The sequence below is a fragment of the Urocitellus parryii genome, chromosome 3 (assembly GCF_045843805.1).
Source record: "Urocitellus parryii isolate mUroPar1 chromosome 3, mUroPar1.hap1, whole genome shotgun sequence".
NCBI classification, from domain to species: Eukaryota; Metazoa; Chordata; class Mammalia; order Rodentia; family Sciuridae; genus Urocitellus; species Urocitellus parryii.
Window position 1 is genome coordinate 6,844,820 of NC_135533.1, and position 142,782 is coordinate 6,987,601.

At 43.7% G+C, this 142,782-nt stretch overlaps 5 protein-coding genes, 1 long non-coding RNA gene and 1 other non-coding gene across 11 annotated transcripts in view; 3 read left to right on the plus strand and 4 right to left on the minus strand.

Moving 5' to 3' along the window:
- Znf212 (zinc finger protein 212) overlaps positions 1-14,699 on the minus strand; it is a 16,737-nt gene extending 2,038 nt beyond the window's left edge. Inside the window, exons 1-4 of one of the 2 annotated variants that reach the window (XM_026411173.1) lie at positions 14,580-14,699; positions 2,090-2,479; positions 1,839-1,965; positions 729-818 (exon numbers count right to left, since the gene is read on the minus strand). In XM_026411173.1, coding sequence (XP_026266958.1) covers positions 729-818; positions 1,839-1,965; positions 2,090-2,479; positions 14,580-14,603 — 631 coding nt within the window. In that variant the 5' untranslated portion in view covers positions 14,604-14,699. Of the gene's footprint in view, positions 1-728; positions 819-1,838; positions 1,966-2,089; positions 2,480-2,580; positions 3,075-14,579 lie in introns of those variants that run through there. The other variant, XM_077795922.1, reaches the window with a different exon arrangement.
- A 7,455-nt stretch (positions 14,700-22,154) lies between these two features.
- On the minus strand, positions 22,155-44,690 carry Znf282 (zinc finger protein 282). Of its 2 annotated transcripts, none has more exons than XM_026411168.2 (8): positions 44,449-44,690; positions 41,713-42,132; positions 34,746-34,872; positions 34,205-34,324; positions 31,452-31,571; positions 29,622-29,735; positions 28,693-28,806; positions 22,155-23,032 (listed from the first exon to the last, which is right to left on the minus strand). In XM_026411168.2, the coding sequence occupies exons 1-8, from the start codon at positions 44,611-44,613 to the stop codon at positions 22,188-22,190; spliced, it is 2,025 nt and encodes a 674-aa protein (XP_026266953.2). In that variant the 5' UTR covers positions 44,614-44,690; the 3' UTR covers positions 22,155-22,187. The 2 variants fall into 2 exon arrangements, with proteins under 2 accessions (XP_026266953.2, XP_026266954.2); XM_026411169.2 differs by lacking the exon at positions 44,449-44,690 and adding an exon at positions 43,933-44,255.
- Positions 44,691-48,975: 4,285 nt separating this feature from the next.
- Znf398 (zinc finger protein 398) lies at positions 48,976-85,193 on the minus strand. The gene is made up of 6 exons (XM_026411170.2): positions 85,001-85,193; positions 82,161-82,556; positions 67,176-67,302; positions 66,514-66,627; positions 56,326-56,439; positions 48,976-55,043 (listed from the first exon to the last, which is right to left on the minus strand). The coding sequence occupies exons 1-6, from the start codon at positions 85,022-85,024 to the stop codon at positions 53,887-53,889; spliced, it is 1,932 nt and encodes a 643-aa protein (XP_026266955.1). The 5' UTR covers positions 85,025-85,193; the 3' UTR covers positions 48,976-53,886.
- Positions 85,194-86,967: 1,774 nt separating this feature from the next.
- On the minus strand, positions 86,968-87,073 carry LOC113198456 (U6 spliceosomal RNA). The gene has a single exon (XR_003302842.2). It is a non-coding gene; the product is annotated as a U6 spliceosomal RNA (small nuclear RNA).
- A 7,089-nt stretch (positions 87,074-94,162) lies between these two features.
- Positions 94,163-110,466, plus strand: Znf786 (zinc finger protein 786). 2 transcript variants are annotated; one of them, XM_077795923.1, is made up of 4 exons: positions 94,163-94,249; positions 100,351-100,477; positions 106,010-106,159; positions 107,152-110,466. In XM_077795923.1, exons 1-4 carry the CDS (start codon positions 94,220-94,222, stop codon positions 109,155-109,157), a joined length of 2,313 nt encoding a protein of 770 aa, XP_077652049.1. In that variant the 5' UTR covers positions 94,163-94,219; the 3' UTR covers positions 109,158-110,466. The 2 variants fall into 2 exon arrangements, with proteins under 2 accessions (XP_077652049.1, XP_077652050.1); XM_077795924.1 differs by lacking the exon at positions 106,010-106,159.
- Positions 110,467-114,119: 3,653 nt separating this feature from the next.
- Positions 114,120-119,845, plus strand: LOC113198435 (uncharacterized). The gene is made up of 4 exons (XR_013343322.1): positions 114,120-114,329; positions 114,787-115,069; positions 117,715-117,774; positions 119,669-119,845. It is a non-coding gene; the product is annotated as an uncharacterized LOC113198435 (long non-coding RNA).
- Positions 119,846-124,224: 4,379 nt separating this feature from the next.
- Pdia4 (protein disulfide isomerase family A member 4) overlaps positions 124,225-142,782 on the plus strand; it is a 21,482-nt gene continuing 2,924 nt past the window's right edge. Inside the window, exons 1-9 of one of the 2 annotated variants that reach the window (XM_026411171.2) lie at positions 124,225-124,495; positions 131,877-132,048; positions 133,212-133,417; positions 134,867-135,005; positions 136,585-136,790; positions 136,897-137,055; positions 138,348-138,499; positions 140,703-140,859; positions 141,319-141,552. In XM_026411171.2, coding sequence (XP_026266956.1) covers positions 124,408-124,495; positions 131,877-132,048; positions 133,212-133,417; positions 134,867-135,005; positions 136,585-136,790; positions 136,897-137,055; positions 138,348-138,499; positions 140,703-140,859; positions 141,319-141,552 — 1,513 coding nt within the window. In that variant the 5' untranslated portion in view covers positions 124,225-124,407. Of the gene's footprint in view, positions 124,496-131,876; positions 132,049-133,211; positions 133,418-134,866; positions 135,006-136,569; positions 136,791-136,896; positions 137,056-138,347; positions 138,500-140,702; positions 140,860-141,318; positions 141,553-142,782 lie in introns of both variants that reach the window. The other variant, XM_077795925.1, reaches the window with a different exon arrangement.

The window sequence follows — 142,782 nt, forward strand, 5'->3', positions numbered from 1 at the left end:
ACAATAAAAAGATCACATTCTAGCACCTTTGGCCTCTTCAGAGCCAAACAAGTATCTGAGAATTTCAGAAGGGCTCAAATCAAAGTCCCATGGGAACAAATGAATTAGGACAATCTGGAAAAAGATGTAACTAAGTTCCAAGAATTATTAAAAACTAAATCTATATTTCTGTATAGACAGGTAACTGGAAATCTGAATACATTATTCTCAAAAAAACAATGTTATAAAAGGTAGCTCTCCAAACTTGTTTGCAAACTATTTAATCCCTGTGAAAAATGACAAAATACACTTCAACAAATATATTAATTTAGGAGAGTGTTGGAATAATAAATTTGAATAATTAAAGAAAAATACACTAGAGCTATAGCTTAAAAGGTGTGTCCAACTCTCTCTTTTCTGCATATTCTGCCCAAACATCCTACATTTCCTTGCCTCCTGATGCTCTGGCCCGCCTCTCTCCATCATGTTCTGATGATCTATTACATCCTCTATTCTGTAGAGCATTAAGAAATGTGGTATGTAGTCTTAAGGATCCACAGACTGGTAGGAGTAGACAGACATATGACTGGCAAAATGGTAGTCATAAAGGTATCTGGAACTAGCATATGCCAGATGAGGTTAATGATAGTCATCGTTTGGCAGTTCAACAGTGGGAGAGCTCCCCATGAGCTGCAGAGACCTGCTTCAAGGGAGAGGGGGACAGGAGAAAATATTCTACAGCCACTCACCAGTGTGGGCAGCATCAGGGCCTTCCTCCTCCAAGTCACCCAGCATTTCTGTACCCAAGTCTGCTTCTCCCTCTGGCTGGCCAAGGACCTCTAGGTTGGAAATGGCACAGTATGAGCCCAGAAGAGAGTAAAAGCTCACACAATGGTTAGCTGCTGATGAACACAGTTACTACTGGCAAGAAGCAAATATTAAAACTTCAAAAGACTCAAAGACTACTATTATTGTCACTCTCCCAAGTGCTCTGGGAAAATTAGACAATTCTGGCCATTGCTATGCATTGATTCAGCTAGCTGCTGCCATTACTGCTCCTCTATAAGGGCCGCCGGTCTCAGGCACCAGGCTGCAAAGCCCCTGCAGTACACCCAGCAGACTACCACCACCCCACACGCATGGCTGAAGACTTGCCAAAGCCCCTTTCAGGGCATCTAATTTCATCCTTGCTGAGGGACTGCCAGGTGACAGACAAGGAGACAGTTCTGAAGAAAGCACATGACCCAGCTAAGGTCACATGGTCACTTCTCAGGCCCATTGCCTACTTCCCTCTTCACTCACTCTGGTCCAGCCACACTGGTCATCCATTTCTCGGTGGGCCTACATTTTAAAGAGTTTGTTTACCAAACAAAATCTATTAGTTATGTAATAGGGAGTATGTGAGTTAAAATTTATATACATTAAGCAGCACTTCTAATCTACATGAAATATACATTTAGACCACAATGACTGACTAGCACTCCAGCCAAACTCCAAGAAAAAGGGTTTGGTCAATTTGTGCTACATCCCTCATCCCAGGTAATATAAGACTTCTAATCAAATAGTTTTAACTATTAAAAGCAACATGAGAAACCCCAGCAATACTACCATGCATCAGTAAATCTTCTCAAGAAGTGGCTGTGTAACTGCAGAGAAGAAATACTAGAAGGCAAACCTCTGAGACTTTTCCTAAGGTTTTTGTAAGTGAGAGGACCTAGAGACTCCCACTTTTCCTGACACAGGCCAACAGGGGATCCCAAGTCAATCTGAGACACAGGTGTAGTCAGAGGCACAAGCCACTGGCCACAGTGTATGAGAGAATTCCAGGGGAAAACTGGAATCCTAGTACTGCTACTCACTCAGAGAGACCAGTGTTTCATAGTTGCTCTCCATGACGTTCCTGTAGAGCTCCTTCTGCCAGTCCTCCAGGTTCTCCCACTCCTGCTCAGAGAAACAGACGCCATCATTCTCAAGTGACCTGGACACCTAAAACCAAAAACGACACACAATGAGCACCTTGGAGTCATGAAGGCCAAGCCAACAATTCAAAATCATGGCCAATAGAAGCTGGGCTCCCCTTCTTGCCTAACTTAGTGCTCTGTGGTTCTACCTTAGGGGCCTCCCCCTTGCTGCCAGGGGGCAGCCGCAGGACCCAGGAGCTCCTGTTGCGCAGCAGGTTCTCCACGTTCTCCAGCCGCCGCTGTAGCAGCCCGTACTCCTGCAGCAGGGTCCCCAGCACGGCCCACTTGCCCTCCAACTGGTTGCCCAACTCCACGGCCGTCTTCTCATAGTCTGCCAACTTCTTTTCTGCTGTCCCAGTGCGTCCCTCTAGGCTCTGTAGCCGGGCAGCCTGGGACTCCATCTTCTTCTCCACAGACTGGATAGCAGCCACCACTGTCCAGAGTGAGATCTCTGTGGTCTGAAAATATGAGCTTTTTTCTGTTGCTTGTGAAGGAGGTGTCGAAGTTGTTAAAGGGGCAGAGCGCCGCTTTCGTCTATGCTGAAGGATCAATCAAAAAAGATACAGGGTCAGTCAGACAATGGTATTCCGAATATCAAGTAAAGAAAGCAATGTCAAAGTGCAAAAGAACTCAGAGCTACCTTATTTCTTTCTTCTTCTTTTTCTTTCCCTCTTACTTTATCTTGTTACTGGATCGAACCAGGGGCACTTTACCAATGAGCTACATTCCCAGTCCTTTTTGAGACATTGTCTCACTAAGTTGCTGAAGATGGCCTCAAATTTGTTATCCTTCTACCTCAGCCTCCGAAGCTGCTGGGATTAAAGGCCCATATTTGGCTTTTTTTAAAAGTATGCACTTTTTAATTCTGATATTGAAAATGTGTATATTGTAATAACTTTGGAGAATACTGTAGAAAAGTTATATAAACTGTCTGAACTTATGTAGATTATATATATGAGCTTTTTTCTTTTCTTTTTCAGTGAAATCAAAATCATATTGCACATATTTTGCTGCCTGCATTTCACACTTAGCATATTTTATGAGACTTTCCTGTACTGGAGTTCATTTTTTAAACAGTTTCTTCCTACTTTATGTTTTGAACTATATAATAAATGATGTCATTTATATCCACTTTGCCTCCACATTCCTACCTGACATCAATAGTTGATCAAGTCACTGCTGCTGCAAACCTTTCAATGGCTCCCCATGATAAGAGAAAATTCCTTAGCAGGACCTGCAAGACCCAACTCATTCCTTATTTATCCTAATAGTTGATATAGTGAATAACACAAATAAATCCTTAAAAAAACATTTGCTGAAATGACTTGACTAAGCCTGCTGACATTTTCCTTATAATTCTCATTTTTATGGTCTTATAATTCTCATTTTTTGACTGAAGCTCAAAAGTTCTAAAACCAACACTAGGGAAATCTTTCTGAAGCTGCTTTCTCACACACTGTCCTACTCCATTTTCATTTCAGTCCTAAACCCCCAAAGCTTGCTCCTCTTTCATGTGGCACTTTATTTAAGGCTGCTTATCTAACCCATTTTGGGGGAAATGAGACCAAGAGGAAATCTCTGAAAGAACTGCTGGGGGAAGGGGTCACAATCTGGCCTCAAACTGTGGACAAAATGAAACTGACTGGCATAGAACTGAACATTTAAGTTTGATCAAGACCTATTTTAGCTATTCATCATAGAACACACAAACGCTTACATATTCCCCTAAAAAGACTTAATTCAATATAAATTATAAATTCATGTGAAACCAAACATTAAGTTGGAAAAATTAACCTCATCACATTTGTTTTGCTTTTGTAAGTCTCTGTGTCACTGGCTTTTTGGAGGCTCATCTTTCCTCCCCGGGGCCACTAAGTGCTTAGTGCTTGCTAAGCACTTCTTCCAGACAGGGTGGTAGGTCAGGGTCTAAGAAGAAGAATGAACCCTTCCTCTTCCGCATAATAATAAAGAGTTTCTTCTGGGGCTGGGGATATTGCTCAGGCGGTAGAGCACTCACTTGGCATGCATGCGGCCTGGGTTCGATCCTCAGCACCACATACAAGTGGTCATGTTGTGTCCGCCGAAAACTAGAAAATGAGTATTGAAGTTCTCTCTCTCAGAGTTTCTTCTTTTCTTCCATTTTGAATTATCTAGCATAACTGAAAAATTCAAATGTCCATCACCTGACCCATGGATAAACAAACTGTGGTCCACCCATCCATGTTATGGGCTGAACTGTCTGGTCAAAAAAAAGCTGGAGAGCTGGGGTTGGAGCTCTATGGTGGAATGCTTGCTTCCCATGTGGGAGGTACTGAGTTCATTCCTCAACACCACATAAAATAAAAGTATTGTGTCCATCTACAACTAAAAATAATTTTAAAAAAATTAAAAAGATGCTGTAACCTGAACATCAGAATTTGACCTTGTTTGATAAAAGGGTTTTTCTGGAGGTAATCAAGTTATGATTATATTATGGTGGGACTTATCCAAAGGACCAGTGTCCTTATAAATCAGGGGAAATCTGGACAGAGACACAGAAACGGACAATGATATGAAGATACACACAGGAAGATGACCTGGAAGAGATGTCTGGGGTCACCAGAAACTAGGAGAGGGGTATAGACCTCATAAGGAGTCAGTCCTACGACACTTTGATTTCAGAAGTGTAGCCTCCAGAACGGAGATCACACACTTCTGTTGTGTAAGGCAGTCTGTGATTCATGACTTTGTTATCACAGCCCTAGGAAATTAACATGCCACACAGTAGACTAGTCCTCAGCAATTGAAGAGAACAAACTACTGACCTAATATTACTACATGCAAAGTCCAAGAAGCAAGACACAAAAGGCTCTATACTGTATTCCATTTAGATGCCATGTAGGAAAAGGCAAAACTATTGGGACAGAAAGATCAGTGGTTGTCAGGGGCCAGGAGTGGGAGGAGATTGATTATAAGCAATATGAGGGAAATTTCTGGGATGATAGAAATATTTTATATTTTAGTAATCTGATGTCTAAACATTTATCAAAACCCATTGAAGTATATGCACAGAGTGAATTTTACTATATCTCAATAAACAGGATTTAAAATGTCCATGTAGAAGAAAATGTTAGCTGTCATAAAAGTAAACAAAAACAAAATCTAAAAACAGAGAAAATATTGTGAAGAGAATATGAAATAGAGAGATCAAAGCATCTAAAAATAAAACTGCAGACTATAAAGCATTTATGAAAGTAGAAATGTAGGCAATCAATTAAATGACAAGACAACAGCTTTAGCAGTTAATGTGAATACAATCAAATGCAACCATTTTTCACCCATCAGATGACAAACATGGAAAAAGAATATAACATTTAGAGCTGATCATGATACAATCAACTGATACTTCCATGACCCTCCTGGAAGTCATGGAAAATACTACAAACCACCTTGTGAAGGAGACCTCAGGAAAATCTTTAAAAATCCTTGCCAGGACCACATGTAATCTAAGCGGCTTGAGAGGCTGAGGCAGGAGGATTGCGAGTTCAAAGCCAGCCTCAGACACACAGTGAGGCACTAAGCAACTCAATGAGACCATGTCTCTAAAATAAAAATACAAAATAGGGATGAGGATGTGGCTCAGTGGGTGAATGCCACCAAGTTCAATTCCCAGTACCAAAAAAAAAAAAAAAAACTTTACCTGGCAATCCCACTTAGGGAACATAGCTTACAAAAATAAGCAGTACTTGATGACATACCCATGAAGATAACTAATTATTGGTTAAGATACTTTGGAACAGTCAAAACCTGGAAATAACTTAGATGTTTGTTAAAATAATGGTAAAATAAATTATGGCATAACCCAAGATGGTTTTACATAACCATTAAAGAAATGAGTTAGACGTGTATGTATGGTTTAGAGAAAACACAGCGAGGGCTGGGCATGGTAGTGCATGCCTCTAATCCTAGCAGCTTGGGAATTAGCAAAAGACCCTGTCTCAAAATAAAAAATAAAAAAGATATAGGTCAGTGGTTAAGCACCCTTGAGTTCAATCCCGGGTGTTAACAACAACAAAGAAAACATTGATAAGGTTAAAAGTCCAAATTTTAGGAAAATATATGTATTATCATCTCATTTTCCTATAGAAGAGAAAACATTTATGTAAGCTTGTTTCATCACACAGAAAGGTTTGAAAAGATATTCAACATGCAGTTAACAAACGGGGTTGCACCTTCATGAGGTTGAGAGAAATGGATTTTACTCTTTCATTAAAAAAGTTATTGCTAATTTGATTTTTTTTTTTTTTTTGATACCAGGGATTGAAGCCAGGGATGCTTCCCCACTGAGCCACAGGCCTACCTTTTTTGTATTTTATTTAGAGACAGGATCTCACTGAGTTGCTTAGTGCCTTGTTTTTGCTAAGGCAAGATCCTCCTCCCACAGCCTCCTGAGCTGCTGAGACTACAGGCATGCACCAACCATGCCTAGCTCATTTGACTTTTTAATAAGCATGTATTCTTTTGTAATTTTTTTCTTAAATTCAATTATGTAAGAGTATTTCTGAAGACAATGAAAATACAAAGGTACACTATGCTGACCATGCTTCTGAAGTTCCTGGCACAATCTTGCCTTTGAATAACATATTGTCAGATCATGAGTCAAACAACTGACATGTTGCTATGGTCCAAAACGTTACCATTAAGTACAAGATAGAGTCCCAACTGTTAAGAAAACAACAGTTAGCTTGAGTTAATGCAAAGCAAATAACATTCTAAAGTGATACTTAAGTTGAACTAGATGGTATCTACAATCTTTCCCAACTAAGAGATACTATTACCTTTTAATATCAAATAGTTTAAAATTGAACACATAAAATGTATAAAATAGTGACAACAGCCAGGTGCAGTGGCACACAACTGTAATCCCAGTGACCTGGGAGACTAGGGAGGAGGATCAGAAGTTCCAGGCCAGCCTCTGCAACTTAGTAAGACCCTGTCGCATAATAAAATTAAAACAGAGAGCTGGGCATGCTTGTCGACAGACAAGATTAATATTGTTAAAATGGCAATGTTATCAAAAGCAATAAATAGATTCAACACAATCCATATAAAAGTACCAATGATATTCTTCACAGAACTAATAAAACAGTCTTAAAATTAATTTGGAAGATTAAGAGACCCAGAATAGCCAAAGCAATTGTAAGCCACAAAAGCAAGGCAGAAGGCATAACGATATCTGACTTCAAATTACACCACAGAGCTATAGTAACAAAAACTGCATGCTACTGGCATAAAACCAGACTCACAGATCAATGGTACAGAGTACAGGAGACATAGACGAATCCACATATCTGCAGTCACCTTATCCTTGACAAAGGTACCAAAAACATAACTGGAGAAAAGACATCCTGTTTAACAAATGGTGCTGGGAAAGTTGGTTATCCATATGTAAAAGAATGAAACTAGATTCCTATCTTTCACCCTGAACAAAAATCAACTCAAAAATGGATCAAAAATCTTGGAATCAGACCAGAAACTATGCAACTCCTACAAGAAAACATGGGATCAACACTCCAGCATATAGGTATTCTCAATAGAACCCCTAAAGCTCAGGAAATAATGCCAAAATGAATGGGATGGCATCAAATTAAAAAGTTTCTGCACAGCAAAGGAAATAAATAAGAATGTGAAGAGAGAACTTTCAGAATGTGAAAAAATCTTTGCTAGCTACTCTTCTGACAGAGGACTAATATCTAAAGCATACAACAAACTCAAAAAAACTTAACAGCAAATAAACAACTAGCCCAATTAATACATGGGTAAATGACTTAAACAGACACTTCTCAAAATAAACACAAGTGACCCATGAATATATGAAAAAACTGTTTAACATCATTAGAAATTAGGGAAATGCAAATCAAAACTACACTGATAATTTATTTCATACCAGTCAGAATGGCAATCATGAAGAATACAAACAAGCGGGGCTGGGGATGTGGCTCAAATGGTAGCGCGCTCACCTTGCATACGTGAGGTACTGGGTTCGATTCTCAGCACCACATAAAAATAAGTAAGTGAAATAAAGGCATGCTGTCCATCTACAATTAAAAAATAAATATTAAAAAAAAAGAATACTGTCCATCTACAATTAAAAAATAAATATTAAAAAAAAAAAGAATACAAAAGAGGGCCAGGTGCCATGTCGCATCCTTTTAATCCCAGTGGCTCGGGAAGCTGAGGCAGGAGGATCACAAGTTCAAAGTCAGCATAAGCAAAATTGAGGCACTAAGCAACTCAGTGAGACCTTGTCTTGAAATCCCCCCCCCCTCCACCCCCCACACAAAAGAATATAAACAATAATAAATGCTGGAGAGGATGTGAAGAAAAAGGATTGTAAATTGATACAATCACCATAGAAATCAGTAAGGAGGCTCCTCAAAAGACTAGAAATGGAAATACCATATGACCCAGCTATACCATTCCTCAGTATTTATCCTACAGAATTACTCATCTTACTACAGTGACATATGTGTACCCATGTTTATAACAGCACAATTCACAATAGCCAAACTATGGAATCAACCTAAGTATCTTTTTTTTAATATTTATTTTATAGTTGTTGTTTTTTAATATTTATTTGTATCTTTATGTGGTGCTGAAGTTTTAACCCAGTGCCTCATGTGTGCTAGTTGAGCACTCTACCACTGAGCTACAACCCCAGCCCCACCAGCCTAAGTATCTATCAACAGATGAATGGATAAATAAAATGTGGTATATATGTATATATACAAAATTGAGTTTATTCAGCCATAAAGAAAGATTAAATTGTCATTTGCAGGAAAATGGATAGAATTTGAGACCATTATGTTAAGTGTAATAAGCCAAATGCAGGTCAAGGATCTCTCATATATGGAAGCTAAAGAGTAAAAAGGAAAAGAAAAAAGGTGTTGGGGGTGATCAAATGAAAAGCAAGGGGAGATCAGAAGCGGAAAGGAACAAAGGGGTAAGGAAAAAAAAGATGGGGGCAGATCTCATGAAAATCAAAGAGGTCAACAGAGGAAAGAAACCAAAGGGTAGGAGATGGAAAGGGAGTGGGGGGAAGTGCTGGGGGGGAACACTGGCCAAATTACCTTGTTATATTGTATACATATACTACTAATAAGTAAGAACAAATTCCACTATTATATACAACTATAATGCAACAATTTTAAAAATGTGGAGGAAAAAACAAAACCCAAGGGACTGAGGATGTAGCTCAGTGGTAGAGTACTCCTGCATCCAATCCCCAGTACCACTTACAAACACACACTCAGAAAGTAGTGACAACAAATACTCATGGTTTCACTACTCAGTTACACACACACACACACACACACACACACACAATTTCCTTTAATGTCTTTTGTGTTATTCTCTAACTACTATCCTTGATTTTTTTTTTACTATTAATTGCCTTTTTCCACGTATTTATATTTGTTTCCAAGAAAACATATTCATGAGTTTTGTATGTTTTAGGACTTTACATGAATTGAATCATTCTCCCACAACTCCTGGGTATATTTTATTGTTGCATGTGGTTATGATTGATGTTCACTGCTGTATCATATTCATTGTATAATACTGTTTATTTTTCCATTCCACTACTAAAGTTTCTATCTTTCTGTCATTACAAACACTGCTATGATGAACAGGACTATACATGGGTCCTAAGTCCTAGGAGACACACCTGGGCAAGTGTTTCCTTAGGGTACAGTTCTAGGAAAGGGATTTTTCCATCATAGAGTATGTATGCATCCTGAAATTACGCAGATAATGTCAAATGTTACATCTTTATATGTATTGGCCATTCAAAATTTCCCCTTCAGTGAAATATCTGCTTAAGTATTTTATCCATTTATTTTGGGTTGACTTTTCCTGTCTCAAAATTTCTGAATTAATTCTGGAAACTAATCTCCAGCACAGATAAGTTACAAATATTCTTATTTGTGCATAATGGGTTTTTGTTTTTTAAGTTTAAAGTTCTTTTTTAGAGAGAGAGAGAGAATTTTTTTAATATTTATTTTTTAGTTTTTGGCAGACACAACATCTTTGTATGTGGTGCTGAGGATTGAACCCGGGCCACACGCATGCCAGGTGAGCGCGCTACCGCTTGAGCCACATCCCCAGCCCCATAATGGGTTTTCACTTTTGTTGGGGGGTGGGTACTGGGGATTGAATTCAGGGACCCTTTACCACTGAGCTACACCCACAGTTCTTTATATTTTTTATTACAAGACAGGATTTTACCAAGTTACTGAGGCTGGCCTTGAACCTGCTATCTTCTGCCTCAACCTCCCAAATCACTGGGAATTCAAGCATATACCACCATATCCAGCTTACTTTTTATTATCTTAACTTTAATATAGTTATGTTTTATTTGTGTCCTTTTATGGTTTCAACTTTTGTGTCGGAGGTTAAAAATAAACTTAAATTCCATAATATCATTTTCTAAACTTTTTATAGTTTTGCCTTTATCTTTTAAATACTTAAATTCAATTAAAATTCATTTATTTGTACAGCACAAATCCTGACTTCCATATGGGTAATTCAATCTTTTACCATTATAAAAGTAGTAGTAGCCTTCTTTAGCAATATTTATATATACTTAAGCCAACTTTCTTTTCATTGGTTTTGGCCTGGTACATTGTCTTCACATCCTTTTATATTTAGCATTTCTTTAGACTTATCTTTTAGTTGTATCTCTTATAAATCATACTTGGGGGGCTGGCACTAAGGTTCAGCAGTAGAGCACTCACCTAGCACATGCAAGGCCCTGGGTTCTATCCTCAGCACCACATAAATAAAGGTATAAAAAATGTAAGCATAACATATTATAAAAATAAATAAATAATACTTGGATTTGTTTTCCCTCATCCTAACAATCTCTGCCTTTTTCTTTAATATAATTTTTTTCTTATTCTATTAGCCCCCCTTCTAAGTTATTCAATTTCTAGTATTTTAGCAATTGGCCTTGAAATTATAGGAAGCATACTTACAAAGATCTTTAAATACTTGAATTGTGATCATCTCTATATCAATGCTGTAATGTGCTGAAATTCCCTTTAATTGTATAAGAAATTATTAGTTTTATTCAGCCAATATTTATTTAGATTTACTTATTTTCACAGATCATCACAGTATTTTCCATTTTCAGAGTTTCCATTTGGGAAAATTTTCCTTTTACCTAAAGTATATTCTTCAGAATGTTCTCTAATGAAAGTGTATTGGTAGCAAATTGTTAAATTTCAATTTATCTGAAAATATTTTACCATTGTTTTTGAAAGATATTTTTGTTGAGTATAAAATTCTCAAAACATGATTATTTTTCTTTCATCCTAACAATATCATTTTACCGTTATCAGACTTCCATCATTGCTGTTGAAAAGTTGTCCCCCCTGAGCCTAGATTTCTTTTTTTTTAAGTTCTAGTACATTCATTTTATTTATCTATTTTTTTAATGTGGTGCCGAGGATGGAATCCACCAACTTGCATGTGCTAGGCGAGCACCGTACCGCTGAGCCACAACTCCAGCCCCAGAGATTTCTTTTATATCTATCCTGATTGATGATATATCATTATTTCCATGTACTGGCATTTGTCAATCCTACAATATCATCAGACATTAGCAACTCATCATATATAGCCTCCAGTACACGGAGAGAAAGTCCAAGTGACAGCAAGTGTTTTCCTCCTAGTTCCAGTTAGATGAGTGTTAGATTTTCTTGTTCCATTTTTTAAAAAATATTTATTCACGATACCTTTATTTCACTCATTTAGTTTTTTAACGTGGTGCTGAGGATTGAACCCAGGGTCCCGCGGGTATGAGACAAGCCCTTTACCGCTGAGCCACAACTCCAGCCCCAATTTTCCATTTTTCTTATCTCTTATCTTCTCACATTTCCCTTCTCTTTTTTTTACTTACTCTGCATTGTTTTCTGGATAATTTCTTCACTTCCACCAGTTAATTATCGGTGTGTCTAATATGCAAATAAGTATAGCTTTCCACTGACTTTAAAATTTTAATTATATTTTTTATTCTTAGAACTTCTATTTTAGAACTATAGTTGTAGCTCAGTGGTAGGGTGCTTGCCTAGCACATGTGAGGCACTAGGTTTGATCCTAAGCAATACATAAAAACATAATTATATCCATCTACAACTAAAAATATTTTTAAAAATAAATTCTATTTTACTTTTTCAAACTGGGTTGTTTTCTCTCTTGACCCTTATTCATATTTCCCATTCTTTCTTTTATCTTTAAATATATTAAGCACAGTTATTTCATATTCTGTGTCTAATACCACTAATGTGTGAAATCTTTGAGGATTTAATTTGTTGACCATTATTTTTACTGGCTTTTCTTTTCCTTGTTTGTTTGGTAATTTTTTAAAATCATAAACTCGTACTTCTTAGAACTTTATCCATTGGAATTAGTTGAAGTCAGGCTGCAGTTGTAGCTCAGTGGTACAGTGCTTGCCTAGCACGTGTGAAACACTGGGTTCAATTTTCAGCACCATATAAAAATAAATGAATAAAATAAAGGTATTGTTTCCATCTACAACTAAAAACATTAAAAAAAAAGAATTAGTTGAAGTCTAAGTTAAATGTAGATTCCTTCAGAAGAGATTTGTTTGTGGGCTGGGGTTGTGGCTCAGTGGTAGAGTGCTTGACTACCAGGTGCAAGGCCCTGGGTTTGATCCTCAGCACCACATAAAAATAAATTAATAAAATAAAGGCATTGTGCCCAACTATAACTAAAAATTAAATATTTTTTAAAAAATTTGTGTTTGTTTTTGACAAACAACTGGGAATTCTTTAAATGCTTGGCTTAGGATTTCTTGAACTATTCTATTCAGAGAGTATGAATTCAAGCAACAAGCTCATAAATTCTCAAGGGAGGGGCTGGGGATGTGGCTCAGGCTGTAGCGCGCTGCCTGGCATGCATGTGGCCCGGGTTCGATACTCAGCACCACATACAAACAAGGATGTTGTGTTCGCCGATAATTGAAAAATAAATATTAAAATTCTCTCTCTTTTTAAAAAAAAATTCTCAAGGGAAATCTCAGACCCATCTCACAATGTCAAGGTTTAATGCCTTTTTAAATTTTTTGCAATCACCTAGGGGAAAGAGCTTACATTTAATTAATTCAGCCTTAGAATATTGCCCTTTGAATTCTCAGCTTTAGGGGGTTGTAACAGGAGGCTTCTCTATCTTAAGCTCTGAGTTTTGTCTTCTATTTTCTAGGTCCCTTGAGGTCATAAAATACCAAAAATGAATGTTCAGAAAATACCCTCAAAGTTGGCCTCAGAACTCTGCTTACCTCTTTAAAATGTTCCCTCTTTCACTTACTTTATGCAAATATTCTTTACTATACATTTCAAATGCATTTATATAGGTGTTTTTCTCAGCATTTATTAATTGTTTTCATCAAGGCAAGGACTTGGACTAGAGATACTTTATCTTAAGAGATAAAGTCTGAGAACAGAAACATGCTGAAGAACAAATCTGTCCTACAGTGACAAATCCCTAAGTTATCTGAAGCGAGATTTGGGATTTTGGTGATCTTTAAGGCTTCCTCGCCACAAAGTCTGTTGGTGACGCGTAAGCAATCCTGGAACGAGCAGTAGGGAGCAAGCATTCTAGCAGGGTTCTCCTGCCCCAAGTCTTCCAAATCCTCCCTTCTCCACTTCCTGCAAGAATGGAATCTAGTGCACCCTGCTCAAGGTAACGTTTTCACCACAGGATCTTCTTAGCCCTTCATTCTCACTGAAGATCTCACATGATTCTGAAAAGGTTTGTGGACCCAAAACGGCTGCATTAAAACCCTATTCAGTTATACCTGCCCTCCCCATAGGAAAGCCTCCCCGGTATTTTTAAGTTAACCATTACTCCAGAACAGAAATGAGGAGTGTCAGCGCTAGAAGGAACCCTAGAAATCATCTAGCAACTAACTCAACACTTGCAACTCAGAGTTCAACGGAGACCCAGAGGGTGGACACAGTTGCCTAAAATCACCTAAACTGGGTGGCTTGAGAGCTCGGGTAGGACTGACCTCGTTTCCCGTCTCCATACCCAGGTACTCCTAACAAGCGCCAGTGTCTTGACATTCCTTGAAAAGGGGTGGTTTCGGGAGGCAGAAGGGGAGGAAAGAACTCCGACACCTTCGCAAACAAAACCCAGCAACTACGGTAAGTGACACCTGTCCCCAAGCACAGGCGACCCCGCCCGCTCTCATTCGTGGCTGCACCCCAGCACAGAAAGTTGTAGGAGTGTGACAGAGAAACCGGCAGCGCGTCAGGCCAGACGGCGCGGTGAACGAGTGTGGGGTCCCCGGAGCACCGGGCGAGCTCGCTGGTGGCGACGGAACCGTGGGTTCCCAGGCCGGGCAAGAAGCAGAAACGTATGGCCACTGGGACAATCCCAAGAACGTGAAACGAGCCTCGCGGAATTTCTGGGCGCCGGCGCAGAGGCGCCGGACGGACGCGGAGGGAGCGGGTGCCTGGGGCCGCGGGCGGGTGAGGGAGGGGCGCCCGCCCGCGCCCGCCGCAGCGCGCGACGCCGACCCCGCCCCGACGGGCTCCGCCGCCTGAACGGCCTGAAGGTCGCAGGGGAGCCTCTCACCCGAGCAGGCGCCGCCTCCGCCATGGCTCCAGTCGCCGCTCAACAGCCGGGCCGCCTGAGAGCCGTCGGGCTGCGCGCCAGTCCGCCCGCGCCCGGACGCTCTCGGAAGCTGCCGCCGTGTTGACGCGAGGTGCACTCTGGGAGCCGGCCCTGCCCGCCAAGATGGGGCTCAGTCGCCCGGCCCACGCGCCGGTTTCCATCGCGCCCCCGTGCGGCCGGAGGACGAACGGCAGGCCGGAACCCAGGCCAGCGCGGCATGGCGAGCCAGCTCCAACCTTGAAGTCCAGAGCACGTTGTGAATTGAGGGAGAACCCGCGGGCCTTTGTGTGTCTTTTGGGTGCCAGCACTTTACTAAATGCTTTGCGGGATTGAAAAATGCATGAAACTCGGACTTTGCTCCTAGAGAAGAACATGTAACCTACTCAGGGAAAGGAGATATGGCCCCAACTGGCAAGTGCCCTTATACTAGTAGTGCACTTATTACCTGGCTTTTTAGATAATAGAATCTCATTTTCATATCAACAGTGTGGAGTCAAGGACCCAGTCAACCCACTAAGTGTGGTGTCACATGCCTTGGAAAATCCAAGATAGACTTGATTCAAATAATTAATCCAGTCCTTGAGCTGCATGTGTATTAGAAGGTGTGTTCGGAGTTTAGGATTAGAAAGCATGGCCACGTTACCATTTCATCACCATATACCAGCAACACTCCTGCAACCATACTTACCTAATTTATACCATTTTGCCTCTCTAGATATGTGAATGAGAGTGAAATGAACGTCTAATGACAGGCATGAAGCGCTTCCTCTGAGATGTAAACTCTTAAAATCAACAGAAAATGTGTTACCCTAGACTGTCTCCTTCACAGGAAGGGCTGAGGTCAGATTCCACTTCCTCAAAGAGGTCTGCCCTACCTACTCTGACTACAGCCCAACTCTCTCCTCCATCCCCAAACTCCTTGTCTTCACCCTGCTGGAAATAACCTCTTTTTTTTTTTTTTCATTTACTTCTCTGTCTCTTCCACTAAAATGTCTTTTCACAGTATCGTCTACTCATTTTTCTCAGAAGTGCTCCCAAATGCTTTTGAATGATTAAGTAGTGAATCAGAGAGTAAGGATATAAAAAGCCATCTCAAAGATGGTGGCGCACACCTGAAATCCCAGGGGCTCAGGAGGCTGAGGCAGGAGGATTGTGAGTTCAGAGCCAGCCTCAGCAACAGGCGAAGTGCTAGGCAACTCAGTGAGACCCTGTCTCATAAATAAAATACAAAATAGGGCTGGGAATGTGGCTCAGTGGTCAAGTGCCCCTGAGTTTCATCCGTGGTAGAAAGAGAGAGAGAGAGAGAGAAAAGATATGATTTTCAGGGCAAACAGATTGACAGGAGCTTGATTGAATCATTACCAAATCTTAAGGAAGAATGGACCAGCCTGAAGAGACTAATTAACAATAAGTTCTGACCTCTCTCAGACCAATAAACACTTGCTGTCAGACTCAGAAAGACATGTATCATGATTGTGGAGACAGACATATCAGGACATAGGGCATTGTTCATAGAACTCAGCCCTCATTCCATTTCTATGCTCACCAGGCTGCTGACTGATGAGTCAAGTTTCCACGTAGCTGCTGGGAGACAACATGCATTAGACTGATGGGAATGAACAGTCCACCCCTGGAAATGGTTAAACTGATACTCTAGTTTGTCCATCAATCTCTAGAGAGCTTGATTCAGAATTCTCATGCTGAGCCTGGGATTCTGGAAAAGAGTTTATTTTATTTATTTTTTTTTTAAAGAGAGAGTGAGAGAGAGAGAGAATTTTTAATATTTATTTTTTAGTTCTCGGCGGACACAACATCTTTGTATGTGGTGCTGAGGATCGAACCCAGGCCGCACGCATGCCAGGCGAGCGCGCTACCGTTTGAGCCACATCCCCAGCCCTGGTAAAGAGTTTAGATTGAATTTCCAGCCTTCCATGGAGGAGGGAGACAACACCAGGTACTGGTCTGTAGGTGCCTGGCCTTTGGGAAATGGTGTAGGGCAATGATTTAGGAAATGTGACTGGAGAATGACACCAGTCCTGGCCCAGCACTGCCATTTACTCGAGGTGGACCTTGTGCAAATCTTTAACTCTTGGTACTGTCATTTCCTCCTTATTCTTGGGGAATAATAATACTGTTTAGTTCACAGACTTCCTGTAAGGAAGTTAAATGAGTTAAATGAATGAATTCAAGGCATTAAAATAGCACCTGTCATGGAGTAAGAGTTCAAGGAGTGCTCATGATCATATAACAAAGACTTAGAGGCTGCTCTGGCTAAAAACAGTGACTCTTGGGGCTGCAAATTTCCAGTTGGAAATGAAAGGCCAAATGAAAACTTGGCATCTCTGCATCTGACTCTTTTTCTCAGAGTCATTCTCTCTCTCTCTTTTTTTTTTTTTTTTTTTTTTTGACTGTCTTACTATGTTACCCAGGCTGGTCTGGAACTTCTGGACTCAAGTGATCCTCCTGCCTCAGCCTCCCAAATAGCTGGGACCACAAGTGCAGCCACCACACCTCCCAGATTTCTTATTGCATCTCTCTCTTTCTCTCTTTTTCACATTTTGAATTTTAAATGTATTAATGTAAAATGTCTTCAAAACTTCATTAATTATTTGGCTAACAACTGGTACATAATTCCTCTCAGGGAAAGAATAGTATTTCATTTGTCCAGAGTTTTATAGGTCATTTTATTTATGGAAGAAGAGTCACAAAGGCATGGCTTGGAAGGCAGAAGGTGAAAAGTTAAAACCAAATTGCTCTGGGTAAAGAATTAGGATTTGGGGATTTCCCTGCATATCCTGGGATAAAGGGTGAGAGGGCTCAGAACAGGGAGGAGAGCTGCTCTTTAGAGAACCAGCAGAGAGATGAAATATGGAAGCAGGTGGCAAACTCTGAGCAAGTCCTGGGAGTGAGAATGGTTCCAGGTGTTTTAAGAGCAGAGACTAAGTCTAATTTGGGTCATTTACTGTGCTAGGCTGAGATGAGATCGCTTCTGTGACTTTCAAATTATAAAGTCCACTACACATAAATGTCATGTGGGTTAACATAGAACCAAGAGAATAGACCTGCCCTTGGCCGATAGTTTGCTCAGCTGCCTGTTTTTATAGTTACAACAATTGATGAACCAATATGGTAATTCACAGGCATAGCCTTGTTAGTTCTGGGCCCTAGTGTGAAGTTTCCTACTTTTCCCCCTTTCATGTTGACAGTATTCAATACCCAGAGACCAGATCTCAGACAACCAGTTATGGGGCCTGAATCCTTGATTATAAGATAACTTTATTTCTTTCATAGCATTTAAATGTCTTCAATAATTTTTTACTTTTTTTTTTTTTAGTAATTTCTTTAATGGTTGCCTAGGAGTTTCCTATCTCTTATGAAAAATAGCTTCAAATTTGTACCAACTTAACTCCAATGATAGAAAGAGAATGTTAGTCCTAGCCAGGCGCAGTGGCGCACACCGTAATCCCCGAGGTTCAGGAGACTGAGGCAGGAGGATCGAAGTTCAAAGCCAGCCTCAGCAACTTAGTGAGGCCCTATCTCAAAATAAAAACTAAAAAGGCTGGGGATGTGGATGTGGCTCAGTGATAAAGCCCTGCTGGGTTCAATCCCTGGTACCGAAGAAAAGAAAAAAAGAAATATTAGTCCTACACAGTCTATTCCCCTTTGCTTTCCTTTTTTTGGGGGGTATTATTGTTATACATAATTTTACAATGTATTGTATTTTGTTATAATAATTTAAATATAAATTTAAATATAATTTTATGTCCTTTAATAAAGTTGAAAGCAAAAAGGAGAGCTTTTTTAAAATCACTTTTGTTATGTTAAACTTCTTTTTAAAAACTTATTATTTCTGGTTCACCAATAAATCTATCAATCTTTAAAAAAGAAAATAACTTTGGTCACCTGTGGTTTTCATTTTCAGTGTCATCTAGCTTACACCTGCCTTCTTAGGTCTTCCATTGCATTCTCTGTGGACAGCTGTGTGTGCTCTGCTTCTAAGGAGTTCCATGGGACTGCAGCACAGTGGACCCTGGGCTCACTGGCAGCCTATAGGACAATCTGGGAGTTGAAGGACCTCCTTGCCTGCTTGTGCCTCACCATCTGATTCTGTCCCCTGCAACTTCACACCCTTGGCTCTGACCACACTAGTCTCCTGCATCATAATCCCTAGTGCTGTTGCTCCCCTTGCTTTGTCCTCAGCCATGTGCCTCCTCCCTCCTTTCCCTTTGCCCCATCCATCTCGTGCTTTAAACCCAGACTTCTCTATGAAGATTTGCCGGACTCCTAGAGCATCATGAGCTCCTGCCTCTCATGTTGACCCATTCTTATGACCCATTGTCAAGCAAAGGCTACTGCCTGGGGTTGCCAGCTTCCTTTTCATGTGTACCCCAATAGTGCCGATCCTGACTAATGTGCAAACACTGAAAAGATAACTGAACAAATTGCAAAAGCCAATGTCCTGAGTCACCATCTCTGATCAATTCTGGAGGTAGAGCTTACTATGAGACTTTCCCTGGAGCCCATGCTGGGGTATGGGTGATGCATGATACAGCTGAGGGCATTTGGCTTCCAGGAACCCAGAGACTTTTTGCCTCTCTCTAGCTCTGAAAGACTTTTCTACAGAAAGAGCCCAGCTTTCTCATGATGGACTTTATAGATCAATGTGTATTTCTCAACTCTCCTCTCCAGCGGTCATATGCTTTCTAGTGTTTTTTTTTCTCACAAATATCTTCTCTCCAATTAGAAATCAGACTCCTAGAGAGAAAGAATTATTCACTAAGAATTGAATAATGATCCAAGCCCCCATCTATCCTCTTTCTCATCCTCCAAGTGCCTGTTTTCCTCTTTCTGTATCTATAGTGGCAGGAATTGGCAAAATGTAAGGGATTGAGGAGGGCACAGTGATCCATGCCTGTAATCCCAGCAACTCTGGATGTTGAGGCAGAAGGATCTCCAGTTTGAGGCCAGCCTTAGCAACTTACGGAGACCCTAAGCAATTTAGTGAGATCCTGTCTCAAAATAGAAAAAAAAGAGCGGGGGATGAGTTTCAGTGGTAGAACACCCTGGGTTCAATCCCCAGTGCAAAAAGTTAGGGAATGAGGCAATGAGCATGACGTCTGCTGAGCTGGCCACCCGCCTCAGCTTGCCCTGCACCTCAGTGCATGCTTTCAAACACTGGCCTTTGCAGGGCCTGCCTGTACCCAGTAGTGTGATGGCAATACAGAGGAATGTTGCAGTCCAGACATCCCTGTTGAAACTCTCCAGGCCGCCAAGGACAGAAAGTTCAGAAAGGATATCCAAAGATGAGGAAGTAAATCAAGTGTCTGGGAAAAGACACAGGCCTGGAAGAACATAGAAGAATCTGAGCAGTAGGTGCTGAAAGAGGCCAGCTTCTTAAGTGTCATCTACTTTTACTATTAGGCTCTCTGAGCCTGTGCTGCCATTCACAGGTCAGGGCCATTCATGGCTCTCAGTGCAGTGGGACCCACCAGAGTAAGCTTGAGGAAACTGAGGGCTTGACTCAAATAGCTCAATCACTACACTTGGGGCATCACTGCCTGCCGTGTAAAATAAAGGGACTAGATTCAAGCTATGTGCTATCTTAAAAACCCATATCTCAGTGATGATTTCTCCCCCTTCCTCACACTTCCAGTGGCCAAAAAAAAAAAATGGATCTTATATTTCATGATTATGAAAATATTAATTTTCTGCATATGCTTTTGAAAAGTAGTATATGGTCCTTTCCCAACCGATGCTTGAAACAGATTCCCATCTGCTCTATCAGCTCTCCACTGAAACTCATCTATGTTTAACTTCCCATCCTAACTTGTTTTCCTATGATTCGCCCCCTTAAAGAAGTGGAATGGAAAAAAAAAATCCCAATTATTTGGATTCCGTTCATTGAGGCTTTACTGTAGGACGCCACGCAGAACCCTCCAGCTTTGTGAACATGCAGTCTGCAATCTGGATACCTTTTATTTAATTTCAACAATTCCCTTTGCACGGCAAAAAGGGGTCTGAGGAAAGCAGAGGAGCGCAGATGAACAGAAGGGCAGAAGCAGAGCGCTCACAAAGGTGATGCGGCAGAGTGCTGGCCGCCCACCGCGCTCCGGTGGCTGGGAGAGAAGCGGGATCCATGGGAGGAGCAGGAAAAGCCATTTTTGACACAAAAAAAGGGTCCTGGGGCATGCCACCCCACCCCAGTGCCTGGCCATGCAAGACGCTGAAATGGAGACTGTGGCCCCTGGGGCCGTGGTGCCCAGAGCCACAGAGCGATGCACCAACACGTAAGGGAGTCCTTTGCGCGCTTCCCAAGGCGCCTGCAGGGTCAGAGCATAGTAGTCTGTGTCCATGTCCATGAGCATGGTCAGGTAACAGATAGCACCAATTGGGAGGCCCAGGGCAGGAAAGAGACTGAGGCTCAAACTCTAGCACCCACTTGTGCAGCCCTCCTGGGCAGAGACTCATTCCTTGGAGGCTGCTCGGGCAGCAAAGGCCTCTCCCTCTCCCCTGGAGAATTGGAGAAAATCATCAGGGGAGGTCTGACCCAGAGCACCGCTGCCTCTGGAGGGCGGGGCCTCACTGTGTAGTGAAAAGCTGCTGCTGCACCGGATTGAGGGACTGGAGGCGGGAAGGACAGGCTAGGGGTGAGCGCGCTACTACTGCCCAGGCGTCTCTCATAGAAAGAGCCTTCTGGAGCACGAATCTGGGCATCTTTGTAGCCAATCTGTTCCCCACCCCCAGTAACCCAGGAGTTGGCCCCTGATGCTTTTAATTTTGGGGGAGGGGGTGTCAAGGGAAGGAAAGAGACCAGGAAGGCCAGGCCAGAGTGGTCTCAGACGACGGAGGTAGGCAGTGTGTGCGGTGGGGACACTGCGCTGGGCCGGAGCCCTGGTGCGGCTCCACCATGCTCTTCTCGTGTGATCTTGGGTAAACCATCTCACCTGTGTCTCACTTTCCTCAGTTACCACGTCAGGAAAATCCTACCCCACCTATCAGAGGGATAGGCTAAGGGTGAAAATAGATAACGGATAGAAAACACTTTTAAAAAAGTATAAAGCGCTATTCAAACGCGAGGCAGTGTTGTCATCGTGAGGAGGTTACCCTTAGCGCATCCCTCAGCTCACCAGTGCACCTTGGCTTCCTTTACAGGGCGTCTCCTAACCTTAGGATTATATTTCCTTATTTCAGAAGGGTTTAGAGACTCCCTGGTCACTTCCCCTGATCACAACAATCTGCGGCCCCAGTGGCCAATAGGCACACTAGGTGGGCCGAGTGTGTCCAATGACTCTCACCTCCTTGCTGTCCCTCTGGCATCTTCCTGGGTGGTGCGGTCCACCCTATGAGATGAGGTGGGCTGTCCATTCTGGCTGGACAAGCCTAGGGTACCCCTGTCCAACCCTCAGGGGAACCCTATATGGAGTGCAATTTCTGTGCCCGATTTCCAGCAGGTGGTGAGAAGAGGGCGGGAAGGTGCACCAAGAAGGATGGGGCAGGATGGTAGGTCCTCCGGAGCCCCTTGCCCACCCCCCGGCTCCATTCTGGCCCTCCCCCGCCCCCAGCCCAGCCCTAGTCTCGCTCGGGTGGGGCCTGGAGCGGCCGAGGGGCATTAAGGCCCGGGCCGCCACTGTGCACACGCAGGTGGTCCTTGAGTGACTCTTTGTAGCGGAAGCTCTTTCCGCACTCTCCGCAAGTATAGGGCCGCTCGCCCGTGTGGATGCGCTGGTGCTTGAGCAGGTTCTGCTTGCGGATGAAGCTCTTCCCACAGAGCGCGCACTGGAAGGGCCGCTCGCCTGTGTGCAGCCGCTGGTGGTTCTGCAGGTGCTCCTTGCGGCTGTAGGTCTTCTCGCACTCGGAGCATTTGTAGGGCCGTTCACCTCGGTGCGTCATCTGGTGGCGGATGAGGCCCGAGTGGCAGTTGAAGCTCTTCTCGCACTCGGCGCATTCATAGGGCCGCTCCTTGGTGTGGCTGCGGTGGTGGATGATGAGGCTCTTACGCACGCCGAAGCTCTTGCCACACTCGGGGCACGAGTAGGGTTTGCTGCGTGCACCATGTGCCAAGAGGCTCCGCCGCAAACCACCGGGGCAGCAGCTGCCACAGCCTCCACCTGCACCAGTGCCACCACCAGTGCCACTGCCGCCGCCGCCGCCTCCACCACCACCGCCACCACCGCTACCACCGCCACCTCCGCTGCCACTGCTCCCTGCACTGCCATCCCCACCTGGTGGCGCCTCGCCCACGGTGCGCTCCCCTGGGAGGGCTGGAAAGCCCTCATCCAGCAGCCCCCGGCTCCCGGGGCCACCAGGGTTCTCAGGCACTGCCAATGCCGGCAGGCTCTGCTGGGGAGGCTGAGGCTGCGGCTGGGGCTGAGCAGGGGCCTGGGGTGGGTTCTTCACCAGTAGCAGGCTGTCACCTGGGGGAAAACAGGAAGAAGTGACATACTGACAGTGTTCTTACTTGGGACCCCACACTGTTCCTGAGAACGGGACCAGGTCACAGGCTATCTGGGCCTAAGTTTCTCTAAAAATGAGGAGATTGAGCAGATGATAGGTGGCTGTCTGTATGGCCCTCTGCCTGACGAAGTCATGTGCTGGGAAGCACTAGAGGCAGCCAGGCAGGTGGCAGGTGGGGACAGGAAAGCCTTCCAGGAGGCTGAAGCTAAGGGGTAGGGGCCTGCAATCCAAAAGCCACCTTGAAAGGTACACTGCCTGGAAATAATTAGGCTTAATTACAATCTAATGAATAATGATAATTTATCTCTGGAGATTCTCTCAAGAGTAGGAAAAGAACTTGCCAGAATTTTCCACAGTAAAAATCAGTCTAGAGGTCTAAAGAAATGTATACAGGGAGCTGGGACCACAGTTAGCCCAGATGGATCTGTAGTCAGGGCAATAACGGGCTGGGCAGCTGGGCAGTGTGAGTGCCACCCAGGCCTGATGGCCCCTGGCTCCTGACAACGCAGCCTGCTGCTTTTCTTTGCACACCGGAGTCTCCAGGCCACTAGGCCACAGCTATCCACTGCCTTGGGGGCTAGTGGGAGACAAAGTCCAAACCCTGAGCATCAGAACAGTGTCTTTAGTGCCCAACCCAGGAGGCACCCAAGTGCTCCTTCTGTTTAAATGTCTTCTTGTGCCTCCACTTCTGTCTGCTCCCTCATCTCTAGCTCCAGCCTGTAAAGCCCCATCTATCACTTAGGGCAGCCTGTGGTGGAACTGTGAAGAAGTTGGTCCCACTCCCACCTCTTCTTGGTGTACTTTTCAGTGCTCCCACTTCTGTCCAGGCCCCAACTGAAGCCACCTCCCAGAGTGCACCTGCCCTGTTTCACCCCACTCTCCATACTCAAGACCTGCTCTGAATGCCTGTAACAGGTCAGGCCCAGCACCACACCACCACCACCACCACCACCACCACCACCACCACCACCACTCCACCCAGTCAGGCAGACAGCTACCTCTATGGGACACTGGAAAGGCCAGAAGCAAAATAAAGTTTGCCTGCCTCAATTCAGGATGTCTCAGAATGGCCATGCCAGCTCCGGGGCATTCTGGGCCATTGGCTATGGCCCTGTGTAACTGCATTGAGTCTTTGCCACTCTTTCTACTCTACTTGGCTACTCTTTATTCCTTCACAGATGCCTTTCTCAAAGGGTGGCAAAGAAACTCTGGGTTCATAGCCCTCTGGAGATGCTTCCCTTGGAAGCCAACCTAGGACATTCCTACCCAGACTAAGTCTTCAAACTCAGCATGAGCAGCAGTCCAGCTCTCATTGTCTCGCCATGTTCCATGCACCCAGACTTTGTTCTCTCTGCCTTACCTAACTTGGCTCTCAGGACAATCCCTCCATGGCAAACACTTGTTGCATTTTGCTCTTCTCCCCAGTGTGCTTCCCTGGGGAACCCCAATTCTATGACTGCACTCAAGTGCCTGAGGCTACTGCAGAAAGCTGCAGAACTCTCATAAGGAGACCGTATGCTGCACTGTCTTGGCTTTTTTCTCTAGTGGGTTCTGCTTTTCCTTTCTACCATAATTATGTCACATCACCTCCTCCTCCAATGATGCCCGCTCAGGCATGGCCAAAAGGGCTTCTCCTTGATTTCCTGTTAGTAATTAATTCAGATATAAGCATGTGATTGAGTTCTGGCAAAGGGTGTGAAAAGTTTGCTTCTTTAACTCTCTTTTTTAGGGGGTGGGAGTACTGGGGATTGAACCTAGGGTTGCTTAATCATTGAGCAACACCCCTAACCCTTCTTATATTTTTAGGGGGAGACAGGGTCTCGCTAATTTGCTGAGGCTGGCTTTGAACTCCTGATCCTCCTGCCTCAGCCTCTTGAGCTGCTGGGGTTACAGGCATGTGCCACCACAACTAGCTTGCTTCTTTACTCTTGAAGGCAGTTCAGTTAAAACCCCAACTGGGACCCCTTGTGCCCCAGTCCCAGCTGCCATCATTTATCGGCTCCTTTTCATAGCCACTTTAACTAAGAGTTACCTAAACTTGCTTTTAGCACTTCTTCACCTTCCTTCCCCCTTTTTATTAGGGTCAGGCATGTGCTCTCACCACTCCAATGAGAATGTTGTCAAGGTCAACAACACTCTCCAACGCCCCCCTGTGGTGTATGTCCAACCTCTCATGGCTGTGACATAATCGGCCCCTCCCTCCCTCCTCTTCTCCCAGCTTTGGTAGGGCCATGCTCTTCTGGTTCCTACCAGGCCTGGGCCTGGGATTTCTTTCTTTCTTTTTTTTTTTTAAGATGGGATTTCTTTTAATTCTTTGTCAACACTGTCTCCAGAATTCACAGTCCTTAGGCTTAAAACAGCCCATGTGTAATAATTTCACTGCCTTTGTCCTTGGTTCTTGGACCAGTCTCTAAATACTTGGAATTTCCTGTGTTTTTGTTGTCCACAGTGGACTCTGATGGAGTGCTGATGATGAGGTGACTCACGGGCCTCTAAAGAATTGAAGTTACAAGCTGGGCGCAGTGGCACATGCCTATAATCCCAGCATCTCAGGAAGCCCAGCCAGAAGGATCATGAGTTCAAAGCCAGGCTCAGCAATGGTGAGTCATTAAGCAACTCAGTGACCCTGTCTAGAGACCCTGTCTCTAAATAAAATACCAAATAGGGCTGGGGATGTGGGTCAGTGGTCAAGTGCCCTGAGTTCAATCCCCAGAACCAAAAAAAAAAAAAAAAAAATAGGGTTGAAGTTAATAAGATGACTCAGGATGGAGCTGGCCATGACAGAAAGATCAACCGTATGATAAAGGGTTGGGGCTTCCAGTGAAATCTCCAGGGAGAGGAAGAGGGCTAGAGATTGAGTTGAGACTCTTGGTCAGTGACCCAGTCAGTCATAGCTAGCTACAAAAACCCAATAAGCACTGTGACCAGTGACGCTCAGGCATGCTTCCCTGGTGGGCAACTCTCTGCATACTGTCACACATCAGGGTGCTGGGAAGGTGATAGATCCTGACTCCATAGGGAACAGACAATGGGAACTTCATGATTAGGACCCTCCCAGACCTAGACTTATGATTCTTCCTTTGGCTGGGTCTGATTTAAACCCTTTGGCTATAATAACATTGCAATTATAAATGTGGCAAGCTTCTGAATTTTGTGAGGCTTTATATAGCACATGTTTGAACCAGCGGGAAAGTGGAAACCCAGAATTTGTAGCTAGCTGGTCAGAAATGCGGGTGGCCTGGGATCCCCATGCTGGTGGCTATACCTGAAGGGAAGGCAGTGTTGTGCAGTACAGTGGCCTCAACTGGTGAAGTGTGGCCTAACTCTAGGGGGCTAATGTGAAGTCACTGCAGCCTATAGCTCCCAAATCAATTCAGCTCTGAGCTCTCTCTTGAACTTCAGACTCCCATGCTCATCTTGGACACTGCCACTTGGATGTGACCTCAAACCTCAACAGGTCCTAACTGGGATAGAGGGTGTCCACAGCTACCTGGCTGTTTCCCAGGGATGCGCACTTCAGCAAGGGGCACTGCATTCACCCACTTCCTCAGGCCAGACCCAGGAGTCATTCTTGGGTCCTCACCCCACCTGCACCCATCATCCACAGCTCCAAAGGCTTCCTCCCCATGTGCCCTGCTGCTGTGCCAACTCTGACCAACCACCCTCTCTTCACCAGCACTAGAGCAGAGCTACCAGCCTCTGAAACACCTCCTTGTTTCCTCAGCTTTGGCTCAATCCACACCCACCCCTTGTTCATACCTGAACTGACCTTGTGAAAATGGAAACCAGATCCTGTCATGATCCTGCGGAAAACCCTCTGCTAGTCTCCTTTGTTGTTAGAACACAATCCAATCTCTAACTTGGTTCCTAAGTTCTGCCTGCCTTCCCAGCCTCACCCCCAAAGCCTCCTGGGCCTTTGCCCTGCTCTCCCTCGCCTGGTCCACTCTTGCAGACAATCTATGGCCAGCTCCTCTCAGGACGCTGAGCACACTCAGCTCTCACTTCCCTGGGAGGCATTTCCTGGAGGCTCTGCTCAGAGCCCTGCTGCGTCCCTTCCTCCTGTTTTCCTGGCCCATCACCCTCGGGACACTTGCCACGGCCTGGCTTTGCCCTGGCTGCTCATGGGCTTGCTTATCTTCCATCCTCTTCCCACAGAAGGAAAAGTCTTTCTGACCTGCTTACTCTCACGCTGACACACACAGGGCACAGAGTGGGCACTAAGGAAACACTGGCTAAATAAACAGAAAGTAGAGAAGGTTTTGGCCCCAGGCAGTGAATAATGTGAGCTGAGATCAAGGGGACAAAGCACATTCTGTGGATGTGGGTACCTGGATAAGGTAGCCCAGCTACAGTGTAGCTGGCCACCATTCCTTCCAGAAGCACATGGTAGTCACTGGGCTCCAAAGTCCTATTCAGAGCTCCTGCTTTGCACATTAACTTTGGATGAGGTGGATTTTTACCCTGTTTACACTAACTATCTGAGAGTAGAGACTCAACACATACTCGTTAATAGGTAAAATCAGAAATCTCTTTTACTAAATTGTAATGTCCACTTAGGTAGCAGTCTGACTTTAGTCAAGCAGGACACCAGTTCCTCCTCTTGCGTAGCCAGGGCTGGGGAAGAAGTCTGGCAGATACAGGTCTCACCTACCATCCTCTCCCCTTATAACCCCAGTCCAAAAGACTCTTTCACATAATTTTAAGAGTCCTTCCGGGACTGGGGATGTGGCTCAAGCAGTAGCACGCTCGCCTGGCATGCACGCGGTGCTGGGTTTGATCCTCACCACCAGATAAAAATACAATAAAGATGTTGTGTCCACTGATAAAACATTAAAAAAAAAAAAAAAAGAGTCCTTCCATCTGTCCCTGGCAATACCACACTAGGTTGGCTTTAAACCTCAAAAGAAATAACGGCTGATATACTAGTTTCAAATTCCAACATTAATAAGCAGGAGGCAGGCTCCCTTTGGAAGACAAGAAACAGGACCTGACAGATAGACTATCATGACTTACGAGGAGAAAGACATTTCCAGATACTCCTGTCTCTCTGATGCTGGGTTCAAAGGCATCCCAAAGATAAAACAGGACAAGGCAAACTGTCCTATGGGTTGTCAAAGCCAAACCAAAGTAGGAAAATGGACTGGTCATTTGCAAAGCCTGGCAAGCTTTCCAGGGGCCTTCTTAGATCTGTCCCCAGCCCTGTATGGTCCCAGGCAAAGGCTCCTCCAGGTAGACTAGCTCATAGCCAACCTGGAAGAATCGGAAAGTAGCACCGAGGACCAGGGCTGGGGCAGAAGCTCCTGGCAGGGCCTGATGAGCTGGTCCTGTGGCTTCAAGGCCAGAGCTAGGATGGCGGCCAGGGTAGGGAGGGGGCTGCTATTGCTCCCTCTTGTGCTGTGTTCAGTCTCCTGGCATTCCTTGACATCCCACCATGTCAACAGGTACAAAGAGTTCTGCTCTAAATCCCATTTAAACCAAGGGCAGGCACTGTTCTCTCATCCAAACAGTTCTTCCAGTTTATGAAAGACTGCCACCAACACATCACCCCAAAAAGGGGAGGCTGAGGCCAGCAACCCTGGTCAAAACACCCAGGGATCCTGATGGAGGGCGCATTACTTACTGGGGCCAGAGTCCAGTCCAAGCTCTCCTTCCATTGTGTCTCGAGGGCCCCAAGGATACGGCTGCTCCTCCTGCTTGATCCAGGACAAAATGTCATGTGCCGAGATGAGAGACTCTATTTTCAGGAAAGAAGGTTCATTATACTTCATTCTCTCCCAGCTGTTATCCCACAGAAGGATGGAAAGCCATTGCATGCAGAGGCTCTGGCCATGTGGAAGGTGGTGTCTTGGGCATCCATCTATATTTATGGGGTCCTTCTTGCCCTCTCAAGCCTTCCTACATGGGCTCTCACTCATGCTACACAATTCAAAGCTGCTAGAGAGGAGGAAGCTCATCCCAAAGCCTGGGCAGCAACAAAGTCAGACTGGAATCCAGGACTTCCAACTGTCCACTGAGCCCCAGAGAGATGAGGCCAGGCCAGGCCAGAGGAAGACTCAGCTCTGATAGCCCACAGTGCCATGGCTGATTGGTCTGACTCAAGAATTTGGTGATGCAGAACCAGTAATCAAAGCCACTGACAAGACCCATGTGAAGCCTGAGGACTCTTTACCAGGGAGACTCTGCTTCACCATCTGCCCTGGGTCCCTTTAATTTCTCCCTTGATAAGTTGAAAAATTACAAAGACCCTTAGACTTTGCTTCTCATCCTCTCTTCCTGGTATGGGGGCTGGGATAAGACTTCGGTGCCAGAGCTTCCAGAAGGGATAACAGGGGACCTCCCCAGCTCTGCCAACGTTCACAAGTCACAGAGCCCAATTGGGTGAGCCTGCATCAGATTGTCAAAACTCGGTGCTAGGCCCCAGCTTCAATCCCCAGCACCACAAAAGAAAGAAAGAAAAAAAAATTGGTACTACGGTAATTTTAGTATCAGTTCCATTGATATAATAAATGATTTCTTTGACCTCAATATTCATTCTGACATTTTCCTCACCTGAATTGGGGTCTGTGGGAATATCTCTTTCTGCCAAATCCTGCTGGTCCCATACGCACTGCTGTTCTTCCTGCTTAATCCGGGACAAGAGGTCCTGGGCAGAGATGGGGGAGTCTATTCATGGGAACAAGAGCAGCAAAGGTGTTAATGAAATGAAATCGTCACCAGTTTGTGTTTTGAGTAAATCTATGATTTCATGCAATTATCTGTTTTCCCTAAAAATCAGGCATGTATGTAACTAAATTATTCTAATTAGCTAAAGTGTCAAGTCATTCTGGCCACAGACAATGTATCTGTGGTTGCAAATTAGTAGATTCCACAGGGGAATGACATAACCGTGACTTTAAGGTACAAGGTGTCTTTGTGCTCCAAATTTCCTAGAATGAGGTACCCACTCTATTGCTGCGACCACTATGAGAGGAGGGATCCTTATGAGGGCATTTCCCAGGAAAATGACCCCTTTCAGGAAGTTTTTTATCTTAGTCATTTGAACAGGACTTTTCTAAGATGAGAGAAAAGATCCCACATCCTCTTTCTTCCACTATTAAACCTAATTTACCTTTTACTGCCTTCTTACCTCCAGGTCTCTCTAAAGAGAGCAATACTTGGTGTTTTCCAGAATTTCCTGATGCCCAGGGAGAAACAATTCTTTTCCTAGATGCTACTATCACTTGCTTATGGGTCTGAGGCTTTGCCTAAGGGAGTCAAGGTATGGAGCTCTAACGAGTGGAAGAGGAGGGAGCCACAGTATGTTAATCTATCTTGTGATGGTTGCTTCTGTGTATCAACTTGGGTTGGCCAGATATTTGGTCAAATGTTATTCTAGATGTTTCTATCAAGTATGCTTTTTGGATGAGACTACATATGAAGTCAAAATGTGGGTAGGCTTCATTCAACCTGAAAACTCTGATAGAAAAGATGGAGTTTGCCAAGGAAAAGGAACACCTTCAGCAGATGGCTTGAGGCTTGAGCTGCAGCATCAGCTCTTCCCAGGCCTCCACCCCTGGCCTGCTTGGGAACTGCAGACTTGCTCGCCTCCACAATTGCTAAGCCAATCCCTTAAAACAACCTCTCTCTCTTTACACACACAAACACATGCAACATTGGTTCTGCTGCCACGCCAAACTCTGACTCACACACACACCTGCTACAGAGCCCACCTGGAATGCCATCGGGAGCAGCTCCCCTAAGACCCACAAGATACTTGGGCAAAGCACTGAAAAGTCTTCTGGGTCAGGGGGCAGGTTTTACTGGTCTCTATATTCTGTCCCCAGCAAGTCTAGTAAAGTGCCTTGCACTTAGTACTTTGGCAGTGATACCAGTTTTTGTTTGTTTGTTTGCTTGTTTTTGGTACTGGGGATTTAACCCAGGGGTGCTTATCCATTGAGCCACATCCTCAGCCCTTTTTATATTTTATTTTGAGACAGGTTCTCGCTAAGTTGCTTAGGGCCTTGTTAAGTTGCTGAGGCTGGCTTTGAATTTGTGATCCTCCTGGCTCAGCTTCCCAAGTCACTGGGATTATAGATGTATACTACCTTGTCCCGTGGTGATACTGTTCTTAAGGAAGAGGAAAGATAGTCCAAACCTAATCATAGAAAGATGAGTGCAAAGAGAACAAGCAAAGCCTGGGCATAGTCATGAACTGTCAATGCTGTGTGCCATGTCAGCACCCCTAGAGAGATCCTGCCTTGGCCCTGTCCTGCACTCGCAGTGTGCTTTCATTGCTGGTGCAGCCTCTGGTCTAGCACGCACACAGACACCCCTGGAGTTATGAACGGTGCGCAACCCCTCCACTCCCATCTTGGGCCGGAAGGCTGTTGGCTCACTCACCCGTGATAGATTCTGTGGGGATGGCTCTTTCCTCCAGGCCCCGCTGGCCCCGGACACACAGAGCTCCTTCTCGCTTCACTTGGGAGGATGCATCCTGTGCAGGCACCAGGGGTTCTGTTCCTGCAGACAGAGAATCACACTATTTTTCATATACCAGCCACCAGCACATTTGGGGTCAGGAGCATGGCTGCCCACACTTACAGGTGAGAGCAGGGGTCTCCGGTTCTGGATGACCCTGGGGAATAGAAGGTCCCAATAGAGAAGTGACCAACATTCAGAAAAAGGGGCAGGCAAGCAGCAAAATGAGGTGTAAGAGGGTGAGAAAGACTGGACACAATCCCACACCATACGACTTGGGTAATGAAGACTTGCCAGGTGTTTGACCTCTGACTGCAGTGATTTGTCCTTGCTTTTCACTGAAGTGGCCAGAAACAGACATACACATGCATGTTTGTGTACATATATATGTATGTAAATATATATTTACACATATACAAATCATACATTTACATGATTTGATTAGTTGCAGGCAGGTTGGGCAGAGGCACAGCTAAGCCTCGATGCTGGGTGGGTAAAGCACAGCATCCTTAAACATAAAAGACAACACATCCTTTAGTAGAACCCAAGATGTGGCGAAAGGGCAGTTTCCTCTTCTGGAATTCTACTGTGCAATGTACTAGCTCCTGGCAGGCGACACTTAGGCAATAGAAAGAGACTTGGTGAGGAATCTGAAGATGGGGATCCTGGTTTCAACTCTACCGACTCAGTGCATGAGGCATTTCACTCTCTGGGTTTCAGCTGCTGCTGCTTCTATAAAATAGGCAAGTTGGGCTGGGGATGTGGCTCAAGCGGTAGCGCGCTCGCCTGGCACGCGTGCGGCCCGGGTTAGATCCTCAGCACCACATACAAACAAAGATGTTGTGTCTGCCGAGAACTAAAATAAATAAATAAATATTTTTAAATAAATAAATAAATAAAATAGGCAAGTGGTCCCTGTGCTCAGTCCCAAGATGGTTTGATAACTCAATGAAATTGTGGACTTTATGGTGCCTGAAATGTAAAAAACTACCACATAATACTAGAGACTGCACAGACAGCTGCTGAACTCAGACATCTGCAGTCTTGATGAAGACGGGGCAGGAGTCACTGAGCTGGAACAGCCAAGAGGCAAATCCATGGAGACAGAGAGATTCGTGGTTGCCAGGGCTGGGGCAAAGGGGAGAGGGCAGTGGCTGCTAAGGGGTATGAGGTTTCTCATGATGAAAACGTTCTGGAATTATACAGTAGTGACAGTTGCACCACTCAGTTAACTACTGAATTATATACTTTAAAAGGGTGACTTTTTTTTTTTTTTAGTTGTCAATGGATCTTTTGTTTTATTTATTAATATGTGGTGCTAGGGATCGAACCCAGGGCCTCACACAGGCCAGGCCAGCACTCCACCACTGAGCCACAACTCCGACTCCTAAAAGGGTGATTTTTTTTTTTTTAATAAAGAGAGAGTGAGAGAGTAGAGAGAGAGAGAGAGAGAGAGAGAGAGAGAGAGAATTTTTAATATTTATTTTTTTTAGTTCTTGGCGGACACAACATCTTTGTTTGTATGTGGTGCTGAGGATTGAACCCGGGCCACTCGCATGCCAGGCGAGCGCGCTACTGCCTGAGCCACATTCCCAGCCCGGTGATTTTTTTTTTTTAACATGTTGTGGACCTTTATTTTATTCATTTATTTATATGTGGTGCTGAGAATCGAATCCAGTGCCTCACACAGGCTATGCAAGCACTCTACTGCTGAGCCACAACCCCAGCCCTAAAAGGGTGATTTTTATTGCTCATAAATTTCATCTTGATAAAAGAGCTGGGCATAGTAGTGCACACCTGTAATTCCAGTTACTTGGGAGGCTGAGGCTGAAGGATTGTGAGTGTAAGTCCAACCTGTATAACAGTGAGACCTCATTGAGAGAGAGAGAGAGAGAGAGAGAGAGAGAGAGAGAGAGAGAGAGAAGGTTGGGAAAGTGAGGCAGGGGGCTGAGGGTGAGTGTTCATGCTGTTGGGCAGAGGACTGGCTTGAGGGCCAGACTTCACCCTGTCAACACTACTGCTCGGAGAGCTGAGGCCCTGGGGACAGACTCTAGGGCAGAGCTGAGACTAGAACCCTGGTGCCTTCTGTCCCAGTGTATGAATGCTGGCCAGATGGGCTTCCCAGGGAACCGATTCCTTTACGACTTGAGGTTCTTTGCTGAGTGAGGAAAGAGCATCGCAGGGTAAGTGTGCGCAGGAGGTGTGTGTCTGGGCAAGGATGAGGCATGAGTGAAACCACAGATACAGCTGGGCAATGAGCTGGGCCAGCAGAACTGTGCCTCCACAGCAGACGCCCTTTTCACCTCCGTCAGCCTCCTGGATCCGAGGCAGGGAGCCTCTGGTGGCTCCCAGGCTTAAGTTCTCTGCTCCCCACCAGGCCTGGGAGGTGTCACAAGCCCACATACTTTCTGGACTCTCCACCCAGCTTACCTGTGAGTCCAAAGCTACACAGCTTTAACAAACCAAAAGATAAGTGTCCATGTTGAGATTTCAGGCCCCAAGACCTCTTCCTGTAAGTGACCACCACATTTCAACTGCAGCAGAACTGGCCCCCAGGAGGACTCAAGACACTCCCTCTGCCCAAACACCGTAGTGCCCCCAGCCTGGTGTGTAGGCTGCCTGGCTCTCCTCTCCTGCCCTCCCCTGGACCTGGCGCTCTCTTTGGCAGCCCTTACCTGTGTCTGTATCTACTGGGATTTCTCTCTCTTCAGGGTGACGTTGTTCCCACACGCAAGGCTCTTCCCTAGGCTCCACCGGGGCTGGAGCATCTGGCTTGGGCACGGGGCCATCTGTGTCTGGAAGTGAGAGGGAAGGGAAGGAAGTTGGCCAGTGACCCCAGATCCAAGATGACAGGGGAGCTGTCTGCCAGCCATCCCTCCACCTGAGCACCCCTCTGTGTGGCAGCAGTCACATAGCAAGGTAGGTAACCTCTTAGGAGGAACCTTGAAGACAAGCAGATTCCCAGACCTCTAGTGTAGAAAGAGAAAGCTGACGTCACATGAACTTGGGCTTATCCCAGCTGTTGGGATGGAGTGTGTAGTGAGGTGCAGATGTGAGATTTTCCTGTCTTCTAAAATAGTAGTAGTGCACAGAGAATTTAAGGTGAGAGCCCTGTGGCCAGGCGTTTACTTTCACCCTGTTATAAACTGTCTTTCCATTAGGCTGACACACCCCCTCCAGAGACGGCTCACCGGTGGAGAGGGGAGGTGTCCTTACCCAGGGACATCAGAGTTTTGTAGTTCTCCTTAACCAGGTTGTTGTAGAGCTCCTTCTGCCACTCATCCAGGTTCTTCCACTCGTCCTCAGAGAAGTAAACCGCAATGTCGACAAAAGTCACAGGGACCTGGGACAATAAGGGTTTCAGCTTCGTGCCTGCTGCCCACCTGACTGGCTCCGCTTCTCCTGCGCAGTAAAGGAGCCAATCCGCCCCAGAGCCGGGCCTGCACTCTGTGCGTCCCAACCTCTGGATCCCAGCCCACGGCAGCCCACTTCGGAATTCTATCCCCTGGACCTTCTTGTGCTTCCAACAGCCTTGATGGTCAACTTTGCCCACCCACTTTTTTAAAAAGTATTTAGCGATGTCCTTTGTTATTTCACTTCTAGGTCAACTGGATTCCTAAAGGCAAAGCTGAAGTCAATGAGCCTCTCCTGGTGGATGGGATGACAGAGGTGTGGGAGGGTCTCAGAATGGGGATCGGTGACCCAAGTACCATAAAGCTCTGTGATGAAACCTGAATTTCAGGTCAGGTTACCCCTGAGGACACAGTTACATTTCTGTCACTAAAACTTGTACAATCCAAAGCCATGTATGTGTGAAAGCTCCAGGTCTTGGTGTGTCGTGCATGAGGAAGTGCCAGTGTGGCCTGTCATCACTCATGTCAGTCACTTGCCAATTGAAGTGTTCTGATCTGTCACATAAAGCCGGGGTTTCAGTTTGACCAGGAACCTCGTGTGCACTCATCTCAGCCTTCACCAGCTCGACCTCACCTTGGACCAAATCGTTCAAGTTGGTTTCATTTCTGTGATTTGAATCAGTGGATTTCCCTCTCTGACTGTGTGGGTCTCCCACTTACCACTTTCACATCTCTGCTGAACCAGCCGCTGCTCTCACTCTGAAATCCAGCCCCCCAATTCTCCTCCATTCCCTAGTCCTCATCCATCAGTCTTTATATCTGCAATTACAGGGCTAAAGCTGACCTGTATGGCACCTTGGTGCAAATGAGAAAGAGACGGCAGAGTCAGGTGCACAGCCTCGTGAGGGGGCGGCACCTACATGCCAATTAGAAATGTCAGCCTTTGAGCCAGGTGCACATAATTCCTGCAAAGGTGATCTACACAGCTGTGCAGAGTGGCACTGTCCCTACCAACAGCTCACCATCCGTCTTTAAAAATCAGGCTTAGAAAATGGAGGAACACTGATGGGGCAAAGGGGAGGGAGGGGTGGGGAATTTGCAGAGGGCTAGGAAAGATGGTGGAATGAGATGGACATCATTACTTGAGGTAGGTATGACTGCAAATATGGTGGGAAGCTATATCGTATACAGCCATAGAAGTGTCAAGTTGGGCTGCAATTGTGTACAATGAATCAAAATGCATTCTGCTGTCACAGATACCTAATTAAAATTTTAAAAAATCAGGCTTAGAACTTTTAACTAGAGCTAGCACAGACATGGCCCCTTTTCTTCATTTTAAGTCCCTGTTCCTAGATAAAACTCATGAAATTCTGAAGAGAACATCTACCATGAATTCACATCATGTCTCAGGCTGCCCAGGAGCCTTTGGTGACCTCTGGTTAACATCCTGCTCTGTCCCTGCGGAGGCTGGTTTCAAACTTTCCACTGCTCCAGAGCTTTCTTCTCTGACCGTTCTGCACCTGCCTCTGTCTTTGTCCTCAGGTAGAGACTGGCAAGCTGCTTCCTTGCCCTTTCCTTCTTGCCAAAGCAAACCTGCCGATAGGTGCCCTTTACTTCTCTAACTTCTGCCCTTTCCTCTTTTGCATGTTCAGCTCCTCCTCTCTCCCACCGCCTTTCTCTTTTGGGTCATCCCAGGCTGAGAAAACCTTCACTCAAAGCTGCTACCTCTGGTTAATCTACTCTCAATCTTCACTTGACACATTCCAAGGGACATACTCTGCTTGTGTCCTCTATTCTCTGAAACCACAGCCTGGAAGGTCCTGGGCCACCAGCGGCTGTAACCTTTCAGACTTCTTTGAAAGGTCAGACCATCTTTCTAGAATTTTTGCCTGCTTGGTTCCCATTACTGTGCTGCCTGCTGTCCAAATGGCTCATGCCTTCTTTACTGTTTCCTCCTCTTCTTCCAGGACAAGGCTCTGTCCCGACTCCTCCCTGCGTCTCCACTTTTCCACTGGCTTTCTAGGCAGCACCATTTAATTGTCTTTAAGTATCTCAAACTGAAGGTACCCAAAGCCTATCTTTCCAACACACCAGCTCCTCTGCCTCACTTTACCATTTTTTTTTGAAAATCAATATTCAGAATTCCATTCTCATGTGTAGGAACGGGCATCACTTTTTAATGACTTTATTGTGACAGGATATAACAGAAGTCTAGGCCTGGTTTGAGACTGCCAGCAGCCTCTGATCCACCTGGACAGGAGAGACTACCCAGAATGAGCTAGGAACCAACCAACAGACTCAATAGAACCTGACAGGCCCAAAGAGATTTGACAGCATCCCTCCTAAATCCAGCAGATAAAGAAAACGCACCTTGCACACCAGGAACACATAATGAACCATAACTGTGGCCAGCAATGTGCATTAACATACTCATGGTGCTTTACAGTTGTGGTGGTTTTCAAATGTCATGAAATTTTGATAGTCCCTTCAAAAGGTGGAGTTGAATTCTTCTCCTGAGTATAGGCAGGACTTGGTCACTCACTTCTAACAAATATATAAAGAAGTAATAGTACACAACTTCTAAAACTGGTCATAAAAGACACTGCAGTTCCATCCTGGTCTCTCTCTCTTGGATCCCTCATGAGAGGGGGCATGGGTGTGGACACATTGTGAGGATGCTCAAGTAGTCCTAGTGGAGTCCACATGGTAAGGGACCTGCCAACAGCCAGGTGAGTGAGCTGTCTAGGAAGTAGACCTGCCAGCCACAGTCAAGCCTTCAGATAATCACACCCTCAGCCAAAAGCCAGAAGCTCCCAACTAAGCTACTTCTGAATTCCTGACCCACGGAAACTGCAAGATGATAATTATTTTTTAGACTGCTACATTTATTACACAGCAATAGGTAACTAACAAGGACCCACAAAATGTTTTTCCATAAACAAAATCAATGCCTCCTCATAATTCTATGAAGCCAGCACAGTAGCATCTCCATGCTACAGATGGTTAACACTGGGGCTCACAGCGATTAGCTACAAGTTTACTTAATTGCTCAGACTTCATTTCTTTAAAGAGGAATGGAGGAGGCTCAGAGATCATGAAAACACATGCTTAACGCATCGTAGAAAACCAGAAGTGGACAGTCAAGACTCAACCAAGTCCCCTGATTCCACATCCCATAACCACTCCCTCATCATGCAGGGGCACACCACAGTTGAGACTCTGAGGCTTCATCCAACACAGAGAACACCTAACAGTGCTACATGAGGACAGAATGCTGAGTTAAAACACGTGGTACAGACAGGCACCAAGGGCAGGGTGTGAGTAGATGCTGATTGTGATAGGCAAGCAACATCTGCAAAATCCCACTCAATGCTGTGCAGGGAACAAAGCCCCTGTGACAATCCAGTATGTGAAGCCTTGACAAATAAATTCAAGGGGCAGCTCTGGCAAAGTTGATGGGTTGGGCTCCTTGCCACCCGCGGAGACATGTGAGACCTAGTCCCTTCCACGGAGCTGCTAGCTGTCCAGCTGGAGCGCCACCACCTTGGGCATACCGACTCTGAGCCAGGTGCCGTGACAAACACTTGAACCCAACAGAACTGACATTCTTGTCAGGGAAAGCCAACCAAGAAGCCAAAAAAAGGTGTAAATATTAAAGAGGCTGATGGCATAAGTGCTCAGAGGAAGACCAAAGCAGGGACAGGCAACGGCATGCAGGAGGGACGTGGTTCTTCTCATAGGGTGGCTACAGAAGGGTCCACGATAAAGTGATGGCTGAGCAGACCCCTGAAGGAAGCCGGGAGGTTGGGGAGAAGCTATGCAGATGACCAGGAAGTGTCCAGGGAAGGAACTTCTCAGTGGAATGTCCCTGAACTGGGAGCCTGTATGGGAAGCTGGAGGACAGTCAGAGGCCAGGGTGTAACGGGGAGTGTGGTGGGGAACATGCTTTTATTCTGAGTAAGATGGGAAGCCATTTGGAAAGTTTAGGCATCTGTGACCAGTTTATATGTTAAAGGAATCACTCTAGCTGCTCTGTTGAGAGTAGACGGAATGGGAGAGGGGCAAGGGTGGAGACCAAGAGACCAGGCAGGAGCTGCAGCAATATCAAGATGAGGTGAGGTGTGGTCACACTGTACATTATACTAGACGGTGAGAGAAAGAGAGGAGACAAGAAGCACTCCAAGGCTTTGGACTGAGTGACTGAATAGGATGGAACTGTCATCAGTAGAGACAAGGATGACTTTGAGCAGAACAGGCTTCAAGCAGAATACCCAGAGTTAATTTTGGTTATATTAAGTCTAAGATATTTATCTCCAAATGGAGGCTAAATTTACAGGTGGGAACATGAGTCTGGCATTCAGGAAGGAATGAATTCAAGACAGGGCAGAGAGTAGAAGGGACAGAATATATTTGGGCGTTGACAATACACACATTGCATTTAAAACCATAGGACTGGAGGAAGTCATGAGGAAGTGACTGTAAATAAGAGCAAAAGGCTGAGATGAGCCCAAGACCGCTACAAACTGTAAGATGTTGGGAAAAGGAGGTGAACCCAGGAGAGCAGGCTGAGAAGGACCAGCTACTGGGTAGAGAAGGAGTCAAGAGCAGCATCCTGGGAGCAGATCAAAGGCGCGCCAAGGACAGAGTGGCCACCTGCACACAACGCTGCTGGTGGGTCAGGAGGATGCAGACTGAGACCTGATCAGTGGCTTTAACACCGTGGACCTTATTAGGGCCTGGGTGAGACCCATACGACAGGAGGGAGGGAACCCAAGCCGGATCAGAGTGGGTTCCAGAGAGAATTATCCAATTACCAGTTTACTGGAACACTAAGAATAGAGGAACATGCTCAGTAGGACCAGGAGGGATGCCATCAGCAGAAGCCAGGCAGTGAGACACTAGACAGGACTGATAGCCCAGTTCCTCTCACAGATGAAGTGCAAGGAAAAACAGAGATGAAGGAGAAATCTACAGATGAAAAAAGACAGACATGCTAATCACAATATGTGGACCTTATTTAAATTCTTATTTTTAAAAAAAATAGAAAAAAGAAAGGAAGGAATGATTAATTGAAAATCTAGACACCAACAGGACACTGGAGTGGGGTGAGGTTTCTCCTGTGGCAGCAGTGCCAACATGGAGTTTATTTATTTTTATTAATGCATTTTGATTTTATGGATAGTGGGCTTCCTTGTGTGTTTACTTATTTATCTATTGGTACTAAGGATTGAAGGCAGGGGAACTTTCCACTGAGCCACATCCCCAGCCCTATCTATCTATCTATCTATCTATCTATCTATTTATTTTAAATTTTGAGGCAGGGTCTCTCCCTACGTTGCACAGGGCCTTGCTATTTGCTAAGGCTGGTCTCAAATTTTTGATCCTGCTGACTTGGTCTCCTGAGTTGCGGGGATTACAGGTGAGTGCCACTGCACCTGGCCAGTATATTTATTTTTAAAGAGTTATTACCTTTTAGAATTAATACTGATATATTTATGAACAAAGTGATTGACATCTGGCATTTGCTTCAAAATTAAAAGAGTGAGGTTCCATTTGTGTACAATGTGTCAAGATGCATTCCACTACCATATGTGATTGATTGGAACAAATTAAAAAGAAATAAAATAAAATAGAAGAGAGACCAGTAGAATAGAAAAAGGGGAACAAGGGGAGGGGAGGGAGGAGAGGAAAAGGAGAGGGACTGGAGAAGGAAATTGATCAAATTATACTGTCTTCTGGTGAACAAATTTTTAAAAAGAAAGAAAGAAAAAAGGCAGAGTCATATAAATCCTATTTGGGATAACATAAGACAGTAAATAAATTTTATTTCTCTGAAAAAAATAAAAGGAGTGAGGAAGTGGGTAGGCATTCAGAAGAAACAGGATCAGTCAGGCTTGATGAGCACTGAAGCCCACGGTAGGTGCACAGGGCTTCCATCATGCTATTCTATCTGCTTTAGTATGTGTTTGAATATTCTATAATAGAAATCTGGGGAGAAGAAAATGGGGGTGAGAGAACAGGAGATAACAAGTGTACACTTCTAAAAGACTCTTTTAAAGGATTCTGCTCTCCAGGAGAACAGAAAATGAGGTGCTAAGTGGAGGGAGGTACAGGGCGGGGGAGGTTGAGTTCTTGAGACAGGTGGGTCGTGGAGTGTTGGAGTGCCAGCACCAGGAAAGAGAAGAGCGCTGAGAGGCAGGTGGCACAGATGCTAGGGTAGCCTCCTAGAAGAGGGGATGTGGACGGACACCAAGCCTCAGTGGCAATGACCAGGGCACGGGGGGCAACAGGTGCGGGAATGTGATGCCACACAAGGAAGCCTCCTCTGAGTGTCTCCAGACTCTCAGAGAAATCGAAATCAGGGCATCAATGAGAGCAGCGCTGACCAGCCAGAAGAAAGCAGAAATGATTCGGCCAAAAAGGGCCCACCTGAGTTTAGTGATCCAGATTTAAAAGCCAGTCCATTCACTGTGGTTTTGGGTCTGTCCCCAGCCATGGTTTGGACAAGCAGATACAAAGGTAACCAATGACAAATTGTCACTGGTCAGCTCTCAAGTGGAAAAACCAAACAGTGAAGGTCTTTGCAGCCAGCCAGGAACTCAGGGAGGGCATGGGGTAATGAGACCTGGCTCCAAGGCAAGCGCACGCGGAAGAACCTGCTGCACAGGGCTGCGGGGAGGACGTTCAAGAGGAGGCTAAGGAGAGAGAGGCTTCACCACGACACTGAATGAGACGGCCAGGGAAGCCTGTGAAGCCTGTAGCTGGAATCAGGGGCTTCGTTCCCTTGCGCAGTTGCTCACCTCCAGCCCTGCCGCTGACCTCCCACTTACCTTGGGTGCCTCCCCCTTGCTGCCGGGGGGCAGCCTCAGGACCCAGAAATTCCTGTTGCGCAGCAGGTTCTCCAGGTTCTCCAGCCGCCGCTGCAGCAGCCCGTACTCCTGCAGCAGGGTGCCCAGCACGGCCCACTTGCTCTCCATGTGGTTGCCGAACTCCACGGCCGTCTTCTCGCAGTCGGCCAGCTTCTTCTCCGCGGTCCCCGTGCGTCCCTCCAGGTTCAGCAGCTGACTGGCTTGGGCGTCCACCTTCCTCTCCACAGCCTGAATGGCAGCCACCACGGTCCAGAGTGAGATCTCCGCCGTGGGCAACTGGGGCTCCCGCATCATGCGGTCAGGGAAGACAGGCGCCCTATCTGGGAAGGGTGGGAACTGAAAAGGCATTGGTCGCCGGGCATCCATGTCCCATTCTTGAGCCTGTGTGCAGAGGGAAAAAGCGACAGCCCAGTATGAGAATATGCGCGAGAGGGGAAAGTGGCTTGAGAACAGGGGACAATTAATCAAATGCCACCGATTGTCTTTCTTCTGCCAAGCCCTACCTCCAGCCATGGTATTCATTAATGCTCCCAGCGAAAGTGAGAGCAGCCATCTAGCCCTCCCACAAACCGTAGCCCACCTCTTGCCTGTGGGGCGTCAGACTGGCCACCAATTCACCTACTTTGACTTCTGGAAGTCAAGGCTGTGGGCCCTTGTCTAAAATGTTCAGACTCTCTCTGAACAGAGCAGCTGTTTTCTTCATGGGCTAGATTTAATTGTAAATTTCATATTTGCCCCGTGTTTTTTGTTTCAGGGTAAGAATTTTCATGTAAACTTTCTGATGCTAATCTTCCCAGCAATCTCTCAGCAGGTTAGGACAAGAATGATCATCTGGGGCTGGGGATGTGGCTCAAGCGGTATCGCGCTCGCCTGGCATGCGTGCGGCCCGGGTTTGATTCTCAGCACCACATACCAACAAAGATGTTGTGTCCGCCGAGAACTAAAAAATAAATATTAAAATTCTCTCTCTCTCTCTCTCTCTCTCTCTCTCACTCTCACTCTCTCTTTAAAAAAAAAAAGAATGATTATCTCTACTTTAAAGATGATGAAATTGAGGCATGGAGAAGCAGCTGGACATTCCATAGTACCACCCTGCACTGCCAACAGACACACCTGTGGGTGCTACAGGTAATGCCAACCTTTCAGGTATGTGCTGCTGCCACCATTCCTATTAGGGCTGCAGACCAGGGAGATACCAGATGCCCAAGCTAGAGAACAGGCAATCAGGAGTGGGGGGGTTGTTGTTTCCCTTTTCCTTAAATACGTTGCAAAATGAAAATAGATTAACTAAAAAAAATGTCATTCATTCAAAATTCTTCATTCAAGAGGAGGGGACATCCCTCACCCTCCACAAGGGCTAAGAGTAAAAGCTCTGGGACCCCTCCCTGCTTCCTGAGAAGGAGGTTCCCCATGGCCTGAGACCTCCTCCATTATCTTTCTGCACAGAATCCTCACCCCAAGAGTAAGGCCAGTGGGTGCAGGTTGGGGGCTAAGCGCTATGTCTAGAAAGGAGAGTGGAGGGTGACCACAGTTCTTTGGGGATCTGAGAACCAGTGACATACTGTTCTAGTATTCAGGGCTCCACAGGCTGAGAACCAATTCTTTCTGCTTGGGTCAAGAGGAGGTTTCACTTTTTGTTCTCCCTGTTGCTGTGAAGAGGCCCTCCTGCTGGGAAAGTGGAGGGATTTGGCTTTGAGGTGGACTGGACAGGCCAGTGACAAGCATGCCTGCTACTCTCCCAAACTCAGAAGCTGTTCCCACAGTGTCCTGAGACTCTCTCCCTCTGGGAGAGAGGAGAGCAGGCTCTGGGGCTGCAGTCCGGGCTGGGTAGGGCCCGTTGCCTCTTCATCAAAGCCACCCACAGGGCTCAGGGAGGCTGCACTCCGACCTAGCCAGAGAAGAGGGCAAGGGCTGCCAGTGGAAGTTTGAAGACCTGAAGCTGAGAATCGATCAAAGAATACACAGCAGCTCCGGGCCGGCTCCTCCGGTGGGAGCAGAGGGGCCTCTGCGGAGGCCATTCGAGGGTGGCCGCAGAACCTCTGGAGAGGTGCTCAGGCCTGAGAGCCTCTTCCCTGGGTTCTATGTCAGCCTGGGGCGCTGGTTCTCAACGCCGCACCTGAGACCGCGTTGGAGCCTAAAGAAAGACCGGCGCCTCCTCCACCCCCAGGGGCTGGAGCTGACCGTTCAGGGACGCGGCTTGGGCGGCGTCAGTTGTCTTCGAGCTGCTCACAGGACTCCAATATGCGGCCAAGTTCGCCGACCCAAGACGACCAAGTCACCTCCCCACAGTCCCTTCCCAGGATCGCACCGGTGCCGAGGAAAAGTGGGTGGCTCATTATACTTGGGAGAGATGGCGCTGAAACATTTTGCGATCCTGTCGTCCACCTGGCTGCGGTGTAACCTGGACGAGGCGATCGCCCTGCGGCGGAGCAGGAGGCCTGCCGCGAGCCTCAGTCGGCCCGCGAAGGGCGGCGGGCGCCGTCCGGGGCAGGGCCGGGCGCGCACGGGCGGGACAGCGGCTCGCGGCCCCGCAGCACGGCCTGCCGCCCGGGGCCTGCGCCGGGGCCGCGGCGGGCCCGCTGCGCCTCCCGCCGCCGGGGGCCGCGTCCGGCGCTGCACGACGGGCCCGCGAGGCTGGAGGCCCGGCCCGCCCCGCCCCCACGGCAGGCGCGGCCATGGCGCCCGGGGCTCACCCACCTGCATGGGCGGCATTCCCTCGGCCATTTCCCCGCGCAGCGCCGGCTCCTGGTGGCAGACCTCCTCCGGGGGCAGAGCCTGGGCCCAGCTCCAGCTCCCGCTGTCCAGCCCCAGGCCCTGGATGCCCAGCTGCTGAGGCTGCGGCCGTGTTGACACAAACTGCATCCTGGGAGTGCTGTTCCCCGCTCGGGCCGGCCAGGGAGAAGAAGAACGTTTTCCAGGCGCCTTCCCCCTCGCCGGGGCCGGACAGCTCCATCTACAGCCCGTAGGAGCAAACAGTCCCCTTCGGCGGCGCTCCCCGCCCTCCGCAGCCGGCGCGCCAGCCAATGGCTTCGGAGCTCCTGCCCGCCCGCGGGGGCTGGCCGCGGCTACTCTGGGCTGGAGCCACCGCCGCCCGCAGAGCGATGTGGCGGCTCCGCCCGAGGTCAGGGGTCCGCGCGACGGCCTGCCTTCCTTCAAGTCCCAAGCAAGGCAGGGCCCTGGACTGCGGGCCTGTTTTCTGCTAATTCTACAAATATTTTGGGCATCCCAGGAGAAAATGGTGCCTTCTGAAATTTTTACTGAAACGTTTACTGAACACCTACTATGCTCCAGGTACTCTTAGGCAGAGGGTGCAGCTTCACTGTTGTAGACACCTGAGTTTAAATTCCAAATCGCCACTTGCTAGCTGTGACTTTGAGCAATTTAACTTCTCCGAGCCTCACGTTTTCCTCCCATATATATTTTTTCTTTTTTTTTTTAATTTACTTTATATTTTCTCTTTTCCCCCCTCCCATATAAATGAAGAAAATAATGCCAACCTTGGTCTGTTTTAATGCTGTGAAATTAAATGAGATGAGACTTCTGCCTGGCATATAGTGGGCACTCAGGGAAGACAGTTACCCCTCACCCAAGGAGAAGTCCTTGTAATTATCAGCAATATAGTGTCTACCTGGTCTCCCTAAAGGACGAGTGCTTATCTTAAGAACAGAGATCTCCAAGTCTTATCACCCCCTGAGAGACAGACCTACTGGTGCCTGAGTTCCATTGCACTTAGTAAAATGAAGAACATTATGGGCCCAAGAGAGACACGTGTTTACAGTTCTATATTCAGAAGGGCCATTATCAAGTACATACTTTCTCTGTTAGGCATACTTCCAGGATAGAGAAAGGAGTATTTCATGGAGTTAGTATTATCCTCAGGGAGATTAGGACTTATAAAGGTTATGCTCCCAGAACTCAGCGATTTCCCTTCTTTCCTGGCCTCAAGTTGCCTCCCTCTGTTGTAAATATAATGTCAATATTATTAGGGGAACCAGGCTAATTCATTTCTGCCAGCAAGCCACACCTCAGAGCACACATTCTGACCCACAGAGCATCAACTATCTCCCCTCTTTCCTAGAGATAGGAAATGGAGGACTAGGTGAGTCCCAAGCATGCAAGTATCTTTTTAGGATAAAATTGTTAAGATTACTTCCCTTCCTTTTAAATAAGTTATAGCTACAACTCTTTTTATACAAAAGATGGTGCATTTATACACTTTCTCCTTTGCAGAGGTTGGATTTTCACCTGGCCATCCACATCTTCACCACTTGTGACCAGAGTGGCTGCTCAGAGCTAGAGATACAGTTCACTGTTGTATATGAACAAAGCTACACAACTTCAACAGAATTAAGTGCACAGGCTTCAGTTGGTGGCATTATTTTATAACCACTGAGCCTAGAAACAACAGACCATAAAAACCCATAATGGATACAAGCAGAAGGGTAGACATTTGGGGTGTTTAAGGAGTACTTCCCTAAAGGAAAAAACAAAGGTCACAAGGAGGGAGCTACTAAAGCTACACAGGTCATGGACCTACTATTGGTACTGCAGTGACAAAGGGCTAATGGGGCTGAGACATCTGATGGTGGAAACCCATCCTGCCCTTGGAGATGTCCTTGAGTTTTCCTTGAGGAAAATGTCAAGTATCATGGTTACAACAGATTTCTTGGAAGGCCCCAGGCCTGGCCCCTTGACCTGTCAGGTCGGCCTTGATGCCTTCCTTCTCTCCACCTGGAAATTCTATAGCTACTGCAATGGATAGGGCATTTGAAGTAGTAGATGCTCAACTAATGGATGCCAGAGAGGCCAAAAGAGAGGGGATTTGTAAAACTGGAACATTTATTTATCTACCATTTTCTAAAGATTTCTGGTGCTGTGTTCTTTCAACAACTCCCGAGATTTATTTGAGGGAAACTTCTGGACTCACTCTTGGCTAAGGGAAGAAGATAACCAGATCTGTGCTTTTGACTTAGTTTCACCCACCTCTCATTTAACAAGCAGGTCAAGAACTACCAAGGTGGCCCATGGGAAAGGAAGATGAGGACAGCCTCAGAGCCTCGGGCTCCCTTCCCACTGGCATGTCCCTGTTCACAGGTTCCCATCTTCACTTTCACTTCACACTGTGCCTATGGGCTTGAGTGTAGTTCAGTGGTAGAGCACTTGCCTGGACATGTAAGGCACCCTACGTAGTGCACAAAAATAAATATAATAAAGGTATGTGTCCAACTGCAACTAAAAAACAAGATCTAAAAAAATAAAAGACAGGGCTGGGGTTGTGGCTCAGAGGCAGGGCACTCACCTAGCATGCGTGAGGCACTGGGTTCCATCCTCAGCACCATATGAAAATAACAAAGATATTACGTTCACCTGTAACTAGAAAATAAATATTAAAAAATAAAAATGAATAAATAAAGACACTGTGCCTAGTTAGACCCACCTCCGTGGGAGGTCAATGCTTTAGGCTACAATGTCATTGACCTCCTCACCTCTAGAGGCAGAGCATTCTGAGGGGACGGGTGCTCAGAGTAAAGTGACAGAGCTCCAAGACCACTGTACTGAAAGGAGGGTTGATGTGGGGCCACAGCCAAATGTTTTGAGTAACTTTACAAAAGTTTTAAGGGCAATTTGCTCTTGCCAAAGCGTTTTCAGCATCCTTTTTACAGACCCACCTTTTGCCAACATTTTAACTCAAACACCCATCTCTCTTCCAAAAATGTTTGCTTTAAGCCTATGCAAAGTTTGGGGATATACTTTTTCCCTTCTTGAGTTTATTCTTAGGCTGCTTCACTTAAGCATTTCATCTCCTTTCCAAGTTTGACCCTATGGACAATTGACCTTCATTGGCTTCTCTTAGTTTTGTTTTGGTAGTGGGCACTGAACCGAGGGGCACCAGCTTATCACCAAGCTACATCTCCAGCCCTTTTAATTTTGAGACAAGTTCCCACTCAGTTGCTGAGGTGGGCCTTGAGTTTTTGATTGTCCTGGCCCAGCCTCCAGAGTCACTGGGATTACATGCTTCTCTTTGGTTCTTAATGACTTTGTGATACTACAGAAGTAATGTCCAATCATTGAAACTGTTCTATCTCAGTGAGCACCCAAGGCTTAGGAATCCTTTATGCAGAAGATATGCTATATGTAATCGCAGTGTGTCCTTTCAAAGGCAACCCTCCAACTTTTAAGTGCTTGTTTAATTACTAAAATGGTCAAGATTCATCCAAAATAGAGTCTAGTGCTCATGACAAAATGTACCAGTGTTTCCAAATGCAAAAGTAAGGTATGATTGTTAATTCAAGTTGGTAATAATGTCACCAAAGTCTCTTGTTTTTCTGCAAACTCCTCTTACAAGAAGGTGCAGGCCTCAGGAGGTTAGGAAAGTCTGCAGCACGGGTGCTGGCATCCCTCTCATCTGTGCACATCCTGCCCAGTCCTGCCAGCGTGTGGTCTTTGGACATGGCACACAGAAGGTGCACCAGAAATGAATACTGCTTTCCCCACTGCCTCTAGCTTGCCTAACTACGGAGAGAAGTCAGAACTTTTAAAAATACTATTTCCATAAGTCCTGCCCCCACTGTCGAGTTACAGCTTCCCACTGAGGATTCCAAGACCTTTATTCATCTCTGATCCATAGCTCACTGCTCTAGTAAGGCTCACTGACCAATGCCTGGCTTTCTCTTCCTAGGATCTTTTCCATCTCACAGGCACATTAGAATCACTTAGGGGAACTCAGAAACACACAGGCTCCATCACAGACAATGAAGCCATGCCAGGGTAGGCCCTGACACAAATGTCTTCTTTTGAACCCTGAGTCATTCTCAGGTGCAGTCAGGAACTAACTAGTGCAACAGCACTAGTCCTTGTCTTGGCCCAAAAGATCATCTGGGGAAATGAAAATCCCAAATTATTACTTAATATCTAATTACATAAATATGATTTGTTTAATTATTCTTATTCATAGTTTTTATCTTGTTGTTTACTCACTAAGGTTGGTTAGCAGTTATTGTCTTTATAACACTATTTTAAAAAATTATAAACTCAAGGCCAAGAACCGATTTACCTACGTAGTATCATTTGCATCCATAATTTCAAATTGTTTAACCCTTTTTTTATAATTAGGATTGTACTCTTTATTCTGTAATAAATGCAAGTGTTTATTCTGCTGTGTTAAAAACAATCACTAATAGAATCTGGAGTAAAAACAGAAAAGAGAACCCAGAAGTAAAAATCTTAAGTTATATTATTTTAGATTCAGAAGGGACCATATTTTACCATCTTCTTCAATCTTCACATTAGAACTGGGAAAACAAAGATCTTCATAAATTAGTTTGCCCCACATCAAGTACAGAATGTTATGCTGGGACAAAAATCCAGTTTTTAACCACTCTTGTGGTCTTCCCACAATAAAATTACTGAGTATCCTGATGCCCAACACCATGAGGGAAACAAAATGAGACATAGTCTGTGTTTGGGGTAGTTTTGTTTTGCTTTATAGTACTGGAGATGGCACCAGGCCTCACACATGCTAAGCAAGTGTTCTACCTTAGCCCTTGGGTAGCTTAATTTTTGGGCCAGTCTCAAGATTTTAAAGCAAATAATGGCTTTACTAATAAAGACAAAGCCACATAGTTCAGCAAGGTTTTATCGGACATTTTATTTGAAATGAAACCTGGCTATCTTGGGGAGATTTGCTGCACGATGCTTTTATGGCTTCTCTGGTTTGGCTGCATCATTTTGCTTTGACGGGTAGTTAGTCTTAGAGGTGATATTTTTGGAAGAGGTGATTTATTTGACCAAGCTGACTAGAGTCATTTGTGTGATTGTGGCCAGTTATTCATTTAAAAAGAAACTGGAGCAGGGCCAGAAAGGGATGAGTAACACCCTCCCTTGACTCCTAATGACATTTATTTTACAAGACAAGCAGCACCTTCCAGTTCCTTTATGCAAGTGACAATATGCTCTGGCCTAAGGATAGATTCTCTAGTACTAGAAATGCCATACAGTCACTGCCCATTCCCAAGTGAATCCACCAGCCCACAGGTCTTGGTGCAGGAGCTGTAGGATTTCCACTACTGACTCAGCCAACTGAACCAGGATAAGCTCGTAACCACAAGGGTTGGCTGGAAACTTCTGGGTCCTCACATAAGAGGAGGAGCTGGACAGACTCCTTATTAAAGAATCTAGGAAATATCAAAGAGAATCAGCCTCATGAGGTCATGGCACACAGAAACTTATTAGAGCTGGGAGATACAGGAAAAAATAGGCCAGCCTAAATAGAAGCAAAAGATGATCTTAGGCAAAAGGCTGAACTCCCAGCCACCCTGTGCCCTGCAGGGCAGCTCAGTTTTTGACACTTGCACCTCCAATTCAACCTGGCTCTGTGACCTCCTTGTGTCACAGGCTCTGTGCTAAATACTTCACATGGGTTTCCATGCATACCCTAACACCTCTGAGAATAGGTCTCAAATCCCTACTTTACTGATAGTGAAACTAAGGTTCAAGATGGTTAAATAACAGACCTATTACTTAGCAGGACCTGAATCTAGATCTGACCAGAGTTCTTGCCTTTGGCACTGCTCTAACCCACACTGTGCAACCTTACATCAAGGCCCTCTGCTCTCCTGGTCCCACCCCATCATCACACCAACCTGACGTAACTCAAGTATCTTTTGCCTGTAGGACCCTGAAACTTACCAAAACACACAACAGCCTCTCACAGACATGTGAGAAATTCTCCTTTGCTACAGATAGGGAACCAGAATTAATGCAACAGGGCCAGAAGTGTCCCTCAAAACCACAGGGAAAAAACCTATCTGCTAACATCAGAGGTCTTGTCTATAACAACCTTTTGAGAAGACTAGCTACTTACAACCCTCAGACAGCTGCTGAAGGGGCATTTTGATGTTGCAGAAGCCAAGACCTGGGGGGGGGGTCCTACCCTTGCCTCAGAGGAAATATGAGCAGAAATTTAGGACTTCCATCCTATTTGAAAGAAAAAAAGGGACTCAGACCCTTTATCAACAAGATTTTTTGGGGACTGTGCATGTTAATGCCTAGCAAGCCACAGGGTTTGGCTGAGAGAAGCTCAGCAGGGATCCCCACCAGTGGTGGAATTGTGGTGGGGGAATTGTGTAGAACATGCATCTAGCCAGAGTCCACCTAAGGTGTCTTCAGTACCAGGTGTCCAGCAGAAGAGGCTCAGAGTCACCTTTCACTTTCTAGACAATCAACCAACTTCCATTTATTCTCACATTTGAGGCTGCACTACGGGCACATCCAATGGTAACCATGGAAACGTAGTAAGCAGAGTGATTGGTTAGTCAACATCTGGATCCACTCCAGAGGAGAGGGTGCTTCTGTGCCAGTTAGAAGGACAGGCGAGGAGCACAGTTCTGGGGTTTCCTCTTCCCTATTGTGTCCCCAGGCCTCAGGTGCTTCTCTCAGCATGGTTTCTCTCAGGAACACTTGATGGAACATGAATTTCTCCTCCACATGCTGAAAACTTCATTGAACTCTATCTCATCTTTCCCACTGATCCATTTCTGAATCATTAGCAGAAAAACCCTTTAGAGGGGGCCTGGAGTTCTACCTGATGGGGCCTGATGAAGGGAACAGAACCGAACCCACAATAGTTGAACTCCCTGCCTTGTGTCAAGGCTGAGGATTAGGTTTCCACATGCTTGTCTTTCTGGGATGGCCTGCACATTCCCTTTCATAAAGCTTTATGACTCTTGCTCCAGTGGCATTTGGATTATGTTCACTTTTTGCCAAAATTAGGTCCCTGTTGGCTACAGTTCTTAGCAGAAAGGGCTGTGGTATCTATCTGCCGCATTTTAATGCACAGGTCTCTCTTGTTATTAGTTGTATTCTCAGTGAATCTTTTCAGTCAAATGAATTTTAGATGTTATCTGGTCCCACATCACATCTAATGTAGGAATCCCTCCTCCAGCATACTCTGGCAGATGCTTGAATCCATTCCAAAGAGAGCTCACCTCCTAAAGATGGTGCCTTGACTCTTTTCCCTTTTAACTGGGGGAATCAAGGTGCAAACCAGAACTGAATCTCACACTCAAGTTCTTAGTGCATCAACGAAGGTAGAACCCTGATTTGGGGATTCCCAGAACTCCTCCAAGTTTTCCTGGTGTGGGCCAGAGATTGTGGTTAGAAAGCTCTTGATCCCAACATACCAGGGTTCTGCCCATCATTCGTCTTGTTCTATTTCCTTGGATTTTTTTCATTGTCTATAGACTGAAAGACAAGACAGCAGCCCAGGTCTCACACACATTTCTTATGTCTCCCATAGTCCCTGGTATTGTGAATATCACAAAACAGTGTTTTATAAATGTGACTATCCTGAAGAGCAGCCTTTTCAGACAGAGACTTCCCAGGAGCACAGCCAGCTGGACTAACATCCTCTCCTAGCAGGGCTACACAGAACGAGGCAGAGTAAAAGTGGATTCAGTGATAAGGAGAAAACATGTCCCTTCCTTATCACTTATCAAGAAAGTGTCCTGTCAAAATATTCCCAGACCTTGTTCCAGGCATCAGAGAAGAATCAGAGGAAACAAGAGGGTATGGGAATAAACAACTTTTCTGCCCAAGACATAGGGCTTTTGCATTCTCTCTTCTACCTCAGGCTCTAAGCATGAGCAAAACAATAAATCAAATCAATTTCAGTCAAGTTTCTGCAAGAACCTTTGCTTTGATTTTGCTGTCATATTTAGCTTCATCTGGACAGAGGCCAAAGTCAGAAACAGGATTTGGGCAGGAGAAGGAATGTATCACAGTTTTTTTTTTTTTTTATTTCTAGAGGCTAACTTTCCCACTTTTACCAGTCTCAATTTGCAGTTGAAATTTGAGAGCTATAAAGAAAAAAGGGCTTTTAACTAGTTGCAAAGACACTGAGGAGCAGAACTAGGTTCAGATCTGCCCAGGTAACAGTGACCCCAAGGAAAAAATCATGGTAGCTGAGTTACCTAAAAGCGTAACAGGCAAGACAGGTCATCCTTGTCTGCATGTGGTGTTCAGCTCTAAGTGACCTAGGAGGTGCCAATGGAGTAGGGCAGGTGGGGGGGACCAGACAGCCTCCCTGCTGAATGGGAGAATGAGAATGCCACATAACAACACTGTGACTGGCTAGAGGAAACAAAAGCTCAGCAGCACTTTCTGAAACTCCTTAATGTTTCAGGAAAGTGCTGTGATCTTTGCTGCTGATCATCATCAAGACAAGCAGATACCAGAAATGAAAAGCCAGCTTACTGGCTTGGAAAAGATAAGGGAGAATGTGACATAAAACACTCTAAAATTGTGTTTCAGGCACAGGTTTTAAGCAGTTCAAGCAGTTCTATGATTGTTACACCAGCTACTTCTTGGGATCTCTAGCTTTTAAAGCTGGGCTGAGAACTCTGCTTCCAATTTTCTAACCAGGACCTTGGCAAAGATTTCTGACAGTTTAAATACCAATGCAACAGCTTGAATGCTTCCAACCAAGCCAGCAAAAGTTAAGAACTGTTCTCCTAAATAAGCTATTTAAGTCGGGTTTTTGTTCGCAGGTATTGACAGAATGTATTAAAAGACAAGGTGGGAAAGCTAGGGAGGCAGTCTCAGTCCTCCTGTTTCAGGGACAGGCGGCTGCGCAGCTGTGTGAACAGAGCCCGGCTGGTGTCCAGGAGGCAGCAATATAAACAGTGGCTAAAGCCCATTCTTCCAAAGTTACCTCACCTAGAGGAATTAATGAAAGGCCTGGCACATTCTCATGCCTGATGACCTGCTTCATGCTTGGGGGCTCTTTCCATGCACTTATCTCTACCTAGACGCAGTCCGTTCTCATTTTGCTTTCCTGGAACAGGATAACCTGAGGTTGACTCTTGCTTCCCATTCCCAACCTCTCTGTAATATTTTTTACTTCTGTTTTTGTGGTACCTTTGAAAAGAAGGGGCTGTGGGGCTCCTTTCCAGGTCTTTCTGTATTTTAAAATGTGGTATTGTACTTTTGTAAAGTTCCAAAACATAAGCATGTCTCCAGTGGAGTATAGAGGACACCAAATCTCTTATGCGTCAGATAGTAATTACTGCGAGTGGTGGAGGGCTTGGGAGCTTCACATAGACTTTCTGTCCTGTCGTGAGCGTAGCTAAACCAGATTTACAACCCACCCCCTCCACTCCCTTCCCCATACCACTGATTGGTCTCTAGACCTTCCGTGCTAACACCCAGGCCAGAGGTTTCCAGGCCAGCTAGGAGTGGACCCGGTGGGTCGGGGGGCCGTGTGGCAGGGTCGCTTTCGCCCACACAGCCTCCATTGTGGCCCGAACGCAGGTGGTCCTTGAGCGTCTGCTTGTAGCGGAAGCTCCTGCCACAGAGGGCACAGGGGTAGGGCCTCTCGCCGGTGTGGATGCGCTGGTGCTTCATGAGGTGATGCTTGCGGATGAAGCTCTTGCCGCAGTGCGCACACTGGAAGGGCCGCTCACCCGTGTGCAGCCGCCGGTGGTTGAGCAGATGCTCCTTGCGCATGAAGCTCTTGCTGCAGTCAGTGCAGGGGTATGGCCGCTCGCCCGTGTGGATCATCTGGTGGCGGATCAGGGCCGAGTGGCCATTGAAGTCGATGCCACACTGAGGGCAGGAGAATGGGCGCTCCTGTGCGTGCCCACGCTGATGCAGCAGGAGGCTGATCTTCAGGCTGAAGCTCCTGCCACACTGCGTGCAGCGGAAGGGCCTCTCACTGGCGTGAGCCCGCCTATGACTCGTGAGTCGCGCCTGGTCAGCAAAGCGCTTGGGGCAATCCGGACAGGGGAAAGGGCGCTCAGTGCTGTTATGGACCCGAAGGTGGTAGGTGAGTCTTGAGGGGTGAGTGAAAGTCCGGGCGCAATGTGGGCAGGTTGGGGGTGGCTCACTGGCATGGTCCTGGGAGGTGCTGCCAAGGTCAGTCTGCGGGGCAAAGTGCTTGGGGCACTGGGCACAGGGTAAGGGATGCTCGCTAGTGTGGCCACATTGGTGAGTCAGCAACATGTCCTGGTTTAGACTCTTGCCACAGTGATGGCACGAGAACAGCTGCTCCCCAACTGGAGGTGGGAGAGGGTAGGTACCCAATTGAGTAAAAGTCACTTGTCCCTCTGAGGCTTCAGGCAAGTCAGTGGCTGCACGTCCAAAAGGTGTCATGGGAGTGGACTGCTGGTGTTTGAAAGCCACATCTGAAAAAGCATCCTTTGCTGCTGGTGGTGCTGGAGCAGAGAACGCAACAGGAACTTCAGGGCACAAGGAGGCTCTAGCAAGGCCCTCAGCTTTGATGACGAGCTCTTCATCTGAAAGAAAGGACTCAAGAGTTACGCCCCTCTGGAGCTGTCTCACCCGCAACCCTCACAAGTTCCTACCCAGCTCCAACAGGTTTGCTCTCAGCTCTGAGCTGCTAAGATAAACAACACAGCAGAGGGCTGCTGTGATATTAATCAAGGTGTAGCAGTCCCTGTGGCAAATCAGAATTAAGGCTATACTCTTTGATGCTCCCTGTTGAAAAAGGAATACTCTTGGCATCAGTCTTCTCCACATTACTGTATGTTTCACCTCTGCTCAAGAACTTTATTGCCTGTTGGGACAAAACCTAAAATCACCTATTTATCTATTCTTATTCTTCTCTGTTCCACTTTCCTTGAAAATAGGGTAAGCATTTTACTTCTGCATCTGTTCTCCCTTCTGTAGAGTACCTCCCTCCTTTCCCCATCTTACCAAATTATATCCAGCCATCTCAAACCAATCACCCTTCTAGGCCCACTTCTGGCTTCATGTCCTTCTTTATACCTTATTTAAATATCAGAAATATTCTTATTTCTGTTATGCTTATATAGCCCTTGCCACATAACAACATATGTGTTCCCAGGGTCAGTTTCTTGAAGGACAGAAACTGTCTTATTTTTCATTTGTACTTTACTGAATCTAAAGGAATACAGGGCTTGGAAGATATTTTTAAAAGAGTGCATTTAGTTATATAAACAGTTGGATCACTTCTGACCTTGAGATTCTCTTTCATAATTCCACTGGCAAAATACAGATGGTGCTAAATATCTTAAAAGGAAGCCATTTCTATTTCTTCTCCCATCATCGCTTTTCCTTTCATTGAATGAGGTGATTAACATTCCCACTTGCATCTCAACAACATTTCTGTCTCTATCACCTGTCTCCCCACCCCACTCCCTATTTTTGTTTTATACTTTTTACATGATTTTCTTCAAATGTTTTTTGTCTTTTCCCATCTTCATGGTCCATCTGAATGCACTTGTTTTTCTTCCTTTGATAATTCCAATTTGTTTTTTATTGTAGTGTTTGGGATTAAGCCCAAGGACATGTGCATGCTAAGAACATATTTTACCACTGAGCTCCACCCCCAGCTCTAACCATTCCAATTTGTCTTTCACTTGAGTGTGTTTTCTCACTTGCAATTCATCGAAGTGCCTTTTATGGCTTAATTCGACCAGGTCTTTTTTTCTCCAACTACTTTGCCTTTAAAACCCCATTCCCGCTGCAACTTCTCTGGTCACTCCTAGCATAAACTGGATTTGGACAGGAGCATCTGTCTAGGCTGTTACTCACCTGCATGGGTGCCTTTGTAGATATCACTCTCCTTGGACTCCTGTGGGGCCCCAACCTGAGGCTCTTCCTCTTGTTTAATCCAAGACAGAATATCTGATGTTGAAAGACCAGGCTCTATTTGTGAGGGAAAAGAGAATGAACTTCAGGGACTTGAATCAGAAGACAAAATTAATCACATTGGTTTGTAGAACACTGCATTTTGCCTAAATTTTATTTCTAACTAACTGTAACAAGATAGGCAGCTTATAAGAAAATGCATAAAACTCTAGAGAATTATTTCAAAATGAATTCAAATTGATGTATTTTTATATAATATTCTCTGCTTGATTTTCTTGTTTTCAGTGAGCCTATTAAAAAACAAATTACAATCTTTATTTTGGAGACGATATTCTGAAATAATCTAGAAAAAACAGTACTTTTAATTTCAGTAGCATTCTTTAATATTTATTTTTAGTTTTAGTTGGATTCAATCTTTTTATTTATTTATTTTTATGTGGTGCTAAGGATTGAACCCAGGGCCTCACAAGTACTCTACCACTGAACCACAACCCTAGCCCAGTAGCATTCTTATTTATCTATCTATTTAGTTATTTATTTTACTTGTAGATGGACACAATACCTTTATTTTATTTATTTATTTTTATGTGATGCTGAGGATCAAACCTAGTACCTCACACACAGTAGGCAAGCACTCTACCACTGAATTGCAGCCCCAGCCCTGGTAACACTCTTTTTTTTTTTTTTTTTTTAAAGAGAGAGTGAGAGGATTTTTTAATATTTATTTTTTAGTTCTCGGCGGACACAACATCTTTGTCTGTATGTGGTGCTGAGGATCGAACCTGGGCCGCACGCATGCCAGGCGAGCGCGCTACCCCTTGAACCACATCCCCAGCCCCCTGGTAACACTCTTATACTCAACATATTTTCACTTTTCTCTCACAGTTTGTGAAACAGCAGAGCAGGCAATATTTTCTCCTTTTAAGTAGAAGGGCCTATAGATTAACTAAATTCCCAGTAAGGAAGTATTTATAGTGAGGTGCCATATTATCAAAGATTTGCACACAAAAAGAAAATAAGCAAAGAATGAGGCTGACCAAAATGGCTTTTTAAACGTTAATTAAAAGAGAAATATACTTCCAGAATTACAAAATCAAATTGGTTTAAACACAGAATTTGACTCCTCAAAAATATACTTTCAAAAAAAAATATATATATATATACTTTCAGATTTCCAATTCTGGACTTTTCCTCAGAGATCATATTATCTTTGCTTATTAAATGATACAGACCATTGGGTCCTGAGCCCTGGTCCTTCAGGTCTTGGGATTCTTTTAGAATGAAAACAGCATTGCCTCTGAAGTGCAGATGCTTGCTATTCCAACCTGGATCTGGGTGGCCTTTTTTGGCCTAAAAGGACAAGCTGGCAAGCTGGCAAGACCCAGAGAGTAAACTCAAGCTCTCTACAGTTATTTCTCAAAAAAGCCTTGTAGGCAGGGTATGGTTTTATTTCTAGCAAATGAACAGCACTCATTCTTTTGCCCAGGGCTTTTAAGTCAGCTGGAGATGGCTGGAATCTAATATGTGCCGAGATCAAAAAGAAGCAGTGGGTATAGCCAGGGCCAAACACTGTCCATTATGTGGAAAGCCGGGAGTGCAGGTTTGCACACAGGCGGCAGGCTGCCTTCCCACTTACTACGTGGGCTGCAGGCATGGCTGTATGTCTCACACAGTGCAGCTTTATCTTTGTTCCCACCCAGACCTTATACAAACACATAGACGTAAAGAAAAAGGGGCAGTGGGTGTGAGGAAGAGGAGCTCCTAAGAAACACTTCAGCCATCAAAAACATGGCTTCATTAAGGCTTACCTGTTTCTCTTTCACAATTTTCTCAAATAATGAGTTAGTGCTCTAGAAACCTCCAAATGCCATTCAAGCGGATTTGACTTTATATTATTGTTGATCATTACAAATTAATAGAATGTTATATATTTGATTAGCATCAATCTACTGTAGTCATTATTCTTTTTAAGACTTAAATTTTCTCTTCTTTGGCCAATGGAATAGGCCTGATGTGCTTCTCACATGACCGCAGATGCTTGATTTCCCTCATTTCTGGCATGACAAACTATAGCAGGCTCAGCTAGTAAGTACATTTCTTTTTCTTTTAAATATTTTTGTTCTTTTTTTAAAAAAATCTTTTATTTTTTAGTCATAGATGCACACAATATCTTTATTTTGTTTATTTTTATGTGGTGCTGAGAATAGAACCCAGTGCCTCACAAGCACTCTGCCACTGAGCCACAACCCCAGCCCTGGGGTTTTTGTTCTTTTTTACTTACATACAACAGTAGAATCTATTTTGACATATTGTACATTGAGTATAACTTCCCATTTTTGTGGTTGTACATGATGTGGTGTTACACTGGTCATGTATTCATATATGAACGTAGGAAAGTTATGTCTGATTCATTCTACTGTCTTTCCTATTCCCATCCTCCCTCCCTCCTTTCCCTTCATTCCCCTTTGTCTAATCTAATGAACTTCTACCCCGCTGCTCCCCACTGTGTATTAGCATCTGCACATCAGAGAGAACATTTGGCCTTTGATTTTGGGGATTGGCTTACTTAACTTAGCACAAGAACCTCCAGTTCCATCTATTTACCAGCAAATGCCACAATTTCATAGTTCTTTATGGCTAATAATATTCCATTGTGTATATATACCACATTTTCTTTATCCATTCATCTATTGATACCTAGCTTGGTTCCATTGTGAATTGAGCTGCTATAAACATTGATGTGTCTGTATCACTATAGTATGCCGATTTTAAGTCCTTTGGGTATAAGCCAAGGAGTGGAATAACTAGGTAAAATGGTGGTTCCATTCAGAGTTTTCTGAGAAATCTCCAGACTGCTTTCCAGAGTGGTTGCACCATTTTGCAGTTCCACCAGCAATTTATAAGTGTACCTTTTCCTCCATATCCTCACCAAGATTTATTGTTACTTATATTCTTGATAATTGCCATTCTGACTGGAGTGAGATGGAATCTCAGGGTATTAGAGAATTTGCATTCTCTAATTGCTAGTGATATTGAACATTTTTTCATATATTTTTTAACTATTCATATTTCTTCATCTGTGAAGTGCATGTTCAATTCCTTTGCTCATTTATTGATTGGGTTTTTGGGGTTGGTTTTTTTTGTGTGTGTGTGTGTGTGTATGTGTGTGTGTTGAGTTCTTTATATATCCTGGAGATTAATGCTCTGAGGTGCAGGTGGCAAAGATTTTCTCCTATTCTATAGGCATTCTCTTCACATTCTTGATTATTTCCTTTGCTGTGAAGAAACATTTTAGTTTGATACCATCCCATTTATTGATTCTTGATTTTACTTCTTGTGCTTTAGGACTCTTGTTAGAAGTCAGTTCTTAAGCTGACGTGATGAAGATTTAGGCCTATTTTTTTTTTTCTAGTGAGTTTTGTGCAGGGTGAAAGCAGGGGTCTAATTTCATTTTGTTACATACAGATTTATAGTTTCCCCAGCCTCATTTGTTGAAGAGGCTATCTTTTTTCCAACCTATGTTTATGGTACCTTTGTCTAGTATGAGATAACTATATTTATGTGGGTTTGTCTCTGTATCTTCTATTCTGTACCATTGGTTTTCATTTCTGTTTTGGTTCTAATACCATGCCATTTTTGTTACTATAGCTCCATAATATAATTTAAGATCTGGTATTGTGAAGCCTCCTGCTTCACTTTTCTTGCTGAGGACAGCTTTGACTATTCTGGGCCTCTTATTTCTCCACTTGAATTTCATGACTGTTTTTTATATTTCTATGAAGAATATTATCAGAATCTTAATAGGAGTTGCATCAAATCTATATAGCACTTTTGGTAGTGCTAAAATGGCCATTTTGACAATATTAATTCTGCCTATCTAAGAACATAGCAGATCTTACCACTTCTTCAATTTCTTTCGTTAGTGTGCTGTAGTTTTCATTGTAGAGGTCTTTCACCTCTTTTGTTAGATTTATTTCCAATTTTTTTGAGGCTGTTATGAATGGGATAATTTTCCTACTTTGTCTTTCAGCCAATTCATCACTGATGTATAGGAATGCAATTGATTTATGTGTATTGTTTGAGTTCTTTTCTTATTGTATCCCTTTAATTTCTTTCTTCTAATTTATGTGGGTTTCCGGGACTAGGTTGAATAGAAATAGTGAAAGAGGGCAGCCTGAGCTAGGGATATAGCTTAGTTGGTAGAGTACTTGCCTTGCATGCATAAGGCTCTGGGTTCAATCCCCAGCACCACCGAAAGAGTAAAAGAGTGCATTCTTGTTTTGTTCCAGTTTTTAGAGGGAATGCTTTCAAGTTTTCTCCATTTAAAATGATGTTGGCCTTGGGTTTAACATATATAGCTTATAAAATGTTGAGGTACATTTCGACTATCCCTAGTTTTCCTAGTATTTTGAACATGAATGGATGATGAATTTTGTCAAATGCTTTTTCTGTATCTATTGAGATAATCATATGATTCTTGTCTTTAAGTCTATTGACGTGATGAATTTTGTCTATTGATTTCCTTATGTTAAACCAACCTTGCATCCCTGTAGTAAATAAATACATTTCTTGTCCCAGGCTCAAAAATCAATGATCACTCTGAGAAATGGGACTTAAGATAAGGCTGCTAATTACAAATCAAGTGTTTTAGTCAGGTTTTTGATGCTATAATTAAAAGTTCTGACCAGAACAATTTTAGGGGAGGAAAAATTTATTTAGGGGCTCACAGTTTCAGAGATCTCAATCCATAGACAGCAGACTCCATTCCTCAGGGCTCACAGTGAGGCTGAACATCATGGTAGAAGAGTGTGGTAGAAGGAAACAGCTCACATGATTATTATGAAGCAGAGAGACCTCCACATGCCAAATACAAATATGTACCCCAAAGGTACACCCTACCCGCCTTCAGCCATCATACAATTAATCCCATCAGGTGATTGATTCACTAATTGGGTTAAGGCTTTCATAACCCATTCATTTCTTACCTGAACCTTCTTTTTTTTGGGGAGGTGGGGGGTTCCAGGGATTGAACTCAGGAACACTCAGCCATTGAGCCATATTCCAGCCCTATTTTGTATTTTATTTAGAGACAGGGTCTCACTGACTTGCTTAGTGCCTCGCTTTTTGCTGAGGCTGGTTTTGAACTCGTGATCTTCCTGCCTCAGTCTCCCAAGCTGCTGGGATTACACGTGTGCACCACCACACCTGGCTTCCCTGAACCTTCTTGAATTGTCTTACATGTGAGCTTTGGGGGATATCGTACATCCAAACCATAATATCAGGTATCATTGTTTCTAGATCTTTTCAATGGACAAAGTTATAAAAATATACTTCTTAGAGAAAGAAAAGTGTTATGAGTCCATATTAATATTTTTGATTCATATGTAAGATTACTGGGTTTAAATTAAATCCTTTTGTTTTATACTAGTATTTTTCCTCTCTTACCCTGAAAAAGCTTAATTTCTAATGACATTAACGTGGTCTTTGCTTCATCTAAATATATGCCAAAATGATACCAATATACTAATAAAATATGAATGCAAAGTTGTTGTTTTGTGGTTCTTTTAGTCTTTGGGATGTGTCTTTCTATGGACATACAGTTAAAACATTAAATTTTAAAGTCACTTGAAATAAATCTGTGTGTTCATGTCACCTAACATACCATTAGGTTTGGATATCTTATTATGTATTTGATTTTCAAAATTTTAAAAAATATTTACAGCACTCTAAAATCAAAGCTATAAAATAAGGTGTATTTAGAGAAGTCTAGGTTCTATCTCTATGGTTCCATCTCTATACAGAGAAAGTCATTCTGGTTTGTTTTTGTTTTAATGTTCCATCATTTCTTTGTGAATATATAAGCAAAAATGTATACATTCATACCTTCCCTCTCTGACCCAGTATGGCATGCCACATAAAATATATAAACTACACCTTGGATTTTTCACTTCATAATATATTTTGGAGATCTCTCTATAGTGGTAAGACCTTTCTCACTCCTTTTTATAGTCGTACTACGTAGCTGCACCATTGTTTATTCAAGAATCCCTGACCGATAAGCATTTGGATTCTTTCCAGTCTTTTCCCTACAATATTAGTTAGAAGCCAACCATAAAATCTATGAACAGCTAAACAACAAGCCCGTTCTCTAGAAATTTAAGTGGCTGGCACTGCTAGAATCTCCTTGCTAAATGTCTTCCCTGGACTTGGGACATACCAAGAAGCTAAATTTCTTTTCTTTCTTTTTAATATTTATTTTTTATTTTAAGGGAACACAATATCTTCATTTTATTCTTATGTGATGCTGAGGATTGAACCCACTGCCTCACATATGGTAGGCAAGCACTCTACCACTGAGCTATAACCCTAGCCCCTAAATTTCTTTTTCCCTTTTTTTTTTTCCCTCCCTTTTTTGAGATGGGGTCTATGTTGTCCAGGCTGGTCTCAAACTCCTGAGCTCAAGTGATCTTCCCACCTCAGCTTCCCAAGTAGCAGGGACTAGAGGCCCACATTACCACGTGCAGCTCCCTTCTTTCTGAATGACGCCAAATGTCTAAAAGTTCCTCTGGCCATTTAACTAGCTGGATCAAAACATGTATTTTATCAGATTACTGTTTCTCAGCACTCTTATCACAGAACACACAGAACACTGCAGTGTCAACCCCAATCTAGGAAGAGCAGTGCGAGTATATAAGGAGGGCCTTGAGAAAGTGAAAGAGAATTGGAGAGCCTGGAGCCAGGATGGCCTGGTGCAGACACCTGCTCTGAGACAGCATGACAGACACTGGTCAGGTCAGCACAGTGACACTACAAGCATATTCCTCACAGGCCCAATGCTGAATACACAAAAGGAAAGCCATGTCATTGGACCATGCAAGTAGCAGGCCACGGGGAAAGCAAGAGAATAGAGAAAAACTGGATACCAATCAAGTGAGAAAAACTAGATAAATGCTGAGATTTTATGTTTGAGAGTGGTTAAAAATAAAAAGGCTAATCACAGTAAATACAAATTTAATGTCTATATTGATTCAATGCTATTTTAAGTGTGAATCTGGTTGAGTTAATTTTTTTGTGTGTGTTTTAAACTTATATATACCATGCTTTCTGAAAGGGGGCTAGAAACTCGAGGTTCTGGGATTGTGCAAAGGTCTAGAAAAGTAGCTAAGATAAAACGTGTTGAGATCTGGCTTCTAAGAAAGTTATAAAAATACTTGAGATGGGTAACAACTATTGGTTAAAAGTACAGACACTTAAAAAAAAAAAAACCAGGGGCTGGGGATGTGGCTCAGCGGTAGCGCGCTCGCCTGGCATGCGTGCGGCCCGGGTTCGATCCTCAGCACCACATACCAACAAGGATGTTGTGTCCGCCGAGAACTAAAAAATAAATATTAAAAATTCTCTCTCTCTCTCCTCTCTCACTCTCTCTTTAAAAAAAAAAAACAACAAAAAAAAAACCAACTTCGTAAAACAGGTGTAGGTCTATAACCTAGCCAGGTGAATGTGCTAAATATTTGTGCAATAAGTTAAAATCTCTATATTTTGATGATTCTTATTCACAAATAAATTAAGCTAATGTAGTCTTGAAGCAAAAATACAGGATTATTATAAATTAGGATATGACTTAATCATTGATTTTCTTTAAGAAAAATGACTTTAGGGGCTGGGGTTGTGGATCAGTGGTAGAGTGCTTGCCTTGAATGTGTGAGGCACTGGGTTTGACTCTCAGCACCACATATAAATTAAAAATAAAGGTTCATCAACAACTAAAATGAATAAAATAAAAATTAAAAAATAAATTGATTTTACTGAATTGAAGTAACCAGAGATAAAGATAGGATAACAGCAATGAACTTTGATGGTCAAAAACATCTCCCTGGGACTGTAAGTTTTAGAATTGAGTTAATTTTGGGTCATTCTAGAATCTTGGCCTGAGTCCATGGCTTCTAATTTCTTTACCCCTTTTTGGTACTGGGGTTTGAACCCAGGGTACTTTACCACTGAGCCACATTCCCAGTCCTTTTTATTTTTTATATTGAGACAGGGTTTCACTAAGTTGCTTAAGGCCTCATAAGTTGCTGATGTTGGCTTTGAACTTGACATCCTCCTGCCTCCAAAAAGATATTTTTTAAATCCTGTCACAAAAGTAACCTAACGTTAGTACCCTCCACTTAATATTTGTGTGGAACAGTCTTTTAATGACTGTGACTAGACAGTGGTTAAATACTATTCTTCAGTGAAAGGAGAAGATTCAAAATAGGCCTCAGACTTAGAAGGGCCTGCTTGCAGGGCCCATCCCTGACTAGCAAACCATTCTCTACACTGATATAAAACTTTCCCTAAATGCTAAAAGTAACTCATTCTGCCTAAACTATTTGTCAAGCAGTGTGGCTTATACTGGCTGCCTACTTTTCTACTGGGAGTCTGGAATTTGGGTATGGGCAGAGGGTGTCTGTGTGACAGCCTCTAACTGAAGATCCTGGTACTGAGTATCTGGTGAGATGCTCTGGTTGACAACACTCTGTATGTGTTGCTGTAATTCATCGTGGGGTAAAGTAAGTGTGTTCTTCAAAGTCCCTGGGAGAGGCTTAGGGAGGCTTGTCTCTCCTTTCCTCAGTACCTTTTCCCTTTGTTGCTTTGTGTCCTTTTGCCATAACAAATCTTAGCTATGAGTACTACTAAATGTCCAGTTCTGTGAGGTGGTGTTTTTTTTTTTTTTTTTTTAATGTAACATATTAATTGGCCTAAGTCACATGAGTCCTATTCTCGAGTTTGGATAAATATCTAGTTTGAATGGAAGCTAAAACTATAAAGAATAAAATCAGAGTGTTAAATAAATCAAACACATTGTTCATTTTCAATAAAAAATGTATTAAGGTATGCAGGTTGACTACCCAGAAACGGAGTCTTAAAAACCAAGGCTTTTAAAATAAATTCACAAGATAACAGCTAAATGAAACTTTGAAACATCATTATCAAACCAAATTACTTGTATCTTTTTCACCCATCCCCCCAAAATAAAATGATACACTTAATCTAGCTGAGAACCATCAGGCACTTAACAATATGGACTAAAGAGATACATCGGATAATGAATCTTTCTATAATCAAATCACCCATCTGGTGATGTTATTTTAGACATATTCTTTATCATGATACAGATTAATCAGATTAAACCTACTTCAATACCTATATGCAATCATCCACACATTCTTAAAAAATATGTATAGCAGATGTATGTATTGCTCAAAACCCAGAGAAGATACACTTAAGATTTGAACATTTTGTAAAATTTACCTCAAAAGGAAAAAAAAATATTGAATCCTAGGTTAATAATATTGATGCTAAACTATTTAGAAGAAAATGTACTGATGTCTGTACTGATTTTACATATGTCAAAAACAGAACAGGTTGATGGATGAATGGCCAGATAGAGGGGTACAGAGATAGATATATGTGAATTAAGAAGGCTGAGAAACTGTTAGTGGTAGAATCTTGTGCTGGATAGCTAGTGTTTACTATAAAATTGCTTCAATTTTTCTGTTTGAAAATTTTCAAAATAAAAAGATATTTTAAAAAATGCCAGTGTAGGGGATAGTGATCAAAGTTCATCTGATAAAGGTATCTGGAGGGTAAACTTTCTGTGAGTAACTTCTACTCAGCAAAGAAAAAAGATGTATGAGGATTTTCTGACAGCCAAGGTAGGACATGAGATGGTACAACAGGACCACAGCTTTCTCTGCTAGCTCTCCAGGCAGGTGAAATTAGGGGTCCACTGGTTAAGGGTACTCTGGAGGGACTATATGGACTGCTAGGCCTCTGTACCTCTCAGGCACACCTTCCCAGAGCCTCTGCACTCCACACCAGCATGATTCCTTGTCATGTAAGCATGTTTATTTTAATAAATAACTAGGATTTAGTACTTTCATCAAGGACCCTTAGATGTGTGGTAATGATCAGTGATGGCAATATACAAGGTGATCTCCAAGCTCTTCTATATTTACCAAGATAGAAATACCCATTCAAAGTCTAGTTGATTTACCAATGAATGGCTCAGGAAGCCCTGAAATCCTGCTTACTTAGTTCTGACCAGGAAAGGGAGATGAAGAGTGGATAATCTCTACTCCCACTTACCTTCACTGGGGTCTGCAGGAATTTCACTTGCCTCTGGTGCTGTCTGGTTCTCTGTATTATGTTCTCCTTCTGGTTGAATCTGAGATAAGACATCAGGTTGGTTCATGGCATAATCTACGAGAGGAAAAAGGGAGAGCAGGTATGACAGAGCTAAATGAAGTATGACAACCAACAGCCATTAAGGCTGAGTACAATCTTTAAGGTCCCCAGGAATTTCTTTTAGATTGAATATGGCTTCTCTACATCAATTCAATTCCAACAATAGATGATAACTACTCAAGAAAGCAGGTACAAGCAGATGTACTATGAGGGAAAGCAAACGTGCCAGGGGAGCTCTGCCCACTGCTCCTTTCATGGGGATGAGAATGACAGCAGGCCTCAAGGGAGAGTGGTTAAGCTCCTTTAAATGTGAAGGACACCCAGGGAAACCCCCAGTTCACAAGACTCACAGCCCCGAATGTCATTCTTCCCTAGGATTTGGCAAAAGGAGGGATTATGATTTCCTACTTAGCAAGTGTGAATTGGCCTTTTTAGCTTGGAAACTAAGCTAAAACTCTGCAGTAAAGACACAATGAAAATGAGGACAGTAAAGGAAAAGAGTCTGTCTCCGCCCTCTCTGGGGCTGCTGTCACCTCATTCAGAAGGTGCCAACTCAGCCTCACCCATGGAGATAAGAGATTCGTAGTTTCCCTTCATGATATTCTTGTAAAGCTCCTTTTGCCATTCTTCCAACTTTTCCCACTCTGGAGTGGAGAAGTAGATGGAGACATCATCAAATGCCACAGGCACCTAAAATTACAATCACATGGGTTAGTCCCACTCATTGCAATTCAGTCATTCAGTAACCGCCCCCATTAGTTCCTTTTATTATTATTATTTTTTTACATTCTCAAAGGATTGGCAATGAGTATTCTAAATAGCTCAGAAGTTGTTAATGCTCCACTTGGTATTAGTACAATCCTAAAATCTCAACACATAACATGCAGCTGGCACATTTCTTGAGGCATATTTAAGTGTTTTGCAAGCAGTAAGAAAGCATCTCAATGTCACACAGTAAACTTCAAGTTTTTCTGGACTAGGGTTGTGGGCTCATTGGTATAGCGCTCACCTAGCATGTGCAACGCACTGGGTTCAATCCTCAGAACCACATACAAAATAAATAAATAAAAAAAGGTATTGTGTCCAACTACAATTAAAAATTTTTTTAAAAAATATTTTTTTCTTGTTGTTGTACCTTAATTTTTTATTTATTTATATGTGGTGTTGAGGATCGAACTCAATGCCTCACACATAAGCGAGCCACTCTACTGCTGAACCACAACCCCAGTCCCCCCAAAAATATTTAAACAAAACAAAAATTCAAGTTTTCCTGCATCTCTCATTTCATCTATTTGATCTGCCTTTCTTTAGGAACAGTTTTCCTCAGGAGAGTTGATTCCTCTAGCACTTCCTCTTCTAGTTCTAATCTCCTGCCAAGCAGAGGTCTATCCTCTGATACTGTTCCTCAAATCTATGAGGAGGAAAGGAAGTTCCATGCCCAGTGACTGAAAGCTAACAGGACTGACACCAAGAGCATGTAAGAGAACAAAATTCGACTACAAAATTCATTATGGCTTCTCTGTATAGCCTTTAGTCTTTTTTGAAGTCTTTCATATTCTTTTTGTTTTTATTCTTCTTACATTTACTTTCCTTCAAATTTATTGTGCTTTTCTGTAATGATATAAAAAGTATTCCTTTTCCCATACATTGAGATGTTCAAAATTCTAGGTCCTAATCTTGGACTAATCTATATCTCTCTGCTATCTTATGTTTATTCAGTTTATATAAATTAAATATGTGCTTATTTAGTATATAATAATATATATTATCTTACACAGATATACATGAGCTTTTTATCTCATCATTTGACAATACAATTTTATATTTTACACAGCTATTTCTTATTCAAGTCATTTGCAAAGGCAAGATGGTTTCTGAAGAAATCTTGTTTGGTGGGTAAAGGATCCATAGAAGGATTCTCATTATTGTCTGAATTCTGATCCACTGAACCTGGAAATGGGAAAACTTTGATGTTACTACCACCTCCAAAGACCACAGAAATCCTAACTGTGTTCATTTTTAAAGTGCTTGCAGAAGTTACACCAAAGGCCCCTGTCACATCTTGCCCAGGGTGATATTGGAAGATACTGATGACTGGAAGACATTATTCACATTCTCTTTCTTCCTCTGGACAGAATCTGCTGATGTCCTCTAATTGTATCAAGAGGTCTTTCTTCCCTTTTGGAACCTCCACTGAGGCACAAGGTCCAGATTGCCTTGCAGTCTTACCTTCCATGTTCTTTGAATGGCAGAATTTGTTTCAAATTTTTTTTTTTTTTAAAGAGAGAGTGAGAGAGAGAGAGAGAGAGAGAGAGAGAGAGAGAGAGAGAGAGAGAGAGAGAGAGAGAGAGAATTTTTTAATATTTATTTTTTAGTTCTCGGCGGACACAACATCTTTGTTGGTATGTGGTGCCGAGGATCGAACCCGGGTCGCACGCATACAAGGCGAGCGCACTACCGCTTGAGCCACATCCCCAGCCCCTCAAATTCTTCTCTACAGGCCTCTAAAACTTCTGCCTTCTCCTTCAATTTCTTCAGCTTGTTTGTGAAGGGATTCCCTGTCTTTAGGCAACTGTAGTCCACTGCAGTTTCCTTCCCGCTCAACTGGATGCCTATGCTTTTCTTCAACCACCATGTCTATTCTTTCTTTTCCTCTTCCACTATCTTTTCAACTCATTGCTGCACTTTTTCGGCTCAGCTTCTTAAATTTTGGCATTCCTATTTCAGCTTTTCACTGTTCCCTTTAGCATTTGGTTTGAATTCGTCAAATCCACTCTGACTGTGCAAGGGAGATCTTGCATCTGCAAACTACTCCTTTGTTGTTTCAGGTCAGAATTTTCATTTTTCCTTTCTCTGCATTTTTGGTGTTCACAGGTTGTCGACATTTCAGCCTAATACCATGAAGACCCTTCTGGCCGACTCTCTTGCCATGTATGGAGCAGATTTCTTTCTCCTCACACAGATCCTTTTCAGAGGGCTTCCAGACTTCCAGTTGCACTTTTCATTTTCTCTAGATCTGCTACCTTGTTCTTGAACTCCAGCTTTTCATTTTGTTGTATATTAATTTTTTATAACCTCATTCCCTGGCAGCTTGTATTTTTTATATATTAATTTGTAACCATTTTTTCTTTCAGAGACATGGTCTTGCTATTTTCCCCAGGCTGGCCTCCACTTCTGGGGCTCAAGCAATCCTGATGTCATCTCCCCCCCCCCTCCAAAAAAAGCTAGACTATAGACACATGCCACTGTGCTGTGCTCCTTTCCTATCAAGAGCACCTGGTGCTCAGTGGCTGACATTCAAGTGACTCAGTTATGTTCACCCAAGTCTTATTCCTTTCTCAGCTCACTCCTAGAGCTTGCTGCTTCACTTTTATTTGTTTTAAATTCTTGGGGCACTTTACCACTAAGCTACAACCCCAGCCCTTTTCTTTTTCTTTCTTTTCTTTTTTTAAAATATCTTTTTTATTTATTTATTTTATGTGGTGCCAAGGATGGAACCCAGGGCCTCACACATGCGAGGCAAGCACTCCACCACTGAGCTACAGCCCCAGCCCATAGCCATTTTCATTTTGAGACATAATCTCATTAAGTGGCTGAGGACCTCACTAAGTTTCTCAGACTGGCCTCAAACTTGGGATCTTCCTGCCTCAGCCTCCCAAATTGCTGGAATTACAGGTATGCACCACCATGCGTGACCTACCTTTAGTTTTATCTATTATGTTTAGTCACCTATTTTGAATATTTAAGTTATTTATTGGTCAGTGTATTTCTTTCTTGTTCAATTTTATATTATTTACTGATTAAGAGATACTTTGTTGCTTGATTATAGTGGCTGCCAGCCCCCCCAGTTGGGCTTCTAGTCCAGTAGGCAAATATTCAACCACTGAGTTCCACCCCCACCCATTTGCAGCTTTCTTTCCAAGAATTTGGTCCAATAGTTTAGCTAACTTTTTCAGTTTCCAGGGATCTGACTATAGCCTGAATATCAGCCAACCACCACACCTGTATTCTTTGGCCATTTTCTACCTAAGCACCAGAATTCTCTTTTTTGGTCCTTAATTCTGCTGTCTGCCTCTTAATATTTTCAATTCTGATATAAGTAGCATTTTTCTTGGACAAGCCACTCCATTCCTGTGCTGCTTCTTAAGGGATCCACACCAAGTTTATAGTTTATGTAGGCTTGCAATCTCTTATATGTCTGTTCTTCTAAATCACCTTTAAATTCTGTTTTTAGTGTTCAGGTTCTGATTTGAGAAACATGTCATAGAAAAGCTTATCATATTCAACTTGATACTTTTCCCCTTCTACACCCAAATTCCCAAAATACACTCTGTCATTGGAGTCTCTAATTCTTTGTTGAATTTGGGGTCTTAACAGTTCCATTTTTGGTGGCACTGACATGTGCAGCTTGATTTCTCCTAAGTCTTTAGTTTTCTCTACAAATTCTTCTCCTAGCTCTTAAAGCACAGTTGAAATTTTTCTTATCCAGTTTGCTTTTTACTTAACAGGCACTTAAATTAACTTTGTAACTTTATGTATTCATTCTGCAACCTTGTATGTCTCACTTTCAGAGTCTAATGGCTAGTTTGCTGATGTTCCCATCCTTAACTTTCATTGGTTAACATGTTTTGGAATGCAGGTTGAGAAGTTGTCAGCACACTGAACCAGGAGGGGAAAATGTTGAGGAAAGTGTCCACATTGCAAAGTGAGCTGATACCCACATAAAACTAAATTCTAGCTTTCTTAATGTCCAGTTTTCTTTCCTCAGCAGACCAAAATACCAGACTTATACACACTCCTTGCAATGAGTGCACATAAAACTTAAGAGCTAGGCCAGGGAACTCAGTGGTAGAGTGCTTGCCTACCATTCATGAGGCTATTAGTTCAGTTGCCAGTATTACACACAAACAATGGTGACCTGTGTTCTGGCTGGGCTTGCTATAGCAGACACCTCCACAGCTCTGATAATGAACATCCACTCAACTCAACTCATCTTATGGAGGCACTGGGGTTAAGAGATATGATCCTACATGTAAGGTGTTGGTACAGCCCACAATACCTGGCAGGACCCTAAGCAAAGAGGAGGTGGGACAAGGAAGAGGTGACAGGGCAATGAGGAGGCAGAGAAGAGAAGAGTCAGACTTTAAACCTTGCGGAGATATCCGAGATATCCTATGAGAGCCCTGAAGGCAGAGAAGGTAGCACGCACTAAGAAAGGTCCTTCTCCTGCACAGTGGACTGCCTTTTCAGGGATGTGGGGCCAACACATCACCTCAAATTGCTGCCCACTTCCCTCTATCTTTTTAAGTGTCTTCTTAGTTGCAAAATACTATGTGAAATAGTAAAAATTCCATGGAGAAACTTAAGACAGAGCCCAGCCTCTAGGAGGTCAGATGCTCCCAAGGAGTGAGGTGATAAATTCTAGGGCTGTTTTGGGGAGGGTGAGACAATTACTTGTAAACAGTCACTCAGAGTTAGGAACAACTGCAAAGCAGTATTTAACTCACACAAGAAAAAATATGAGTATCTTCTATGTACAAGGTTTTCCCCTAAACTCCAAGATTATTAATATATGGTTTCTTCCCAAAATGAGCATGTATATCAGTGATATGAATAAGAAATTTCAGAAACAGTTATAGTAGGGCTGGGATGACCCTATGAGATGAGACTTTGGCTAGTCCTAAGGAGAATGAGGAAAACATGTATGCAAGAAAACTGAGGAGTACATTTGAAGGACAATAAATTCTACCTACCTGTGGGTCAAAGTCATAAGCAGACAGAATCCCTACCTCCCAGGCAGAATGGACTAAAGTTAGGCAATTCTCCTGCAGTAAAAATGGGGAGACTCTGGGAAACTGAGCTACCTGAACATTAGTACCTGGAGTAATATCCATCATAGTGGCTGGCTCTTCTGGCCATGCAGCAGCTGTCTAGCTTTATTCTTAAATATGAATTTTTTTTATTGGTTGTTCAAAACATTACAAAGCTCTTGACATATCATATTTCATACATTAGATTCAAGTGGGTTATGAACTCCCATATTTACCCCAAATACAGATTGCAGAATCACATCGGTTATACATCCACATTTTTACATAATGCCATATTAGTAACTGTTGTATTCTGCTACCTTTCCTATCCTCTACTATCCCCCCACCTCTTCCCTCCCATCTTCTCTCTCTACCCCATCTACTGTAATTCATTTCTCTCCTTGTTTATTTTCCCATTCCCCTCACAACCTCTTATATGTAATTTTGTATAACAATGGGGGTCTCCCTCCATTTTCATGCAATTTCCCTTTTCTCTCCCTTTCCCTCCCACCTCATGTCTCTGTTTAATGTTAATCTTTTCTTCCTGCTCTTCCTCCCTACTCTGTTCTTAGTTGCTCTCATTATATCAAAGAAGACATTTGGTATTTTTTTTTTTAATTATCTTTTGTATCTTAGACCACAGTAAATACTTCCATGGTAATTTTTTTATTTTTTTATTTTTTTTAGAATTTTAATATTTATTTTATTTTTTTTAGCTTTTGGCAGACACAACATCTTTGTTTGTATGTGGTGCTCAGGATCAAACCCGGGCCGCACACATGCCAGGCGAGCACGCTACCGCTTGAGCCACATCCCCAGCCCTTGGTATTTGTTTTTTAGGGATTGGCTAGCTTCACTAAGCATAATCTGCTCTAGTGCCATCCATTTCCCTGCAAATTCCATGATTCTTAAATATGAATTAACTATTAAGTATCTTAGAGAAAGCCTGTGATACAAACAAGAAAAAATAAAAAAGGAGAAATGTTCCATGGAAAAAGCACCAGTTAATTCAGCTCACAACTTAAACAACTGTCCAAATTCTTTACCTAAAGACAACTACTTGTTGTTCTGAGTAAGAAACAGAAATGTATTATGTGTATTTCCTATCTCATCACACAGAAAATTAAAAAGATAATATTCAAGGGCCAAAATGTAATAAAACTAACATATTTACTGCTTAACAGGACATTCTTGAGTTTTTTTTTTTTTTTTTTTTTAATTTGCTATAAGTACATCAGTGGTAAAGGAATCCCAGTAAACTTGTTGCTCCTGCCTTGATTTGTGCTGTTAGCAGTTTTACCCACCACTGCTTTTGGACTGTTGGTGTAAACATTGATGGTAAAAGAGGTAAATTATGTCCTGATATTATTATGAAAAAAAAAATTTTGCCCTCTTTGACCACCTAGGATCTATAGATCACACTTTAAGAACTGTTTGATAGGGGCTGGGGTTGTAGCTCAGTGGTAGAGTGCTTACCTAGCATGTGTGAGATACTGGGTTTGATTCTCTGTACCACATAAAATAAATAAATAAATAAAGGTACTATGTCCACCTACAGCTAAAAATATTTTTTTAAAAAAAGAACTGTTTTGATAGGAAAAAATATTTGAGTTGCTACCACATACACAATCCAAAAGAGAGGCAGGCACAAGGCTAAATCAGAGAGATCTTGAGCTGATAGGCTATTAAGGGAACCTAACACAAGGTAGAAAATTATGTGTCCTAAGTGGAGTCAAAGGAACATGCAAATCTGAAGAACAATTATTTTAGATGTAGGAAACAAAGGAAGGCTTTAACTGACTTTTTTAAAAAAAAATCTTTTAGTTATAGTTGGATGCAATACTTTTATTTATTTATTTTGATGTGGTGCTGAGGATCTAACTGAGGGCCCTGCATGTGCTAGGCGAGTGTACTACCTACCACTGAGCCACAATCCCAACCCAAGAGAGGCAACTTTTGAATTGGGCCTAAAGGATGGCAAGAAGGACTTCTAAATGGAGGGGACATGATCAAAGCAGGAGGCAACATAGGACATGTTCAAACAGCAGTTCAGCCTATTGGCTGGAGGGCAGGGTATGAGAAGTGAAGTAGTGGGAGGTTGGGCTGGGGACTTCGGATCTTATTGATAAAGGGGAGCTGAGGAATGCTGAGCAAAAGACTGACCTGATTCCAGCTATGATTTGAGAACATTAGTTTGAGTGGCATCATGCTGTTTTGGGAGAGTAGCAAGTGGAATATATTAGAAGGGTTTTGAGAAAGACCAAGCAGGAGCCAGGGATGACATGATTGAGTACAGCTGCTGTGGGGAGAGAGGAGACACAGTTACCTAAGTAGAATCAACAGACATGATGCTTGTTTTTTTTTTTTTTTTTGTAGCAGGGATTGAACCCAGATGCACTTAATCACTGAGCTACAAAACCTAGTCCCTGCCCTCCCGCCCCCCCTTTTTTTTTTTAATTTTGAGACAGGGTCTCCCTAAGTTACTTAAGGCCTTATTTAATTGCTGAGGCTAGCTTTGAACTTGCAATCACCACCTATTATAGGTGTATGGCCAGATTCAGTCAGATGTGACTCTTTGGAAGACAGGGACCATGTCTGAATCGGATTCCATACAAGGTGCTCACCAAACATTTGTTGAATGAACAAACACAGTGGGCACCAGTGTTGCCTGCCCTGAGGAAGGCTTCTGGAGGAAGGGGGACTTGCTTATGCTTCCAGTCTCCCTCTGCTAATGTTTCCCCTCCTAATGTCTTTGTCATTCTTTGACCACTTCCTGACTACAGTGACATGCCTGGACTATATGTTGAGAAGGCCCTTGAGAATTATCTCTGAGCTGCCCCTACCTCTTGGTGGGACAATAGCATTAAGCATCCTGACCTCACATTGATCTTAGGTGTGACTCTTGTGGCTCTCAGCCTCTGATGACTGTACCTCCTACAGGAGAGGCTGATGGCTAACTGTTTTAGAGTTACTTGTACCTTGCTGGTGTAAGTGTTAGAGTTCAGGGTCTCCCTACTTTAGAAATCCCTGTTAAAGTTCAGAGTCTCCCACTTTAGAAATCCAATCCTAGCCAAGCATAGTAGCACATGCCTGTAGTCCCAGCTACTCAGGAAGCTGAAGCAGAAGGAATGCTTGAACCCAAGAGTTCAAGGGTAGCTTGGGGGCAATACAGTAAGACCCCATCTCAGAAAGAAAGAACGAACAAAACAAACAAAATTGCGTCCAATGGTACCAGATCACCCAGAGATACTCAGGTCCTATTGATATGATTTAAAAACAAACAAACAACAACAAAAAAAAAACCACTCAACTCTCAACTCCATAAGGGTAGATAAATTAAGAATGAATGTAATTTTAATTTATATTAGAACTATATCTGACTTGACACTCAAGCTGGCCTGCTCAGAAGTAAAGGATCATTTCATGTTTATAGATAGAGCAGGTAAGCTGGCTATTCCTAGCAACAGCCATGCCTTGCTGCAGATGATAGACAAGCTGCCATTTACTCTAGAGAAACCATCCTGACAAGCCAAGACACACTTCAACAGAGCTGAATACATACTTTCTCCTCCAAGCCACTATCCGGACTCTGTATACTTGTAATCACTGGAAAGTAACTTATCAAGATCACAATTCACTGGTATTTTATAGGTCTTAACACTCTTTTCATAAATTTAATAAATCCTTTAAGATCCCAAGGTCTTGGGATATGATAGTATTAAGATATTATAGCTATTATTTAACTTTTATTAATACATTTTTCCATAAATGCTTCATTTCTGTCAACATTTTCTCCTCACTAGAAATTTTGTTCCTTGGGGGCTAGAATAATAAACCACTTATCTTTACATCCTTCTCAGCAATAAATGGGACTGATAGTATAGACTCGTAAATTCGATAGTTTGTTTTTATTTAACTTATCTACAAAAAAAGACCTACTTCACCTTACAGCAGAAAGTACATAAAATAATGGCAAAAATAAAGAATCAAGATGAGCTCATTGTTCCAAATTTTTAACTAAACATATTTTTCCCCTTTCTTACCAGAATTCCATTGAAATGACAATAAATGAGGTCATGAGGGATTAGATCCACAATCATACAAAGAATGAAATAGAGAGGCCATCAGATCATTTTTTTTTTTTTTTTTTTTTTTTATGATTCTCACTGAGAGAGAGGCTCACTGTTAGGTCTCACTGTTAGGTCTGAGTGAGGCAGCTGTATTTCTAACTATGCATAAGAGAAGCCAAGGAATTCAGAAAATTCTGAACCCCAAACTAGCAGATACTCTGAATATGAGTAAACCTGGTTATAAAATGTTGTTTAAAGGCCTATCTTTGGAGCTGGGGATGTGGCTCAAGCGGTAGCGCGCTCGCCTGGCATGCGTGCGGCCTGGGTTCGATCCTCAGCACCACATACAAACAAAGATGTTGTGTCCGCCGAGAACTAAAAAAAAATAAATAAAAATAAATAAATATCAAAAAATTCTCTCTCACTCTCTCTTAAAAAAAAAAAAAAAAAAAAGTAAAGGCCTATCTTTATCACAAGGGCCTCTCCTTTGCCACATCAGCCCTGCCCAAGAGGGGTAACAACAGTATTTCCCCAAAGCTGGAACCAGAGCCCTCATCTCTAAAGAAATTTAACCACCTGCCTGGAGACAGTGTGGAATCAAGATAAGGGTAGCAATAACTCCTTCTGGTGGGCCCCTCTTGCCTCTCTGCTTAATGTGAAGCCCACTTATACCAAGCACCTGTAGAGAGTGCCCTCTTTTGCAAAGGGCAGATCCTTTGGATAAACAGACCTGCATGATGGCAGAGCATGTATGCCCACTTCCTATTTCTAACTATCAATCAATCTAATTCTTTTACTGTGAATTTGAATAAAGAACCAAGGATTACCCAATATTCAGAAATGCCTAACTGCACCAAGATGTACAAATGCTATAAATGATATCATAGGAAAAATAAACCAAAACAAACCTCTGATACACATGCTCAGAGAAATTCAAACACACCTTGCATCCATAAAAAAAAAAAAAGACTGCTTTTAAAAAGGAGTAGAAAACAAACATTTTTTAAAATTAAATATATAATTGATAACATAAAAATTAGAAAGGGCAGAGTTAGGGTTGTGGCTCAGTGGTAGAGCACTTCCTAGCACACATGAGGCACTGGGTTCAATCCTCAGCAACACGTAAAAATAAAAAAATAAGGTATATTTTTTTAAAAAAAGGTTTAGTTTAAAAAAATTAGAAAGGGTAAAAGGAAAGGTCAAGGAACTCTAGCTAAAAAGCTGAAAAAGATAAAGTTAAGGGATAAAGATAATAATCCATTATCAAATAATAGTTCCAGAAAGAAAGAATAGGGAGAAAGAAAAGAAGAACAGTGAGATAAAATATTATAAAAATAAATCACAAAAGAAAACTCTCAAAGCTGAAAGCCACCAAGCCATCAATTGTCCAACTGGACTGAACGATCTCATTAAGAGTCCAAAATAAAATTTAAAAGACCTACATCCACATATATCCTCAATACATTTAGAAAAGCAACTATAAACACTTCCAGAGAGAAAATACAAACAAATGAGAATAGATTTGGTATTAAACTCTTCATCAATGGCATCTGATGTGTCATGAGACAAAAGCCCCAAAGACTTTAAAATTCTGAGGGACGTGAACTATTACTCAGCCTTAAAAAGGCAGGCCCTCTGGCACATGTTGCACCATGCATCATCATGCCAACTGAAGTAAACCAGCACAAAAGGACAAACGCTGCCCAAGTCCCATTATATTAGATTCCTAGAGTCCTCAAAGTCGTAGGCACAGCAGAATGATGGCTGCCAGAAGCTGGGGACACAGGGAAAGGGGAGTTAGTGTTTAATGAGTACTGAGTTTCAGTTTAGGTAGATGAAAAAGATCTGGAAATAAATGGGAGTCATGATTACCTCCATGTGAATAGACTTAATGTTAACTGAAATGATTTCAAGTGACAAATGGTTAAAATGATAAATTTATGCTACATAAATTTTACCACATTAAAAAAAAAAATAGGTATAGGGGTGCCAGGCAAGATGGTTTACACCTATAATCCCAGCAACTCAAGAGGCTGAGGCAGAAGATCACAAGTTTGAGGCCAGTCTCAGCAACTTATTCAGGCCCTAAGCAACTTAGCAAGACCCTGTCTCAAAATAAAAATGAAAAGGACTGGGGATGTGACTCCATGGTAAAGCAACCTTAGGTTTAATCCTCATATCAAAAAAAAAAAAAAAAACAAATGGCCAGGCAGTGTACTATAGCTCAGTGGTAGGGCATATGCTTAGCATGAGCAAGGCCCTAGGTTCAATCCCCAGCACCAAGAAATAAATAAAAGGGCTGGGGATGTGGCTCAAGCGGTAGCGCGCTCGCCTGGCATGCGTGCGGCCCGGGTTCAATCCTCAGCACCACATACAAAGATGTTGTGTCCGCCGAAAACTAAAAAAAATAAATAAATATTAAAAAAATTCTCTCTCTCTCTCTCTCCACTCTCTTTTAAAAAAAAAAAGAAAGAAATAAAAATTAAAAAAAAAAAAACTAATGAAATTGATAACTTTGTCCAAATAGGTATTTTGCCTGTTAGGTTGGGAAATAGGAGTAATATGCCCTTTGGCTGACTTTAAATTTGTGGACAACTTAGAAGATCCATTAAGAGCTAGAAGAAATAAAAAAATTAAAATAAATAAAGAAATAAATAAGAAAGAAAGAAAATAAATAAGAAAGAAATTTTTGAGGGAAATTGATTTTGGATCTAGAACTCAGCACTCAAACATAAGAACAGAATAAGGTCATTTTCAACAAAGCATGGAAACAAAGGTTTATTTCTCATATTTCTATCTAGTAAATCTTCAGTACATTTGACTAGAATTAAATGCATTTAATTTCATCAAGAAATTTTTAAATTACTTTATTTTACATGATTTTGGAGTTTAAGATGGGCAATTTTAATGTTATCCACTTACCCAGATAAGAAAATAACTAACTTACTTTTACTTTTCTATTTTAAAACACTTAATTTTAAGTAACTCCCAACAACCTTTGGAGGGGCTCTTGAGACACAAATAAGACATGTTGAGAGCTTCCCACCAGCAAGGGACTCTAACATCCCTCCCAGCCATTCCTCTTCCTCTGCCCCTGCACAGATGACCCAAGATGCTCTCTGTCATGCCTCCGTGTCCTCTTCCCACTCCCTCTCAACTGCTCCATTCAACCTCCTAGCCCTACTTCTCCAAACAGTCTTGACAAGGCCACTGTCCTCATCTCTCTGGACTTCCTAGGAACACATTGAACCTAGAGGACAACTTTGTCCTGGAAATGCATTTTCCTCCTTGGCCTGTGATACCACCCACCTTCGTGTGTGTGTGTGTGTGTGTGTGTGTGTGTGTGTGTATGTGTTGTTTTCCCTGCCTTCCTGGCCTCTCCTGCTGAGTCTCCTCTACTGGCTTCTCCTATCCTTGGAACTTGGTCCCCAGACTCTCTTTTGCTTATCCATTCTCTCTCCTGAGATAATCCCTTCCAGTTTCATAACTCACAATACCATCTATCAATGACTCCCAAATATTTGTCTCTCCCTTGAGCTTCAGAGCCCACTTAACATCTCTCTGGTATCACAGGCATCTCAAACCTCATACTGCCCAAAGAGAACTCCTAATTCCTTCCCACTCCAAGGCCACACCTCCCAAAGGTATTCCTCTTAAGAAAAGGCCAACACCATCTATCCAGTTATTCAAGACTAGAGCCTAAAACTCAGTAAATTCATGGTGGTTAAACATATACTCTTTGGGCTAGGGCTGGGACTCAGCAGCAGTACACTGGCCTGGCATGTGTGAAGCACTGGGTTTGATTCTCAGCACTACATATAAATAAATAAAATACAAGTCTATCAGCAACTAAAAAAAAAAAAAAAAAAGTATACTCTCCGGAGTCACCTCAGTTAAAATACAACTCTATTATTTATAGTTTGTAATCAAATGACCTTGGGCAAATTAGGGCTCTTGTGAGAATTATATAAATAAATACTTAGAACACCAAATTCTAAGTATATTACCCCCCAGTGAGTGTACCATTGTTGTTCTTAACTCCTCTCTAATTTCCATCAGTAGGTGCTACTTTGAGTTCTACTATCATAACATCCAGCTTCTGTCTACTCCTCCATTTCTATCACTATCACATTCAGGTGGCCCTCACTCTACTACAGTTGCCTCACTTTCCCCTCCTTCTTCTATTCTTGCCCTCACCATCCATTCTCTACAAAGCAGCCAGTGATTCTTCAAACCTCCAGTTTCTTCTCATTACACTGAAGTTTAAAATCCCAATTTCTTGCTTTGTCTTAAATGCCTTCAATTAGTCATTCACAATCCTACTCACACATTAGAATTTCTGTGGGGCTCTGAAAATTACTCATGCTTGGGCTCCATCTAGGTATGACACCAGTCAAAATTTAAAAGGCCACCAGCTGCTAGGGTTGTGGCTCAGCAGTAGCATGTGTGAGGCAGTGGGTTTGATTCTCAGCACCAATGTAAATAAATAAAGGTCCACTAACAACTAAGAAATATTTTAAATAAATAAATAAAAGGTCACCAGCTAATTCTTAGGTACAGCTAGGGCAGAACAACTTTGCTCTAAATGATTTGACTCTACCCACATCTCAAAGTCATGCTCCTATTCAAGCATGCATACCAGCTCACTGGTCTTTTTTCCTTTTCCTGTGTTTTAGATCTGTGTGTGTTTTCAGGAGTTTGCACCAACTATTCTTTCTGCCTGGAAAGCTCTTCTCACACTTCTCACAGTTGGGCCTTTCAGCCTCAGCTTAAACATTGCTCCCTAATAAGAACTTCTGACATCCATTTGAAAATAGATCACCAGATAGCACTTTGCTTTACTTTTGATCAAAGCAAATATATGTGCTTTGATACAAATGTATTTACAAATACAAACACATTTGTAGTACCTTCCTTTCCCCAGGAAAATATAAGTTCCAGGAGAGCTTAAGTGAACCATTCTCTGCTATGTCCTTCATAGGATGTAAATCAAGCAAACTGCAAGAATTCAATAAATATTTATTAAACAAACGAATGAATAGATAGGCATGTTTGGAAACTAGTTGCCTCAATGTCATCTTCCACTGCTTTAGAATAATATTTATTTCCTTATGTTTTATGGGCTGTTTCCTCCAGAAGGGCCATGGGGCCCTAGCATCTCAACATGCTTCTTCTGTGAAGATGCTAAAGGACAGGAGTTATATCAATCCTAGACCTGTGGATAATCCTCAGCCCTTACATTAACCATAGGACTGTACATCGCTTACCATGTCCCCTCTGGTTTTTTGCCAGAAATGAGAACAAATTCAAATTGATTGGTTTACATGATACTGGATTTAGTTTCCTCATCAAGATTCTCATCAAGGACAGGAGAGAAGTGATACATAAGGACAGGAGAAAGCAAGAAAGAAAAAAATCTACCTACCAGACAGCCAACTTTGACTAGGAAAGTTTTCCCATCTGAAGCTTGACACTGTAAAAGGGCACTAAATTGAATACAGAATACTTCTCAAATAAACACAAAACAGCTTCATGGTTCCTCCAACCTAAAACATTTTCAGAAATTGTAAAAGGAAATAAGAATATCTAAGTAACTGACCAAGACCATCGGTTCACTGCCATGTGAGGTCTAGTAGTACTATCTTACCCCTAGAAGAGGAGGTATTACCTTTGGGACATCGCCTTTAATACCTGGGGGCAGCCGCAGGAGCCAGAAGTTCCTGTTTCTTAATAAGTTCTCCAAGTTTTCCAGGCGCCGCTGCAGCAGCCCATACTCCTGCAGCAGAGTCCCCAGCACAGCCCACTTGCCCTCCAGCTGGCTCCCAAGATCGGTCACTGTCTTTTCACAGCTGGCTAGCTTCTTCTCTGCTGTCCCTGTCCTGCCTTCTAGGTGTAGGAGACGCCGGCTGTGGACCTCCACCTTCCTCTCTATGGCCTGCACGGCGGCCACCACTGTCCACAGGGAGATGGCTGCAGTCTGTAGGTGTGCCTCATTTGCTGCTGGGGGTGTAGGAAGAGGAAGGGGCTGCAAGGATGTAAGGCACTCGGAATCCCATTCAGAAGTCTGTGTACAGTGGAGAGATGGGACAAGACATTGAGTGTTAGAAGGAACTCTTGATTACAAAGTACAATCTGATAAGAATTGCTTAATTGTCCATCTGAGATTAATCTAAATACAGTTTTAGTGTGCTGGTATCAGTCTCATTGTTCTGGAGCTCATTGACATCAAAAACCGGGAGGCCATTTTGGTGGTTCAGGAATGGAATTAGAAAGACTGTGAATCAACCTGGCTTTTAAGACCAAGTCTGGCACATTTCTTCTAATATATGACCTGGAGGCTCAGGTGGCTGCTGCTTTAACTATCTCTGGAAAAGGCAAAACTGCACAAGGATTCTTCCAGGTTTCACTGAGCATAATGCCCTGGAACAAATCCCTTATAAACTTATGCTCTTGCCCTGTCCACCACCCTGTTTACACATCACAACCATACCATTCAGGAAGAAGTAAAAAAAGTGGGGATGTTGAGCCTAGAGAAAATATGATGGCTGTTTTCAAATATTTGAGGATTATAAAACAGAAGGCAGAATGGACTTGTTTAATCTTATACTGTGTTACTCAAAAGGGCAGATTAGAGCCAACATGTGGAAATTTTCAGGCAAACTCTGACCTTTAATAAATAATATTTTAACTAGATCTTTTCACAAAAATAACAGGCTGCCCTATCACTGAATATATTTTGAAAAAAGAGTGGTATAAAAGGAAGAAATTCCTACAACAAATAGGAGGTTGGACTAGGATAACCTCTGCAAAGCTTTCTAATTCCATGAATCTGAACCCTCTTTCTGGTTCACATACTACTGTATTCTCATTTCTCCTGTCCTGTGAACTACTAACAGGCTAGTCTAGTTCAGGGGGGCAACACTGCCTGGTGCTCTCCAGGCATCTTTTCACATTCCACAAAGCCACCACAAACTTTTAAGCTAATGGCTAAAATAATTTGTAGTTAAAACGCATGTTGATTCAGTAGGTCTGTGAGGAAAATGGAGATTCTGCATTTTAAAAAAGCTCCCAGACATGCTGCCTGATTTCAGGGCACACAGCAGTGGATGGAAAGACTTGCTGGCACTGCAGACTGAGGGCACTGCAGTTCCCTCAGTCTCAGGAGATGACATGGCTTCCTACTTTGAGAAACCAATTTGAATAATTGGACCTAAACTCTCTCAACTTTATCTTTTTCTTCATATCACTTCCCACTGACTCATCAGTAATTCCCTCCCAAGGAGAAAAGTTTCATCCTATTTAAAACCAGTCTCTCCACTTACACTCTCAATGTCAGCCAATCCCTTTCACCTTTTTAGGTACATTTGTTTCTTTTATCATCAACATGCCAATCTCTACAGATTCTTCTCCATTAGATAGATCCTGTTCAATACCAGTCACTGGCTACTTGTGGCCACTGAGCACTTGCAGTGTGCTCAGTTCCACTGATTTGTGCTGTGAGTATAAAATACTCATGAGATTTTGAAGACTTGATAGAGAAAAAGCTGTTAAAAATCTCATGAGTGATTTTTGTAATACTGATTACTGTTGAAATAATATTTTTCATACATTGGATTATTATTTTTTTTTTTTTGATAAAAGGAAAAACAGGCCCAAGAGTAAAGATGGCATTCCCCTCTGCTCTATTCTCCACCCCATTGCTGCTGCTCCCTCTTTTTAGCTCTTCCTTTTTTCACTTTCAAGCCACTTCTCCGTGGACCAGTCTGGCTCCAGTACACTGCTGTCTTTGAGGGGGCCAAAGGCTTCTTTAGGTGGCAAATCCAAGGAATACTTTCCAATCCTTCTGCTACTGACCATTCCCTCCTCTTTCTAAATGGCTGTGTGCGGGAGCTGTCCCGGCTGCCTCTGTGCCCTGGCAGTTGGTAGAGTGCCGGGCCCACTGCAGGCCCGCAGTGAAGCGGCGCTCGCGCGGCTAATGCCACGCTCCGACAGCCGCAGCCCTTCACCGCGAAGCCTCCCGCAGGCTGCGGCCTCAGCGCGAGCTGGGGCCGTCGTCACGAAGTCTGCAGAGAGCACACCTGGCTCCACCCTCCCCGCCGCGCAGGTGGCTGCACTGGGGGGACTTGGTGACGACAGCTCCTGCAGTTGGGAGAATGGCAGGCGGACCACAAAAAACACCCAAACCCAAGCGCACTCCCCGTTTCTGCAGGCTGACACCCAACGGGGCAGCCTCTCTCGGCTCCAGATCTCCCACCGGGGGATGCCTGGGCCTCCGCCCCGAGGACGCGGGACCTGCGGACCCCAGGGAGAGCTGCGGACCCCAGGGAGAGCCTCGGACCCGCGCTCGAGCCCGGCTTCCCGGCGGCGGCCCCCGAGCGGGTTGCGGCCGCAGAGCCGGGCGCGGGCGACGTGGCGGCGGGCCGAGGAGGAGCCTGCGCGGCCTCTGCCCTCCCGCCTCCCCTCCAGCCTGGGCCCTCCACGCTCGCAGCCCTCGCGCGCCGGCCTTACCGGAGCCGCGGCCGCCTCGGCCATGGCCCTGCGCTGCCCGGCCCGGAGTCGACGCCGCTGCCGTCCCACGAAGTCCCCGCCGCCCGGTCCTCTCCGAAGGAAGCGCCGGCCCCGCCCTGCCTTTCCCCACACACAGGCTCGCGCGGACGCGGAGCTGGTCGCGAGGCAGCTTCCCGCAGCGGTCCGCAGCGGCGCTTTGTGGGCAGCGAGTGCGCTGGGAGCCTCGCCGGCCTAGACGCGCCGCAGGCTCGAACCGCCCGACCGCCGCAGCCAGCGCGCCCCCTGGCGGCCCCCGCGGCCAGCACCCCCCTCCCGCGGGTCCGCCTCTGCGCGGGTTGATTGGCAGTGCCCAGCCCGTGTGCGGGCGATCTCCGCATGTTCCCTGCTAGAAAATCCAACAGTTGGTAGCTTAGGGCTCAGCTGCAAACCAGGGATCGTCCTGGGGAGTGTTTTTCATGATGAAGTTCCAGCTGAGAAACAGAGCTTCTGCTGGATGACCTTCCGATTTAGCAAGGTTTGAAAACCGGAAGAGTGTGAGAGTCAGGTGGGGATAAAGCTGGAGTGAGTTTGTGGGTAGAACAATGACGAAGACGTGTCATTTGCAGAAATTACAGATGTGGCTGCCAACGTGAAGCGGTTCACATCTTACATGACCCGAGTTGGCACCAAATTTATCCTATCTGGATTATTGACTCTCTGGGGCTTGGTCTGGAAGGGAAATTCTTGAGGTTCGCAGAAATAAAGCTTGTGGTTATGGTTTGTTGGGTCTGTGCAAAGGAACTGGTGAAAAGAAAGTTGTTAACCATGGAGGTTGTGTGTTTAGCAGTGTGTTATAGTTACATAGCCACATAAACCTGAGTTTCCAGCACATTTCTTCTTTCAAACTGGCATGACTCAAAATCCTCTCAAACCTGTATTGCAACAAAAGAAATCAAGTCAATGCCAGTAGCAGTAAATGTATCTGTAATTCATGGAAGTTATGAAAACCTCCTGTTAGGACACCTGGTCTTGTATTAAATTTAGACTATAGCTACTTATGCAGTATGCAATTTGAGGTCTACCTAAGTATACATCTTGGTCAAATGGAGAATATTTGAAAGGTAATATTACCATTCTCTGAATCTGAATATCACCCTAGAATGAACTTCTAAGATTCAAGAAAAAAATCTGAAATTTCTTTCCAAGAAAATTGTTTTATATTTTTATTATTAAAAATGTAATAGTTATAATTTAAAGGTCCAACCTTTAAGAGCAAGAGCAGGGGGCTGGGGATGTGGCTCAAGCGGTAGCGCGCTCGCCTGGCATGCGTGCGGCCCGGGTTCGATCCTCAGCACCACATACCAACAAAGATGTTGTGTCCGCCGAGAACTAAAAAATAAATATTAAAAATTCTCTCTCTCTCTCTCTCTCTCTCTCTCTCTCTCTCTCCTCTCTCCTCTCTCACTCTCTCTTTAAAAAAAAAAAAAAAAGAGCAAGAGCAGTAATTTCAAAGCCCTGTTAACTGTTAGATGCTCCTATGATTATTAAGCAGGAATATTTGCATCACTAACAAGACACTTTCAGCTGAACTTGATGGGGAAGCAAAACTAGCTCTGCCTATTTGATATGATAGTATTACCACAAACTTATTAAATATTTCTTCCTCTAAAAGGAATTTATGGCAAAGACTTTCTTCCTACTTTACTCTTTTTTTAATATTTATTTTTTAATTGTAGTTGGACACAATATCTTTATTTTATTTATTTTTAGGTGGTGTTGAGGATGGAACCCAGGGCCTGAAAGGCAAGCACTCTACCCCTGAGCCACAGCCTTAGTCCCCTAGTTTACTCTTGGTCTTCATTTCTGCATTTCATTAAGCAGTTTCTGAACTAAAGTTTCGTATATTGTTTGAAGAAAATACATGACATTTTTGGATTTAAGATTGTTGTACTCTTATTTTTAATTTCTTTTTTTTTTTTTTGGTTGTTAAAAATATGGAACGCTTCAGGAATTTGCGTGTCATCCTTGCGCAGGGGCATGCTAATCTTCTCTGTATCGGTCCAATTTTAGTATATGTGCTGCCAAAGTGAGCACTTATTTTTAATTTCTAATATTTTTGCTGCTATGCCCAGTTACTAGAGAAAAATTTGTCCTTAAAATTGGGATCTAGAAATGTGACAATGGAACAATTTAACTGGTCAAGTTAATGAAATAAATCAGTTTCTACCTGCCACTTGGTTTTCATTGCTTGCACACCAACTACAGCATTGTCCCTGAAGCAGAGTCAATGGAGATCTTTTCAACAGGAATTGTGGAAAATATATTTGAACTTTTAAAGTATCAATTTATTCAACAAATTCATACAAACTTCTTTCTCTGTAGCAATCATTGGTTATTAGTAAATCTTAGTACAATGGTAATCTTTGCTGGAAAATACAAAGTAAAAACTTTCATCTTATCAGCCTTTGAAACCTGTAGTAACTGCTATTCCATCTTATGAAATATCTTGCAAATGTATGTAACAAGACAACTTCAAAATCTTTTGTGTATCACAGAATTTCTTATAAGATAAAGAAAAACTATGGAAATGTTTCTACTTATAGGCAGTAATTTTCTATTAAAACCAATGTAAGCTAAAAACATTTTCTGAATATAAAACTGAAGATATGAGCAAACTATAGTGTATGTGTGCTCATACCCTTTCTCATGTTTACTGAGTGGACAATGAGAATTGTGTGCATTTCTCCTTATTGAAGAGAAAATATTCCACACATATTTTTTGAGGTCAGATTTATTACATGTTTGATAGCCAGGACAGTTGAATTTGTCATTAATATTCAATGTAGTCAAATCTTTGATTCTTCATATTCAACTGTGCTATATGCTAGATGCTGTGGTAGCAATTTTTTTTTTAAATCCTTTCCCAACACTATTTTCTAATTCTCTTAGAAACAGTGTTTCACTCTTTTCTTTTTTAATACCTTTATTTTATTTACTTATATGTGGTGCTGTGGATTGAACCCAGGGCCTCACACGTGCTAGGCGAACACTCTACCACTGTGCTACAACCCCAGCTCCTGTGGTACAAATTTCATAATTAAAATTTTCGCAGGCTGGGGATATGGCTCAAGCGGTAGCATGCTCGCCTGGCATGCGTGCGCCCAGGTTCCAGCCTCAGCACCACATACAAACAAAGATGTGTCCGCCCAGAACTAAAATAAATAAATAAACATTAAAATTCTCTCTCTCTAAAAAAAAAAATTTCATGCATAAAGGATATAAATAAAAAATTTTTAGAAATATTTTCAAAAAGAAATCAATATGTAAAATTAAAAACTTGGGGGAAATCTCAATAAATTTGTTCTCTTTGCTAGAAAATGGTTATCAATATATAGTAACTATTTCCACAAGCTTTAAAATACATGAATGTTTACAGAAACCAAAAGGTGAGTAACTCATATTAAAAACACCCTGTAAATCCATTGTTTAGAGAATAAAATAGGTTTGGGGTGCCTTATTTTTATCAACACTTTCTACTGTTCTTCAACTCTCCATATTTTTAATCATGTCTTATCTCAAACATGACTTATCATGTATATATTTCATGTGTTTTTTCTACTTGTGAAATTTGTGGTAGCCAAGTTAATATTCTGCTTTTATTTTCCTAACTTGTGAAAAATTACCAAATACTTATTGTTAAAAATTCATAGACTAAATGGAATTGAATAATTAAACATTAGTTTCTAAAGATTATTGTTTCCTGGGGCTGGGGTTGTGGTTCATGGTATAGCACTTGCCTGGCACATGTGAGGCACTGGGTTCAATCCTTAGCACCACATAAAAATAAATAAATAAAATAAAGATATTATGTCCATTTACAACTAAAATTATTTTTAAAAGATTGTTTCCTGTTATTAATAAATTGCACCAAATAATTTATAGTAATTACAATTATGATGTCCGATCTTTATTATATAACATTGTGGTAGAATTTTTTTTTTTTTTTTTTTTTTGGTGGTGGTGGTACTGGGAATTGAATCCCAGAGGTGCTTTACCACTGAGCTACATCCTCAGCCCTTTTTAGTTTTTGTTTTCAGTCAGGATTTCATTAAGTTGCCCAGGTTGGCCTCAAATACACAACCCTCCTGCCTCAGCCTCCCAAGTCACTAGTACTATATGAGTGCACCACCACACCTACCCTGTGGTGGCATTTATATTTTTATAAATATCTGTAGGCTCAGAGGGGTTGGGGATGTGGCTCAAGTGGTAGTGTGTTCACCTAGCATGCGTGAGGCACTGGGTTCAGGTCTCAGCACCACATAAAAATAAAATAAAGATGTTGTGTCCACCTAAAACTAAAAAATAAATATTTTTTAAAAATATTTTAGGCTCAAAAAAGATGTTCTTTCTAAAATTATTCAAATATCACATTCTTAATATTCATATTGTCAATGTATTTTAATTGCAAGTTCTTGCTTATTACATAACATACCTTTCATAATCTTTAATACTTATTATAGCAATACTTGTATTGTGTGTAAATATGTATATATACACATTCATATGTATTTCAACTGTTAGAATTTCAATATATAAAGCACATCATCAGATTTTGCACTTCAAATTACATATGGAATTTAGAATACCTAAATTTAATAGTAGATATTCAGTGGTACAGGCCTGTAATCCCAGCAACTCAGGAGGCTGAAGCAGGAGAAATAGAAGTTCAAAGCCAGCCTCAGCAACTTATCAAGAAATTCAAATAAATAAATAAATAAAGGGTAGGGTTGTGGCTCAGTGGTTGAGTGCCCCTGGATACCACAAATAAGTAAATACACTCAGCTATTAACAACAAATCTTCATATTCTCTCCATCTGAACGAACATGTGAATAGCATGCATGTTCATGTCACTTAAGATTGTTGCACTAAAGAGATGTGATGGTGATCTACACATTCACATGTCATTATTCACAGACAGGCTGAAGGATGCCATAAATGGCATTTAGTTATTCCACCTTTCAATGGCCAAGGCTGAAGCAAATGCTGAAGATCAAGATCTGGCCAAACACTGATCCCAAAGTCCAGTGACAGGGCATCCCTACTACATGTGTGGGTACCTCTAATCTACGAGTAGTTGAAAGACCTAACAATTGTGACAGTGATCAGTACTACTGTGGATAAACATTTCTAAGTGATTATTTTCCATCTAGACTGAAACTATGGATGTTACTTTAAAAGTTTACTTTTTTTTGTTTATATAATGTGAGTGGGTTGAAATTGCCTTGTATTTTTATTACCAATGTTCATCAAAATTCTAACAGTGACACCTTTTGTCTTTTGCATTACATTTATTATTCTTTTTCAGTTATTTACAGAATATTTAAATATACAGGGACATATAAAGAAGACAAAGCCCACATCTAGTTATAATATCCAAAGATATTACCATTAGCATTTTGGTCCTATACCCTTAGGCTTATTTTTTTTTCTATGTATAGTATTTTTTAAAAATATAGTTGGAACTATGAATACTGTTTTTAGCATACCTTTATTATTTAATGTACTTGAGTATCTTCCACAGCATTAAATACTCTTCTAAAGCATGAATTTAATGTCCACATAATATTTCATAAAGTAGGGCTGGGGATGTGGCTCAGCGGTAGCGCGCTCGCCTGGCATGCGTGCGGCCCGGGTTCGATTCTCAGCACCACATACCAACAAAGATGTTGTGTCCACCAAGAACTAAAAAATAAATATTAAAAATTCTCTCTCTCTCTTTCTCTCTCTCTCTCTCTCTTTCTCTCTCCTCTCTCACTCTCTCTTTAAAAATAAAATAAAATAAAATAAATATTTCATAAAGTGTCATTATTTATACATTTAGATTCTAGTTTTCCACCACAAAATAAATCTAAGTTGTGTTTGTCCATAAACTTAGAAAAACTATTTCACAAAGCAAACATCCACTCACAATAAAAACTCTCAGAAAACTTAGAAATTACCTCAACCTGATAAAAAGTATCTTCAAAATCTACAGTTAACGTTACCCTTGATAGTGAAAGATCAAATGCTTTCCCCAGAAATTGAGAGAAATAAAGAATGTCCACTCTTACTCATGTGTAGCTACAGTAATCAAGATAATGTTGTACTGCAAAGATCAATGATCAATGAAACAAAATAAAAGTCCAAAAATATATCCACACAAAGTTGGACAACTGACTTTTTTCAAAGGTGTAAAGGCAATTCAATGAAGAAAATATTTTCAACAAATTTTATTTCAACTGTTTAATTTCCATATGCAAAAAAACCAAAAAAACTTTAAACAAAAGTAAATAGGCCATAAATATAAATTTAAAACAAACAAAAACTATGAGACCCCAGAAGAAAACATACAAAAAAAAAAATCTTAATTTTACCTGGAGTTAGGAAAAGAGTTTTTACTATGACACCAAAAGCACAATAAAAAAAAAAGGAATTATAAATTGTACTTCACCAAAATTAATTAGCTTCAAAGTACACCATTAGGAGAATGAAAACACAAGGTACAGACCTGGAGAAAATATTAGCAAATCACGTATTTCATAATACTTGCATCTGGAATATATTAAGAACTCTCAATACTCAACAATAAGAAAATATCTAAATCTGAACACAGGGCAAAAGAAAAAACAAATGCTTCACCAAGGGATGGCAATTTAGCACACTAGAAAGTGTCACTGGGTGTGGAGGTACATGCTTTAATTCCAGCGATTGGGAGGCTGAAGCAGGAGTATTACAAGTTCGAGGCCAGCCTCAGCAACGTAGTAAGGCCTTAAACAATTTAGCAAGTCTCAAAAGAAAAAAAATAGAAAAGACTAAAAGACTGGGCGTGTAGCTTGGTGATAAAGCACTCCTGGTACCTAATGATAATGATGGCGATTATATTAATTATTATTGTTGGGGCTGGGGATGTGGCTCAGGTGGTAGCGCGCTTGCCTGGCATGCATGCCGCCTGGGTTCGACCCTCAGCACCACATACCAACAAAGATGTTGTGTCCGCCGATAACTAAGAAATGAATATCGAAAAAATTCTCTCACTCTCTCTCTCTTTAAAAAATAAAATAAATAAAACTACTGTACCATGTTTAAAAAAATAATTATTATTGTTATTCAACATCATAGCCTTTAGGAAAATGCCAGTGAAAACTATGCTGAGATCTGATTACACACTGATTAGAGTGTCTAGAAATGTTTAAATACTGACAATACCAAGTGCTTGACAAGGATGTGAAGCAATTGGAATGCTCATTTGTTCATGAGAAGAACAGATAAGAGCACAGCCACTCCTAAAAATGGTTTGCCACTTGGCTGGGGGTTTAGCTCAGTGGTAGAAGACTTGCCTAGTATGTGCCAGAAGCTGGGTTCAATCCCCATCCCTGAAAAAAGGGAAAAAAAGTTCGTCACTTCCTTGTAAAATTAAAATACACTTACTACATGATTCAACAGTCCCACTCCTGGGTATAGGTATTTACCCTAAAGAAATGTTTATGTTCACACAAACAATCCTTCATTAATGTTGACAGCACATCTATTCAGAATTGGGAAAAATGAATATCCTTTAATGAGTAAATACACTTCAGTACATCCATCCTGTGGAATAATATGCATTAATTTAAATAAACAAGTATCACAACTGTGGAAAAATTACAAAGCAAATTACTTTTCAGAATTCAGTTGTCAAAGGTTACACACTGCATGATTCCATTTGTAAGCCGTTCTCAGAGAACTATAGGACGCAGAATGAATAGGCCCTTGGCAGGGGGTGTGTGTATGTGGTGTGTGCGGGGCTGGCAACTATACAGAGATAGCTCGGAGGGATTTGGGAAGTGACCAGAACTCCTCTGTCTTCTGATCATAGTGGTAATTTCATGTATCCACACGTTAAAATTCATAGAACTTCACACCGAAAGAGGAAAGTTAATTTATCTTAAGGTAATATTTCAATAATAAAAATTTTAATGGCATAAGTGTACATTTCGTTATTCCATAACACACGGATATCTGCACACACGTATCCCACATACACAAGAAGTTCTCTCACATGCACCCTTCCACACACACCATCTGCACACTTTCCCTTTCCCTAGCCTGACACCTAGCTCATTACACGGATAGAATCTGAGGTTGATGTCTGCAAACACCTACCATCTTCCTCTCAGTTTCTCCCTGTCTTACCCCCATCCCGTGTCACTCCATCTACCCCCCTCCCCATTTTAACTTGTCGATGGTCCTTTACTGATTTATTTGTTTCTAGGCGGTGCTGAGAACCGAACCCAATGCCTCACACTGGCTAGGCAGGTGCTCTGCCACGGAGCCACACACCCAGACTTGCCCTGTGGTGCTGGGGTCTGAACCCAGGGCCTCGAGCCCGCGAGGCGACCCCTCTACCGACCGAGCCACATCCCAGCACCCCCCCCCCCCATTTTTTAGTCTCTGTTTCTCACTCCCTGTTTCATTCCCTTTCCGTCTCTGTCCGTCGGTCTCACCGAAGATGCAGTGCGGGGCCCTCCCTCATCCCGCGGGCAGCTCCCTGAGGCCCTGGGTGGCGGCGCTCTTCTATCTCCCCTAGGGCTTTGTCGGGCCTGCGCCGGGTCGCCCAAAGCCCTCCACCACGAGGGACAGGACCTGTGCACGAGCACCCAGCCCCTCGCCGGGCCTGGGACCTGCCTGGGACCCGCCTGCGTGCGCGCGCCCCAGCGTCCTGGCAGGTGGACCCCTGGCGCAGGGCCGGCCCCTTCCCGGCCGCCTCCTCCCGGGCCTGTCCCCGCAGCTCCCCCGCTTGATTTACAGGCGGTCCCCGGAGCCCAGGGCTTGGCTGCAGACCGCTATGGGAGCAGCCGCGGCGGGCGCCCCTCTGCGGGCTGCGTCTCCGTCTGTCTCTGGGAAGCGTCCCGCGGTCCCTGCCTTCTCTCTCTCCATTGCCACTTTCCCTCCAGTCCTGCCGGCAGGTCTGCGACTGTTTCTCTCCCTGGGAGACCCCGGGAGAGTCTGGGGCGCACCTGGGACGGGTGTTCTGCGGCCGCCGGTCCCGGAGCCTGGGGCGGGGACCGACGGCGGGTTGCGCCGGCTCCTCCGGCCGCAGGGGGCGCTGCGGGGCGGTGCCGAGGCCCAGCGTGCACCGCGCGGCCGGGCCCGCGGGGCGGGGAGAGCCGGCGGAGGGCGAGGACTGTCAGCGCCGGGGGCCGTCGCCCTGGCTGGGCGAGATGGCGAGAGCCACCGGCGAGCCGGCTCCGGTAAGGGGCTGCGGCGCGCGGGCGCGGGTTTCGGGCTCCGGGCTCATGTGAGTGGCGCCCGCCGATGGCGAGGACGGCGAGCGGCCGGCCTGGGGGCCGTGCGGGGTCCCGGAGCCACCGGGCGCCGGACCTCAAAACCGCAGAGCGCGGGCTGCGCGGAGCGGGCTGAGGGTCTGGGCCGACCTGGGTGCTGCCTCGGCCGCCCTTCACGTCGGGGCACCGAATGCGGACCTGGTGTTTCCAAGGATGCCAGCTCCTGAATGGTTCAGACGACGTTCGGAGGCCGAGGATGTCAAACTGTGACTGCGTTTGTGTTGACTCTAGGAGCTCCAAGAACTGGGGAGCTCTTCAGCATTCTGTTGAAGTCAGGGTTGGGGGCGGGAGCTAATTTTTTGTTATCTTTTTCTAACTTTTCTATTGAGTATTCTTGCTAATCGTTAAATGAACTGAGATCATCGTAAAACAATTTTTTTTCTAGGGTTTATAGAGAGAATTTTAAATAAGTGTCAGATATGTCATTTTCATAGTTGAAAAACTAAGTATAATACAGATTCATTTATAAAATCGCTGCAGTTTTATCAAATGACAGTAACATTTGCAAATGTAGATAAAGTTCAATTGGATAAACAACAGTACACATACATTCTACCACCCCCAGTGGATGCCTGAAAGGGGAAGATGGTTATATCAAACTCAGTATTCAATGACTTTGCTATCTTAACTAAGCACTTATCACACTGTGACTGTAACTTTTGCAGTTTAAGCTGTGACAGCAAAACTAGCATAAATTTCTTTTTCCCTTACAAATTCAGGGATTCAAAAATGATTCTTTCTATGAATTTTAGCAGTCTCAGCACAGGGTTTGTTTTGTTTTTATGTGGGGACTTTTACTTTTTTTTTTTTTTTTTGGTACCACGAATTGAACCCAGGTGGCGCTTAACCACTGAGCCACATCTCCAGTCCTTTTTTATTATTTATTTATTTATTAAATATATTGTAGATGGGCACAATACCTTTATTTATTTATTTTTATGTGGTCCTGAGGATCCAACCCAGGGCCTCACATGTGCTAGGCAAGCGCTCTACCACTGAGCCACAGCCCCAGCCCCTTTTATTTTTTATTTAGACTAGATAGGGTCTCTTTAAGTTGCTTAGGGTCTCGCTAAGTTTCTGAGGCTAGTTTTGAAATTGTTATCCTCCTGCCTCAGCCTCTTGAGCTGCTAGAATCACAGGAGTACATCCTGGCAACCGGCTTTTTTTTTTTTTTTTCCTTTACATGAAGCCCATTACAGCTTTTCTTGGACATATCTGAATTGCCAGTCAATGCTCTTAGCACTTTGGAGCCAATATTAAGTAAAGTTAGAGTTACTTGAACACAAAAACTTTGATACTGGGACAGTCCGTTGATAGCAGAAATGGGACTAACCAGCACATAGCATAGATTTGCTGGACAAAAGGGTGATTGGTGTCCTGGGTGGAGATTTCAGCAGGCTATTCAGAATAATAGTTTACAATTTAAGACTTATTAATTGTTTATTTCTGGAATTTTCCATTTAATATTTTCAAACTGGAAAGCAAATCCTCATATAAGGGAAAACAGCTATAAAGTTAAAAAAATATGATTTATATGATTCTGAAAAAAGGAGCAAAGATGGGAGAATTTCCCTTTCAGATGACACTACTAATCTGTAGAATTAATACAGTGTTGTTATTGTTGTTGTTTTAAAGAGAGAGAGAGAGAGATTTTTTTAATATTTATTTTTTAGTTTTCGGTGGACACAACGTTTTATTTTATTTTTATGTGGTGTTGAGGATCGAACCCAGCGCCCTACACATGCCAGACGAGCGCATACAGCTTGAGCCACCTCTTCAGCCCAATACAGTGTTGTTTTGTGCAGATTTGACAGCAGTAGAAACAGAACAGTGAACCCAGAAGCTGATTACACGCTATGTAGATAGTGTTCCCCCACCCAAATTAACGTCGTTCCTGGAGCCTCAGACTGTGACCTTCTTTGTAAATATTAGTGGTTGTAGATGTAATTGACTAATATGAAGTCCTGCTAGAGTAGAGTAGGCCCTTAGTCCAATATGAACAGCGCCCATATAAAAAGAGACAAGCACAGCCATGTGGCCTTGCAGGCAGAGTGGGCTATGAACCTGCAAACCAGGAACACCAAGGGTGAAGAGCTACCAGGGGATGCTGAAAGGAAGGCAGGAACTAATTCTCCCTTAGAGGCTTGGAGAGGGCATGGCATTGCTGACACCCTGATTTCAGACCTCTAGCCTCCAGAAATGTAAGAGAATAAATTTTTGTTGTTTTAAGCCAGGCAGTTTGTGGTACTTTGTTTCAATGTCCATAGGCACAAATACACAGACCTTCAAAAGTAGGGCTGGGGATGTGGCTCAAGAGGTAGCATGCTCGCCTGGCATGCGTGCAGCCCGGGTTCGGTCCTCAGCACCACATGCAAACAAAGATGTTGTGTCCGCCAAAAACTGAAAAATAAATATTAAAAGATTCTCTCTTTCTCTCTGTCTTTAAAAAAAAAAAATTAGTAGTGTGACAAGTGACTTTTTCATTTGGGGAAAAAAAAATATTGTTAGCTTACTGCCTCATACCTCACAAAACTTAAATTCTAGGTACATTAAAAATCCAGAGCTCACTTGAATCTAATGTATGAAATATGATATGTCAAGAGCTTTGTAATGTTTTGAACAACCAATAATAATAAAAAAAAAAATCCAGAGCTGGGGGCTGGGGCTGTAGCTCAGCTGTAGAGCGCTCCCCTAGCACATGCGAAGCCCTGGGTTCAATCCTTAGCACCACATAAAAATAAATAAATAAAATAAAGGTATTGTTTCCAACTACAACTAAAAAATAAATATTAAAAAAAGAAAAATCCAGGGGCTGGGGTTGTGACTCATCAGTAGAGCACTCGCCTAGCTTGTGCAAGGCCCTGGGTTCGATCCTCAGCACCACATAAAAATAAATAAATAAAATAAAGGTATTGTGTACAACTAAAAAATAAATATTAAAAAAAAAAATCCAGAGCTGGGTGAGGTAGCCATGGTCCTAGCACTTGGGAGTCTGAAGAGGATCACTTCAGCCCAGGGGTCCAAGACCACCTCTGGCAACATAGTGAGACCCCATCTCAAAAAAATCTAAACAAAAAGCAAAACTTGAGCTTTTGGGAAGTAAATGTGGTGTATCTTTATGAATTCAGTGTAGAAAAAAATTTCTTGAACAAGACACAAAGAGACCTAGGGAAAAAATTGCATATATGCATTAAAGTTGAAAATTTTATACAACATAAAAGAGCATAAACAAGAAATGAACCAAAGACTAGTGGAAATTATTTGTATCCTAAAATTATTTGTAATTAATTCAGTTAATACATAAATTGTATAAAGAATACTAGAGGGGCTGGGGTTGTAGCTCAGCAGTAGAGGGCTTGCCTTTACTAGAAATGAAACTATAAATGAGCAATTCTTATATTCAATAAAAATGTGAGCAAAGAATATGACCAGGCAATTCACAGAACTGAATAGAAATGATCAGTAGGTAAAAGAATGGTTTAAAAATTGTGACATATTCAGATACTACACAAAATTAAAATAAATCAGCTACATATATACATACATATACACAAATCTCAAAATGTTGAATGGAAATGCAAGTTGCATTATAAAGCATTTATGTATAAAATATACAAAGAAATACTATATATTATTTGTGGATATATATGTATATTAACTTTGAAATATGAACTGAAAACTTCCACATTCATAATAATGTTTGTCTCCTCAAAGGGAGAACTGGAGTGAGCATAAGAACAATAGGGAAGAATAATATTGGCTAGATCATATTGTTATATTGTGTGTATGTACAAATATGTAAAGCCACTCCATCATCATTATGTACAACTATAATGCACCAATATAAAATATGTGGGTAAAAAAGAACAATAATGAAGATAGAAATCAAGAGAACTTGAATGTCATCTGTCATGTTCTGTTTATTTCATTAAAAGAAAAGATGAAGAAAAATGGTTAATTTGTCATGTCATTGGTGACTACTAACATAATGGTTATAAACTGAAAATTTAAAAAGTAACAAGCAATGAAGGATTTTGAGACCTTTTAGAAAACATTTTTAAAGTAAGGAATTTAATCAGATGAGAATAAGCGTATTTAACAAAAATAAAAACATACTTTCAGTTATGCTGTGTAATGCATTTCTAAAAATTCTAGTGCTATGTGAAATTGTGCAGTAAAATCACAGCTGGCTGTCTCTCCCTCTGGAGGTGGCCTTCGTTCTCCCTTGAATGTGTGTTCTTTGCTTTACCCTCAAAGGCATCTCTCTCTCTCTTGAGATTGCCCCTATTCTCCCTTGAATATATATCTACTCTCCTAGATAAACCTCTGTCTATGCAAAAGAAAAAAAATCAGAACTTGCAGGAGGTATGTCAAGCATGTGACACTAAAAAATGTCATCAGTGCCATGTTAAGAAAGAAAGATTGAAACCTAATAAAATGGCAGCTTTGTGCATGTTAAATGATTAAGAAAGAAATTTAATTACCTTAAAAACTACTGGAAAGTTGCTTGTGGAAGTAAGTTTAACAAGGGTAGCATTACCTTGAAGTAGTAAAAGGAAGAATATCTGAAATGAGGTGGACGTTTTTGATACCTGGTATAGATGGGCTCATAGCACAAGGCAGTCTGAGGTAGCTGGTAGACGTGCAAAGGATGTTTGTGGGAATTTGCTTGTTTGCACAGCCCTGTACTCTATTCACATGTGCAAGTTTCCTCACCCTTGCCACTGTTGACATTTTGTACTGGATGATTTTTTATGTGAAGACTGTCTTGTGCATTGTGGGGTGTTTGGGAGCATCCGTGGCCCATATCCTGTAAGTGCCAGTAGCATCCCTCCTTATGACAATCCAAAATGTCTGCAAACTTTGCCCAGTAGTTCCTGGGGGACAAATTTGTCCTGATTGAGAACCTCTGACCTTGTATTTCTCACAGAGAAAATTGGACATAAGCAAATTCTCTAACAGTCATGATGGAACAAATTAATGTTTCAAAATAGTGTTGTAGCAGAAATTTTTATCTCATTAATCTAAAATAATGAATCTTATTTAAATGTAAAGAAACATTTGTTTCAGAAACTATTATATTGAATATAATAAGATGAACATAAATTAAAAATGGAAACAAGTATACCTTAATATCCATAGGAAATAAACCCATGACAATAACAATTGAGGTTAAACTGGGTGTAAAAGAAATGGTTCAATAAAATGTGGGATGTATAGTTACATAATGAGACCATTTTAAACTAACAAAATTTGTAGTTCTAATAATAACCATCGTATTTTCAAGTCAACTATAATAAACGTAACTATTAATTTTAAACCGGGGCTGTAGTTCAGTAGTAGAGTGCTTACCTAGCTTGTGCAAGGCCCTGAGTTCGATCCCTAGAACCACCAAAAAAAGTTTTAAAACTTAAGATGTTAAGCAAAGCTATAGCTCAGCAGTACAGCACTTGCCTAGTATCCATGAGGCCCTGAGTTTGATCCTCAGCACCACGAATAAATAAATAAATAGAACTAAAGATGTATATACTTTTTAACTTGGTAATTCTCATTTTTAGACTTTATCCTACAAAGCTGAAAGCACTAATAGGAGAGGAAGTACATGAGGGCATTGTTTTTAAGAGGATGGAAACTGTGGGGGTTTATCTCATCATTGGGAGATGCGTACTCATATAATACAATGCAGTTTCCTCAAATTGAGTTTGCCTCTTCCTATTGACCTAGGAAGATGGCCATGACATACTAAGTGAATGAAGTTGAACTGTGTTTGTTCCCATTCTATGCCATATGTTTCCATATCTAGCTTGAATAGGCATGAAGAAGCTCATGCAGGGGGCTGTGGTGGTAAACCGCAGAGCCACTTGCCTGGGTAGGGGAAGGAGTAGTCCCCAAGGGAGAGGCTGCTGGCCGACAAAACAGTTGTCTACTGCACAAGTCTTTTAATTTAATGATGAGAAGGAGCTGCAGTCATCTTGAAGCACTCAACTGTGTCTTGTGTGTTATTTCAGTTCCCTCTGACCTTTGAGGATGTTGCCATTTATTTTTCGGCGCAGGAATGGTGGAATCTAGAGGCATGGCAGAAGGAGCTCTACAAGCATGTCATGATCACCAATTATGAGACTCTCCTCTCACTAGGTAAGGAGCATTCAGCTTTGGGGGCAAGTTTTGGAACCGGGTCCTAAAAGAGGTCTCTCTTGGTGTTCCTCTTTGTCAGGAAGAGAGAGTCCTCAGAAAGGCTTTTTACCCTATATTGTTTTGTTACTTCTGTAAGCATTACCATTCTTCACTCAGGGGTAGACATTGCTGTGTAAGAATATTTGAGACAACACATATGGGTAGCCAGAGGTAATTAAATACATGTCAACACTTTTCCCATTATGATTTAGTTTTGGGTTGCCATGGTGTTCTACCTAGGAACATACTGGCTCATGCCCATAAATACCTGGGTATCCTTATCCTAGGAATGGCCTCCTCGTAGCTTTCCCATAGAGTTAAACCCTTCGGGAAGCTGATGGTCTTCTTCCCTGCAGTGAGATTTTTGGTAGGATGCACATTGAGGTGTTTAAGATTCTGTGCAGTTTCAGTAATGAATATTCTTTTCTTTATTAAATACTTATTTTTTAGTTGCAGTTGAACACAATACCGTTATTTATTTATTTTTATTCGAATTTGTTATATATGACTGCAGAATGCATTACAATTCATATTATACATGTAGATTTTTCATATCTCTGATTGTACACAAAATAGAGTCACATTCGTGGCTTCATACGTGTACTTAGGGTAATGATGTCCATCTCATTCCAGCCTCTTTCCTACCCCCATGTCCCCTCCCTTCCCCTCCTTCCCTTTTGCTCTATCTAGAGTTTGTCTAATCCTCTCATTCTCCTCCCCCAATCCCATATGAATCAGCCTCCTTATATCATATAAAACATTTGGCATTTGGTTTTTTGGGATTGGCTAACTTCACTTAGCATTATATTCTCCACCTCCATCCATTTACCTGCAAATGCCATGATTTTATTCTTTTTAAAAATATTTTTAGTTGTATATGGACACAATACTTTTATTTTGTTTATTTAGTTTTATGTGGTGCTGGAGATTAATCCCAGGGCCTAACACATGCTAGGCAAGTGCTCTACCACTGAGCCACAACCCTAGCCCCAATTTTATTCTCTTTTAATGCTGTATAGTATTCCATTGTGTATATATACCACATTTTCTTTATCCATTCATCAACTGATGGGCATTTAGGATGGTTCCACAGTTTAGCTATTGTGAATTGTGCTGCTATAAACAATGACGTGGCTGTGTCCCTGTAGTATGCTGTTTTTAAGTCCTTTGGGTATAGACCAAGGAGTGGGATGCTGGGTCAAATGGTGGTTCCATTCTGAGTTTTCCAAGGAATCTTCATACTGCTTTCCATATTGGTTACACCGATTTGCAGTCCCACCAGCAATGTATGAGTGCCTTTCCCCTCACATTCTCACCAACACTTATTGTTGTTTGTATTCTTAATAGCTGCCATTCTGACTGGAGTAGGATGAAATCTTAGAGTAGTTTTGATTTGCATTTCTCTGATTGCTAGAGATGATGAACATTTTTTCATATATTTGTTGATTGACATTTATTGATTGGCAGGATGCACATTGAGGTGTTTAAGATTCTGTGCAGTTTCAGTAATGAATATTCTTTTTTATTATTAAATATTTAATTTTTAGCTGCAGGTGGACACAATACCTTTACTTATTTATTTTTATGTGGTACTGAGGATAGAACCCAGGGCCTCGAATGCACTAGGCAGGTGCTCCACCGCTGACCCACAACCCCAGCCCCAGTTATGAATATTCTTTTTGGTCTCTTTCCTTATTTGGTCTTTATATTTCCTCTTTACTTTTTTGGGGGGATGGTGGTGGGAATTAAACCCAAGGCCTTGCACATGCTAGGCAAGTGTGCTACCAGAGCTACAACCCAAGCCTCCTTGTATTTCTTCTTATTTATCAAGTAAGAGTTTTTAAAAATCAGTCTATTATCAGGGCTGGGGTTGTAGCTCAGTAGTAGAGCACATGCTGAGCACATGTAAGGCACAGGGTTTGATTCTCAGCATCACATATAAATTAATAATTAAAATAAAGGTTCATCAACATCTAAAAAAAAAAATCAGTCTATACAGAGAAGCATCAAATGAAGGGTGAGACTCCTTTCTCCACACTCAGTTAACTCTCCTAAGGCAATCACTTTTACCTGTTTGTTTTAGTTCATGAAGCTGTTTCTTCCAATCTAAACGTCACAATAATACCTATTGTCTTGATTTATTGAATTTACCTAAAATTTATCATTTACTATGAAAAGTGACACATTAGGTCACATATGTTATCCTTCTTATACCTCTCTTTTTACCTTCTCCTCCCCCATTTTTGGTAGTCTTTTTTTCCTCTTTTGGTTAATTTTAAAATTTAAAGTAGTATATTTAAACTTCTAGATCTTGTGCCATCAGTTCTGTATCTCCATACCACCCGTGTATGAAGATCCTTAGCTTTCCTGCACCCCACTACTGCCAGCTCATGACAGGCACACTGCCCCCTCCAAACACAAGCTTTCTAAAACGTATTCTGTCCTGTTGCCATAGTTAAGTTATCCAGGCTCCATCTGTGGATTGCTTCTAAAACATGTAATCCAAGACATTTCATTTTCATTGTTACTAAAGAATCAGTTAAAGTAATCCAATTTGCAGAGAAATGTAATTTTATATCAGGAACCCTGTGCCACCCTGCTGCAGTCCGGCTGCAGCAGAATAGGGGGGGGGGGGTGACGAATAACTTCTGTACTTTGATACAGCAGGAGTGGAAGCCGTTTATTGTAGGACAACAGAGCTATTTATACATTTTGCACAGCTTATCTTAATTAGCATAAACTAGGTACATCAGTCAACCAATAAGAAATCTCCACACTTAATGGCTCGCTTTTGTTACTTCTCAAATCACTCCCTTTGGCATTTTGCCAGGCACCATCCAGACTTGTTTAGGAACTTTAACATTCCCCTGGCAAAATACCAGGTGTTATTTTGACTTGTTTCAGACCTTAACACCACCCCCAAAATGTTGTGAGCATCAAGATCAAATGGATTAGGGCTAGGGTTGTGGCTCAGAGGTACAGCGCTTGTCTAGCATGTGTGAGGCGCTGGGTTCAATCCTCAGCACCACATAAAAATAAGTAAAATAAAGGCATTGTGTCCAACTACAACTAAAAAAAATATTTAAAAAAAAAAGATCAAATGGATTATCTGTTTCATATTCATCAGTTGTTCACAATCATACTGAAGGGACTAGGGATTTAGCTCAGTAACAGAGTGTTTAACTAGCACATGTAAAACTCTGGGTTCAGTCCTCAGCCCTAAAAAAGAGAAAAGAAAACTAAGAGGAAAAAAAAAGATAACAAAATCATGCTGAATTTTAATTTTCTTCACTGTTAAGCCATAATGTTTTTAGACTGGGATCTTTAGTTAATTTCTTCTTTACTCTGCTTGCATCCATATCTCTGATTGTCCAACCTCTTAACCATACAGTTCATTGCATGAACCTTTCTGCCTTCTGTCAGTTCTCCTCAAAATGCAATATTGGATGCAAAATTGCATCCAAAGCAATTCCAACCTAGATCCCAATAGGGTTTTTTATGGTCCTGTAAGCTTATCCTAAAGAACACAGTGGAACAAAGGACAAAGAACAAGCAAGATAATTTTTTTGGAACAAGATGGAAGGTGATTTTTCTATCAGTGAGATTTACCTGTGGTACTGTGGTGGAGGAAAACATCGGATAGTGCCCATGTTCTCAAGATTTGAAGCAAATGAGGTTGTAAATTAGCACAGTCACTTTATAGAGCAATCTGGTGACATAAGGTAAAGTCGAAGATGTGCTCTGATGATGCAGTTCACACAGAGGAATGTAAATGCCTGTGATGTTCTCTTGGAGACTGCCTGTGAGCAGGAGAGACATGACAGGTGGAGATGCATTCAGATACTCAGGGGCTATCAAGGGAGTGTTGAAAATATTTAAGGGAAAAGAAAGCAAGTTACAGAATGATATGGTAGTTTGTAGAATGTTTATAATCAGCAATTATTATATTTTATTTATGTACCTGTACATATTTAAAAAATAAAAACATCATAGTTCAGTGGTGGGATGCCTACTTACATACAAGGCTCTGGGTCCAACCACACAATACCTTTCTTTATTTATCTTTATGTGGTGCTAAGGATCGAACCCACTGTCTCCCATGTGCTATGCAAGTGCTCTACCACTGAGCCACAACCCCAGCTTAAAACACTTTCTAATTAAATTTTTGCCTCAGCCAACTTGCTTTAAAATTGAGCCCCTAGCCGTGTGCAGTACCCACACTTGTAATCCCAGCAACTGGGGAAGCAAATGCAGGAGGATGGCAGCCTTAGCAACTTAGTGAGATCCTATCTCAAAAAATAAAAAGGGCCCAAAGCAGTGGCACATGCCTATAATCCCAGCAGCTTGGGAAGTCGAGAGAGGAAGATCAAGAATCCAAAGCCAGCTTCAGCAACAGTGAGGCACTAAGCAACTCAGTGAGGCCGTCTCTAAATAAAATACAAAATAGGGTTGGAGATGTGCTCAGTGGTCGAGTGCCCTGAGTTCAATCCCTGGTACCCCCACAAAATAAATAAATTAATAAATTAAATAAAAGGGCTAGGCTTATTGGTTGGTAGAGTACCCAGCACCCAGTGTATAAATATTTAATAAAATTGAACCCCTGAGATTGGCTATTACAAATAAGGTAGGACTAGGGTTGCGGCTCAGTGACAGAGTGCTTGCTTCATACATGTGAGGCACTGGGTTCGAACCTAGGCACCACATAAAAATAAGTAAACAAAATAAATATTTTGTCCATCTATAACTAAAAAATAAAAACTATATATTAAAAAAAGAATATTGTAGGGAAGTGATATTGGCCAGATTATATTGTTAAATTGTGTGCATGTACAAAGATATAACAACAAATTTCATCATTATGTACAACTATAATATACCAATAAACGTGGAAAGAAAAAATTTTAAAAAAGAATATTGAAGCATTTGCCATTTGTTTTTTTAAAATTTATTCACAATACCTTTATTTCACTCATTTATTTTTTTAATATTTATTTTTTAGTTTTTAGGTGGACACACAATATCTTTATTTTATTTTTATGTGGTGCTGAGAATCGAGCCCAGTCCAGTGCCTCTCGCATGCTAGGCGAGTGCGCTACCACTGGAGCCACATCCCCAGCCCTTCATTTATTTTTTAAGTGGTGCTGAGGATCAAACCCAGGGTCCTGCGCGTGTGAGAGGAGCGCTCTACTGCTGAGCCACACCCCAGCCCCTGCCTTTTTTTTTTTTTTTTTGAACCAAATACGGCATTGTTACATACATGGCGACCATGACAAAATTAAAACAACATAACTCGTCTAATAGGTCTGGAAAGACTAAGACACACATTAGGTGGGTGGGTAGTTTTACTTCTTTTCATGTAACCCTGTACTCTATATCTGTTGACATCTCATACATTGTCCCAGAGGTGAATTTTGAGAAATCTAGAAACAATGTGTTTTAAATATAGTGAGTGCTTAAGGAAACCAAACTGCCTTGTCTGACTTCTCTGTGCAGATGATAGACTTTCCAAGCCAGAATTAATATCCTGGATTGAACAAGAAGAGGAGCCCTTTAAGAGCTGGGGAGAATCACAGAAACCCAGAAACATGATTCACTCTGCTGATATGTATTTTGACCCACATATTGAGGGAGAGTTGTTTGGGGGTGAGTATTAAGAAATCAGAATGCTGACCTTAAGATATCATATTCAGATTTCTTAGTTTTGCTTCTCTAATCTTGCCTTCCTGTTTGGTTGAGCTTGATATCTCATATGTTCTATAGAAAGGCAGTAAAACATAGTGGTTAATGGTGTGGGTTTTGGAGCCTGAGTGTGCTTCTTGCCTTTACTGGGTAACCTTGAGTAGGTTATTGAGTAATTCAATATTTCAGTTCCTGATCTACAATATTTCAATTCATGATCTACCTTCATTGCTGCAACACGTGACTAAATCATTCAGGGTCACCCCAGGTAAATTTGGGTTATCACAAAATAATTACACAGACACAGAAAATACCTGTTTCTTACGGTCTATTGACAGCTCTTAGGGGTCCTTTTGAAAGAGAGCACCACCTGAATTCTTTATTTATATAGGGGGCACACAAGGGGAGGTTCAATGGAACATTCCATCCAAAAAAGATAAGGAAGGGGTAGTATTACAACAGAACAAGAATACAGCCCACTCCGTTGGGTAACACCCACTCCCAAAGTTTTGCTCCTCTGCTGAGCAGAGCCCTAGTGTTAGGAGTCTGTTAGGAACTCGCTGTCATCATCACCTTGTGGCTCCAGGCAGGTTTGTACATAAAATGGGTTAAGTCTGGTGTTCCCAAAGTTGTTAGCATGGTCAGCAGAGGCCATGACGTGCTGGGCACCATGCTTATCAAGCCTCATGCATGCTCCCTGATCACATTCATAATGCTCTTATGTACGTATTATCATTCCTCTGTTTTTACAGGATAAGGAGCAAAGCCACGAGAGTGTAGTTTCAGCAGACTGTCACCAAACTCATTTTGGTCATGAAATAGAACCACATGACATGGCTGAGTAGTTTAGTGAAAGCTGGGTTCTCAGACCACCCAGGTCACTATTATGGATCACTTTACAGTCTTAGTCATGCTGTGGATGAGAAAACTGACTGAATTTTTGTTTTCAATTTCAGGAAGCCAGGAAACTGTAAAATCAGGAGAAACTAAATGTCATTTCCAGTTCAATCCTGACCACAGCATTACCCTCATGAATCCAAAGACACATGACACACAGGCTCTAGCTACAGTGGTCCACAGCTCCAGCAAGTCTGCATATAGAGAAGAAATCCCAAGTCACAGAGCTGTGGGTCACCCTGGCTTGAAGGAAGGCCCCTCCTGGCAAAGCACCCAGCACTCTTGCCCTGTCTGTGGAGAAGGGTTTTGGAAAAAGAACCACTTGGTGAAGCACCAGAGGAGCCATTCCAAGGATGCATCATGTAGGGCCTGGAAGAAGTTCAACCAACAAGCTGATGCGCAGGAGCAGTGGGATATCTCCAGGACACAGAGGCACTTCCGATGTCCTGAGTGTGGGAAGAGCTTCCATTTGAAGCAGTACTTGCTGAGACATATGGCTGTCCATACAAAGAAGAGCCCATTCCAGTGCCCTGAATGCAAAATGTGCTTCTGCCAGGAACAGACCCTTCTCTGCCACCATCTCGGGCACAAGGGGGAGACGCCTTCCCCGTACCACAGATGCAACAAGAGCGGCTTCTCCACGGACAGTGCACAGGCTCCCCAGTGCCAGCACAGAGGGGAGAGGCCAGCCTCCTGGACAAGTGGCATTGGTGTGCACTCAGGACAAGAGCCAGGACTCGGCCTGGACTGTGAGGAGCACTGCCCGTGGGGGGATGCAGAAGCTCTGCAGTGGGGCCACAGCCACAGTGGGGAGAGGCCCTTCCCCTGCCTGGAATGTGGCAGGCGCTTCCTCTCAAGGTCCAAGCTGGCCAGCCACTTCCGAGTGCACGCGGGAGAAAAGCCCTTCCAGTGTTCGGAGTGCAACAAGCGCTTCCGTCTGAGCGGACTGCTAAGGGTCCACCAGCGTGTGCACCGTAGGGAGGGACCATTCTCCTGCAAGAAGTGCGGCAAGGGCTTCACCAAGCGGTGCAAGCTCACTGAGCACGCCCGAGTCCACAGCGGCGAGAAGCCTTTCTGGTGTGCAGAGTGCAGCAGGGCCTTCCGCCAGAGGGGCCAGCTGCTGAGGCACCAGCGGCTGCACACAGATGAGAAGCCCTTCCAGTGCCCGGAGTGCGAACTGAGCTTCCGCCTGCAGAGCACGCTGAGAGCCCACCAGCTGCGGCACGGCGGGGAGCGGCCCTTCGCCTGCAGTGAGTGTGGCCGCGGCTTCACGCACCAGTGCAAGCTCCGCGAGCACCTGAGAGTGCACAGCGGAGAGAGGCCCTTCCAGTGCCCCGAGTGCAGCAAGAGCTTCCGCCTGAAGGGCATCCTGAAGGCGCACCAGCGCACCCACAGCAAGGAGCGGCCCTTCTCGTGCGCCGAGTGCGGCAAGGGCTTCACCCGGCAGTCCAAGCTCACCGAGCACTTCCGGGTGCACAGCGGCGAGCGGCCCTTCCAGTGCCCAGAGTGCGACAGGAGCTTCCGCCTGAAGGGGCAGCTGCTTAGCCACCAGCGCCTGCACACGGGAGAGAGACCCTTCCAGTGCCCCGAGTGCGACAAGTGCTATCGCGTGAAGGCTGACCTCAAGGCGCACCGGCTGCTGCACAGCGGGGAGATGCCATTCTCCTGTGAGTGCGGCAAGGGCTTCGCCAAGCAGTCGAAGCTCGTGGAACACATCAGGACGCACACCGGGGAGAAGCCTTTCCAGTGTCCCAAATGTGACAAGAGTTTCCGCCTGAAGGCACAGCTGCTCAGCCACCAAGGCCTGCACACCGGGGAGAGACCCTTCCACTGCCCTGAGTGTGATAAGAACTTTCGGGAAAGGGGACACATGCTCCGGCATCAGCGCATCCACAGGCCCGAGAGGCCCTTTGCCTGTGGCGACTGTGGGAAGGGCTTCATTTATAGGTCCAAGCTGGCGGAGCACATCAGGGTGCACACAAAATCCTGCCGCGCTCCCAGTGAGCCCGACATTAAGAAAAGGCTTAGCCAACTGTTTGCCATGATAGAGGCTGACTGGAGTTGAGGCAGGGGACCCGGGAGCGGTAAGCAGAGCTGGTGTTGCCCCGATCCTCAGCAACGCAGTAAGCACACCAGTAGACAGATTTTAGCAACAGGGGTCCTAGTTTGAGCAAGAATGTAATAAAAATTAGGAATATAGGAGACCATAAAAGATTTTCTCTTCCAAAACATCAATACGCTGGCGATGTATCAGTGGTAGCACTTGCCTAACACACGTGAGGCCCTGGGTCCAATCCCTGGGACCTCAAGCAAAGAAAAAAAGGAAACTATCAATTATATTTTCTATCCATTGAGAAAAAGAGGTATTTCTTCTTGCCTTCTTAGGTGGTACTTTTTGCCCAAATGCTAAGCTAGCTCCATAAAATCCCAGCTTGAATAAGATCTAAGGAAATCCCTCCAGTACATCCTCTGAAAGGATGGGGTATCTATTAAATGCCATTTCTACTTTTTATTTTTTTCAGAATATGATTCTGTGGGTTAAGTCCAGTGAATTCTGTTCCTGGCTTGATATGCCCTTGGATTTGATTTTGGCTTATTTATTTTGAAACTGATAGCCATAAGATGAATTCTCTGAATCTCTCCTCTGTTTATGTGAATGCTGAAGGGCTCATAGTGATTATACATAGTTCCTCCTAAGGAAATGCTGATGGTTTCAGCAAAATGTGGCTAATCTGAGAAGAAACAAAAAACTACAGGTGCTGAGAGGTTGAGGCAGGAGGTAGATCCTTGGGACTTCCAGAAGAGAGACGCTACTTGAAGGTGAGTGAGTGAGTGAACCTCTCAAGAGTGAACATGTGAGCAGTTGATTAATGGCTAATTTATGGCAAAGTAATGGAGCTAAACAGGTGAACCAGGATGCATTATAGGCAACAAGAGTTTAGGGAATTTCCAAGCAAATGTTGGCAGTAATACAAATAAGTCCAGGAAACAGGTGAGGGCTACCCCGTTTGCCATGTTAGATGAAAGTTGTGTACATACTTAGGGTCAGAGTCATACTCTATACAAAGAATTCCTAATTTTCAGAGGGCTGACCTGAAATTCTGAGGGATGATAGAAAATTAGATTTATCAGTAGACTGTAGTCTAAAACAATGTTTCACAAATGATTTTTCTCTGGAACACTAGCTTTAAAGATATTTTGCAGAGAAGAATTGCATGGTCAATTATACAAAGAGCCTAATTAAATTGACTGTTGCTACCTTCTAGATATGAATGAATACACAAAGATTATCAAACTCATTTATTTGTTTATTTTTATGCTGGGGATTGAACCCAGCTCCTCTACCAATGAGACACATTCCATTCCCAGTCCTGAGGCAGGGGGTGGGGTGGGAGGGGTAAAGTCTCACTAAGTTTCTGAGGCTGGCTTCAAATTTACAATCCTGCCTCAGTCTCCCATGTCACTAGGATTATAGGCATGCACTACAATGCCCAGCAGATTATCCAACATTTGAAGAAATAAATTTTACCTGAAAAAGAAAGACCAAGATAAAAGGGTAAAAAATGTCCTAGACAAATCATTTACTTCAGGAACAAAAGCTAATTAACTTTTATTTATTTATATTTTTAATTTATTTTTTGGTGGTACTGGGAATTGAACCCAGGGCCTAGCATATACTAGGCAAACACTCTAGCACTGAGCTACACCCCAACTCCTTTTTAGATTTTATTTTGAAATGGTCTTGCTAAGTTGCTGAGGCTGGCCTCCAACTTACAATCCTTCTGCCTCAGCCTCCTGTGTTAGGCATGTGCTACCATAGTTGGTCAAAAGTTAAAAAACACCTATTCAGAAAACCTGGAGAAGCTATCTTTGTCATAAAACAAAAATATAGTTTTATGGAAAAGGAAACATCTAGAAATAAAAATAAGTACTAAGAAGTTTTTAAAACTATGATTGTTGAAATCTTAAAAATCTCAGTAGAATTAGTTGGATCCCAGAAAGTAGGACAGAAGATCCAACAGGTAGAAAACAAGAGAGTAAGTAGAAGGTGAATTGTGCAAACACTAGTTTTACCCCCCCCCCTTTTTTTTTTTAACTGAGAGTTTGATCCTCTTTTCTGTTCAGTTTTTATGATTGCATCATAGATGTGCATATGTGATGAAAGGGGGAAGTGGGTGAAGTAAACAAAACAGTGAAAAAACCCAGGTGTGATTACCTTTATGCAAAAAAAAAATTTTGTGTGGGCTGGGGTTGTGGCTCAGTGGTAGAGTGCTTGCCTCACGTGCGTGAGGCACTTGGTTCAATCCTCAGCACCACATAAAAATAAATAAATAAAAGAGACACTGTGTCCATCTACAACTAAAAAATATTTTTTATATTTATGTTTTAGTTTTAAGTGGACATAACATCTTTATTTTACATTTATGTGGTGCTGAGGATTGAACTCAGTGCCTCAAGCATGCTAGGTGAGCATGCTACTCGTCAGCCACAACCCCAACCCCTAAAAAAATATTTTTTAAAAATTTATATAGGGGCTGAGGTTGTGGCTCAGTGGTAGAGTGCTTACCTCACATGTATGAAGCACTGGGTTTGATTCTCAGCACAGCATGTAAATAAATGAATAAAATAAAGGTCCATCAAATATATATAGTAATAACAAAATTTTGAAATTTTAAAGCATAACAGAAAGATGAAATTTAAAATTCACTATCCCACAGGGGTCCTGAAGACTCCCTAATAAAATAATATATACAAAATATATAGAAAAAATATAATTCTAAATCCTTTTAGAATTCTAAAATACAAGGAGGAATTTTTCTCATACTCTAATGTTACAGAGAGAGCAACAAAATCACAATAAATGTCTAACCCACAGTCTCAAACCTGGTTAGTGACCATGCTGATGCTCTCTGCAGATCTGATTTCAGAGAAGGGATTCCTTTCGCTGCATGTAATTTGGAAATCCAGGAAATGCACAGGGCTAAGAAACGGCAGGTGCTCAGACACCAAAGACCAACACAGTTACCTAAGCTAGTTTGTTGCAGAAGTGGAGGGTGGGGCAAGGGGGGTTCAAATATGAAAGAAAAGCACAAGGCAGGGAAAACCAAGTGTTCAGTTTAAAAATCACATAGGCCCAGCATCATCTTGAAGAGACAAAACACTAATGAAAGGGATTCTTTGTTTAAATAGGGACGGAAAGCAATCCAAGAACTAATGGGAACCATTTATGATTTGGGGACAAAGGGATTATTTAGGGCTGAAATGGAAACTTCTTGTAGATGGGATGCAACTCACTGTCTCATTCTACCAAGACAGTTTTTTAGGGAGGTTACTGTCACCCTAAATTAGGCAGATTGGAATTATTAAAACATAAAAATGCAAAAACTCTTAGGTGTAATTGACAAAAGGCAGTTTGTATATGTTTTAAAATGAAATGGGAACAAACCACTGCAATGGAAGCTGTAGACATTCTTAACTGTGAGCTCACTCTATAAGAACAGCTCCAGGGGAAACCATTGCCTGGTGAGAATCTGCCAGTAGAGTGTGCAGAAAGGGCGGACTCACAAAATTGGTAAGCAAGAGGTTGCTGAGGCAACAATTTCTGATTGAAAAGTGCATTTTTGGTGTATTGAAAGGATAGAAGGGTAGTTTCTCACCATGACAATTTGGATGTCTCTCAGATCTCAAATTCAACATTTCTAAAACCAAATTCTCATTTTTTCCTCCCTTGTCCTGTTTCTTCTATCATCAGTGAAAGGAAACTCTACCTTCTAGCTTCTCAGGTCAAAAATCTTGGTATTGTCTTTGACTTCTCTTTTGAGAAATTTTGAAAATTTGCATAGTTTTTCTCAAAATTCTTACCCGTTCTATCAAATCCTGGTATTTTCACCTTCAAAATATATCTAGAGTTAATCTCTTCTCACCACTTTCTCCAAGACCACCTTGTTCCAAGTCAGCAACATACATATGAGGCTCAAGCAGCACTCATAGAAGTTGTGGGCTTGACCTCAAACAGTAAATCATATTTTAAGCAGCTGCTTGGGTCTGGAGTACCAAAGGATGGCCACAGTGGTCTCAGGAAATCTTACAAGGTGAGATTCATTACATTAGTCTTTGACATCCATCCATCGCATTTGAAATATCGAATGGAATGCTTCAACAAGATCCCTGCATTAAAGACTGATTGATGGCCTTTGCCCACACAAGTCTAGACAGTAAGTGGTTTGATAGCCCTTTGGAGGGCAGTGAAGGTTCCTGGTTCATACTTGAGAATCCTGACAAGGAGATAGCAGGGAACCAAGGCAGCAGTATGGATGCCCCTGGTGTGACCCTTCAGAATAAATCTGGGATAAAGTAGTCAGAGGAAAACAAATACATGATGTCAAGACAGAGCAGCGTTTAAGAATTAGGTAATGGTCACGGGGATCAGGACCAAGAAAGCACCCAGCAGGCCAGTCGGTAATCACTGGCTCCATGAAAGCCTGATCCACTGCGATCTGCTGTGTCCAGTGGCCTATGGAGGTCCTCAAGACACCATCACTCCCCACACCCCCAGGTCCTCAGGGGAAAGTTGGAGGAGCCCAAATCTTTCCGGAACCTTGAAAACCACCATCGTGAATAGGTGAGTGAGGAGGGTGGATGAAGGAGTGAATTGGCTGTGTGATGACAATTTCTTTTTGAAGAAAGGACGTGCAAAGTAGCAAAAATCGAGACACAAAAAGGAGCTAACCATGACCCAATTTCCTTAGCTGCGTAACCCAAAGAGGAAGAGGTCAGAACTGTAGTGATTTCCACTGTTCTGCGCCGGGAAGACCCATCGAGATTCCGACGCGGGTCGGGGCAGCGTGAGCTCTTTTCGCATCCTGCCAGCAGGCGGCGCTGTGGGAGCCAAGCTCACCCTGCAGCTACGCGCTGGAGAGGCAGTGTTTCCAGGAAGCCCCGCGTGTCTCCACGGCAACGGCGCCAGGGGCGGGTCCAGGGGAGCAGGCCCCGCCCACAACGCGGCCTCCGCTTTCAGAACTTCTCGGCTGCGGTTTGAGTGACTCGGAGTTCCCAGGCTCCACACCGGTCTTGGGCCCTCGATGGACCCTCGCAGGAGGGCTCAGGCAATGCAGAGTCTTCAGGTGCTACCAGGTGCCAGGGCGGGGTCATCAGCGGGGGAAGGACTGAGAATTGAGCAGAGAAATGCGAATTACAGTTTGATCTTATTAAATTAAGCCCTGGACTGATCAGCTAGGTAAGCCAAGACACTTCATGATCCCTTGTCACCTGTCCAATAGTGGATCTGTCTGTTGCAAGTGAATCTTGTGGTCTAATTGTATTAGCGATGTTACTGGAAGCTGCCGGTATTATTTTTAATTTTTATATATATATATATATATATATATATATATATATATATATATATATATATATGGTGTAGACGGACTCAGTACCTTTATTTTATTTATTTGTTTTTACGCGGTATTGAGGACCAAGCCCAGGGTCTCTCGCGCGAGAGGCGAGCGCTGTTCCTCCGAGCCACAATTCTAGCCCAAGGCTGCCGTTTTTTAAGGGAAAAAAAGTTCTTGTGGAAAACTAGATATTTTACAATGGCTAAGGTCACCGTCACTGGTTCACTTTGGGGTTCACGTTAGAGTTATTCTTTAATCTGGTTAACAATCAGTCATGAATAACTGGATACTTCTTTTAAGTTCCAGGGAAGCAAAACAACAGTAAGCCCAAATTTGGGTGGTTATCAAAGACAGGGCTGCTCTAGAAAGTTCATAGAAAAAGGATATGCGGTATTTTCAACGACTACCCAAAGAGCTGATGTGAAGGACCTGCACTGCCAAGAGCCTCAAACTCCTTTCTAAAGCACACAGCCTCAGGGCTCTGCCCATCTCCTGGCTCTTCAGTGTGGGGACCCTACTCCTGCTCTGTGAAGCAAGTTCCTGGGTGAAGAGCCAACCAATGGAACCGCAGGAAAGCCACTCTGTGAGTATCCAGAGGGCTATCAGAAGCCCAGGGAGCCCTCAGATCTCCAGGGCCTTGAGCCCTGGAGGAGGGAAAGCTCTTCCCCTGTAGCTGCTGTAGGCAGGACTTTCGCTCTGGTTATCTTTGGAATCCTTGGCTCATGACTCCTGGTCAAGTGTGACAGCAGCTTCCCCAGAAAAGAAGTCTAGCTAACCCCCAGTCTGCCTACAGACAGAAGCCCTTCAGAACCCTGAATGTGACAAAAGCTGTCTGAGGAGTGCCAGTGTGGACACTGGGGAGAGAGCCATTCCCCCACTGAGGGAGTCAAAACTTAGGACCCACATGCATCTGCACAGTGGGGTGGAGCTGTTCACATGCTCTGAGTGCAAGAGGAACTCCATACTTATTCAGTCACCAGCATGGGCACAGAGGGAAAAGACCTTTTCCATGTTCAGAATGTGGCCACTTTGCTTCCAGGCTTCCTCCACACCTACACAGTGAAGAGAGAGTGTTCTCCTGCAGTGACTGTGAGAAAAACCCCTGAGATCTCAGCTGTCACCCACTTCCCTCTGTACACAGGTTCCCAGAACATGATAAGAGTTTACTGCAAGCTGACATCAAAGTCCATGTATCCATATCCCCAAGAGGTCTTTTTCTTACCCACAGTCTGAGCTCCCTGAGCCCCTCAGAGTGCATAGTGAAGTGAGGCCTTCCAGTGCCTAAGAGTAAAGAAGGAAGCTTCCCCAGCCCGAAGGTGGACCCACTTGTCCACCAGGGTCTACACAGAGGGCAGAGACCCTTATAGTGTCCCAGTGTGGCCAGGCACACCACCCAAGCTACCATGTTGTTTTCTCCCACTGCTCTCTGTTCTTTACAGAGAGTCCTCCTGGTCACTGTTGTGGTTTTACTCTTTTTTGGTGGGTGGGACGGGGTGGTATACCAGGGATTAAACTCGGGGGCAGTTGGCCACTGAGCCACATTCCCAGCCATATTTATTTAGAGACAGGGTCTCACTGAATTGCTTAGCACCTCACTTTTGCTGATGCTGGTTTTGAACTTGTGATCCTCCTGCCTCAGCCTCCCAAGCCTTTGGGATTACAGGTGTGTTTCACCGTCCCCAGCTTGGTTTTACTCTTACTAGGCTTCTTGTAACTAGTTTTGACTGACCCATACCTTGGCATTTGAAGTGTATATTGGATTTTGGCAATAATGTTATGCATGGTTGTTGTCAGTAATAATCTGGAGATCAAATTAAACCTTCCCTGAAACTCAGGGAGCAGACTCTTTGTGTACTGTAAGGAAAAGCCCATGATTTACTTAATACTAAAATGATGGTCCCTAAAATCTCTTTGTTCCCTAAAGTTTCATATTCCTCCTCCTAATTCAGCACATTTTCCATGAGTTATTTTGCTAACAACATTCCACTGGCAATTCATACAGTGCAGACTGCAAATTCAGCTCCTGGCTACATATTTCTCCAGAGCTCCAAACCCACATTTCCACCTGCCTGCTATGTATTTACCTGGATGCCTCACAGGCCCAAACTGAAATCCTTCCTGCCTCACTCCTCCTGGTCTCTGCCTGCCAATAACTCTATGTCTGCATTCTCTGTCTCACTGAATGGACAGCACTCTCTGCTTTCTGACTCTTCATGGTCCTGCCCCACACATCTTTGTCCATCACCAATTTTCACATTTATTTCAACTCCTTACTGTCATTTCAGTCTGTCTAGTTTTCTTCATCCCCTCTCACCACCATCTGTCATCAGGATTAACATGAGACCACCCTTTAGCTAGTCCTCCTAACTCCAGCTGCTTCTAACTCCGCACAGCCCCAAATTGATCTGTATAAAATGCAGACATGATCTAGTCACTTCCTGGCTGCCTTCAGGGTACAGCTCTTCATTACCTGGCCTCATCTTCTCCAGTTGTGTTCCTTACTTCACCTCTTCTCACGCTATCTCAGCTGTCCTAAATAACCTGCCTTCCTCCAAATTCTCCATGTTCCAGTTTGTCACAGATTCCTGGGTGAGAAGCAGGAATTGGGAGTATTATTGTTTTTGTTCTTAGGGGGCAGGTACCAGGGATTGAACCTGGGGGAACTCTGCCACTGTGCCACATCTCCAGCCTTATTTTGTATTTTATTTAGAGACAGAATTTCACTGAGTTGCTGAGCGCCTCACTTTTGCTGAGGCTGGCTTTGAACTCACAATCCTCCTGCCTCAGCCTCCTGATCTGCTGGGATTACAGGAGTTTGCCACCACACTTGGCAGGATTGGGAGTTTTATAGCACAAAATGCCTATATCATAGAAGAAGGGCCACGTGTCAGTGAAGAAACTAAGAGAGACAGGGAATATGAAGCCTAAAGTAAGCAGAAGAATTGGTTAGAGCTAAAAATCAATGAAATGAACAGCAGAAAAACTAAGTGAAATCAATGAAAATAACAGCTGGTTGTTTGAGAAGATCAATATAATTTACAAAGCCACAGCCATACTAAACATTAAAAAAGAGAGAAGAAATTATATCAGCAATAAACGAGGTAACCTAACTACAGATTCTAGTTATTTAAAGTATGAGAAAAGACTATTGTCTTATTGTTCTTGTTGTCATGACAAAAATACCTTAGACTGGGTAATTTACAAAGAACATTTTTTTTTAACTTAAAGGAGGCAGAAATTTATTTATTACAATTCTGGAGGCTGGGAAGTCGAAGACCAAGATGCCTGGTGAGTATAAATAAAAAGAACAAAAAATATATATTCTTTTTTTTTTTTAGTTGTAGCTGGACACAATATCTTTATTTTATTTATTTATTTTTATGAAGTGCTACGGATCGAACCCAGGGCCTCAAGCGTGCTAAAAGAGTGCTCTTCCGCCGAGCCACAATCCCAGCCCCCCAAAATATATATTCTTAACAAAGTGCCAAAAAAAAAAATGCCTGGTGAGGACCTTCTTGAGGCATCCTCACCTGGTAGAAACAGAAATGCAAAAAGATATGAACACTGTGTCCTTGCATGGCAGAAGAATGAACCCACTCTCTCAGTCCCTGACTATAAGGTTCCTGCTCCCTCCTGATCCATGAAGGTTCTACTCTCATGACTTAATTGCCTCTCAATATTATCACATCGGTGATTAAGTTCCAACATAAAAATATTGGGGGACATATTCAGACCATAGCAAATATTCCTTTATGCCAATAAAATTTGACAACTTACATGAAATGGGCAAATTTCCACTAACTTCCAAAGTTCACTCAAGAAGAAAAAGATACTCTGAATAGCTCTGAATCTATTAAAGAAATCAAACTTATAATTAAGATCTTTCCTACAAAGAAAATTTCACTAGAGAATTGTGCCAAACATTTAAGGAAGAAAAATGTGCAAATTCTACACAAACTCTTCCAGGAAATTGAAAATGAGAAAACACTTCCTAATTATGAGGCCAGCATTAATGTCTTTTGTGAATGTGAACATAGATGCAAAAACTCTCAATAAAATTTTTGTAAGTCAAGTCCAACAATATATAAAAATAATAATACATCATAACCAAGTGAGGTCTCAGGAATACAAAGGTCAAGCTTTTCAAAATCAATTAACATAATCCATATTAATGAACTAAAAAGGAAAAACATATGATCCATTTCTGTTTTAAAGAAAACTCTCAGTCCAGGCTCGGTGGCACATGCCTGGGGCTGGGGAAGTTGGAGCAGGAGGAGTTCAAAAAGCAAGGCTCTAAGCAACTCAATGAGACCCTGTCTCTAAAATACAAAAATAGGGCTGGGGATGTGGCTCAGTGGTCAAGTGCCCTTGAGAGTTCAATCCCTAAGACCCCCACCAAAAAAAAAAAAAAAAAAAAGAAAGAAAGAAAAAAGAAACTCTTAGGAAACCAGGACTAGAAATTAATCTGATAAAAAGCATCTACTAAAAATGTACAGTCAGTATCATGTATAGTGGGAAAGGCGGAACAAGGCAAAATATAGCCACTCTCATCAATACTCTTCAACAACATTATAGTACAGGTTTGGGACAGGAAATAAGGAAAGAAAAATAAAGGAATTCACAATGAAGAAGAAATAAACTATGTTTACAGATGACATGATTGATAGAGAACTAGAATCTACCAGTCAAATCTTTAGCAAAGCTACTGAAACCGATTGAGTTTAGCAATGCTTCATACAAGGTCAGTGTACAAAAATCAATGGCACTTCTGTTTTTTTTTTAAATTTAATTTTTTTTTTTTAGTTGTAGATAGACACAATATCTTTATTTTATTTTTATGTGGTGCTGAGGATCGAACTCAGGGCGAGCACTCTATCGCTGAGCCACAACCCCAGCCCCGGCACTTCTGTTAAGTTGCAATGAGTAATTAAAATTTGACATTTAAAAAATTTTCCTGGGCTGGGGATGTGGCTTAAGTGGTAGCACGCTCGCCTGGCATGTGTGCGGCCCGGGTTCGATCCTCAGCACCACATACCAACAAAGATGTTGTGTCCGCCGAGAACTAAAAAATAAATATTAAAAAAAAAATTCTCTCTCTCTCTCTCTCTCTCTCTCTCTCTCTCTCTCTCTCTCTCTCCTCTCTCACTCTCTCTTTAAAAAAATTTTTTTTCCCTTAAAATAGCACAAAATATTGCAAGTTGTATGTAGAACCATGCTTTGAAAACTTCTTGGCACATAGTTGGTGCTTAATAAACATTGAACAAATAAATAAAGTGTAAGTCAAGTCCAACAATATATAAAAATAATAATTTAGTAAGTGACTTACTAAATTCAAATCCATGCAACCTGACTCTAGAGCAGCTACTCTACCCATTCACAACAAATACAATAAATATTTTTTGTTTCTAATATGAGGTTATGTTTTCTATTTGTTTTACTGCTTAATTTCTTTAAATCCCAATAGCATTAGTAATGATACCAAGTGTCTGATATATTCTAGCATTTGGTGACAGTGCAACTTTGAGTTCCAAAAGAATAATTTTATTTATTTTTAAATTTTTTTAAAAAAATATTTTTTAGTTGTTGATGAACTTTTATTTTATTTATTTGTATGTGGTGGTAAGAATCAAACCTAGTGCCTTACTCTTGCCAGGCAACCACTCTTCCACTGAGCTACAATCCCAGCCTGAATAATTTTATTTTCAATGTTAAAATATGGGTTGGGGATATAGCTCCATTGGTAAAGTGCTTCCCTTGCATGCATAAGGCCCTGGGTTCAATCCCCAGCACCTCCCACCCCCCCACCCCCGCCCTTCCCACAAAAATCTCCTTAAGGTCCTAAGGATGTGGTTCAGTGGTAGGGCATTTGCCTAGCATGAGTGAGGTTCTGGGTTTGATCAACCAGCACCATTATAAAAAATAAAAATCTTAAGAAATACTTGTGGGAAGCTATTCTCGCACGTGATTGGGCACCTCCCTGACTGGGTGTGAGGCCTTCCAGCCAAGCTGTGTCAGAACTAATCCCCATCCTTATTAGATACGACAGCCCATCCGTGTGGAGGTGTGACTGACCATTGACCCTGAGACCAATCACTGACCCTGACCTTGGAATGCTGTCTCCCTCCACCTTCATTGGATGGAATTTTCCCCTGATTTTCTTGTTCCCCAATAAAAGGCCACTCCCTGGCTTGCCTTTCCTCTCTCCTGCTACTCACCAGGTGGCTCCAGGTAGGAGCCAGAGGGGGCTGACTCTGACCTGGTCAAGAAAAAGGTAAATTGAGTTTATGTGTGTTTATTTTGATCTCACTAGTTAACTTCTATGCTTAGGACCTCTAGTGTGAAGCTAGCGTGCTGGTCGCACGGCAGAATTACTTTACCTCAAAATAAGAGAAATAGTGACTAAGACCATTGGTATAACAACAACAGCAAAAGACTGGGCTGGTTACCCATTTCCTCAAACTTTTGTAAATAAGTTCTCATCACAGGCAACCCCCTGCAAAAGTGTCAGGTTGTGGACTGGGGCTGGGGCTCAGTGGCAGCGCACTTGCCTGGTATGTGTGAGGCACTGGGTTCAATTCTCAGCACCACATATGAACAAATAAAGGTCTATCAACAACATACATACATACATACATACATACATAAATAAATAAAACGTCAGGTTGTCCACCCCTGTATGTGTGAATATTGCCCTTATGGAAGGGTTATTGGAAGATGCAGTAGCTAAAATACCAGTATATTCTAAAACATGGTAATAAAATCTGAATATAGTGTTTATGCACCTTAACTCTAGAATGGAGTTAATCGTTATACATCCTCAGGTAGATGCTTGGGAAGCTAGAGCGTGGGTATGGGACCTCATTTCAGTCTGCAATCATGAATCAAGATGAATCCTTCTGGGGAGAGTGATGTTCTCTCTCAGAAGACAATGTAACAGCATGGTAAAATAATCATGGTGTGATATTAAGTTTAAGATGTAGGATATAAGATTACACAGAGATTGTGTGCTTCAGTTACATGGTTTTTGTTTTTTGAGGCTGGGTTTCCTCTGTTGCCCAGGCTGGCCTTTAATTCCTGGGCTCAAGCACAGTCCTTCTGCCCCAACCTTCCCAGTAGAGGGGACAAGAGGCATGCACTACCATGCCAGCTAAAAGCAGAGATTTCACTTTTCTCCTTTCTATTGAAAAGGAACTGTATCATAATCAAAGGAAGGTAGGACCAACCATTCCTAAGATCTCCAGCACATACAAGAAATTGTTTCAGCCCAGGTGGTTTAATTCTTGCATAGGATGGATTAGAAACCCCATGGCTGCAGGTTGTACATCTGTCTGGTCCCAGTTTAGTTTTCCAACCATATAAACTCAGCTTGTTATGGCAGACATTGGTGTCATAGATCTATCTAGAGATAATCTGGAAGGGGAAGATTAATTCCCCATAGGCCATTCCCCAAGGGCTATGCAGGAGTAGAGGAAAACACATGTTCAAATTGACCTCTAAACCAAGCCTAACAGTGTTAAGTGGCAGCTCAGAGGACAAGCCAGGGGCTAGTTCATTTATATGAATGAAGTTTCCAAACTGGATTCCAGTTGTATTAACAATCAACCTTTATATATAATTACAATAGTTATGGAGATTTTTTTAAATTTTTTTTTATTTTTTTTTAGTTGTAGATGAACACAATACCTTTGCTTTATTTATTTTTATGTGGTGCTGAGGATAGAACCAAGTGCCTCATGCATGCGAGGCAAGTGCTCTACCACTGAGCTACAACCCCAACCCCTAGTTATGGAGAAATCCTCTCTCTCTGCTGTGGGCCACCTCACAGTGGTCTCCCAGCCTGCTGTACCCATAAACAAATTGGATGAGATTTAGAGATGAAGAACAAGGAGATCTGCAACTTGATAAAGTCATATTTTGTTTTTCAATGAACTTCCACTGTTCTAATCTAAATGATTTAATATTTTTCTTTTCTGCTACTGGGGATTGAACCCAAGGGTACTTTACCACAGAGCTATATCCCAGCCCTTTTTATTTTGAGGCTCACTAAGTTGCTGAGGCTGGTCTCGAATTTGCAATCTTCCTGACTCAGGGCTCCCAAGTAACTGAGATTACAAGTGTGTGCCACCCAAATGCTTTTAAAAAGAACATTATCACTTTAATTTCACAAGGGGTGTGTGTGTGTGTGTGTGTGCACACACACACACACATAGGGTGCACTTTGACAGGTTTCCTGTCATACCCGTTATCAACAAAGGGCCTTACTGCAATTGGTTGCCCCACATCTGGGAAAATGAGGCCTTCATTCTTCTCAGTTTAGTGAAAATTCATAAAAAACTATGGAGAAAGACAAAAATTCTGATTGGACTCAATCTTTTTTCTTTAGAGTTCTTTAAAATAATATTAAATTGTTAGTCTACATTTATCACACTGTAACAAATCACTTCATGCATACTCTGGTGTTACAGTTAGGTGCAGCATGTCTTTGTCCTCTACAAAATTAATGAGGAACCATTGGATTCATAATAAAAACTAACTAAAATTTCCTAATTTCTAACATCTGTGAATGACCTCCTTCCTTTCTTTCTCACTTAATAATCTATATACACAAGAAACCACTACTGGACTCTCGGACTTTATTGTTTTTTGTTTGTTTTTCCCTATTTGTCTTCCATAATTCAGGCATACTAACGCCCAGGGGTTAAAACATATATATATATATATATGAATGAAACTCTAATACACACCACAGATTTCTTTTCCGACATACAAACCTAGTTTTCTTCTCCAAAACAGTCAAGAGAGAAAACCTCAGGGCTGCATCTAGATTTCTGCAAACCACTAGATTGATTGCCTATCTGGTATTACTCATGTTTTGAAGTAAATCAGGGAAGGAATAAATAACGAGGCAAACTTTAGACAAGAATCTGAAGGCTTGCTCATAAATGAAATCCTGGACTCACTTTACTATATGGTCATTCCAGGAGGATCCCCTAACCCTATGCCCAGGAAAGACATGCACTTTTCTTCTTTTTTTGTACAGGGGATTAAACCCAGGGGTGCTTAACCACTGAGCCACATCCCCAGCGCCCCTCCTATTAAAAAACTTTTGAGACAGGGCCTCTCTAAATTGCCCAGAGCCTCGCTAAAATGCTGAGGCTAGCTTTGAACTTGTGATCCTCCTGCCTCAGCCTCCCCAGCCACTGGGATTACAGGTGTGTCATCACACCCAGTTGCAAACTTTACATGTGGGAAAACTCTTAAGAAAAACCAAGAAGCCCATGACCAGGTTGCAGACTCGGGAGCCCGACTCTCTCCTTCCAACAACAGACTGGCTCATGTTCGTCCCCTTTGGTTCCCGCTTCTCTAGGACTCGGCGGGCAGGGCACCACTGCACCCCTAAGGCCACGTGTTCTTCCTGCCACGCCAGGCGGGAAGCCCAGCCCGCACAGCCCACCGCTCCCAGGCCCCGCCCCCCCACGCCCACTGCGCTGCTAGCCAATCGCACCCTGATACGCTGCAAGGCCCCGCCCCCCTTGAGCTCCGCCGGCCGCTTTTGTTCTACCCTGCTGGGTCTCTCCGCCTGTGCGCTCCGCGCAAACCGAGTGGCAGCCTTTGATTGGTGGCCGCCGCGCAGCCAATCAGAAGGGGGCACCTCACGTTAGGGCTCGGAGTTTTAAACGCGCTTCCAGGGGCGCGCCGGCGCGGCCTGAGCCTGGGCGGGGGAGAAGGTAGGACGCAGCGAGGCGCCCTGCCTGCGCGTCCGGCGGCGCGCGGGGATTGGCCTACCGACGGCTTCCCCGCCCCCGGTCATTTGCCTGGGAGGACTTCCTGGAGTGTTTTCTGCGCTCCTCTGTCGTTGGGCTAGTCTGGGAGTGCTCCGCGGCTGCCGGCGCCTGGAGGCCGCGCTCCGCTGCTGCCGCCATGAGGCTCCGAAAAGCCTGCCTGCTCGTCTTGCTCCTGGCGCTGGCGCAGCTGCTGGCCGCGGCCAGCGCCGAGGGAACGGACGAAGGTGAGCGGCGGCCTGGCTGGGGAGGGCGTCGTGCGCCCGCGAGGCTGGAAGCCGTGGGAGCCCGGGTTGTGAGACCTGGTGGCCCGCCGGGCTTCGCGCAGGTTCCTGCAGATCTAGGGACGGCCGTCGCTCGCGGTGCGGACTTGCTGGGCTTTCAGGGCAAGGAAAGGGGTGCTGGACGGCTTTGGGGATCTCTTAGTGGAGACGACCAAGAGGCCGAGGCTCAGGGCCCACGAGCTCCGACTCGCTGGAAGTCCCTGCCACCCGAGTCGGACGCAGAACGGGGTACAGACAGGCTTCTTTGCAAGGCTCCTTCGTTTTCATTCTCAGATTTTCTTAGGTCCAACCTGATTGTCTTCTGCCCTGAAAGGAGGATCGTGGAACTTATTAAAACTTCCAGACGCACACGCCCAGAGATTGTGAGGGAAGAAGGGGGTCCACAGTGTCCAAACAGGTTTTAGAGAAGATGCGAGGGCGGGAGGACGCTCGTGGGAGCTCGCAGGGGCAGCCGCGGGCAGCAGGCATCTTCTTTAAAAATGTTCTCTGTAGATTTGGAAATAATTAATGCACGGGTTCTGGTTTGAAGGTGAAAGGGAGGTTTGCGTCTTCCGTATAAGGAGGAGACCTCATCTCTCTTCTCAGCATTTATTCAGCACCCAGTATGTGCCGGTCTGTGGTGGAGGAGTCAAGCCTGGGTTGTGTGGTCCCCACCCTGGAAACCCGCACTCTGCTAGGGACAGAGTACAGAGCCTCATCATGTTCCTGCATTTTTCTTTGAAATCAGCTACCTGCAAACATAAGAGAACTTTAAAAATTAAGAAGTACTCGTTACAATTCCTAGAGAGCTGGGCATTTAGTATTGGTCTTAACCCTCTTCCTTTGTGTCCTTTTTCCTTACCACTAGCTTTTTACCTGCTAAGTTTATTCCAATATAAATAACCCCGCTTTTCCAATATTAGTATGTTGGGGAAACGTGAACTTTAGACTTTTTCAAATAAATTGAGTAACTTCTGTGTGGGTCAGATTCAAAAGTCTTTGCCCAGTAGAAAAGGAAGTAAAACTCAGACTCAGTGGAAAAAAAACACCTGCTGAAAAGAACCAGGAATCAGTACTGCCTACAGGTGTGTCTTGGCAACTTTATCCAAATCACTTGGGTGCTTATTTAAATACATAGTGGGGTTAGGCCCTTGAGTCTGTATTTTAAACAAGTTTTTCACTTTTCATAGGCAGAGTAAATTTTGCATTTGGATACTTTTGGGAACCTAGCTGGAAAGTACAGTAGCATTGTCTATATTTCGATCCACTGATTTTGGGGGGATTCTTGAGAGGCCCAGGAGAGTGGCACACTTGGGTGGACTTCAAGGACTTTGGGGACCATCAAGTTTATACTGTGGGTTGTAAATCACTAGTGCTGTATTGTCCCTGGGAAGTAGTTGCTTCTGGGGTGAGCCAGGGTATCTCTGGGATATCCTGATCAAGGGCATATCCTTCTGGCTTTCTCCTTGATTCCCTCTTATCCTTGAGGGCATCACTAGCCCTTAATTTTCATAGCCTTTCACATATGACTTGGTCAACAGATTTATGGTCTGTACTACCTCCAATGTTCCAACTGACAGAATCTCACTAAATTTGCTGAGGCTGGCCTTGAATTTGTGATCCTCCTGTCCCAGCCTTCCAGATCACTGCAATTATAGCCATGCAACACTATGCCAGGCTCGAAATCTTTAGGCCTTTCTTTGTTTTCTCTCACATTTTAGATTCATCAGCACAGTGATATCTGGGCCCCTAAATGTCCCATCCCCCAGTGTGGTTGCTAAATAGACTTAAGTCATCTGGTCTAAGCCTCAGGTGCCAGGGCTTTCCATGTTTTGGATTAGAAGTTGCCTGCACTCTTCCAGCTAAAATAATGGTGCATGCCTGTAATCACAACGACTCGGGAGGCTGAGTTGGAGGATTAAAAGTTTGAGGCAAACCTCAGCAATTTAGCAAGACTGTCCCAAAATGAGGAATAAAAAGAACTAAGGATGTATGTAGTTCAGTGGTGTTATGGTTTGGATGTGAGGTGTCTCCCAAGAGCTCAAGTGTGAGACAATGCAAGAAGGTTCAGAGGAGAAATGATTGGGTTGTAAGAATCTGAACCCAGTAACTCAGTGACTTAATCCCCTGATAGGGATTAGCTGAGAGGTAACTTGGAGGTGGGTAGGGTGTGGCTGTGGGGTATTTGTTTGTATCTGGGGAGTGGATTTTCTCTCTGCTTCCTGATCACCTTGATGTGAGCTGCTTCCCTCTGCCACACTCTCCATTATGTCCTGCTTCACCTTCAGCCCTGAGGAATGGAGCTGTCCTGTGGATTGAGACCTCTAAAACCGTGACCCCACAAAAAAGTGGAAGACCAGAATGGTCTCACCTTAAACTTTGTGTATTGGGAAGAAACTTTTAAAGAGTTTGGCACAGTGCCTGGCACGTAGTTAATATCAGTGATAATGATTTGATCCCTATTCCGATAACAACTTTGTCCTTTTCTTGTTCACCATAAACCGTTAAGTGTTGGCTTAATGGTCGTTTGTGCAGCTATTACAGGTGTGCCCCTGGTGGAAACTGGAATTGGCCAGCTGAGGAGGTATAGTGAGGGCATCTTTGTGGTTGCTGCCTGCATCTGGGCTGGACAGAGGAGGGGTGCAAAGTTGTCCTCAGGTGTGTTTGGTAGGAGTCAAAGGGGATTTCAGCCACCTGGTTGGATCCCCCTGTTTCAAGAGTGGCTTTCTCCTGTAGAGTGAGCGAGGTGGAGATGAATGTAGGAGGCTTCATTTACCTCATGCTAGGAGACTACTTCAGGTGGTGCTGGAATGTTTCAATGGGTGTTCTATCTTAGAATGCCCAAATTTAAAAGTGAAGTCCAGTGAAAAGTAGTGTCCCCATTAGGATATGATGTGTCTAGCTTGCAGGGATATGTAGATTTCTAGTAGACAGGTGTTTTAGTCAGCTTATTTGTTGCTGTAACTAAAAGACCCCATAAGAACAATTTTAGAAGAAGAAAAGTTTATTTGGGGGCTCACTGTTTCAGAGGTCTCAGGCCATAGACAGCAGGCTCCATTCCTCGGGGCTGGAGGTGAGGCAGAACATCATGGAGGAAGAGGATGGCAAAGGAAAGCAGTTCACATGATGATCAGGAAACAGAGGTTTCACTCACCAGATATGTACACAAGATATGCTGGACCCTGTGACCTCCCTCTTCCAGCCACACCCTACCTGCCTTCAGTTAACCACTTAGTTAATTCCATTAGGGGATCAGTTCACTGATTGGGTTAAGACTCACAGCCTCCATACATTGTCTCACATGTGAGCTTTTGGGGGACCCTTCACATCCAAACCATAGCATTCCACCCCTGGCCCCCAAAATCTCATGCCCATCTCACAATGCAGAATAATTTAGTGCCGAGTCTGAAGAGACTCTGAGACTTGGGGCAAACTCACATTATGAGCTCCTGTAAAGATCAAAGAAAGTGTACAAATATCCAATATATAAAGGTACAGAGTAAACATTTCCATTCAGAAAAATAGTACAGATAGAGCCAAAGCAAGACTGAAGTCCAGCTGGGCAAACAAGTTCTGTAGTTCCATGTCTGGCATCTGGAGCACATGGCAATGTGATGTTTTCTCCAAAGGGCTTGTGTGGCTCCTCCCCTGTGGATGTACTGGTTGCTGTCCACATCCCTCTCTGTTGGCTTGCTTCTGCTGGATTCCTGCAGCTTTCCTTGGCAGACAGACTACGTTACTGGCATTTCTTAATCTTGGGGTCTCCACTGGAGCTTCAGCTTCTTCCTCACATCTCCACACTTTGACTTCTCAGGGGATGTCCGTAGGGACTCTGACCCTGCTGCACTTTGCCTGGCCTCCCAGGCATTCCTTTGAAATCTTGGTGGAAGCCTCCGTGACCCCCTAACTCTAGTATCCTGCGTTCCTGAAGAACCAGCACCACATGATTGATGCCGAGGTCTGCTGCCATCTGGACCAGTGGTAAAGCCTTTGGGGACACTGGCTGCAGCATCCTCCAAGTGCAGCATCCTCTGGGTGGCTGAGCACATTAAAAAAACTTCCTTGTGGGCTGGGGATGTGGCTCAAGCGGTAGCGCGCTCGCCTGACATGCATGCGGCCCGGGTTCGATCCTCAGCACCACATACAAAGATGTTGTGTCCGCCGAAAACTAAAAAAAATAAATATTAAAAAAAAATTCTCATTAAAAAAAAAACTTCCTTGCCCCACTTGTGCAAATTTTTACTTAATATTCGCTTAAATCTGAGATGGATGTGGTCTTGCCAATTCCTGAGATGCCCTCAAACCATCTTTCTTATGGTCTCTGGGCAAAGTCTCTAGCATTTCTTTAGTCCCAGTAATGTCTTTATTAACTGCAACTTTCTTAGCCCCAGTTTTACTCCCACCTTTGAAATCCAAGTTTTAAAATTTCTGCTCTGCTTTCTACTCCTTAATATCATAATAAACTTGGGTAAAAGCCACCAGCAATATCCATGCCACCATTTGAATGCTATGCTGTCTAGAAACTTCTTCCTCCACATTAAGAAGTCTGTTGCTTTTAAAATCGGCCTCACAGAACAAAATGTGGACAACTTCTTAGCCAGAACATAATAGGAATGTCCTCTAGTTCAAGTTCCAATAGAGTCCTTTTCCTCTGAAACCTCATGAACCCACTCTTTACTGTCCACAGTCAGATTGGCATTCTGGTCCTCTGCGGTCCCACCAGAATTGCCCATTAAGATCTACTTACAGGCTGGGGATGTGGCTCAAGTGGTAGCATGCTTGCCTGGCATGCATGCGGCCCGGGTTTGATCCTCAGCACCACATGCAAACAAAGATTGTGTATCTGCCGAAAAAAAACTAAAAAATAAATATTAAAATTCTCTCTCTCTTAAAAAAAGAGTTTGACTAAAATTGAAACAGGGGTTCACTTGATGCTTTGAAACTTACATGTTTAAAGAAAAAAAAAAAAGATTCACTTACAACATTCTAAAGCTTTACTAGCTTGCATGGCTAACCTTTCCAAAATTCCTCCCACGAATTACAAAAATCTCCAAAAGCTTCTAAACCACAAGGTCAGGTTATATGACACCACTTTGGTACCAATTTTTGTTTTAGTCAGCTTTTTTGTCATAACTAAAGGAACCTATAAGAACAATTTTGCAGGAGGAAAAGTATTTGGGGGCTCAGAGTTTCAGAGGTCTTAGTCCATGGACAGTAGGCTCCATTCCTTGGGCTTGAGGTAAGACAAAATATCATGGAGGAAGATTGTGGCGAAGGGAAGCAGCTCACATGTTGACCAGAAAGCAGAAAGAGAGGTCTTCACTTGCAAGATACAAATATATACCCCAAAGCTAAGCCCTCAATGCCCACCTCCTCCAGCTATACCCTACCATTTCAGGTACCACTCATTTAATCTCTATCAGGGGACTTTTCACTGCTTGGGTTAGGTCTCTCACAACTCAAGTCATTTCTTCTCTAAACCTTCATGCATTGTCTCACACATGAGCTTTTGGGGGACATTTCACATCCAAACCATAACAATGGGATCATGGAGCCAGGGACTGGTGGTGTAGCTCAGTGGTAGAGCACCTGTATGGGACACCCTGGGGTCTCTGTTTCTAGCCCTTTCTCAATTTGCAGAGAAATCAACTCTGGGGTTTTGTGGGAGGAACGGAAAGAAGGTCATGCCTTAATGCAGAGGAGAGTGCTTAATTATGTAGGGAATGTTCTATCACTTTGTTATCCTTTAAAAGGAAAATACAGTTCATGTTTTGAATGTTAAACAGGTTGCCCCATTTAATCAGGAGCCTCTCATTAGGAGTGCTGAGTCTACTTCAGGCTTTTCTTGGTTTCTTCATAGCATAGCCAGAAAACACCTTTGCACATCCTTTTTGTAAAATCACCCTGAAAAGATCAGCCTTTGTGGTTGTGTTTCAGGTGCCCTCGCCATACACTTGAATCTTCCCTTCCACCTGTGTGACTGAGCGGACTCTGCAGTTCTGCTTCCTATCCTCTTAGCCTGAGGAGGAGGAAGTTCCCTAATGCCTTCTCTCCAGTCTTCTCTTCTGCAAGCTAGTAAATTCCATTCTGTGACTGGGCTGAGCAGCCAGGCAGTGGGGCTGGGATGGTGCCCACTGGGCAGAGAAGCTCCAGAACATCCCTGCAGATTGGTAGTTTTGTTTGTTTTTTAAACCCAGGGATGCTTTACCACAAGCTCTATCCCTAGTCTGTCTGCCTTTCTTTTAGACAGGGTCTCATCTGCCATCCTCCTGCTCAACTTCCTGAATAGCTGGGATTACACCATGTACCAGCTAGATTATAGAGTTTAATAATGATGAGAGCTATACCCCCATTCTCCAGAACATCTGAGTATGCTGGGAAGTGAGGTATTATGGGCCATGTGGGAGCAGCGATTGCATGGCCCCACTGTCCCAGCTGCAGATCCAACACTGGCTTAGCAGAGGCCACAGGTCCCAGGAGTCCCAGTCCCTTGACGGTTTTCAGGCCCCGAGTGCACCCTCAGCCCCAAGTAGCTAGCAGTGTTGATTGAGCTCCTGAGAAGTAACTCCAGAAAAGCACTGGCCTCTAGAAATATTCTGGCCTTGGAGTTAGTGAAATTATTGTGCTTGTTGCACTCAGTTCCATTTGCTGCTATGAAAAGCTGGTCAATTAGAACTGGGGCTATAGCTCGGGGGCAGAGCACTTGCCTAGATGTGTAAGGCACTGGGTTCAACCCTTAGCACTGCATAAAAATAAATAAAGGCATGCTGTCCTTCTACAACTACAAAAAAATTGAAAATTAAAAAACAACTGGAGTTTCACAAACACTTGGATCTCTTCTATAGTTTGGCAAAAAATCAAACTTTGCAGATTCTACTCAGTTTCCTGCATTCCAAGAAGAAAACTTTGCTTCTAAGCAGAGGTGTAATTTGTTGTCTGACTGAGGTAAAATGTCACCCTTTTCAGAAATAGAACTAATCCTCCAGAGTGAAAAGTCAAGAAAGAGTCCCTATTTCCCATTTCTACTATTTTGGGGGCCAGGCAGGTTACATCAAGGCCCTGTTGGTGGAAAGCAGAGCAAGGAAGAGGGCTTTGCATTTGGAGGGGGCTCATCCTGCCCCCATGCCTTTCTGAGGCATTTGCTCTTTAAATAATAATAATAATAAAAGCATTATTATTATTATTGGCATCTAAAGTGGCCATATAGTGTGCAGACCCAGAGCAGAATTGCTGGGGTGAGGAGGTTCGGCTGCACAGGACTCATGACACATTTGGAGGCTTTGGGGTTCTAAGAAAGTTTTGAAAAAAAGAGTCATCAGTTTCTTCACCAGTATTTTCCACTCAGATGCTTCCGAAAGAGAAGATGCTATTGAGGATGAAGAGGAGGAGGAAGATGAGGAGGAGGAAGAAGACTTGGAAGTTAAGGAAGAAAATGGTGTCTTGGTCCTGAATGATGCGAATTTTGATAACTTTGTGGCTGATAAAGACACGGTGCTGCTGGAATTCTACGCGCCATGGTAAGGACCTGCGTTCTGGCTCCCACGACTAGTCAGCCTCAGTGCAGAAGGCCCTCCCCTCAGTGCTGTCCAGACCCTGGGTTCCGTTCTGCCAGTTGGCATTGAGCAGCCTCATGGCAGCCTCAGGGAAGGCAGGCTCTGCGGGGTTCTGGTGGCTGCCCTAAGTTTGGGCTGTTGGCCTGTAGGACTCGTCGTCGTTTATTTTTTAATGTACACAGGCACCCCATTTCCTTTCTCGTCTCCCCTCCTAGTGCTGTACCTGCTGGCTCTCGTCTTCCTTCTGTAAGTCAGTTAGCCTCTGGAAAACCCTACCTTATTCTCAGTGTGTGTCTTCAGGGATTCTGACTTCACAGACCCTCTGAAAGGGATCACTGGCCCAAACGTTGAGACTTTTACAGTTGTCCTTTGGACTCCAAGGGGACTAATCTAGCCTCCACCGTCCCTCACAGACACCAAAATACACAGATGCTCCGGTTCCTTATATGAAGTGGCGTGACTGCGTGTGATTCTGCATGTCCTCTTGTATTTCGGGGTTGTTTTGTGTGTGGTACTGGGGATGGAACCCAGGGCCTCACACATTGCTAACCAAGTGTTCTACCACTGAGCTACACCCGGCCTTTTTTTAATTTTATTTTTGAGAGTCTAAGATGCCTAGGCTGGCCTTCGACCTTTGATCCTGCTTCACCTCTTGAGTAGCTGGGATCACAGGTGTGTACATCATCTGAAGATTATTTACAATACTTACAATATGTAACACAAAATAAGTGCTACATCAGTAGTTGTTCCGCTGCATTGTTCAGGGAATAGTGACAAGAAGACAAGTCTGTGTGTTCAGGGGTTTTTGTTGTTGATCCACAGTTGGCTGAATTCATGGGTGTGCACCATGTGGATGTGGAGGGCTGACTGTAAACAGAAGGGATCATTTGGGTTGAGAGTACTTGCCAAGGCAGAGCTGGAATTCAAACCTAGATCTGCTTGACTTAAAGCCTCTTTTGCCTCCCCATGGTGTTATGTGGAGTCATTCCTCTTAACTGCAGATATTTCCTTAGCCCCCATTTGTGTGTGTGTGTGTGTGTGTGTGTGTGTGTGTGTGTGTGTGTGATGTTGGATTGCATCTGCATGGTGCAGTAACCTGCTTCTCCTTCCCTCAATCTAATTCTTAGGTGTGGGCATTGCAAGCAGTTTGCTCCGGAATATGAAAAGATTGCTAGTACCTTGAAGAGTAATGATCCTCCCATTGCAGTTGCTAAGATCGACGCCACCTCAGCATCCATGCTGGCTAGCAGGTTTGATGTGAGTGGTTATCCGACCATCAAGATTCTGAAGAAGGGCCAGGCTGTGGACTATGATGGCTCCCGGACTCACGAAGGTGAGCTAGTACTAAGCACTGTGAGGGGAGCAGACACTTGGGTGGTCACAAGGGAGGAAGGGCAAGTGTCCTGGGACTGGCTCCCCCAGGAGCACCAGCCTGCTGGAGTGTTTGGGGTAAGTGAGGTTGGTGGGAGAGGTGTTTTCACATTCCAAACCATGGCAGCCAAGATCTGGAGCAGGAACATTAGAAATGACACCAGAGGCCCCAATCCCAGTGGTGTTTCAGAGCAGTGTCCTTGGTATGTAGCATGCGTCTGGAGGGCTGGCTCAGACAGGTGGCTGGCCCCAGCCTGAGTTTCTGATTTGGTAAGGCTCAAGGTAGGCCAAGTAACTGGCACTTCTTAGGAGTGTCCAGGGAGGGCTTCACAGGCTGTGGTGCAATGCCATGCACAGAGAGTGCAGTTCCAGGAGTCTCCAACAGCATCTGCATTCAGACCTGCTTGCTCACATGAGGCACTACAGAAGTCTTATTAAATGAATAAACAGATAAAAAATGTGGTTTCCTTAGCAGGGGCACACTACTTTTTTTCTTTTTTTGGTAGTACTAGGGATTGAACCCAGAAACATTCTTCCTCTGAGTTACATCCTTAGCCCTTTTCAGCCAAATTGTTGTGATTACGTTTGTGCCACCATACCCAGTGGCATATCTCTCTTGTAATCAGTTTTCTAAAACAGTATGCTGCTGCATTTTCCATTCTGCATGTAGAATGGTGGAGAGAACATTGAAGAAGGTTCAGAGGTTTTTGATTTTTGTGATACAGGGGATGGAACCCAAGGCTTTGCAAATGCTAGACCCTCTAGACCCTCTGTTCTGCTCCTGGGCTACCTCCCCAGCCCTGGCAAGTTTTTTGTCAGGACATAGTCTTGTGACCAGCTGTAGCTGTTGACTACATTTCTGGGGAATGAAGCCACAAACAGCATTTTTTAAAAAGCCTTCTCAGGTGATGCCAGTATACCCTGAGCAGACAGGGGCTATTGCTCCTTTTATATTTTTCTTGATTCTTGCTAACATTTTGGCATGCATGTAATATACTAGTGCTAGATATGTATGATTAAATACATATACAGCCTGTACATGTTTAGGGGATTTCCCAGAATTCTATTAATAAGCATATTTGACCAAAACCAGTTGGTACACAGTCCAGGAGAAAATGAGACCATACATCAAGTAGGTCTCCTGCCTTCTAGAGAAGGCTCGGGTCCGGTTTGTAGCAGTGGAAATGTCCCAGGTGGTTGTTGGGATACAGACCCAATGACTCAACTGCATTCTCAAAACTTTGAAAGTGGCCCTGGCTAGAGATGCCATCAGAGTTCAGGAAGTCACACAATTCCTGCTCCCCTTGCCACTTACTCCTTCTCTACCTGCTTCTGGAAGGAGGTGAAGTAAGAACCTGCAGCTTGGGTCTCCGTGTGCTCAGTCTTTTTCTTTTTGTTCCCCTTATTTCAGAAATTGTTGCCAAGGTCAGAGAAGTCTCCCAACCCAACTGGACACCTCCCCCAGAAGTCACACTTGTGTTGACCAAAGAGAACTTCGATGAAGTTGTGAATGATGCAGACATAATTCTGGTGGAGTTTTATGCCCCATGGTGAGATGGGGGTCTTCAGTTTCGTGCTACTAAGATGCTGATTATTCAACACCCTGCTGGGCTTGGGTGGAGGGTGCAGTGCAGGTGGAGGCCAAGTATTCTGGAAGAGGGGAGTTCATAACGGTGCCACCAGGGGAGTGGGTGTGGAAGGAAACAGGTAATCAAGGAAAGAGATACCAGAAAGAAAGTGGGGGAGAGTTCAGGCAGCAGATCAGTGAGGTTCCCAAAAGCTTGTGTACCAAAGTGGCTGCTGTCATCAGGCTTCATGGGGGTGGGGAAGGGGCATGACCAATTATAAGGATATCCCAGGAGATAGGATGGGGCGACGAAGTGGACAGAGCAAATTGGAAGGAAGACTTTTCAAAGGCGAATGAGTGTTCCTGCAAGAGTGCCATTGGCCTTCTCAGGAGGTGACCTGAGGCACTTGGTGAGTTTGTCATGGGTCAATCAGTGCTTCTGATTCTCGAGCAGTTCTAACAGTTGTCAGGATATGCCCTGTGGATCAGGGTAGAGGCCAATAAATGGCAAATCAGGAAAGTGACTGTCAGGCCAAGAAGAGTGGCCTCAAGTGGCTGTTCTGTGGATGAGTTCCAGGGAGTTGATGGGGAGAGGAAGTGTGTGTGCCTAGAACCAGCAGGCGGAGGCTGTGCCTGGTGCACAGTGAAGGGCCAGGGCTCCCCAAGCTCTAAATTGAGGCTTTCTGGGTTCTGTAGGAAAAGTCACTGCACCTAGTCACGGGATGTGCAAATGAAGTGAGAATACAGAGGAAAACAAATTGGGAAGAAGGGAAGAAATGCCTTGGTTGGTGAGCAGGCAGGCTGTGACCCCCCCCTTAACCCTCCAGTGATGCTGGGAGATGCTGGCCCTTGTCCTGCTACAGAAGCGGCCCTGGCTTGGTGGTTAGGTAGTGGGAAGAGGAAGAGCAACAGGACATTGCACCTATGGGTTGTTTTAGGGATTCTGATTTGCAGCCATTCAGGAGCCAGGTGCAGCAGACCGTTGCCCGTGCTGGGTATATGTGGTGCGGTTTGTTTGGTTTTTGATACCTTGGAAGACATTTATCCTTCTATTTGCAAATAGTTTCCATGTTGCAGGGGCAATCCTTCAGGTTTTTTGGGTGTCCTAAAGGCCAGGGCAAGACGGTGTTTAACTGAGGATTGAGAGCCTGTGACACATGAGGCCCTGGCCACGCAGGTGTTGTCAGGTCATGTGGTATAGACGGGCTGAGTTTCGCACAGCAGCCTGAGTTCCTCTGACTCACGCCTGTCTTCTCCTGCCCTGGTTTGCTTGTGCAAGCGCAGGCTGGTCACACTCTTCATCCTTTCCATGTCTCTGTGATGTCGTTACCTCGTCCCACGTGCACACTCTGGTTCACAGATGCTATGCAGGAAGCTCACATCTTCACCTCCTGGTTTCTCCCAGGGCCCTGGCTCAGTGCCCACACCTAGGAGACATTCTAAGGTTTACTGGATGCACCTGAGTTGCTTGGGTACACTGGATTAGTTTCTGCACCTCATTTAGCTGGGAGATGAGTCCACACTGGGACAGGCCCCTGACAGAACTGGCTTCCCCTTGGCAGGTGTGGACACTGCAAGAAACTTGCCCCTGAGTACGAGAAGGCCGCCAAGGAGCTCAGCAAGCGCTCCCCGCCAATTCCACTGGCAAAAGTTGATGCCACTGCAGAGACGGACCTGGCTAAGAGGTTTGATGTCTCTGGCTACCCTACCTTGAAAATTTTCCGCAAGGGAAGGCCTTTTGAGTACAATGGACCACGAGAGAAATATGGTACGGCCACGTCCTTTCCCCACCCCATGGTGGGGAGAGCCCCATGATAGAGGAGTAGTGTGGGCCACTCCAAAAGCCCCTCCTCAGGTGTGTGCTTTCTCCCCAGGGATTGTTGACTACATGATTGAGCAGTCCGGGCCTCCCTCCAAGGAGGTTCCAACCCTGAAGCAGGTCCAGGAGTTCTTGAAGGATGGGGATGATGTTGTCATCATTGGGGTCTTTCAGGGAGAAAGTGACCCAGCCTACCAGCAATATCAGGATGCTGGTAAGTACTGGCCCACTGTGCTGAACAGCATGCATAAGCCCTTCCAGGAGATCGGGGCTATCAAAATGGGCAAAGTGTGTTTTGTACAAAACTCAAGGGTCATCACAAAGGAGATGGCTGGATGGTTGACTGGGGTAGGATATGTGGGAATGAGCCTTCCACCTGGGGCTGGGGCTGGGTTGGTTGGCCTTCCTTGCACATGGATGGTAGGATCACATACTAAATGGCGGAAACTAGTTGCGCCATCATCCCCCTGGCCTCTGAGCAGAGGGGAGGGCACATCATACTCATCCAAGTGTCTGCCTTCCCTCTTCCTTACCCCTCTGTAGGAGGGAAGGCTCTGACCATAAAGCAAGGGCCTCAGACCTGGGTTCAAGTTACTAACACTGGCCACAGGTCCAAGGCTGTCATCTTTACTACTCCCCCAGAAGTTGTCAGATCAATTGGAAAAATGTAGATGAAGTGCTTTACAGAGTGCCTGGCAATACAAAGTGCGCTCCAGATGGCACCACAGGACAGTCTTGCTGTCCTGAGAAGTGAAGTGATGGTGGACAGCTGTCAGCAGCCATGTTCTATGAGGATGGGGACAGGTGGCATCACCCCATCTTGAAATCCATTCTGCCGAGGCCCGGCTCCTGGTGCCTGGGGACCACATACAGGCCTTCCTCTCCATCCTTACTACTTTCCTGAGGCCTTCTCCCCTCCATATCTCAGGCAGCTTGGTTTTCTACTTCCAAGTGCTTATTATCATCTTTTTTAAATTCACAACTCACCATGGCACAATAACAAGTATGCATACATTGAGTGGATTAATGTTGTAATAAAACTTACAGTAGAACTAAATTTGATTCATGTTTCCTCAGTCTTTATTGGTTAGGTAACCTTGCCATCCATTCTAGACTTGTCAGTTAGGAAGAAACTTGCAGGGGGAACCCCAGCCTCCCCAGGGCTTTTGCTGAGTGCTAATGAACTGCATTCAGGCTGCAGCTCCCCATTTAGGAGGCTAGGGTGAAACCCCCACCAAGAACCCCAGGTGGAAACTCAGTGTAAAGTCCTAGGCATGTGTGATGCTGCACTGCACACAGATGTGACATGCTGTTGGCCTCAGTGCCGCTATGCTGCTCCTTGTCACGGATGGTGGGGTTTAAGCTCGGGTGTTGTCCACACAGAATTTTTTGGTTTAGTCACGTTGTTTTTAGGGTGTTTGCTTTGGCTGGTATGGGTAACGAATTAAACTTCATTCATTTTAGCAGTTTAATAAATTGCATTTTATTGTATTGTTAATTTGTCAGCCAACAACCTGAGAGAAGATTACAAATTTCACCACACTTTCAGCACTGAAATAGCTAAGTTCTTGAAAGTTTCCCCGGGGAAGTTGGTCGTAATGCAGCCTGAGAAATTCCAGTCCAAGTATGAGCCTAGGAGCCACGTGATGGATGTGCAGGTGAGCAGGGGCTCTGCCTGGGCACCCAGCAGGCATGAGCATCTGGGGTTGGAAGTATGGCAGGAGTTTTGCCCTGTTGGCTGCATCTGGAGTGCCTTTCCCAGCCCTCTCTTCCCACCCCACTGTTGGCCTGAAGGCACTGGTGGGAAGCTCAGCCAGGTGGCTCAGGGACCAAGTTTGCAGGAGGGGTGGGGCTGGGGCACCACATACCTGGCAGGTCATAAGACCTAAGGCCCCAGTGAGGCTCCCTCTGCTTTTGCCAAAGCAGTTGTTCTCTCTGTGCCTCCTGGCAGGTAGGCTCTTATCTCCTTTGGTGCCCATGCAATTGTGGGTTTGGTCTGGATGTCCTGGGGCAGAACTGAGCCTCATTTGCTGGGAGGTGGTTTGGGTACCGAGGCTGTAGTGCCCAGTGGGCCCTTCCCCTTCCCTGGGTGGAGCTGGTCAACTTGGCACATGTATTACCTCTTTGCATGCTAATCTAACTAAAAAGTTTTTTACCATGTAGTTCTGGGTGGCTTACCAGCTCAGGGTAAGCCTGGGTCCAGCTCGGCATTCCCCAGGTTTCTGCAGATAGATCTGGTTTGGAGAGGATGGCAGCTCTGAAGCTTTTAATTAGCAGAAACTGGCGAGCAGAGCACGTGCTCCTGCCCAGGGCCCACAGCAGCTGAAGTACAGCGAGATGGAGTGCAGGTGTCCTGGGCTGAGCTGGCCCCGTGCACCTTTCTCATTAGGCTCTAGGCTCTCAGGTCCTAAAGGAGGAGAGAGCGAGGCGAGGTGAGCGAGCATGTAGGGAGCAGCCACAGAAACTGGGGTATGACGGAGCCCAGAGAGGCTGCGACTGACCTGAGTCTGTCTGGTTCCTCGTATTCCCCTATCCTCAGATCCCTTGGTCCCTTTCTTAGACTGCATGCCCACCCCATCCATTTCTCAACCCACATGAAGCTCAGGACCCTCTTCCCTGAACTTGGGACAGCTGCTGTGACTCCTCCCTCCCACTTCTCTTTCATCCAGAGACCTGCTCTAAGGTAGATATAGGTGTCCCATGGAAAGAGGGACCCTTATAGGGGGTTGTGGACCCCAGGAATCGGGCATATAGCCCTGTGTGGTCGTGCATGTTCCCAGGAAAGGGTCTTTAGCGTTTAGTACATTCTTTAAGGGGTTCTTGACCCCAGAAAGCTTCATCAGTGTGATTAGTCTGCTAAGCCTGTCCCTGCTGCTCTGCTCCTGGATCCCCTCCAGAGCACTCCTTTCCTGCTTTTCCAGCACATTTCACCCATCCAGTACATCAGACCAGATCCTCTGGGCACCTCACCCTGTCTCTGCCCTTTCCCACCTGGCAAGGCCCTCCTGTCCTTCAGCACCACTAAGGACCCCTCCCTGGCCACCCCATCCAGGTGGGAATTGTGGGCCCATGGGGTTCACCCACCACTTCCTATCTGTACAACCTTGGGCAAACTGGTTGTGCCTCAGCTTCTCCAGCTATCAAGTAGACATGGCAGTGCCCACCTCTGTTTGTTGTGAGGGTGATATCTATGAAGGGCCCAGTAAAAAGTTAAAGTCCTCACTGAGAACCTCGAGACACCCAGTCTGAGCTGTGTCTTCATTGCAACTGCCACTGTGCCCAGCTAGTCACAGATACCATGTAAATGTCATCAAGACATTCCACCTGGGAAACTTCACAAGCCATCCTTAAAGGCCACAGTGCTGAGTCTTCAAGAGCAGTCATCTGAGCCCATATGTGCTGAGCTGTCTGCAGGCACAATGTCCCAGAGAATAGGGGTAGTCTCAGCCACTGAGCACCTCACCCCCACACAGCTTTGACTCCACATTCTAATCTGAGGTTACATCTTGCCAAATATAAGATGAATCTCATAGGCTCTTGTGAAGATAGTGCAGAACTTTCCATCTTCAGCTCAACTATCAGATCATGTTGGTGGCTGTTGTCATTGGAGAGCCACGCCTTTCTTGAAAAGTTCCTCACTGGGCCTGGCCTTGCCTGAGAAGTGCACTAGTATTGACAAGCAGGCAGTTACTGGGGTATGCTTGAATGGGGACAAACCCAGAGTGTTTGATCCAAGGACCACTGCCCCTCCCCCATGCAGAAGCTCTTTAAGACAAACATCTGTTAACAGTGACAGTAAAAGATATGCTAGCTAATCCCTTTTTTGTTGGGCCACTCTTACCTGTGGCCTCTTCAAAACAGGGTTCCACCGAGGTGTCAGCCATCCAGGACCATGTGGTGAAGCACGCTTTGCCCTTGGTGGGCCATCGCAAGACCTCCAACGATGCCAAGCGGTACACCAAGCGCCCCCTGGTGGTTGTCTACTACAGCGTGGACTTCAGCTTTGATTACAGAGCTGGTGAGGGACCCGCCAGACCCATCCGGAGCCATAGGGCTCACTCAGAATCCTGCCTTGGCCTAGGCCTTGCAGGTTAATGGTGCACATGTAGTTTTTACTAAGGGCTTCAATGTCTTCAGGGTCACTTTCCTTTTCCCTTCTCTTTCTAACAAGAAGGGAGCATAGTCGATTGGGGCCAGCACCCTCTTGGAGGTGAGGCTACAGTCAGGACTGGGCCACCTTGGCTCCAGACACTGATGTGACATCTGGGCACGGGTCTTCTGGGGCTTGCTGGGCTTGCAGCCCCCGACCACCTGCCCACAGTGGGGCTCTTTCAGGTTTGCCTTTGTCTCCAGTTGAGGTGTATCTGGGGCTTGTGTGTTGTCAGAGTGTTAGTGACAGTCTTAAACGTCACCTCAGGCTCTAAGCTAGATATAGGTGCCCAGCCAGCCAATCAGCTCACAGCTTGGTCCATTTCAGCTACTCAGTTTTGGCGAAACAAAGTCCTGGAAGTGGCTAAGGACTTCCCTGAGTACACCTTTGCCATCGCTGATGAGGAGGACTACGCCACAGAGGTGAAGGACCTGGGGCTCAGCGAGAGTGGGGAGGACGTCAATGTGGCCATCCTGGATGAGAATGGGAAGAAGTTTGCCATGGAGCCAGAGGAGTTTGATTCTGACACCCTGCGAGAGTTTATCACAGCTTTTAAAAAAGGTGAGCTGGGGCTGAGCTCTCCCCCTCAGGTGGAACACAGAACCTGGGCAGCCGTGGGGTGTCTGATGCTGCACATGTGCAGGAGGCCAGGAGAGTCCACGGGCAGCCTCTGCCCACCCCGCTTCCCATTCCCAATCCCGCTCGCTCGCTCCCTGACTTCCTTGTCTGGGGAAGCACCAGCTGTGACCTAAACACCAGGACACCAAGAACACATAGAAGTTTTGGAACATTTGGGAGGGTTTGATTTTGTTTTTGATTTTTTCTTTTGGCAATTTTTTTTTTTTTTTAAACTGGGGATTATACCCAGGGGCTCATACCACTGAGCTATATCCCCAGCCCTTTTTGTTTTGAGACAGGGCCTAGTTGCTGAGGCCAACCTCAAACTTGGGATCCTCCTGTCTCAGGCTTCCAAGCAGCTGGGATAACAAGAGTGTGTCACCATGCCTGGCAACAAGAGAACTTTATTTATTTGGCTGTACTGGCGGTGGAACCCAGGGCCTCATTCAGGCTAGGCAGGTGTTCTACCACTGAGACACATCCCCAGCCCTCTTCCATTGTTTGCTTTAGAAGCAAAAGCAAGATTTGGGAGACCATCTTAGGGCTTACTTAGCATCAGCCTCCAGAAGCTGAAAGTCGGGTTTTGAGCAGGGGTACGCAGAGGCAGCCCGGAAAGATGGATTCAGGTAATGCCTCTGGGGGCTTCAGAGCCTCTTTGTTGTCAGCCACTTGTTCTAATGAGCCTGACCTTGGTTTTCCCTCCTGGATCTGGAGATGAGAGGCTAGAAACATCCGAATTGGGTGGGCCTTGGAAATTTTAAGAAGCCTTTTCTAGAAAATCTTTTTTTTTTTTTTTTTAAGAGAATTATTTTATTTTTCGGCAGACACAACATCTTTGTTTGTATGTGGTGCTGAGGATCGAACCGGGGCCGCACGCATCCCAGGCGAGCGCGCTACCGCTTGAGCCACATCCCCAGCCCTCTTTTTTTTTTTTTAATATTTATTTTTTAGTTATAGTTGGACACAATATTTTTATTTAATTTATTTATTTATATGTGGTGCTGAGGATCAAACCCAGGGCCTCGAATGTGCTAGGAGAGCGCTCTACCACTGAGCCACAACCCCAGCCCCTCTAGAAACTCTTTAAAATAAGCTTTTGGATTTAGGAATAAGTTTCATGTGTGTGGAAAACCTAATTTGAAGTCTAAATGATGTTCTTGATTGATATGTTGA

What these genes read in the sequence shown, in the direction of transcription:
- Znf282 (XM_026411168.2), bottom strand. Translation starts at nt 44,613, where the DNA reads ATGCAGTTTGTGTCAACACGGCCGCAGCCTCAGCAGCTGGGCATCCAG. An exon ending in CCCCACAGAATCTATCACGG is followed by an intron (nt 29,736 to 31,451) that starts GTGAGTGAGCCA and finishes TCCCATGAATAG; the next exon opens with ACTCCCCCATCTCTGCCCAG. An exon ending in TCCCACAGACCCCAATTCAG is followed by an intron (nt 28,807 to 29,621) that starts GTGAGGAAAATG and finishes TCCTGAAAATAG; the next exon opens with AGTCTCTCATCTCGGCACAT.
- Znf398 (XM_026411170.2), bottom strand. Translation starts at nt 85,024, where the DNA reads ATGGCCGAGGCGGCCGCGGCTCCG. An exon ending in TTAAAGGCGATGTCCCAAAG is followed by an intron (nt 67,303 to 82,160) that starts GTAATACCTCCT and finishes TTGTAATTTTAG; the next exon opens with GTGCCTGTGGCATTTGATGA. An exon ending in TCCTGCAGACCCCAGTGAAG is followed by an intron (nt 56,440 to 66,513) that starts GTAAGTGGGAGT and finishes CCTCACAAATAG; the next exon opens with AGCCTGGTCTTTCAACATCA.
- Znf786 (XM_077795923.1), top strand. Translation starts at nt 94,220, where the DNA reads ATGGCGAGAGCCACCGGCGAGCCGGCTCCG. An exon ending in CCACCGGCGAGCCGGCTCCG is followed by an intron (nt 94,250 to 100,350) that starts GTAAGGGGCTGC and finishes GTGTTATTTCAG; the next exon opens with TTCCCTCTGACCTTTGAGGA. An exon ending in TGAGACTCTCCTCTCACTAG is followed by an intron (nt 100,478 to 106,009) that starts GTAAGGAGCATT and finishes TTCTCTGTGCAG; the next exon opens with ATGATAGACTTTCCAAGCCA.